This window comes from Halichoeres trimaculatus, unplaced genomic scaffold, assembly GCF_033239565.1.
Source record: "Halichoeres trimaculatus isolate MK-OKI-2021-1 unplaced genomic scaffold, fHalTri1.1 fHalTri1_scaffold_1, whole genome shotgun sequence".
Lineage (NCBI taxonomy): Eukaryota > Metazoa > Chordata > Actinopteri > Labriformes > Labridae > Halichoeres > Halichoeres trimaculatus.
In genome coordinates this window covers 9,178,908-9,310,299 of record NW_027437179.1, presented here as the reverse complement: position 1 = coordinate 9,310,299, position 131,392 = coordinate 9,178,908, and the positions used below count along the sequence as shown (strand labels likewise).

Genomic DNA, 131,392 nt, shown 5'->3' with positions numbered 1-131,392 from the left:
ACCTCTTTAACTGGTTTTACCACATTGAGCTCAGAACGTAAGGTCCGGACCTGAAATTTGGAGCCAAAAATCAAATTTTCAGTTTGGCTGAAATAACATGAAATATGTGTCCCCTGAAGAAGCCCATGCCATCCCAGGTGAGAAAAATGCATCCTGAATCAAGTCTGAGGGCTAAAACCTCAGTTTTCAGGTTTCACCACAGTGAGCTCAGAACGTAAGGTCCGGACCTGAAATTTGGAGCCAAAAATCAAATTTTCACTTTGGCTGAAATTACATGAAATATGTGTCCCCTGTGGAGGCCCATGCCATCCCAGGTAAAAAAAATGCATCCTGAATCAAGTCTGAGGGCTAAAAGCTCTGTTTTCAGGTTTTACCACAGTGAGCTCAGAACGTAAGGTCCGGACCTGAAATTTGGAGCCAAAAATGAAATTTTCACTTTGGCTGAAATTACATGAAATATGTGTCCCCTGTGGAAGCCCATGCCATCCCAGGTGAGAAAAATGCATCCTGAATCAAGTCTAAGGGCTTAAACCTCTGTTTTCAGGTTTTACCACAGTGAGCTCAAAACGTAAGGTCCGGACCTGAAATTTGGAGCCAAAAATCAAATTTTCAGTTTGGCTGAAATTACATGAAATATGTGTCCCCTGAAGAAGCCCATGCCATCCCAGGTGAGAAAAATGCATCCTGAATCAAGTCTGAAGGCTAAAACCTCTATAAAGGGTTTTACCACATTGAGCTCAGAACGTAAGGTCGGGACCTGAAATTTGGAGCCAAAAATCAAATTTTCAGTTTAGCTAAAATTACATGAAATATGTGTCCCCTGTGGAAGCCCATGCCATCCCAGGTGAGAAAAATGCATCCTGAATCAAGTCTGAGGGCTAAAAGCTCTGTTTTCAGGTTTTACCACAGTGAGCTCAGAACGTAAGGTCCGGACCTGAAATTTGGAGCCAAAAATGAAATTTTCACTTTGGCTGAAATTACATGAAATAGGTGTCCCCTGTGGAAGCCCATGCCATCCCAGGTGAGAAAAATGCATCCTGAATCAAGTCTAAGGGCTAAAACCTCTGTTTTCAGGTTTTACCACATTGAGCTCAGAACGTAAGGTCGGGACCTGAAATTTGGAGCCAAAAATCAAATTTTCAGTTTGGCTGAAATTACATGAAATGTGTGTCCCCCGAAGAAGCCCATGCCATCCCAGGTGAGAAAAATGCATTCTGAATCAAGTCTGAGGGCTAAAACCTCTGTTTTCGGGTTTTACCACATTGAGCTCAGAACGTAAGGTCGGGACCTGAAATTTGGAGCCAAAAATCAAATTTTTAGTTTGGCTGAAATTACATGAAATATGTGTCCCCCGAAGAAGCCCATGCCATCCCAGGTGAGAAAGATGCATCCTGAATCAAGTCTGAGGGCTAAAACCTCTGTTTTCGGGTTTTACCACATTGAGCTCAGAACGTTAGGTCGGGACCTGAAATTTGGAGCCAAAAATCAAATTTTCAGTTTGGCTGAAATAACATGAAATATGTGTCCCCTGAAGAAGCCCATGCCATCCCAGGTGAGAAAAATGCATCCTGAATCAAGTCTGAGGGCTAAAACCTCAGTAACGGGTTTTACCACATTGAGCTCAGAACGTAAGGTCGGGACCTGAAATTTGGAGCCAAAAATCAAATTTTCACATTGGCTGAAATTACATGGAATATGTGTCCCCCGAAGAAGCCCATACCATCCCAGGTGAGAAAAATGCATCCTGAATCAAGTCTAAGGGCTAAAACCTCAGTAACGGGTTTAACCACATTGAGCTCAGAACGTAAGGTTGGGGCCCTGAAATTTGGAGCCAAAAATCAAATTTTCAGTTTGGCTGAAATTACATGAAATATGTGTCCCCTGAAGAAGCCCATGCCATCCCAGGTGAGAAAAATGCATCCTGAATCAAGTCTGAGGGCTAAAACCTCTGTTTTCGGGTTTTACCACATTGAGCTTAGAACGTAAGGTCGGGACCTGAAATTTGGAGCCAAAAATCAAATTTTCAGTTTGGCTGAAATTACATGAAAAATGTGTCCCCTGAAGAAGCCCATGCCATCCCAGGTGAGAAAAATGCATCCTGAATCAAGTCTGAGGGCTAAAACCTCTGTTTTCAGGTTTTACCACAGTGAGCTCAGAACGTAAGGTCCCGACCTGAAATTTGGAGCCAAAAATCAAATTTTCAGTTTGGCTGAAATAACATGAAATATGTGTAGCCCTGAGGAAGCCCATGCCATCCCAGGTGAGAAAAAATGCATCCTGAATCAAGTCTGAGGGCTAAAACCTCTATAACAGGTTTGAAAACATTTAGCTCAGAACGTAAGGTCCGGACCTGAAATTTGGAGGCAAAAATCAAATTTTCAGTTCGGCTGAAATTACATGAAATGTGTGTCCCCCGAAGAAGCCCATGCCATCCCAGGTGAGAAAAATGCATCCTGAATCAAGTCTGAGGGCTAAAACCTCTGTTTTCGGGTTTTATCACATTAAGCTCAGAACGTAAGGTCGGGACCTGAAATTTGGAGCCAAAAAACAAATTTTCGGTTGGGCTGAAGAAACATGAAATATGTGTCCCCCCAAGAAGCCCATGCCATCCCAGGTGAGAAAAATGCATCCTGAATCAAGTCTGAGGGCTAAAACCTCTATAACGGGTTTTACCACATTGAGCTCAGAACGTAAGGTCTGGACCTGACATTTGGAGGCAAAAATCAAATTTTCAGTTTGGCTGAAATTACATGAAATATGTGTCCCCTGTGGAAGCCCATGCCATCCCAGGTGAGAAAAATGCATCCTGAATCAAGTCTAAGGGCTAAAACCTCAGTAACGGGTTTTACCACATTGAGCTCAGAACGTAAGGTCGGGACCTGAAATTTGGAGCCAAAAATCAAATTTTCAGTTTGGCTGAAATTACATGAAATATGTGTCCCCTGTGGAAGCCCATGCCATCCCAGGTGAGAAAAATGCATCCTGAATCAAGTCTGAGGGCTAAAACCTCTGTTTTTGGGTTTTACCACAGTGAGCTCAAAACGTAAGGTCTGGACCTGACATTTGGAGGCAAAAATCAAATTTTCAGTTTGGCTGAAATTACATGAAATATGTGTCCCCTGAAGAATCCCATGCCATCCCAGGTGAGAAAAATGCATCCTGAATCAAGTCTGAAGGCTAAAACCTCTATAAAGGGTTTTACCACATTGAGCTCAGAACGTAAGGTCGGGACTTGAAATTTGGAGCCAAAAATCAAATTTTCAGTTTGGCTGAAATTACATGAAATATGTGTCCCCTGAAGAAGCCCATGCCATCCCAGGTGAGAAAAATGCATCCTGAATCAAGTCTGAGGGCTTTAACCTCTGTTTTTGGGTTTTACCACAGTGAGCTCAAAACGTAAGGTCCGGACCTGAAATTTGGAGGCAAAAATCAAATTTTCAGTTTGGCTGAAATTACATGAAATATGTGTCCCCTGAAGAAGCCCATGCCATCCCAGGTGAGAAAAATGCATCCTGAATCAAGTCTGAGGGCTAAAACCTCTGTTTTTGGGTTTTACCACATTGAGCTCAAAACGTAAGGTCCGGACCTGAAATTTGGAGGCAAAAATCAAATTTTCAGTTCGGCTGAAATTACATGAAATATGTGTCCCCTGAAGAAGCCCATGCCATCCCAGGTGAGAAAAATGCATCCTGAATCAAGTCTGAGGGCTAAAACCTCTATAAAGGGTTTTACCACATTGAGCTCAGAACGTAAGGTCGGGACCTGAAATTTGGAGCCAAAAATCAAATTTTTTGTTCGGCTGAAATTACATGAAATATGTGTTCCCTGAAGAAGCCCATGCCATCCCAGGTGAGAAAAATGCATCCTGAATCAAGTCTAAGGGCTATAACCTCTATTTTTGGGTTTTACCACAGTGAGCTCAAAACGTAAGGTCCGGACCTGAAATTTGGAGGCAAAAATCAAATTTTCAGTTTGGCTGAAATTACATGAAATATGTGTCCCCTGAAGAAGCCCATGCCATCCCAGGTGAGAAAAATGCATCCTGAATCAAGTCTGAGGGCTAAAACCTCTGTTTTCGGGTTTTACCACATTGAGCTCAGAACGTAAGGTCGGGACCTGAAATTTGGAGCCAAAAATCAAATTTTCAGTTTAGCTGAAATTACATGAAATATGTGTCCCCCAAAGAAGCCCATGCCATCCCAGGTGAGAAAAATGCATCCTGAATCAAGTCTGAGGGCTAAAACCTCTGTTTTCAGGTTTTACCACATTGAGCACAGAACGTAAGGTCGGGACCTGAAATTTGGAGCCAAAAATCAAATTTTCACTTTGGCTGAAATTACATGAAATATGTGCCCCCAAAGGAAGCCCATGCCATCCCAGGTGAGAAAAATGCATCCTGAATCAAGTCTGAGGGCTAAAACCTCTATAACGGGTTTAACCACATTGAGCTCAGAACATAAGGTCGGGACCTGAAATTTGGAGCCAAAAATCAAATTTTCAGTTTGGCTGAAATTACATGAAATATGTGTCCCCCGAAGAAGCCCATGCCATCCCAGGTGAGAAAAATGCATCCTGAATCAAGTCTGAGGGCTAAAACCTCTATAAAGGGTTTTACCACATTGAGCTCAGAACGTAAGGTCGGGACCTGAAATTTGGAGCCAAAAATCAAATTTTTTGTTCGGCTGAAATTACATGAAATATGTGTTCCCTGAAGAAGCCCATGCCATCCCAGGTGAGAAAAATGCATCCTGAATCAAGTCTAAGGGCTAAAACCTCTGTTTTTGGGTTTTACCACAGTGAGCTCAAAACGTAAGGTCGGGACCTGAAATTTGGAGTCAAAAATCAAATTTTCAGTTTGGCTGAAATTACATGAAATATGTGTCCCCTGAAGAAGCCCATGCCATCCCAGGTGAGAAAAATGCATCCTGAATCAAGTCTAAGGGCTTAAACCTCTGTTTTCAGGTTTTACCACAGTGAGCTCAAAACGTAAGGTCCGGACCTGAAATTTGGAGCCAAAAATCAAATTTTCAGTTTGGCTGAAATTACATGAAATATGTGTCCCCTGAAGAAGCCCATGCCATCCCAGGTGAGAAAAATGCATCCTGAATCAAGTCTGAGGGCTAAAACCTCTATAAAGGGTTTTACCACATTGAGCTCAGAACGTAAGGTCGGGACCTGAAATTTGGAGCCAAAAATCAAATTTTCAGTTTAGCTGAAATTACATGAAATATGTGTTCCCTGAAGAAGCCCATGCCATCCCAGGTGAGAAAAATGCATCCTGAATCAAGTCTAAGGGCTAAAACCTCTGTTTTTGGGTTTTACCACAGTGAGCTCAAAACGTAAGGTCCGGACCTGAAATTTGGAGGCAAAAATCAAATTTTCAGTTTGGCTGAAATTACATGAAATATGTGTCCCCTGAAGAAGCCCATGCCATCCCAGGTGAGAAAAATGCATCCTAAATCAAGTCTGAGGGCTAAAACCTCTATAAAGAGTTTTACCACATTGAGCTCAGAACGTAAGGTCGGGACCTGAAATTTGGAGCCAAAAATCAAATTTTCAGTTTAGCTGAAATTACATGAAATATGTGTCCATTTGGAAGCCCATGCCATCCCAGGTGAGAAAAATGCATCCTGAATCAAGTCTGAGGGCTAAAACCTCTATAACGGGTTTTACCACATTGAGCTCAGAACGTAAGGTCCGGACCTGAAATTTGGAGCCAAAAATCAAATTTTTTGTTCGGCTGAAATTACATGAAATATGTGTTCCCTGAAGAAGCCCATGCCATCCCAGGTGAGAAAAATGCATCCTGAATCAAGTCTAAGGGCTTAAACCTCTGTTTTTGGGTTTTACCACAGTGAGCTCAAAACGTAAGGTCCGGACCTGAAATTTGGAGCCAAAAATCAAATTTTCAGTTTGGCTGAAATTACATGAAATATGTGTCCCCTGAAGAAGCCCATGCCATCCCAGGTGAGAAAAATGCATCCTGAATCAAGTCTGAGGGCTAAAACCTCTATAAAGGGTTTTACCACATTGAGCTCAGAACGTAAGGTCGGGACCTGAAATTTGGAGCCAAAAATCAAATTTTCAGTTTGGCTGAAATTACATGAAATATGTGTCCCCTGTGGAAGCCCATGCCATCCCAGGTGAGAAAAATGCATCCTGAATCAAGTCTGAGGGCTAAAACCTCTGTTTTCAGGTTTCACCACATTGAGCTCAGAACGTAAGGTCGGGACCTGAAATTTGGAGCAAAAAATCAAATTTTCAGTTTGGCTGAAATTACATGAAATATGTGCCCCCCAAGAAGCCCATGCCATCCCAGGTGAGAAAAATGCATCCTGAATCAAGTCTGAGGGCTAAAACCTCTGTTTTCGGGTTTTACCACATTGAGCTCAGAACGTAAGGTCGGGACCTGAAATTTGGAGCCAAAAATCAAATTTTCAGTTTGGCTGAAATTACATGAAATGTGTGTCCACCGAAGAAGCCCATGCCATCCCAGGTGAGAAAAATGCATCCTGAATCAAGTCTGATGGCTAAAACCTCTTTAACTGGTTTTACCACATTGAGCTCAGAACGTAAGGTCCGGACCTGAAATTTGGAGCCAAAAATCAAATTTTCAGTTTGGCTGAAATAACATGAAATATGTGTCCCCTGAAGGAGCCCATGCCATCCCAGGTGAGAAAAATGCATCCTGAATAAAGTCTGAGGGCTAAAACCTCTGTTTTCAGGTTTCACCACATTGAGCTCAGAACGTAAGGTCGGGACCTGAAATTTGGAGCCAAAAATCAAATTTTCAGTTTAGCTGAAATTACATGAAATATGTGTCCATTTGGAAGCCCATGCCATCCCAGGTGAGAAAAATGCATCCTGAATCAAATCTGAGGGCTAAAACCTCTATAACGGGTTTTACCACATTGAGCTCAGAACGTAAGGTCCGGACCTGAAATTTGGAGCCAAAAATCAAATTTTTTGTTCGGCTGAAATTACATGAAATATGTGTTCCCTGAAGAAGCCCATGCCATCCCAGGTGAGAAAAATGCATCCTGAATCAAGTCTGAGGGCTAAAACCTCCGTTTTCGGGTTTTACCACATTGAGCTCAGAACGTAAGGTCGGGACCTGAAATTTGGAGCCAAAAATCAAATTTTCAGTTTGGCTGAAATTACATGAAATATGTGTCCCCTGTGGAAGCCCATGCCATCCCAGGTGAGAAAAATGCATCCTGAATCAAGTCTGAGGGCTAAAACCTCTGTTTTCAGGTTTCACCACATTGAGCTCAGAACGTAAGGTCGGGACCTGAAATTTGGAGCCAAAAATCAAATTTTCAGTTTGGCTGAAATTACATGAAATATGTGTCCCCTGAAGAAGCCCATGCCATCCCAGGTGAGAAAAATGCTTCCTGAATCAAGTCTGAGGGCTAAAACCTCTGTTTTCGGGTTTTACCACATTGAGCTCAGAACGTAAGGTCGGGACCTGAAATTTGGAGCCAAAAATCAAATTTTCAGTTTGGCTGAAATTACATGAAATGTGTGTCCACCGAAGAAGCCCATGCCATCCCAGGTGAGAAAAATGCATCCTGAATCAAGTCTGATGGCTAAAACCTCTTTAACTGGTTTTACCACATTGAGCTCAGAACGTAAGGTCCGGACCTGAAATTTGGAGCCAAAAATCAAATTTTCAGTTTGGCTGAAATAACATGAAATATGTGTCCCCTGAAGAAGCCCATGCCATCCCAGGTGAGAAAAATGCATCCTGAATCAAGTCTGAGGGCTAAAACCTCTGTTTTCAGGTTTCACCACAGTGAGCTCAGAACGTAAGGTCCGGACCTGAAATTTGGAGCCAAAAATGAAATTTTCAGTTTGGCTGAAATAACATGAAATATGTGTCCCCTGAAGAAGCCCATGCCATCCCAGGTGAGAAAAATGCATTCTGAAGCTAGTCTGAGGGCTAAAACCTCAGTAACAGGTTTTACCACATTGAGCTCAGAACGTAAGGTCGGGACCTGAAATTTGGAGCCAAAAATGAAATTTTCACTTTGGCTGAAATTACATGAAATATGTGTCCCCTGTGGAAGCCCATGCCATCCCAGGTGAGAAAAATGCATCCTGAATCAAGTCTAAGGGCTTAAACCTCTGTTTCCAGGTTTTACCACAGTGAGCTCAAAACGTAAGGTCCGGACCTGAAATTTGGAGCCAAAAATCAAATTTTCAGTTTGGCTGAAATTACATGAAATATGTGTCCCCTGAAGAAGCCCATGCCATCCCAGGTGAGAAAAATGCATCCTGAATCAAGTCTGAGGGCTAAAACCTCTGTTTTCAGGTTTTACCACATTGAGCTCAGAACGTAAGGTCCGGACCTGAAATTTGGAGCCAAAAAGTCAAATTTTCAGTTTGGCTGAAATTACATGAAATATGTGTCCCCTGAAGAAGCCCATGCCATCCCAGGTGAGAAAAATGCATCCTGAATCAAGTCTGAGGGCTAAAACCTCTGTTTTCGGGTTTTACCACATTGAGCTCAGAACGTAAGGTCGGGACCTGAAATTTGGAGCCAAAAATCAAATTTTCAGTTTGGCTGAAATTACATGAAATGTGTGTCCCCCGAAGAAGCCCATGCCATCCCAGGTGAGAAAAATGCATCCTGAATCAAGTCTGAGGGCTAAAACCTCTGTTTTAAGGTTTCACCACAGTGAGCTCAGATTGAAGGTCGGGACCTGAAATTTAGAGCCAAAATTCAAATTTTCAGTTTGGCTGAAATTACACAAAATATGTGTCCCCTGTGGAAGCCCATGCCATCCCAGGTGAGAAAAATGCATCCTGAATCAAGTCTAAGGGCTAAAACCTCAGTATCGGGTTTTACCACATTGAGCTCAGAACGTAAGGTCGGGACCTGAAATTTGGAGCCAAAAATGAAATTTTCACTTTGGCTGAAATTACATGAAATATGTGTCCCCTGAAGAAGCCCATGCCATCCCAGGTGAGAAAAATGCATTCTGAATCAAGTCTGAGGGCTAAAACCTCTGTTTTCGGTTTTACCACATTGAGCTCAGAACGTAAGGTCGGGACTTGAAATTTGGAGCCAAAAATCAAATTTTCAGTTTGGCTGAAATTACATGAAATGTGTGTCCCCTGAAGAAGCCCATGCCATCCCAGGTGAGAAAAATGCATCCTGAATCAAGTCTGAGGGCTAAAAGCTCTGTTTTCAGGTTTTACCACAGTGAGCTCAGAACGTAAGGTCCGGACCTGAAATTTGGAGCCAAAAATGAAATTTTCACTTTGGCTGAAATTACATGGAATATGTGTCCCCCGAAGAAGCCCATACCATCCCAGGTGAGAAAAATGCATCCTGAATCAAGTCTAAGGGCTAAAACCTCAGAAACGGGTTTAACCACATTGAGCTCAGAACGTAAGGTTGGGGCCCTGAAATTTGGAGCCAAAAATCAAATTTTCAGTTTGGCTGAAATTACATGAAATATGTGTCCCCTGAAGAAGCCCATGCCATCCCAGGTGAGAAAAATGCATCCTGAATCAAGTCTGAGGGCTAAAACCTCTGTTTTCGGGTTTTACCACAGTGAGCTTAGAACGTAAGGTCGGGACCTGAAATTTGGAGCCAAAAATCAAATTTTCAGTTTGGCTGAAATTACATGAAAAATGTGTCCCCTGAAGAAGCCCATGCCATCCCAGGTGAGAAAAATGCATCCTGAATCAAGTCTGAGGGCTAAAACCTCTGTTTTCAGGTTTTACCACATTGAGCTCAGAACGTAAGGTCCGGACCTGAAATTTGGAGCCAAAAAGTCAAATTTTCAGTTTGGCCGAAATTACATGAAATATGTGTCCCCTGAAGAAGCCCATGCCATCCCAGGTGAGAAAAATGCATCCTGAATCAAGTCTGAGGGCTAAAACCTCTGTTTTCGGGTTTTACCACATTGAGCTCAGAACGTAAGGTCGGGACCTGAAATTTGGAGCCAAAAATCAAATTTTCAGTTTGGCTGAAATTACACAAAATATGTGTCCCCTGTGGAAGCCCATGCCATCCCAGGTGAGAAAAATGCATCCTGAATCAAGTCTAAGGGCTAAAACCTCAGTAACGGGTTTTACCACATTGAGCTCAGAACGTAAGGTCGGGACCTGAAATTTGGAGCCAAAAATGAAATTTTCACTTTGGCTGAAATTACATGAAATATGTGTCCCCTGAAGAAGCCCATGCCATCCCAGGTGAGAAAAATGCATTCTGAATCAAGTCTGAGGGCTAAAACCTCTGTTTTCGGTTTTACCACATTGAGCTCAGAACGTAAGGTCGGGACTTGAAATTTGGAGCCAAAAATCAAATTTTCAGTTTGGCTGAAATTACATGAAATGTGTGTCCCCCGAAGAAGCCCATGCCATCCTAGGTGAGAAAAATGCATCCTGAATCAAGTCTGAGGGCTAAAACCTCTGTTTTCGGTTTTATCACATTGAGCTCAGAACGCAAGGTCGGGACCTGAAATTTGGAGCCAAAAATCAAATTTTCAGTTTGGCTGAAATTACATGAAATATGTGTCCCCTGAAGAAGCCCATGCCATCCCAGGTGAGAAAAAATGCATCCTGAATCAAGTCTGAGGGCTAAAACCTCTATAACTGGTTTTACCACATTGAGCTCAGAACGTAAGGTCCGGACCTGAAATTTGGAGCCAAAAATCAAATTTTTCAGTTTGGCTGAAATTACATGAAATGTGTGTCCCCTGAAGAAGCCCATGCCATCCCAGGTGAGAAAAATGCATCCTGAATCAAGTCTGAGGGCGAAAACCTCTGTTTTCGGGTTTTACCACATTGAGCTCAGAACGTAAGGTCGGGACTTGAAATTTGGAGCCAAAAATCAAATTTTCAGTTTGGCTGAAATTACATGAAATGTGTGTCCCCCGAAGAAGCCCATGCCATCCCAGGTGAGAAAAATGCATTCTGAATCAAGTCTGATGGCTAAAACCTCTTTAACTGGTTTTACCACATTGAGCTCAGAACGTAAGGTCCGGAACTGAAATTTGGAGCCAAAAATCAAATTTTCAGTTTGGCTGAAATTACATGAAATGTGTGTCCCCCGAAGAAGCCCATGCCATCCCAGGTGAGAAAAATGCATCCTGAATCAAGTCTGAGGGCTAAAACCTCTGTTTTCGGGTTTTACCACATTGAGCTCAGAACGTAAGGTCTGGACCTGAAATTTGGAGCCAAAAATAAAATTTTCACATTGGCTGAAATTACATGAAATATGTGTCCCCTGTGGAAGCCCATGCCATCCCAGGTGAGAAAAATGCATCCTGAATCACGTCTGAGGGCTAAAACCTCTATAACGGGTTTTATCACATTGAGCTCAGAACGTAAGGTCGGGACCTGAAATTTGGAGCCAAAAATCAAATTTTCAGTTTGGCTGAAATTACATGAAATGTGTGTCCCCCGAAGATGCCCATGCCATCCCAGGTGAGAAAAATGCATCCTGAATCAAGTCTGAGGGCTAAAACTTTTGTTTTCGGTTTTATCACATTGAGCTCAGGACGTAAGGTCCGGACCTGAAATTTGGAGCCAAAAATCAAATTTTCAGTTTGGCTGAAATTACATGAAATGTGTGTCCCCTGAAGAAGCCCATGCCATCCCAGGTGAGAAAAATGCATCCTGAATCAAGTCTGATGGCTAAAACCTCTCTAACTGGTTTTACCACATTGAGCTCAGAACGTAAGGTCCGGAACTTAAATTTGGAGCCAAAAATCAAATTTTCAGTTTGGCTGAAATTACATGAAATGTGTGTCCCCTGAAGAAGCCCATGCCATCCCAGGTGAGAAAAATGCATCCTGAATCAAGTCTGAGGGCTAAAACCTCTATAACAGGATTTACCACATTGAGCTCAGAACGTAAGGTCTGGACGTGAAATTTGGAGCCAAAAATAAAATTTTCACATTGGCTGAAATTACATGAAATATGTGTCCCCTGTGGAAGCCCATGCCATCCCAGGTGAGAAAAATGCATCCTGAATCAAGTCTGAGGGCTAAAACCTCTGTTTTCGGGTTTTACCACATTGAGCTCAGAACGTAAGGTCGGGACCTGAAATTTGGAGCCAAAAATCAAATTTTCACTTTGGCTGAAATTACATGAAATGTGTGTCCCCTGAAGAAGCCCATGCCATCCCAGGTGAGAAAAATGCATCCTGAATCAAGTCTGAGGGCTAAAACCTCTGTTTTAAGGTTTCACCACAGTGAGCTCAGATTGAAGGTCAGGACCTGAAATTTAGAGCCAAAATTCAAATTTTCAGTTTGGCTGAAATTACACAAAATATGTGTCCACTGTGGAAGCCCATGCCATCCCAGGTGAGAAAAATGCATCCTGAATCAAGTCTAAGGGCTAAAACCTCAGTAACTGGTTTTACCACATTGAGCTCAGAACGTAAGGTCGGGACCTGAAATTTGGAGCCAAAAATCAAATTTTCAGTTTGGCTGAAATTACATGAAATATGTGTCCCCTGAAGAAGCCCATGCCATCCCAGGTGAGAAAAATGCATCCTGAATCAAGTCTGAGGGCTAAAACCTCTGTTTTCAGGTTTTACCACAGTGAGCTCAGAACGTAAGGTCCTGACCTGAAATTTGGAGCCAAAAATCAAATTTTCAGTTTGGCTGAAATAACATGAAATATGTGTAGCCCTGAGGAAGCCCATGCCATCCCAGGTGAGAAAAAATGCATCCTGAATCAAGTCTGAGAGCTAAAACCTCTGTTTTCAGGTTTTACCACAGTGAGCTCTGAACGTAAGGTCAGGCCCTGAAATTTGGAGCCAAAAATCAAATTTTCAGTTTGGCTGAAATTACATGAAATGTGTCCCCCGAAGAAGCCCATGCCATCCCAGGTGAGAAAAATGCATCCTGAATCAAGTCTGAGGGCGAAAACCTCTGTTTTCGGGTTTTACCACATTGAGCTCAGAACGTAAGGTCTGGACCTGAAATTTGGAGCCAAAAATCAAATTTTCAGTTTGGCTGAAATTACACAAAATATGTGTCCCCTGTGGAAGCCCATGCCATCCCAGGTGAGAAAAATGCATCCTGAATCAAGTCTGAGGGCTAAAACCTCTGTTTTCGGGTTTTACCACATTGAGCTCAGAACGTAAGGTCCGGACCTGAAATTTGGAGCCAAAAATCAAATTTTCAGTTTGGCTGAAATTACATGAAATATGTGTCCCCTGAAGAAGCCCATGCCATCCTCGGTGAGAAAAATGCATCCTGAATCAAGTCTGAGGGCTAAAACCTCTGTAACGGGTTTTACCACATTGAGCTCAGAATGTAAGGTCCGGACCTGAAATTTGGAGCCAAAAATCAAATTTTCAGTTTGGCTGAAATTACACAAAATATGTGTCCCCTGTGGAAGCCCATGCCATCCCAGGTGAGAAAAATGCATCCTGAATCAAGTCTGAGGGCTAAAACCTCTGTTTTCGGGTTTTACCACATTGAGCTCAGAACGTAAGGTCGGGACCTGAAATTTGGAGCCAAAAATCAAATTTTCAGTTTGGCTGAAATTACATGAAATATGTGTCCCCTGAAGAAGCCCATGCCATCCTCGGTGAGAAAAATGCATCCTGAATCAAGTCTGAGGGCTAAAACCTCTGTTTTTGGGTTTCCACATTCAGCTCAGAACGTAAGGTCCGGACCTGAAATTTGGAGCCAAAAATCAAATTTTCAGTTTGGCTGAAATTACATGAAATATGTGTCCCCTGAAGAAGCCCATGCCATCCCAGGTGAGAAAAATGCATCCTGAATCAAGTCTGAGGGCTAAAACCTCTGTAACGGGTTTTACCACATTGAGCTCAGAACGTAAGGTCCGGACCTGAAATTTGGAGCCAAAAATCAAATTTTCAGTTTGGCTGAAATAACATGAAATATGTGTAGCCCTGAAGAAGCCCATGCCATCCCAGGTGAGAAAAAATGCATCCTGAATCAATTCTGAGGGCTAAAACCTCTGTTTTCGGGTTTTACCACATTGAGCTCAGAACGTAAGGTTGGGGCCCTGAAATTTGGAGCCAAAAATCATATTTTCAGTTTGGCTGAAAGGGGAGGGGAGGGGGAGAGGAGAGGAGTGCACATAGAGAAGAGAAACTGGTCACAGATATGAGGAGCTGAAGGAACAATATTTAAACCTCCTAATAAACATTTATAACAGTTATATGTAGGGATGGGTACCGAATTAGGTACTTTTATAGGTACCCACCGAAATCTGTCAAAAGTACCGGGTACCGATTCATGAAAAATCAAAAGGTACCATGTTTAGGTACCTAAATGCATCTTTGTGACTGTGAGGAAGTGGAAGAGTAGGAGATTGACCATGCTGGACATGAACACAGCATTACAAGGTTATATATTAAAGAATATATATGTCAAATTGAAAAACACAAAAAATACTGTTAAACAAATTCATATTTGTTTAAATCAATATTTTTCAAAATATCGTATCGAAGTTAGAAATCCAGTATCGTGACAAGCCTAGTGTCAACACCGTCCACATAAAATGTCTCTTCGCTGCATGTGACAGGCTCTTCTACCGCCACTTCATGCACTGAGTGTCATGTAGTTCTTTTATTTAAGGTGGACTAGTTGCGTGGTTTAGACTTGCAGCATTTCTTGAAATGGTTCAGTTTCTTGCAGTTGTGACACTGCTGTCCTATCGCTGGACACTTTTCCCGCTTAGCTGCATGGCTACCCCCATAGTTATTGCAGTTAGAGATCGTTCTGGGCGGGGAGAGTGTTTGTGATTTGGGCTGATGCTTTCTGTGCGAAACTAACTTTATGCCGTCAACATTGATTGCTTGTGTGGCTAACGTCTTACTGCTTTCCTCTGTCATTTCATGAATGCGGCAGACGGTTATCGCTTTATTTAGACTCAGGTCACTGTCTCTCAAGAGCGTCTTTCTCAAAACATAACTGGTAATGCCACACACGATTCGGTCACAGATCAGCTCATCAGTCAAATCTCCAAAATAGCAGCTCTTAGCTTTAATCCTTAAATCACTGATGAATGACTCTCACCTTGTCTCTGATTTCTTGAATGAAACCTGTGCCTCTCCATGGCTCTGTTGTTTTGGGGGTTGCAGATTTCCCGAAATTTCCTTTTCAAACACTCTGGGTCCTCTCTGGACTCCGCAGGGCTGATAACTACTCCATTTTCACCCGGTTCGCGCACTTAAGCTGCATCAACCAACGAACGTTCCCGCTCTATGGCTTCCGGTCCCGCTAGATTGAGGGGGACATATGCCTTGGTCCTTGCAGGTTTATTTAAGTGTGCTGCGGCAATAAAGATGTCGTACTCCCTCTCGAACATCCGCCAGCTCTCGGCGACATTCCGATCAAACACAACAGGGCCTGGTCTGCGAAATCACTCTGCCATTTCAGCGACGTAGCTCCGGCTAGCTTTAGCATTAGCGCTTTCTCCAACACTTTTAGAGCTCGGTGGAATGCAGGGAGGATACTCACGGGCGATGAGTCCGTTCACATTCTGACACCATGTAAATAGTTGTTTAAGGAACTTGATAACTTGGTGGGAGGGAGTCTAACTGACGAGACGATAAGTTCTCTTGAACATTTACTATCCAGCCGTAACTGAGGGAACACATATCTCATGGTAGGCATCCAACATAAAACCAAATCAGTTCTGCCCACTGCTGGTGCAAACACAATACAACACCCAGCAACTACGGTGGCTCTAACAGGTTAAGACAGTTACTTAGCAAATGATCGACAATATCTGCACCGGCAACAGCGAGACGAAAGGAACGACGGGACCCGGAAGTGACGAGGACGGCCAGAGCAAGAGGGAGAGGAGGCCGCCAACACTCCCTTATATCGAGTGCCACCATGAGGTCACTGGCTGACAATGCAGCTCATAATGAAGCATGGATCAGACACATCATCCTACCACAAATTGTTGGGGAATCACTGCACACTGTTAATGTGTTAAGAGCTACACATAAACTTTGTTTGGTTGACTCTTTTTGAGATGTTCAAATATCGTTCCTCCTCCACTTTTCATTTATACGTAGTCTCCTGCGCAGTCACTCTGGCCATTCAAGCCGTGTCATACTCTGGCGCAGTAAATTTTGTTTTATATTCAAGATTTGCTGTTTTTTTCTGTTTCAAAGCTTTATAGCGCCACGAAAACCGTTCCAGCCAGGTTGGTCTTATATTGTACAGATAAGTAAATCAAACATTTCACAGGTCTCATCAACTCACCAACCTCGGCAGTAGTGGCGAAAACTCCAAAAAACATAGCTGAATGTCGGAGTAGCGTGCGGCAGCCGGGGCGCTTAGGGACCATCATAAAATTTCTATGTCTGAATTTTCAGTTAAGACAATGACAGAAAATATAAAACAAAACACATAAATACGGTCTTTTAAAAAACTTATTATACATCAGCAGCGGCTGGTCCATAGGGGGCGCTGGGGCTCCGCCCCACCAGTTGTGGAGAAGGGAATTTTTTTTTTAATATAATTTTTTGCATTTTTTTAAATCAATGTCAGTTTTACTTAATGGTGTGTATGTGTGTGCCTACATGCAACTGCGTCATTAAAACAACATTTCCACCAGCTGACACTCATTAAACAGTGAATTTACACTGACAGACAGTGTATCATTCTCTCATGGGGCGCTCGGCAAAGTGCCCGTGACTTGCAGCTAAATAGCCAATCCGGTTATGGTTACTAGGGGAAAATGATGAATAATTGGCCAATCAACGTCGCTAAATTCTATGCCTGAAGGGCGCTAGAAAAAGAGCCCCTACGGCTACGTAAAATACGTGACGGTTTATGAATGATAGAGCTACGTGAGGAGCTAGCGAACGTTTTTTTCGTAGTGCGACTCCCAGACTCTATACGGAGGGAAAAACATACGGCGACGAGGAAGAGAGATGATGGCGGTGACGATGGCGGTAGTTCAAGCACAGCTTCGACCAAATTCGGTGAGATCCTTATTAATGTACCCTTTTGAGAGACGGACGACGGAGGAAAAACTGCTCGTTAAGGCGCTAGGACCCGACACGCCTGAAATCCAAATTTCCCAGCAATCGAAAGAAAAAGACAAGACGTACAAACGGAGTTTTTGCCGAAGCTGGTTCAACCGTAAGACTTGGCTGACAGGTTGTGGCGCAGGCAATGCACTTTTCTGTTTCCCCTGTATCCTCTTCAAAAGCGACCGATGTGATTCAACTTGGACACGGACTGGACTGACGGACTTAAAGCACCTCTCCGAACGGATCAAGAAGCATGAGAGATCCAAAATTCACATGGAAAACTGCGTAAAGCTGGCTGTTTTTGGAAAGATTAGCATAGCAACGCAGCTTGACGACGGGCACCGCATTGCTGTAAGAAGACACAATGAAGAGGTAGATAAAAACCGTAATATTTTATCCAAAATCATCGATTGTGTCAAATTTTGTGGTGCTTTTGAATTAGCAATGCGGGGACATGATGAAAGGGATTCCTCTGACAACGCGGGGATATTTAGAGGTTTAGTTGATCTGATGGCATCCATTGATCGGGAGCTGAAGGAGCACCTTGAAAATGCGACCGTATTTAAAGGCACCTCGAAAACGGTTCAGAACGAGCTCCTGGACTGTATGCTGGCAGTTCTGAGAGAAAAAATCTTAGATGAAGTGAAGATGGCGAAGTTTTTAGCTATCCAAGCGGATGAAACTACTGACATTTCCACACACTGTCAGCTTGTCCTGGTACTGAGATACATCGATGGGCGCAACAATATACAGGAGCGGTTCTATGAGTTCATCAAGCTACCCAACAGCTGTGCGGATTCAATAGCTGGTGCCTTATTGGAGAGGCTGCACAGCATCCTTCCCGAGGGACAAGAAAAAAAGTTGATCGCCCAGGCATATGATGGGGCAGCAGTAATGAGGGGTGCCACTGGAGGAGTGCAGAGAAAGGTACAGGACATCTATGCAAACGCTCACTACATTCACTGCTATGCCCATCAGCTAAACCTGGTAATGCAGCAGGCAACCTCCCACATCTCCCAGATCGGTCACTTTTTTAATGACATCGGGGGATTTGCTTCTTTTTTCTCAAAATCGAGCAAGAGAACTGCAGTGCTAGATGAGATGGTGGCACACAGACTTCCAAGTGCATCATCAACACGTTGGAACTTCAACAGTCGTGCAGTCAACACAGTCTATGAGCACAAGAATGATCTGGTCAAGTGTTTTCAGACCATCCGGAACAGTGAAGACTTTGATGGCCCTACAAAGAGAGAGGCTGGAGGCTATGTGAGATTGCTGGAGGATGAAGCTTTCTGTTTTTTCCTAACCTTGTTCCATAAGATCATGCCACATGTAGACATGCTGTATAATCAGCTCCAGAAGAGGAACATCGATGCTGTCTACATCGCAGGAATCACCCAGACATTCTTGAACAGCATACAGGCTATCAGGTACGTTAAATGCATTATTATGACAATTAACCTAGCCTAATTGTTGATTCTCTGCCTAAATTTTATGTAGCCTACGATACTTATATGTCATTTTATTCTAATAATCAATGTATCTGTTAAGTTTAGATGAAATAAAATTGCCAGTAATTATAACAAGCTTGGGTTTGGTTAATACATCCCTAACCAGTTTTCACAACTGACTCATAAAACTTTTGTTTTGGATCAGGGAGGCTGTTCTTCATCAGGAGTACAGGGGACCTGTTCAGGAGCCACCCACAAAGAAACGGAAAGCACTGGGAGAAGACACACAGCAACATTTGGCACTGGAGGTAAGCACTTTCTTACACACACAAACACACACACACAGACACACACAAACAGAGACATCAAATAATCAAATAAATAATATAAAATCAAATGAAGATACTCACCACTCAAGTTACTGATTAGGTTCATCTTGTCTTCATAAAACAAACATATGTGTTTTAGTGTTCTTTTTTGAAGACAAAAAGGTATGGTTACCTTGACATGTTTCAACGTACTCTGTCGTCTTCTTCAGAAGCTGTCATCCTGACAGCTGTGGCGTGTCTTTTTATCAGCTGTTTCCGGTAGTAGCTGGCGGGACAGATTGATCACGTGATCTGTCCCGCCAGCTACGTCCCACGTTGCCTGGCGGCCTCTGGAGAAGTATGTCCCAGATGTGCGAGAGCTGGAAGGCTCCTTCATCCCTGTTGATGGTGCACGAGTCAATAGAGATCAGGAAACGGGGAAAGGACACCATCAACAGGGGTGAAGGAGCCCTCCAGCTCTCGCAAACATGGGATTCACTTCTCCAGAGGCCATCAGGCAACGGGGGACGTAGCTGGCGGGACAGATCACGTGATCAATCTGTCCCGCCATTTACTAACGGAAACAGCTGATAAAAAGACACGCCACAGCTGTCAGGATGACAGCTTGTGAAGCAGACGACAGAGTACGTCGAAACATGTCAAGGTAACGATACTTTTTCGTCTTTAAAAAAGAACACTAAAACACTTGTGCTCACCACTCAATATAGTAGTCCAGATTCAGTTGTTTATTGCTATATGATATATATGAATGATTACAGTTAACAGTTTTGGTTTATCACCCAATATAGGCTAGCTATCCAGAACAATGATTGTAGTGAGACATGTGAAGACCTAATTTTTTTCTCTTCTTTAAATTTTTTATGTTTTTGCATAGGTATGCGACACCATCATGAGCCATGCCAAGCAGAGGTTTTCTTTCACCAAGCACCTCATCAGTGCCACTCTCTTAGAAGGAGACTTGTTCCAACAACACAGCAGAAAGTTCCCAGATTCAGCACTGGAAACCACGGTGGAAGCCTATCCCTCATTGGACAAGGCCAGACTTAAAACAGAACTGTCCTTGATCTACGAGAATGAGGAGTTCCGGAGTTGCAAAGGTGCTCTGGCTCTCTATCAGGTTTTGATGGAAAACAACCTTGGAGAAACATTTACTGAAACTGTAAGTCTTCTCAATATCATTATCACTACACCAATGACAACATCAGAGTCTGAGAGGTGCTTCTCTACCTTAAAGAGGATAAAAACGTTTCTTAGAAACACTATGCTACAAGATCGGCTAAATGCTCTAGCTATGCTCTCCATTGAGAAGAAAATGACAAAAGACATTCCTGATTTCAACAGCAAAGTCATTGAAAAATTTGCCTCTCAAAAAGAAAGGCGAGCAAAATTCTTGTACAAATAACTCCTGGAATGAGAGAGGGACACACAGAGAAACAGAAAGAAAAAACACCGAGAAACAGAGACACTGAGAAACAGAGACACTGAGAAACCGAGACACTAAGGAACAGAGACACTGAGAAACAGAGACACTGAGAAACCGAGACACTAAGGAACAGAGACACTGAGAAACCGAGACACTAAGGAACAGAGACACTAAGGAACAGAGACACTGAGGAACAGAGACACTAAGGAACAGAGACACTGAGGAACAGAGACACTAAGGAACAGAGACACTGAGGAACAGAGACACTAAGGAACAGAGACACCGAGGAACAGAGACACTAAGGAACAGAGACACTGAGGAACAGAGACACTGAGGAACAGAGACACTGAGGAACAGAGACACTGAGGAACAGAGACACTGAGGAACAGAGACACTGAGGAACAGAGACACTGAGTAACAGAGACACTGAGGAACAGAGACACTGAGGAACAGAGACACTAAGGAACAGAGACACTGAGAAACAGACATATAAGGAGCAGACACACTTAGGAGCAGACACACTAAGGAGCAGACACACTTAGGAGCAGACACACTAAGGAGCAGACACACTATGGAGCAGACACACTAAGGAGCAGACACACTTTGGAGCAGACACACTATGGAGCAGACACACTATGGAGCAGACACACTATGGAGCAGACACACTTAGGAGCAGACACACTATGGAGCAGACACACTGAGGAGCAGACACACTATGGAGCAGACACACTATGGAGCAGACACACTAAGGAGCAGACACACTATGGAGCAGACACACTGAGGAGCAGACACACTATGGAGCAGACACACTTAGGAGCAGACACACTAAGGAGCAGACACACTATGGAGCAGACACACTGAGGAGCAGACACACTAAGGAGCAGACACACTATGGAGCAGACACACTATGGAGCAGACACACTGAGGAGCAGACATACTTAGGAGCAGATATACTAAGGAGCAGACAATTTTTTTTTATGTAGTCATTATTTAGTTTCAGAGACTTCTTTGTGTTTCTCTCTGGCTTTCAATTATTATGCAGTTGTCATTTTTGATGCTCCCATGGCACTGTTGCTGTTCCTTTCAATTAAATGTTGCACTTTTTGCTTGAATAGTTAGGGTATAAGAAAACCATTTGTACATGTTTAACTTCTGAAGTTTGTTCTCAATTCTTTGTACATCACAATTGAATAGGAAATGTTCTTGTTATTCTCTCTTCATAAAACTCAAACCTCCCTTATCACTCACTCACTCATTTACTGTAGATTTGTGTAGATTCAGCTAAAATAAAAACCCATGTTGTGAATTTGTCCCATGAATGTATTGTACAGTATTTTATTTTGTAAAGACTAATACACATGTAAGTTGTTCCTTTTTCTGTGTAACTCAAAGCTATGAAATTAAATTATTTTGGAACTGCCGTCATTTTCTGACTGTTTATTTGAATACTTATGCCTGATAAGTCAGAAAAAATCTGTTGGCACATCAGCCCCACCAAAAAAAAATCTCACCAGCCGCCACTGTTATACATCTTAATTGTTGTACATCTTATTATAAATCAAAAGTCTTGCAAATTTCTCAGGTTTATTTTGAAATGGTGCTCAGGAATTCCAACCTTCAACCCCCCCCCCCCCCCCCCCCCCCCCCCCCCACAAAACCCAACTTCATATCTGTTTTTCAGGTCAGCACTGATCTTTCACAGCCATTATTTTCCAGAAAATCAAGTAATGTGTCCCAAAAATAATTAGTCAATATTGACCTAATTGGGGACTATTTCTCAGTTTAATTTTGAAATAGCTCACAGGAAGTTCAAACTACCAACCTCAATCTATTTGTCATCTGTTTGTGAGGTGAATATTGATTTTTCACAACCATTAGCTCACAGAAAATCATGTAAATTTATCTTAGAAACAATCAATTATCATCGAACATAACTGATTATTTTCTTTTTTTAAATTTTGAAATAGTTTGGAATTTCAACTTACCAACTTCTACTGTCATCCGTCAAGATTGTCACTATGACCCTTTTACAAACATGTTTTCCCCTAAAAAAATATGAATTACCTACTCAGTACCTAACAATCTGTCATACCTTTTTCAGGCTATTGTTTTATGTTTTGTTTTTTTACTGATTTGTGTGAACAACTTATTCCGTGATCATGTTTCTTTTTTGATTTCATGGTCATTAAAGGAAGAGACAATGCATGTGTAATTAAGTCATTTATTTTTTTTATTTTTTTAGAACAAACAAGAGAAATAATTCAAACAAGAAAAAACACAGGATTCACCTGATGTTTTTGAACGTCACTCTTGTGATCCTTTGTCCATGATGGCCTTGGTTACACCTATAAATGAATTAGATAGTTTGCCTAAAGGGTATATATTTAAAGATAAAGTTGCAATAGAATAGAATAGAATAGAATAGAAAATACTTTATTTATCCCCGAGGGGAAATTCAGGAGTCACCGCAGCATTTAAGAAAACAAAAGTAAGAAAGAATATAGAAAGTGCAAAAATGTCCATAAGAAATTAGATGACGACATCCCGTCCACCGATCGTCCACCACTCTCCAGCCCAGCCAGTCTCCACCTCTACAGGGTCCAGGACTGAGCCTCCCCAGCAGTCTGTTCAGTCTCTGTCTCCTGGATCCTGTCTGCTCACAGCAGGCGAAGCTCCTCCGATGTGTCGCCGACGTCCGATGTCAGCTCCGTCAGCCACGTCCGTGAACAGCACGATGCTGCTGGGTTATCACGGCTAGCTTGTCCATCCCCCGGAGCTAGATCCCACGTTCCCAACAACGATGGATGGAAGGACAGGTCCACGTCGTCACCTCCCAGCTCACATCCGAGAACCAGCACGTCGTCCTCACCTCCTCCTCCTCAGCTCGAGGGAAATCATCAAGCCCTACACTAGTTAGCATTGACATGCTACAGGCTGCTAACAGCTAATTTCGCATGTAAACAATGCAGCCATGGTTACATGTGGGATCTCCAGACAAGCACAGGAGAAAAGTAGTAAAAAATACTGCCGAAGTTTGGTGTCCGTGACCGACAATGAACCATACAAAGTGATGATCCACTCCAAATACAAATATGACGAAAAAGAGACGAAAAAAATTACAAGAAACAGACAAAGACGAGAGAGCTGCTGCAACAGGCAGCTACTTGGGTAGCGCCTAGCAACCTAGTAGTATCAATGTCAATGTTCAAAGTTTTCTGATACTCAATACCTTTCTGAAATCAACAGAGGCCACATTGCCATTTTTATGATGTCACATTTTGTTCGAGATGCCACTCTGAATCTGACATTCCCACACAACATGGGTGGTACCACCTTTTGCATTTTGTGCATTAAATCTGGAAAAAAAATTTAAAATCAGTTATCCAACAGTATTAGATTTTGAACACTTGTATACTGTACACTGTTATTACACAGATGATTAGATCACATCTGTTTTCATTTATTGATAAATGATCTGTCATCAAACTTATTTTAATATATAATTTTTTAAAGTACACTCACCCATTTTGTCATTCCTTCCTGTCCTTTTGGATTCTCCTCGCCAAAACATGAGCAGTGGTCTTTTTCACTAAAAACTGAAATATTGCAATTCTAAAAACTGCCTCATGGTTGATTTAAGACTTGGTAAGTAATGGATATGAAATCAACATACAGGTTTATACAAGTCAAAACATATTTACATGAGTTGACACAGCTGACTGTATTAGACATGAATCCTATGACAACTCCCCTAAAATTAAGCTGAAACATCTATGTTTCATAGATCAGATCATAGATTCAATCAAAACAAAAAAACAAAACACCAATACCAATTGTGCTGCTGTTGTTGTTGCTGTTGTTGTTGTTGTTGATGATGTTGTTGTTGTTGTTGTTGAAGTGGTGATTGTCTGGTCATCCCCTTTTTGTTGGTCATCTTTAGCTGCAAGTCTAAATCTATGATATTTAAGAGGTAGATCTGCTTTAGTCAGAATATAAGGAGGATTTGTAAACTGCCCAACAGAACAGAAAACTTTTGAAAATATAATGCCATACCTGTCCAGTGTCTCCTGTGCTCTGTTGTGAACCAATTTTTGACCTTTTAACGACCTTCTGAAAAATAAAATCACATAAATCAGAATTAAATCAAGCAAATCAAAGAATATGCAAAACATGTACGCAGGAAAATTAAATATGATAAAGTAGTGTAAGTGTTTGACTTACAGTAAAGAAGCCTATATCTTATAAACATCAACATATCAATTTATGAGAATGAGAAGAACATAGAATAGAATAGAATAGAATAGAAAATACTTTATTTATCCCCGAGGGGAAATTCAGGAGTCACCGCAGCACTCAAGAAAACAAAAGTAAGAAAGAGTATAGAAAGTGCAAAAAGGTCCATAAGAAATTAGATGACGACTTCCCATCCACCACTCGTCCACCACTCTCCAGCCCAGCCAGTCTCCACCTCCACAGGGTCCAGGACTGAGCCTCCCCAGCAGTCTGTTCAGTCTCTGTCTCCTGGATCCTGTCTGCTCACAGCAGGCGAAGCTCCTCCGATGTGTCGCCGACGTCCGATGTCAGCTCCGTCAGCCACGTCCATGAACAGCACGATGCCGCTGGGTTATCACGGCTAGCTCGGTAGTGAGATAATTTAAAGTCCACCACATGATCATTAATCTGGTACTGTGAAACGTCGATTTGTCCAACAACAAAAAATTATCAACGAAGAAAACGGTCCGACTGATCGATATGTATATTTTAAATTCCTGAAAAGTAAAATGTAGATGTAGAATTGAAAAGGGGGCGTGAAGCAGCCCCCTGTGAAAACTGTATATAAAGCAATGTTCTTCTTTGTTTAAGTCAGTCTGGATCCTGCAGAATCCACGCTCACAAACTTTGTTCAACTTTTTGCTGGATAAAGTATTTTTGGATGCACTTTTTAAGGCTTTTCTTTTCACTCGTGACTTTGATTGGACCTGAAGATAAAGAACCGTCAGATAGCCTCAACCAGAATTTTTGGACACAACACTATCATTAAGGTCATTCTCATGCAATCTTGTTTGTCACACTGTATATGCACCCTGCACACTTAAATAAAGTTGAGAGAGAGTCGGAGGACTGAACTAAGCTGCAAGACCAGGCCAAAGCCTGACCTGCGTTACAACAGTCAGGACCATTGCTTTCATCTCACTCGGTAGCGTTGCACTTCACATTTTAACAACCGCGAAAAATTAATTATTCTACATTTAAATCCGAACACATGCCAGTATGCTTTTCTATCATAGGTTTCCATTAGCACTGCCTGCATGTGTGACTTGATCGGCAATTAAAAGCGATCCAAAGCCACAGGGTGAGCTGGCTAACAAGCTCAAGTCATAAGCCGTGGGCCGTGAGCAGTCTACGTCATAGGCGTAGAGCTGCTCGCCGGCCGGTTCGGCTCGGGTATACGTGCTAACACCTGCTAATAACGTAACACAAAAAATATAGAAAACTAATTACTCACCAGAAAAGCTGCCGCACCGACTGCTTGGACGGTCTGTCAGTACATTCCAAGGCACAGCAGGATACTTTTGGATTCATTTATGATGAAAACAGTTCAAGCTCAACTACACGATCTGTAACCTAGCCTCCGAGCAAAAAAAGCTAATAGACGCTCGCTTGTCAGTCAAGTCAACCACGCCCTCATCTATCCAAATATGGTAAAAGTCGATAAATGTGGATATAATTAAAAGGAAAATATTAGAAAAAAATTCACCCCCCTCACAGTGTGTGCCGATGGTGAAGTCAACGTTTCAGACCCAAGCCGTTTGTTGAACAGGCTGTAAATATGCTTTTTAATGCCGTAAAAGTCCGTTTTTTTGGCTGGGGGTCTATGTAACTTCCGGTCTTTCTGTAGCCAGCCTCAAGCAGCTTCTCGACGAACAGCGGCTTTTAGCACTTCCGCATAGGCTTCATTTCTACGAACCGGATGTTGCCCCTTGGTCTCAATGCGTTAACTTCATGCTTCCTCCGTCCTATCTCCTCCACGACACCGGACATAGGTCGCCATTATGAAGACTGTCCCAAAGCGACAATTGCGCCCAGAGGTGAGAGGATGGAGGAGACTGATCGGAGGAGCTATGATCCTGGAGACACGAGAGCCGGCTTTGCGGAAGTCTTTTCACTGACCGACACGCCCCCATATGGAATATCACTCTCTGATTGGACGCTGCAGCGGCTCAGACTTTACATGAAACTTCACAAACACAACTGAGTTTAATGAGAGAAAAGACGAACTGAAAACAGGCACAGAGGATCGTTCAGAACTGATCATAAATCTGGTAATAAAGTGTTCGCTGTGAGTTTACAGCACAAAACACTGAACACAACCATCATGAAATCAATATAACCGAGGATTAATACAGAACACTGACTGATAAATAATATCTTTCTGAGACACAATAAGGTGAGTTATAGCCTATTAATATATATATATAAACCACCTTATCTGATCGTGAACTCTGAAGCTTTAGAGTTCACGATCAGATGGGCTCAAGATAAAGGCTAAATAGTTCATAAATAATCTCACAATTACGCATTTTACCAGAAAAGTGATCCATGAGCTTCTTAACAGCACACAGAATAAACAGAGAGCAGGTTTTCTTCATGGTAACGTGTTTGTTAAACAGGTTAAAGAAACAGACAAATCTCTGTTACTGTTTCTGTTTGATCAGAGTTATTACAGCGCACATGTGCAGACACACAAACAGCTGTTAGAGCTGACTGACAGATGATCCAGAGGTGATCAGCTGTCGCGTCATCAATGAAACACGTCGCTTCATGTGACGCTCCGAAGGAGAGGATGTCCCATTGTTCTAAAAACCAATCTCCTCCGTTCCTCTCTCCTCTCTTTATTTCCTCGCGTCTCTCCATGCATCTCTGGTGGAGGGAGGGACTAAGACGCAAGAGAACGACGCAAGTGGAGGAAGGAAGGATGGAACTTTGGAGCTTTGAGACGCACCCATCAAACTCCGTTGTGTTTTTGTGAAGTTTCATGAAAAGTCTGAGCCGCTGCAGCATTAAATCAGAGAGTGATATCCCATATGGGGGCGTGTCTGTCAGTGAAAAGACTTCCACAAAGCCGGCTCTCGTCTCCTCGATCATTGCTCCTCCGATCAGTCTCCTCCATCCTCTCTCCTCTCTCCTCTGAGTGCAATTATCGCTTTGGAACAGTCTTCAAAATGGCAACTGGGAAAGTACTTCCGCTGTCATGAAGGAGATAGGACAGAGGAAGCAGAAAGTTAACCCATTGAGACGCATCCTCTGTAGCATGTGTAGACCGCAAAGGCCAACTGAATTGAGATGGTCTGGTCTACGAACCTTTTCTTGTTTGTCACCTTTGACATCACGCAGCACCGCCTTCACCTGTCAGGTTTACATTACTTTTTATACACACCTCATGTCTAGGATGTTTTTAACTATTTCTTTTTTACTTTGCTTCACTATTCTCATTATTTTTATTATCATCATCATCATCATTATTATGAATATGGCGATGTTACGTCGTAAACGACTCGCTCAAAATGAACGAATCATCTGGGTGAATGAACTGAACTGAATCACCTATTGAAAAGATCTGTTCATTTCTCAACTTAGGCTGTGCTCTCCTCCTCTATTCCGTCTTGTGTTTGTCCCTTTTTAGACTGTAGGGGTCACCCAACCCTGCCCTCTCTCCCCCTTTCATGTTAATGGTGCATAATAACTCAACCTAAAGGACAGAGTCAGTCAGGAGCCCATGTCGCTCAAACCCACCCTCATCTTTGGTGTGGACCATATATGGAGCCAAAACAATGGGTGCATCTCAAAGCTTCAAACTTTCATTCTTCCTTCCTCTACTTGTGTTTTAGTCGCGTAGGCGGTATTATTGGGTTATTTATAATTATTTAGCCTTTATACAGCTAATCTTATTATTATTCTAATAGATTTGGACCAGGTCTCTATCTGGACATAGTTTCGTGTCTCTTTTAGTATGACCCAGGTCTCAGACTTAGTGGTCTGTGTGCTGATCTTTGGCTTATATTTGAGTCCCTTTGAGTCTGGCTTTTGTTTGTTGACAATTTCCTGTTCTGAACAAATTAAGTAATTACTGAAAAGAGAAAAAAGTTAAAAGTTGAAAATAAATACTTAAAGTTGACATTTCTTTACACATTTTGAAACGTTGTCCATTTCCAAAGTGGGTCCCCGGACAGGACTGACTGACTGACTGACTTAAATTGACTGAATTGTGTGTTAAAACCCCTCTCTGCTGGGTTTGCCTTTGAAAACATCATCCACTAAATATCTGTCCACTTGACGGTATCTTTCATCCACTCGCTGATTTCCAATCAAGCTAGGATTTGCTAATCAGAAGTCAAAGTGATATTATTCAGGTAAAATTTGTGTTTTTCGGTGGTGAACCCCTTCATGTAGCTTGACAAACCACTCTACTCTGCAGTGTTGCCAAAATTGGCCTGCAGGTTGAACTGTTTAAAAACCACAACTTAAACTTTAAAAAGTTGATAAAGATATTTATTTCAATATGGTTTTACAGATTTAAAAATGGTTTATGTTCATAGCTTAGGTAAATAGTTTCTCCCTTTGTAAACTACCAGAAGACACTTTCCAAAAACATTACATCTAAAATAAAGTGCATTTTTACTAATATTTTAATTCAGTTGAACTTTTCCATACACTGAAATGCCAGATAAGATGAGTGGAACCTCTGCAGGGATATTTTAATTGACCATTGAACTTTTTAGTTTTGTAGTTTTATAGCAATTTACTTGAAAACCTGAATACCAGCACAGCAACTTCACTCCCTCTTGTGTGATATCCCTTTAAAACTTGGGTCCATTATGTTAAGGCTATAACGATGTTGTTTCTGAAATCAGCAGGAAGTTCAAGTTAAATCTTCAAGTTTACTTTCTTTAAAAAACACCCATTAGTCAATATGAGGTTTATTACTGTGACAAAATGAGCTTCGCTGATTCTGATGAAATGCCCAAACTTCACACATACACGTTCATGATGCGTTCAGAACTAAACAACAGAGATGCACCAGTTTATGTTCTTGGCTATGTTTTTTTTTTTTTTTTTTTTACATCATCAGGGAAGGATTTGATATTAACTATGACCCACCTGAGAGCAGCACCTAAACAGGAAGAGAAAGCAGCGAGGGATGAAGAAGCAGATGACTGATTTTAGAAATGCATTGAAATTAGAATAACAGTGTCTCCTCTTTAGCCTGCTTGACTCCTGAAAAACTCTGGGAGGGAGTTCCCTCCTGTGCGCTCCTCCCCCAGGGTTTCTTCCAGGCTCGCTCATTAAAAGGGCATTCTGGGGAGGTGCTGTAGTCATGTGTGCTCTATAAGAGCAGAATGGAAACAAACTGCCTCAAAAACCTGTTTTTTTGTGAAATATTCACTCTGTTTTGAGTGTTTCAATAAATAGCATGTAAATTACAAAAAATATTTTAATAAGGAAAAGAAAGGAGACAAAATATTATGTACGTATATAAATAAAGATTCAAGAAAACGTACCCCCCCCCCCCCCCCCCCCCCAAAAAAAAAAAAAATAAATAAATAAAATAAAAATAAAAAATAGGCCTTTTATAATATTTTTGAAAGATTATCAATAAATTAATGGGGGCGCAGTGCATCCCCCCTCATCTGGGTCTGGGATGTTTTTTTTTTAAATGCCTGTTTCCCAAATATATTGGCAAATGTGTTAATGGGTAAATAAATGACATTAACTGAAATCACTTGTAAAAAGGTGCTTTATAATGTTCATGCATTTGGTGCACTAGTTCAGTAGCTTTAGAAGTAGGGACCACACCAGGGGCTATCAGGGGGGGCTCAGAAATTTGAAGGGGAGGGAAAAATTTGATCTAATTATTATTGTTTTTCATTCTTATTTAACTTCATTTTTGAAATTATCATTAATCCTGAACATAGAACACGTAAAGTGCCATAATCATCAGATTCCCAAGATTGTACCCAATCCTTGTGTGACGGCTGCAACTTCGGCATGATGAAGACATGATCCCATAGACTGTATAAAACATGGACGTAGTCTCCCGACATCACCTGTCTGTTTCTGAACTGAAAAATGAAGCACATCCGCTATAGCGGGCATATTGGTAGTGGCAGGGGCTTTGTGTACAGCTATGGGGCGCCTGTCGGTCATATGACCCTGAGCTGTGCCTCTTATGTGGCGCGCTTGTGACCTTAATATCCTCAGAACGGCCGAGTTAGGGAAAAAAATGGACCCCTAGTACAGTGTGTGCGGATAGTAAAACTCGCGACTCAGACAGGAGACGTTTTTTGAACCAGGCTGTAAATAGGTTAATTTATGCTTTGAAAACAGCTTTTTTTTGTGGCTTGGTGTGTATGTGACTTCTGGTACTTCTGGACCCTCAAGCGAACACTCGAGAAACAGCAGATTTTAGTACTTCAGCATTGTCTCATACCGGAGGTTGCCACTTGCACGATCCGTGTTGACCTGGCAGTTTATATTATCCTGTTATTAAGCTATCTAAAAAACTGAACTGAACTTTGAGGCCACCCCCTGTCTAACTACCGGCAGCATGTAAGAAAGGAGTATCCCACTATGACAGCCCTCTTTGTCATATTCTTTGAATAAATATTTGTTAAGTTGATCATGTGCTCCCCCTAGAGCTCTGAAATGTCTTCTCTCTTTGAGTCTGGCTTTTGTTTGTTGACAATTTCCTGTTCTAAACAAATTGAATAATTACTGAAAAGAGAAAAAATGTTAAGGTTAAAAGTTAAAAATAAATTCTTAAGTTGACATTTCTTTACACATTTTGAAATGTTGTCTGTTTCCAAAGTGGGTTCCCTGCCAGAAGCAAATGCTGTTTGAGGGGGTCTTGACACAGTAAAGTTTAGCTTGGTTCAGTCCTCCGACTCTCTCTCAACTTTATTTAAGTGTGCAGGGTGCATATACAGTGTGACAAACAAGATTGCATGAGAATGACCTTAATGATAGTGTTGTGTCCAAAAATTCTGGTTGAGGCTATCTGACGGTTCTATATCTTCAGGTCCAATCAAAGTCACGAGTGAAAAGCAAAGCCTTAAAAAGTGCATCCAAAAATACTTTATCCAGCAAAAAGTTGAACAAAGTTTGTGAGCGTGGATTCTGCAGGATCCAGACTGACTTAAACAAAGAAGAACATCGCTTTATATACAGTTTTCACAGGGGGCTGCTTCACGCCCCCTTTTCAATTCTACTATCGGTGTTTGTTCAATTTTTAATGGTGTTCTGCCAAATCGCAGGGCTCCACCCCTCAACTTTCTCACGTACTGCAGAAACTATTGGTGTCCGAATGTTTGGTGATTTTTCATGTTTAGACATCATCAATTCTATTGGTGTCCAGATGGCTCAGTTTACTTAAAGGGCAACTCCGGTTTTTTGACACCTGGACCTTATTTATAGGTGTGTGCATGCTCATATACTCACTCAGACAAACATCGTGCAGCTCGGAGTCCTTCAGAAGTCATTCAGATCCAACCGATTTTAGCCGCACTTAGTGGGGGCCACGGCAAGGGAGCTTCAGCGCGGGACATAATCTCTGAAAAATCACTCATTTCAGCTATATTTTTTTATATATCGCCAGTGTTATCACAAAGTCAGCTCGTCTACCGTCTTCAGGTGGGTCAGCTGACCCAGAGCTCACTCTGAGTCCCACTCTGAGCAGCAAACACACTCCTCCTCTGTTGCCATAGGCGAACACTGTCCACAAGCGCACCACCAGTTCGCATTGAGTCGTGGACGTGCTCCTGATAGTTGTTCTCGAGCCAGCTCTTCGTCTCTCTCCCTCTGCATCCTTCTTTCATAGAACTCCTCGTCCGTGTATGCAGGCTCAAAACGGTAAGGACAACCGTTAAACTTGAAGTCATAGTCTGACTCTTTGACATCAGAAAAATATTCTGCCATGTTGCTCAGCAATGTCGGCAAAAAGTAAATCAGCTGTACCTTTGTGTCGCACGGCTATGACGTCAACTAAAGTTTGTTTACCAAGTCAGCTCTGGGTCAGCTGACCCACCTGAAGACGGTAGACGAGCTGACTTTATAACACTGGCGATGGATGAAAAAATATAGCCGAAATGAGCGATTTTGCAGCTAAAATCGGTTGGATCTAAATAAATGGATGTAAATAACTTCTGAAGGACTCCGAGCCGCACGATGTTTGTCTGAGTGAGTATATGAGCATGCACACACCTATAAATAAGGTCCAGGTGTCAAAAAACTGGAGTTGCCCTTTAATAAAGAAATCAGGCCTATTCAGGCCCGAGTTTATTTGATGATTAAACTATTATGATACAAAGAATTTACACGAGTGAATAAGTGATATCTTATACATTTACACAAGTGTTACATTATACAGGTGACTCATCAAAGTAGCATGGTGTAAGCACACTGTGGAAAGCATCTTTTCGGTGTCTAATCTAAGTCACACAGCACACAGCTTTTTGGAGAGCACCTGTCGCCCCACAGCTCATCAAGGTTACATATTATACAAGCTTTTAACAAATGGTGTGATTCCTTTAGGACAATGGTCTTATCTTAGCTTGTTTACACAAGAGGGAGTTAAAGCTGACAGCAGCCTAAAGTAGAATCAGTACGTGGAAACCTCTACAGAGAGGATCCTTAAAAGATTCCACAATAGCAACTGTGAGTAGCGCAGAGTATATTGTGGAGTGGAGTTACATATCGAAAAGAGGCCTCCTTCTCACATTGGGTCTGTTGTAAGAACTTCATTATACCACCCCTGTACACCGTCAAAAAGAACTCACAATTGATGTTGCAGCCTTTTGATATCGAGACCATAGACTGTAGAACGAGACTTGATAATTAAGATGTTTCTATGAATTATTAAATCACAGAATTCTTACAGTAAACCTTTCTAAAGTTTCCCTGTTTTCTCCAAAATTGGGTGGTGCCCCAACTCAAATTTAAACTCACAATTAATAAGTTTAAATCGTCTTTTGAAAGTTATACTTTTGCTCCGGTAAAGTGCTGGCATTCTGCTGTTAATAATTAATTAGTCATTTTTTGACACTGATTTACGCTCCACTACTTAATGAATGTGAGCATTCACCTCCCACACAGATATTCTAAGGTTTTCCTGATTTTTACCTGACTAGCTGTAATCTTGCCTTGCTGCTGCTCTGCTTCGTATGTTGTCGTGTTAGTCTGAGTTTATTAAATAACTTATGTCCCTTTTTTTTCTTCATCCTCCTTATCTCTCCTGTCTGTCTCCACTCTGTAAGTCTTGGAACAGCTCAATGTTTAAAGTCTCTGTGATTTATCAGACAGTGTTTTGTCAGAGATTTAGGTCAGTGATTGTCCTGCTTCAGATTCTTTAGATAACCACACCTGGGCATACAAAGTACAGAGATCACCAAAGCACTCAGAGCTTATGCCCTGCTCACAAAGGACTGCTTGTTCCAACACAGTATAAACCTGGATCATAGCTTTACTCATGTGCAGTGGCTGTTGGCTGTTGAGTCTTTTACAAGTACAAACACCTGAAGTCTGATTTCAATGATAGTCATTACTTGTCATTTTATCCGTATCCGACCATAAAATGTGTTTACTCTATTACAATGGAGTCAATTGATCTCATATCTTTTTGTATATATTTATAAAAAATAAATAAAGAATTAAAGAAAGAAAAAATAAAGAATTTTATTTGTACTTTAACTCTAGACCTGCATCACAGAAAACCCTTTTTATTTTAGGTCACATGATCCCATCATGTGGTGGTGGCATGAATTACATGCTGAGGCAGTCCTCAGGGCTGTCTGACAGAAAGGGTTTTTTCTTTCATCTATGCTGATAGTTTGTTGAGTCTGTTTTGTCAGAACTAATGTTTGAGTTTAAGATGCTTAATTCATTTATTTGTTACATTTTTTTCATTTTTATTTCTTATTTTTATTTTTATTTTTTTGGTGGTGGTGGTGGTGGTGGTGGGGGAGGGGGTGAAGGAAGTAAAAAGAGGGAGTTAGGCTTCAATAACTTCTGACACACAAGATAATGTAAGTCAGAGTTTGGCATGAACATAATCTTTGGTCTCCTGGTTAAATGTCTTGGCTTTATTCCTGGAACATAAATGATTTACTATCTTTAGATATGGTGAAATTCATGTTTCCTGATATTGAAAATAAACTGGATTTAACTAGCTCTTTCACTAATTTGCACAAGAACTGGAGAGCTCCACAAGTGGTCCACCAGTGCCCCCTAGTGGTCCACCACAATCTTGAGTACATCAGGTTTTTTTTATAGAACATTAAAAAAAATAATAAAAAGAAAAGAAAAGACAAGTTCACTGGGACTCACAAAAGTTTCCTTGAAGCCCCTTCTTGACCATGGTCAAGCTAAAGTTACTCCATTTATGAGCCTACAGGCAAAATCCTCAAGTATTGGTGGCTTAAGACAGTTGCAATAAAAACAAAATCAAGTAAGGAGGACGAGACCTCTGACACTGGCCAGGAGAGGGTGCAATGGTGAGATGGAGCAGCCACAGTGAGCAAAATTACTTCATTTTGGGAAACTTTTCCCTTCAAAAAGACTCCCAAAATTACCTTTTGAATAAGAAAAGCTATATAGTGTTGAAAATTTTACCAAGTCATTTTGGACGACTTTGAGCCATTTTGGGTGACTTTTTGAATGTGAAAAGTGGCTCAAAATGACTTAATTTTTTCGCCACTTTTTGAATGGGAAAAGTCACTCAAAATGACTTTATTTTGGGTGTCTTTTCCTTTTCAAAAAGTTGCCCAAAATGAAGTCATTTTGAGCCACTTTCCCATTTAAAAAGTCACCCAAAATGAATGAACCATTGTCATTACATAACATTCTGATGTTCCAAATTGACTAAGCCATTTTGGACAACTTTTCCCATTCAAAAAGTCTCCCAAAATGACATTTTTCACTTTGGGGGTTTGAAGAAGAAAAGCTGTGTTGTTGACTATTTCATTTATGGCGACTTTAAGTCATTTTGGGCGACTTTTTTTAATGGGAAAAGTGACTTGTGTGCAAAATTTGTGATCTGGACCTGTCCTTACATCCATTGTTATTGGGAACGTAAGATCTATCTCAAAGAAGATGGACGTGCTAGCTGTGCTTACCCAGCAACAGAGGGAATACCAGAGGGCAGAGTAACATCATGCTATTCACAGACATGGCTAACGGAGCTAACATCTGACACCAACACCACATTGGAAGAGCTTCACCTGCTGTGAGCAGACAGGATCCAGGAGACAGAGACTGAACAGACTGCTGAAGAAGCTCAGTCCTGGACCCTGTGGAGGTGGAGACTGGCTGAACTAGAGGATGATAAACAAGCTGTCATCATTTATTTTCTTATGGACCTTTTGGCACTTTCTTACTTTTGTTTTCTTGATTGCTGCTGTGACTTCAATTTCGTTGTACTTGTTATATTAACAATAAAGTTCTATTCTTTAACTGTAAATTTACCTGGCTCGCAAAGACTTTAGCTAGGACTGAGAGTTTGGAAATAGGCCAGTAGTTGTTTAACTCAGATGGGTTCCCATTTTTAAATAAGGGGAGAACATATGCATCAGTTTGCTATCTGGACTGTTTTTCAGGAGATAATTAGTCTAGTGGTCTGTGAGTTAAAAAAAAAAAAAAAATTGATTAAGTAATTGATTAATTTAGGGGAGAGGGGGGGGGGGGGGGGGGTCATTGGTCTAAAACAATTAGAGAAACTGATCTAAACAACACTTTTCTGGAGATGCCTCAAAAAAATCCAGTTTATCTATTTTCAAATTAGTTTGTTGTTTTTGAATTCAGAGGTCAGTGTATTACAAATAACATTAGCTTATGACAGTGGAAGATATACCTCTACCTTATTTATGTATGAATGAAAAGGAAAATCTCTAAAAGTGCAGAGCAAAACTGTTGTAAGTATTCTTCTTAAGAGTTGGTTTCATTGAACCCTGACAGGAAATGGTATCAGGCTAAAAACCATACAGAACAATGAGAAGCTGGAGAGGGGCAGCACGTGTGACCTGACATTAGGAGACCTTCACATCCCTGCAGGGTAAAACCAGACCGGCCTTCAGTGAACAGAGATCATTGGTCAGTGTCACCACTTCAAAGAGGAGGTGCATCTGTGTGAGTGTGAGTGTGAGTGTGTGTGTCTATCCTTTTTGTTACCCCTCTGAGGAGCAGCATATGGCAGCCAACACAATGCCTTAACCCAGCTCCTATCATTACTGATACTGCCTCACTCCTCCTCTCAGAGGTGAACAACAGGACACCCAGGCACGCACGCATAAGCACACAGGCACGCCCTCACACACACACACACACACACTCTCAGACCCACACTCCCCTTCGTTTACAGCCCCCTTTTCTTGCTGACCAGCCTTTCATTTTCAGATGGGGTCCTTTCACCCGGAGCAGGCAGCAGCTGGAGGCCTGACTCTCTGAGAGAGACACCACAACAGCAGGAGCGAGGGGACGGGTGCTGAGCTGCACATTAACTACGAGTTACCCCACACAGAGTCAAACACACACCACTTTAACCCTAACCCAAACACTCATTATGTTATTTATTTAATCCTGCAATTCTTAAGACTTATCCTGATTGGGAAACAAAAGCTTTAATTCAAAGAAACAGTTTTTTCTCAGAAGAAGGGGCTCTCATTCTGAATCTTAAATCATCTTTATGGAAAAGTTTTGACTCTCCTGTGAAACCCTTTTTTTTTCCCTTCTTCCTTTTCTTTTTTTTTTTTTTTACTGCCGCAGGTTAGGGATGTGTGACTACAGGTTCAACGCAGCACCGACACTTTACTGTAACCACGCCCAGGGGATCCTACTGTAAAGGAAAAGACAGGTAGTGCAGTGCTATAAACTCATCCAAAGTTCTGGGTACATAACCTGAATAAACTATGGGTTGAAAACACGTGATCAAAATTATAATAAAATAATCCTTTCTCCTTCATTGTCCTGTTTGCATTTTCTTCAAAAAACTGAAAATAGGTTTTACATTGGTGCATTTTTGTAATTAATAAGTTTAATACCTGTTTGTATCCATGTCTTTTAGGCATACCTTGACCTTGGCTGTGTCATCACCCACTATTCCACTCACACCTAGAAGGAAACACATAGTTTCCAAGACACAGCTCTGGGCCCTGAGTGGAAAAAAGCTCTGCCTGCCTCCACATGTCCACCTAAGAGGCCGCAGGCTGTAAGTGGTGTCTTGTGTCTTTAGAACAATATATATTTACAGAGAATACGTTTGTTTGCCTTTAGGAAGTAATATTTGTAGCCTTAAGTAGCACTTACTGAAATAGTACACTCTCTCACACACACCTCTCCACAGGTAAAAGCCCAGAGTGAGTCACGGCAAGCGCTGCAGCTCAGCCGTGCTAAGATTAGAGCTGGAAATCCAAACAAAGACTAAACAATATCTGAGGTTTCCTTCTATGAGCTCATGTTGGTTAACATGACTCATCTGCTTGCCTGTATGTCTGTGTGTGGAGTGCAAAGGTGAAAAAGTACAGTAAGGTGTTTGACAAAGAGGCATTCATGATGCAGTTCACTTTAATAAACCATAAATTCCTTCCTTATCGAGAGACAAAGTTATGTCTTTTGTCTGTACCATGCAAATGCATTCATGAACAATAATAAATCCTGTTGTTTTTACCCTACAGTCGTCCAGTCCTACAGTTTCATTTAGCAAACACTTTTGTCCAAAGTGACGTAAAACACAAGCAAGAATTTAGAAAAAAGGAAAAACCTTAGTTAGCCTGACAAAGTGCTTCAAGTCATTTGGCTGCAGGGGCTGACATTAAGTGCAAGAAGATGTTTTTTTTTTCCATGTAGAATAATGTAGCCAAGTAACCAAAATAATTGCTGCAACAACATACTTTAACTTTCAACACCATTCAGTTATTAGTGCTGAAAATTCACTTAGAACTGGGTCTGAGACTTTCTGACAAACAGGGGAAGGGTCAGATTAAGGTCCCGTTTACACGACAACGTTTCATCTGAAAACGCCAAAATGCAGTGAAAAAAATCTGCTTTTACACGAAAACACTGAGGGACAGTAAACGTTGAAGTAAGCATGCCAGGCCTGTAGTCAGAGCTATAACTGTCTTGTACAGAAGCTGCTTTTGGGAGATTTCAACTGAAGTAGAGTTGATGCACATGTTTTTGAAAGACAGTCTGCAGATACAGCAGATTGAGCTGCACAAGCACAACACAGTAGTTCGCAATGATCGTAACAATGGTACTGTTGGACTGTTGTATGCGCTTACAGGGAGTGGAGAGTGATGCCAGCCTTTCCACTAAAAACGCCGGCTTAATGTTTACATGGAAACAGTGTCGGCAGTGTTTCAGAAAAATCCTACTCTGGAGCAAGTTTAAAATAGTTTTGGATTTGTCAAAATAGTTTAGTTTTAGTTAGTTTTGACATTTTTTTTTTCCATTTCAGTGTAGTTTTAATTAGTTTTAGAGCAGGCATTCTAGTTTTTATTTAGTTTTGATTTTTGCAACAAGGCTTAGTTTTAGTTTAGTTTTAGTTTTGTCATACCTTATTAACCAGGTGCAGGATTCAAAAAGGTCAGAGTTAATATTTTGTCATACTGTTTATTTTCCAGTTCAACATAGTGCTCACTGCTCAGTCAATGCTAATACTGAACTGTTGGCTGCTGCCTTAAACACAAGAAAATAATATAAACTTAATATAGGAATATAAACATAAATTATATAAAATGATGTTAACATGAATTAAATAAAAATAATAAAAAAACATAAATTATATAAAACAATATAATATGAGCTTAAATAATTAGAAACTTGGACTCTGTAACAATAAAGTCAGACTCACATGAAATTAAACTATTACAGATGCTCTGATTCATTGCTCCACTACGTTTTGTCGCAGCACAGTGCACAGCCAGTCAGTGCAGTAAACAAGCATGTCCCAGTACGTCGCTGTGATGGTGCCGTATGGCGCTGACAACTGCCGAAAACTGTCATAAAATTGGTTGGGAAAATGTATCAGATTAATTCAAATCCTAAAGGCTATTAATATTGTCAAAAACTATAACTAAGGACATTTTGTCTAAAATTTTAGTTAGTTTCAGTTAGTTTTGTGAACACAAGATACAGTTTTAGTTTGCTTATCGTTTTTGTTTTCTTTTCTAGTTTTTATTAGTTTGAGTTAACTCCAATGTATTTTAAATTTTAGTTTTCCTTTTTAGTTTCGTTTTAGTTAACTATTATAACCTTGCTCTGGAGGCTGTTTTAAAAAGTTTACGTTTTAGGTCGACTTTCTGTGTAAACGCGAGGCTGAAACGCAACAAAACTTTTGCGTTTCACCCTAAAACCATTGTCGTGTAAACAACCTCTTAGTGCTTGAGTGCTCCCTGAACAGATGAGTCTTCAGACATCTCTTGAAGTAGAAAAGGACTCTCGAATTGTATAGAGTTAGGTAATTCATTCCACCATTTGGGCACAACAGAGGAGAAGAGTCTGGCTAGTGATTTAGAGCCGCAAGCACCAGGCGTCTTTCACAAGCAGAGCATAGTGGGCCAGAAGGAGAGTGGACCTGGATGAGGGACCCCAGGTAGACATTAACCCTCAGAACCATCGTAGACTTATCATCCAGTTACGACACTAATGATGTATAAATGTAGAGAGTGACAGCACGGACTGAGACAGACCTGGGATCGATGAGTGCAGGGTTGAAATCTTTATTTTTTGTAATTGATTGATCTGTTGTTGTATTTTAATAAATTTAGTGCTTTTTAGTAACGTAAGCAAGTACTAAAAGACAAAAACTACTTCATTATTTTAATTGTTCAGCACAGAATAAACCATTCTTTGGAATGCTTTTTTTTGCAGAAAATCTCTTGTCTCAGCAATCAAGGTGCATGTGCACAACAAACTTGCACCTAGGCTTTCTTTTTTAAATGATGCCCCGCCATGGAAAAAAAAAGAAAGAAAGAAAACAAACCTGTTTCTTCTGCAGTTTGAAAATTCAAAGTTTGTGGGTTTTTTTTCCCCCCTAAAACATTAAAGTAGCAAAGTTAGAGAAGCTGAAACAGCAAGAGTTAAAGACTGAGTGTTTCTTGTTTATCTAGTAAATCTGTCGGCAATCAATAAACAAAGTGTTTTGACTCTGGCCCTTACGCTCTGAATTCTTTTTAGGTGTGTAATGCTGGGCTGAGTGCACCCTGAGTGTAAGCCATACATACTCTGTGTAGTTTGGAGCAGTGGTTAGTCCATCATAAGGCCCCTCTCTTTGTTCTGGCTGTCAGGTGGGCGACAGGTTGCGGTCAGGGTGGGGACAGGTATTTCCTGCTAACAAACTCAAATCAGACTTCCATGTTGGAGAGTTTGTACCTGAGGACAGTATCAGGAGTCATTTTACTTTTATTGTTGTTGCTGTATCACAGTTGGTGAGTCAGAGAGACTCATTCTGGTAGCTCAAAGTGTAGAAGCTGATACTTGCTGTGACTCACTCTGGATTGTTGTGGAGTACTTTTCTTACTTGATGACAGGTGTCAAACCTTACCTCAGAATCTTGCAAAACCACTTGCAAATTTGATTATCTAATCTGATTCAACTTTCTAATGCTCTCTTTGAACATCAACTTTTTTTTTGTGGAATCTGATACATGATCCTCTTCTGTCAGCCAATGTGCTCCAAGATACACACTTGTAGGCGTTGGAGAGCACAATACCAGTCAAACACACTCATACACACAGAGTCAGAGTGTGAACACACAAGAGGGTGGAGCCGGTGCACTGGGGCTGTTTTTTTTTTCACTCGCAGGGATCAGATCTAGCCTTGACGCGCAGGGGAGGAATCAGAGGTGAGATTTCCAGGGAATTACGCAGCGTAAAACCCGCACTGTGGTATGCTACAGCCCACATTCCGTTTGAAATTGTACCAGAGCTAACTGCTGTATTCAGAATTAATTGAGCTCTTGAGGCAAAGTGTAGTTTAGGCATGGAGCACACCGCATTGGCCACGCGACGCGTTCAGCCTTTGCCACGAGCGGCGCGTAAAAGCGAGTGGCTCCGGAGCGTCCTGGCTCATCACCACTGCCCTGATCCCGGCGTGGACAACGAGATCGTCGTACTTGCCACTGGAATAGACCAATACATTCAAGAGGTCTTCCACCACCTGGCTCTTCCCAACCAGGATGATACGGTATCCGCAGAGGATTTCACCGGGCTGTGCGCAGTGTTGGGACTCACTCGGGTGGAGAGAGGACAGAAGACTCACACAGAAAGAACCGGGGATGGAGAGAAAGATGAGGAGGATGAAGAGTTTAAGGATGTATGCTCTGAGCTGCCCTGCCAGTTGTCGTTTAAAGACTTCCACGCTCGACTGTGTGAGTATTTTCGTGTGAGGAGTGCGCGTAGAGGCACAGAGGAGTGTGCCTTGCGCTTACCCGTTACCGAGGACACGGAACTGGTGGAGAGGGAGATCCGGGTCCGGTGGCCTCGAGCAAGACGGAGAAAATGTGTGAGTTTCGATCTCACAAGGGATCAAAGTGGAGCCTCTAAAAGATCAGTGAAGGGTGGGACAGCAGAGGACCGTGAGTCAGGTAATGTTTCATTCGATGTGACATTTTAATGGCACCTGTGTTAAAACACAAGCTCGAGAATGGTCTTAAACCTTATTTACCAACTGCTACTGCTTTAAATGAAGTAACACACATGTTTTGCCTTTCAACTTTTATTAAGTGATGCATAATTTTACTGTCTTTACTCATTAAATACCAGAAAATAATGCAATGAAATAAACGTGTTTGATAAGCCTTTTTGGAAAGAGAAAATAAGACAAAAATAGTTAAAAAAACAAAAAAAACAAAACAAAAACAAAACAAAAAACAAAACCAAAAAACAAAACAAAAACAATTTCATTAAATACTTTCCTTTTTACTTGTTTTCTGTTAGAATTGCAACCTGTAATCTTTCCAACTTTGGTTTATGCTCTCCAAATTTGCATCTGATTTGTTCCCAGCCATCTCAGTTCTTTTACTTATGCAAGTCATCCAGTAATCAGAGTGAGTTTACACAAGAAGGATCACAAAAACAAACAAAAAACTGCATTACAGTCCATAGAAGACATTCTACATTCAGGTAAATGACAGTTTTTTCAGTGCCCCACCACAAATGTTTTCCATTTCTTGTATGAAGTAATGGATCCATATTTGTTTGTGTGTCAAATCCACATACAAGGAACTACATTTTTGAACATGCACCTAAACTCAAATCACCATGTGTGAGAAGTTGTCTAAAGTTGCACAAAAAGCGTAACACTTGAGCATTGTTACTTTTTACACCCGGATAGTTCAGCCTACTGTGGTTTACTGCCATATGATGAAGGTGGAGACAGTTTTTCTTTCCCTTTCTCACGGCACTGCTGCAGATTGTATCAGCTGATCACATTTTGACTAAACACAAATGAGTAAAGCTCTGGATTAGACTTTTTTTTATGTTTAATGCAGAGCTATAATCAAAAGCAAAGTGATTTTCTCTTGTTGTGTACTTTCTCAAAAAGAAAAAGTGGTCATTAGGGCCCCAGGTTTCAGCTGATTTGACATTTTTTTTTATCTGTTCATAGCTAACTTCACATAGGGATCATCTTGTTTCTGCTGACTTAGAAAAATATTGTATCTGAATAAGGAGAGGGGTCGCTTTCTGAAGTTGCACAGAACCACACCAGCAGGAAGTGCTGAGGGTGCTGCAGCACCCCCATGCAGCTGCAGGTTGTTGGTCTGTCACATCAGCATTCGAATCGCAGTGTTCTGCCATGACACTTGTTGCAAACTTAACCACTTTGTCAGACCTTTGTCAAAGTTTTCAGACCATTCTGTTGACTCTTTTTCTGCAACTCGTCTGGAGTCTGTCTACTCTAACTGCTCTTACGTAAAAGCACCTTACTCTTCTCGAGCAGCGGGTGCTCCTCCCTCGCAGCAGTCCCTCTCAGCTGCAGGCAGAGCAGACGACTGCATGCAAATGTATCACGCATTCATGAGTCTCTTTTGGATCACTTTTGACAGTCTCAAGCCAGGAGAAAGGAGGAGGCTTAGTATTTTGCAAGCAGCAACCTCCGGTCTAAGAATATGAGGCAATGCAGAAGTGCTAAAATCTGCTCTTTCTCGAGTGTCTGCTTGAGGGTGGCTCTAGAAGTACCGAAAGTCACATACACACATCAAGCCAAAAAACTGTTTTTAAAGCAGAAATAAACCTATTTACAGCCTGGTTCCTGTCTGAAACACTAAGTTTACTATCAGCACATACTGTAAGGGGAGTGATTTTTTTTCTAACTCTGCAGTTCAGAGGATATTAAGATCACAAGCTCGCCCAATTAGAAGCACAGCTCAGCTCATGTGACTGATGGGTACCCTATAGCTGTACTCAAAGCCCTTGCCACTTCCAATATGGCCGATTCGCTTCATTTTCTGTTTCAGAAACAGACTGGTGATGTTGGGTAGATTACGTCTATACATTAAACAGTCTATGGTATTTTGACATATACAACAAACAAACAAACAAACAACACAAAAGAATCAATAGAATAGAGATCATCTGTTGCTATAAACATTATACAGTGTTATTTTACTCAGTTTTTGTCTCTCACAACATTATTCCCCTCTCCTCCAGCATCCATGACAAGTACAAGCAACTGGCAACCATGCTGACTAGACAATGACGTCAATTAGGGACTTTTAGGACAGCCAGTAACTAGGGTTGCCACTTTTGAGGCTGAAAAATAGAGGACACCCTCAGCAGCGGGGGGGCAAACACATGTTGAATTCAGGCAGAGTGGTGCGTTCAAGGCAAACTGGAAATACGGGACAAATTGTGTCCCATATCGATTCAAAACGGGACGCAACATTTAAGTGAGAAATACGGGACGATTCCGTATTTTACGGGAAGATTCCGTATTATACGGGACAGGTGGCAACTCTAGTAGCAACTTTCCTTACTGAGGAGCTGGCTACACTGTCACAACAATTTTATGCACTCTGATTGCTGGACTTCATCTGGTGTATAGAGGCTTTAGTTTCATTTATCTGATCTGCTGAAACAGAGGTGTATCTCTGGTAAAAAGTACTGGAGTGCACTTGTGACGTACATGTACCTCTCACATGTCGCTCCTTTCTAATATTGTGTGGCCACTGTAGAAAGATTATATCATATTATTCAACTGTACAACACAAAATCAAATGCTTCACGAGGAGGTCAGTTAGGTTGAGCCGTCCCGGAACAATGATGATGTTATGAATATGAAAACATAGATGTCATGGTGCTCGTGATAAAACTTTAAATAGTTACCAACAGCAAACTTCACTTTGTAAAGATAAGTCTTATTTGCTCCAGGCTGAGTAAGGAGTTTTGAAAAGGACAGAAAACATGGAGCAGAGAGTGTGAAAGGTGTGCACCAGATGGTTTTAGTCTGGGGTTGAAGTGTGTGGAGGACTGTGCTAGAAAAGACCAGCACCCCTCACACCAATTTGATCATATTTCCTTCCCTCTGTCCCTCCTCCTCCTCCTCTTCTTCATCAGGTGAAGTTGCTGCTCTGAGGGAACTGGTGGAGGACCTCCGCTCTGCACTGCAGGGGAGCGACGCCCGCTGCCTGGCCCTGGAGGTTGCTCTCAGGAGGGAGAAGGTCTGCACACCCCCAACACCTACCAGACTCAAAACCAGCTCCTCATCTCCTACAAGTTCCCTCACTCTCAAAGAAGGGAAACTGGTGCCGACGCACAGAATCAAAGGACTGAGCAGCGTGGTCGGGACAGAGGGAGGGAGGAGACTGGGCAGAAGACGGGACATCAGAGACCCCCTTCTGAGGGAGCTGAGGCTGATCCGCTCCTCACGGGATGGGCAGCTGGAGGAGGCCATCAAATTTAACGAGCGTCTGGAAGAGGAGCTGAGGTGGGCGTACCAGGAAGTACGTAAACTTCAGGGGGTGGAGTCAGCGCTGAGGAAGGAGAACACTCACATCAGGTGGGAGATTTTAAGTGACTTCATTTGAAGATGATGATGTAAAGATATAAAAACGAGGGGTTTAATGATCTGGGGTGATCTCTATCAGGAGGCGCGCTGAGGAGGCTAGAGAGGCTCTGAGTTTAGGACTTCAGAGGGTCCGGATGATCCAGGAGCAGGCTCAGTCTGTGCCTCAGCTACAGTCCAAGATCACCCAGCTGGAGTCTCAACTCAACCTGTACAGGTACAAACAGTGTGTGTGTGTGTGTGTGTGTGTGTGTGTGTGTGTGTGTGTGTGTGTGTGTGTGTGTGTGTGTGTGTGTGTGTGTGTGTGTGTGTGTGTGTGTGTGGTCTGGAGAAAGTGCTCAGGCATGTTTGTGCATCCATTTACACATCATTTGCCTCTGAGCTCCACTGATTTGAAATTCAATGCACTTAAGCCAAGAGATTAAGTCAGAGTCTGTGTCAGTGTTGAGAAAAAGGAGACTGGGTTAACTTTCAATAAACTACACTGTACTTACAGTAAACAAAGACTTTTCTGGTGCTCGTACAAACCTGCTCTGTTGATTGTCTAGTAAACATTAAAAATATTTTTGTCTTAGCTTTTTGTTGTGGAGCTCATACCTTTAACTACAAGCTCTGGATTCAACTCTTTTTTTTTTTTTAAATGTTTGATGCAGAGCTGTAATCAAAAGTAAAGTGAATTTCCCTTGTTGTGTACTTTGTTAAAAAGAAAAAGTGGTCATTAGGGCTGCAGGTTTTAGCTCATTTGACAGAAAAGGGGGCCCTGCTGACAAAAGTGAATAGCTGGGTTTACATGTTCGGATCAGAACTGGGTCAGACACCCAAACTGAATTAAAAATGCTCCATAAAAACGCCTCAATCAGAATAAACAACCTGAAACTGAATGGGATTTCATTCAGTTGCACAGAGGTAGAATATTCCTTTTCCCAAACCGAACAAAAGGAAAATCCTGTCATGTAAACTCTGACACGGAAAGTTGTTAGCCTGGGTTGCGGGTGCTCTGTCTTGACATTCATGCTCAATACAAGCACAACTCATTCCCATCACCAGCTAAGTGACTTTTAGACCCCTCTAGGGACTTTTTATTTATTCATTTATTTTTTCAATTGTTTATTTATTCATCTATTCATTCAGGTGCTAAGCCCCTCCCACTTGTTCCAAAACACTCAAAAGGCAGAGAAGCTCTCCTTGCTCACAGCAGCCTCTCCTAACTTGTGCGTCGTATGTGTCTCTTTCAGGTCATTTTGGCCAGTCCCAAGCCCAGAAAAAGAGGAGGGTTGATGTGTTGATTTGAAAACAAAAAGAAAATGTTACGATGTTATTCCTCTCTCCTACAACATCCGTGACAATGGCATGCAAACAACTTACTATGTAAATTAGGGGCTGGCGTCATTTAGAAACTCTTAACTTCTGGGAGAGGCAGAAGCCATTTTTCTTATTGAGGACTTGACAACATTGGCTGCAGACCTTCATCCACAGCTAAACTGACGATAGATGATAGACCTCCATCTTTGATAATTAAGTTGTGTTTTCATAGATATACGTCTGTAAAGCGGCTGGTCTGATTAAATGTTGTAGCTGGTTAAATGTTGGAATAGCTGACGCCATATGTTAATAGTTGACCTGAGACCTTCAATCGGAATGACTTTAATCAGAATTAAAAGAAGTCTGCATGTGACCCTGTCTAATGTCTACTACTATGCTGATCCACTATTTTTTTTATTGAAGCCACATAACTTGTAAGCAAAAATACAAAGAAACTATGAAATGATTCATGTTTAAAGTGAGGCCAGGCTAAACATTGTACTCACTGCCTCAGAGGTAATCTTAAACACCAGACAGTGACAAAGTGGAACTTACCTCTAAGCCTAACAGCTATTGTGCCAGATGACCCAGTATTTTGTGAATGCAGTAATAAAACAGAATTAATATTTGACTTACATTCATCATGTGGACAAAAGCACTTCTTAATCCTAGTTTTCGTCTGTGCCTGCCGGTTGAGCAAACAGACAACTGCTCACTGATACTTTGCCAAATAAACCAATTACTCTTTAAAGAAAGAGCAGCTGAAATCCACAGTGAACCTCGGTGAGTCATCAAAGAGTTGATGATGTTTTTATAGAGTAACTTTGTAATTCCAGCACAGAGAAAAGAAAACAGCACATAGAAAGATGTTTACTATAGAGGGTGTAACTTTGGCAGATGTTCACCTGCTTGACTCTTTGTCACAGGCTTACTTCTGTAACTTCATTTTGACTTCCTGATAATTCAATTCTTTAAACTCATTTAGGGCTATGGGGGTATGAAATGCAAGGCCCTGCTTTTTGATGTTGATGCGCATGAATATTAAGTAAGATATCATTCAGCATAATCATACACATAGGCTATTTTACAAACAATCTACTACACTGATGGCTACTGATTTGAATGAAATTCAACATGTAGTAGTCAGTATGCATAAACTTGCAAAATCTGCATTATGCCAAAAATCCCTGGATGTCCTACTAGTTCAGGAAAATTTCTCATTCTGCAACAGATCAGTGTACCTGGCATACTGTTTCCCACAATACATGGCGCTAACTCTGTTTGAGTATGCAGGTGGCACTCAGGTTTAGTTAAATCACTGCCATCTACTGGAATGAGTTGGCATTATCACTACAATACAGCAACACTAATGTTGGACAGTCCATGGAATAAGAGTGAAATGATGTGGAAAAACTGTTAAATCTTGTCACCTTTAGTCTTAAAATGTATGTTTACTTCTAAAAACTCATTATTACCCGTATAAAACACTAATTCACTTTTTCAAAACCACACGTGGATTGTATCGAAAAAATTTTCTTCATAAAAACAGGACCCTCCCTTAACTTGTTTTTTCTTTAAATGAATGTAAAATTTACCTTTAGCCTTTAAAAAATGATAAAGACCTGAAAGAGGAAGAAAAAAAACCTATATACTATACCAAAACTTAAAAGAACTCCTTTCGAACTCCTTTTATTGTTTAATTTTATCAATACTTTATTTAACTATTTGTATTACTCCTGTATCTTCAACTCTGATTTATGTTTAATATTCTATCTGGCAATCTTTTTACATATTAATAACTAAAATGTTCAGAGGTACTCATAGTTTGTTTTTTAAAAATAACAATTAAGGGGGAAAAAATCCTTAAGCTGTAGCTCAGCTTCTTGAAACTGAAAACCAGTGAAGCATACTGCAAAACAGAGCCAACAGAACAGTCATACTATATACTACATGCAAAAGCAGAAGGCAGGTAGTATGCAGTGCCAACTACATACTACATTCACATGTAGTATGTAGTATATGGGGCTCCGTTTGTAAAGCAGTGCATGCTAAAAAAAAAAAACAGCAACATTTTGTCACATTTAGCTTCCGCACTCTCAACTCGCCTTGCATTAGCTCAAGCATGACAAACTTACTGTAGACAACCTTAGTTAGCCCATTTGCTAAAGTGTCCTTCATGCTTAGCATATCTGCTTCATCACATGCTAAGCATGTAAACTTAAAAAAAACAGTACAAGTGCAGTTGCTCTGCAGCATGCGATGTAGCTGACGCCGTAATAAATTGTCTTATGGCTGCCAGAACAAACATTTTGTGCGATATATATCTTTTTAATACATTCCGCCAAAACACCACAATTAGATAGATCAGATTCTCTCTATCAGCTGTCCTAGCAGCCTTTTATTTCTGACACTGCATGATAACATGTTGAACACCACAATGGTAGCTCCGTGAGCTTTTATTTTGTTACTTCCTGTTACCAGGAGTTTCAACTTGCACATTCACTAAATACTTAGTTGCGTCTGAGAGATTTATATTCAACATTTAGATTTAGATTCAACATTTAACATTTATATTTATATATAAGATTCATATTTAAATTTATATTTAGAATTTGTATTTAAAATTTATATTTATATTTAAAATTTATATTTAGCATTTATATTTATATATTGCATTTACGTGTGACATGTAATATTTACATCTAACTATCTAAAATATTTCTAAGATGACAAATATTGCTCAAAATGTCATAAAAGGTCACCACTTTCGCATGGTTTGAAGCTAAATGTGACAAAATGTTGCTGCTTTTTTTTTTTTTAGCAAACACTGCTTTGCAAACGGCGCCCCATAGTAGTAGTTGGTTTGGAAAACAGCCATAGTCTCAGCTATGAGTTTTTGCTGTGCAACGAGTGGCTTTACATCGTCAACTCAGTCACTGACATTTTAAATATGTAGGTTAGGCCACTTTTCATTCATTGTATACCTTGATTTTTTATTTCATCTACACTGTTACTCTAACAAGCCAGATACACTCACCATACCTAAATATCACAGAAACTGATCATGCCGAAGTCACTTTTCTTGCCTATTTGGTTGCAAACGCAGCAATTAGATCTTTTTAGTCCAAGTTGGATGCAATGTCTTTTTCATTTGAGTGCAGGGCAAGCCCACTTTGCAACCCTTCAGTCACCTGATTGTTGATATTAAATTTTTCCACAGCTCTTTTTTTCCTCTCATGTTTCATCACCTTTGTAACCTGACACCCTGCGGCTCATGACTGACTCGTCATCAGTTCTCTTTCAACGTTTTAGGCTTTGATGTGCAGCTTACACTGCATCAGTCTGTGCTGGAGGAGTGGAGAGACAAATTCTTTATCAGACATGTCCAGACCAGCGAATTAAAAACATACCAGCTTCATTAACTCCTGCTAATGCACAAACTCAAAGGAACCTCTGTTCAGGCTTTTTATTGTGGGGCAATATGTTTGAGGTGTATTCTGTATCCCCCTCAGGTCCTGCTGTACTTGTATCCCTGACCCCTCCCAGCTACAACGTGACGCAAGTGGAGCAGAAGAAACCAGTGGCAAGACAGGTGAGTGTCTGAAAAAGGAAAAGAGATCTGCAGTGAGCATTCAGGGAATTTTTTCAGACTTGTCTTGAACGATGAAACAGAGAGCTGGGTTCAAACTGGATCCTGTTAAGGTTACATAAAAAATATGGACAGATTCAGATGTGGACATTTTTAATATTGAATTTTGTACATTATATCCCCAAGCATAAACATGTTGATTTAAAAAAAAGCACTTTTAGTCCTCTGATTTAAGACAAGGGGCTCCTGTGTCCTGTGTGTAGATGCAGAGTGTCTGCAGAGGGCAGTGGAGGGCAGAGCTGCCTCTGATGAGGAGGAGGAGGACAGAGGCCGTGGTGAGGAAGAACAGTGCCACCCACCAGAGATGAAGAAGAACGCAGGCCGACAGCACGATTGTGGCAAAAGGTTAGCCAGCATCAAACACACTCATTTAAATACCTGTGTGTGTGTGTGTGTGTGTGTGTGTGTGTGTGTGTGTGTGTGTGTGTGTGTGTGTGTGTGTGTGTGTGTGAGTGTGTTCACGCCTAATGATGATTCTCTATGTCCAGGTGTCAGAACAATGGGGTCCATCAGTTTCCCTCCCAGACAAACGCTCTTGACAGGAAACTCATTAACTCTTTAAAGGACAGCAGGGGGCGCTGCACCTGGAAGAGACTCAGCCAGGAGCAGGCAGAGGGGAGCAGATGCTTTGAAAGAGGAAAGGTGAAACAAAAGCTGTTTCTGTTGACCTATTAAGCTGAAATGCTGTAGTTATTGTTTAGAGCGTTTCATGTTTTTACCTCATCCTCTTCCTCTGCGCTAGAAACCTGAAGAAGAAGCAGAGGAAAGGAAGACGAGGCCAGAGGAGGAGAAAGAAAAGACCCGTCTGTCTCTTCTGGAGGATAAACTCACAGATGCTCTCACGCTGCTGCTGCAGCTTCGCAACAAGGTTCACACAAAACACACACTCTGAGCATTCACTTCTCCCACACACACTTACAGCTCTGCAGTGCCATCTAGTGTTTGATTAAACCCTCACACACACACACACAAACAGCAGAAAGGAGGAATCATGAGGTGAAACCACACTTTGTGCAGCATTATTGTATTGAAGAAGGATAATTTTTTCATAACTGTTACTTGGTAAACTTAATTATCTTTCTTTATTTAATCTTTTTTAGAATGCAAATTTACATAATGTGTGTATGAAATCAAACAAAGGGCAGTGTTAGCAGTGTATTAGTTCATAAACAAGCAACAACCTCTGGTTTAATAACATGAGACAATGTGCAAATGCTAAAAAAATGCTGAAAAGTGAGTTTAAATCAATATTAAACAAAAAACAAAATCAAAAAAACTTATTGCATAAACTTGTTTCCAGTGCTCAGTACATATGTAAATCATTATTGATTGTTCAGGTTATGTCATGGTTACCTCTTTACCTTTTTACTTTGGGTACACCTGCCTTGTTAGAGCCCGAATCATAACAACCACCAGAAGTGTAATGAAAAAAAATGTAATAAAACCCCAAATTTAATAACTTGTGATATTTTAGGATTTTATCACATTTTTTTTAAATTAAATTTTGGGTTGCTGTTACCTTTTGGGCTCTAACAGGCCTGTTTAGTATTACAAGTATTGTAACCACAAGTGCAGTATGGAGCTCCTGATAGGACATTGGGACTGTTGGGTTATTGGGAATTCATTACTGATGAATAGATAGTATGCAGTTAATTTGTATAATTTGTTTCCAAGTTCTTTTTTTTTTAAATAACTAAAAATTCTGAGGAAAAAAATTACCCAAAAAAATAACTCAAAAAGAAAAAGAAAATATTAAGACTTGATGGAGAGAATTAACCGGTAGGTCATAGAAAAGATATATTTCACATCTGAGCGTAGAAAATCTGAAAACATAACATGGTGGTATGAAGTACTCTACTCTAATCGGGCTTTACTTTGCAGCTTTAAAAAAAGAATCAAAATACTGCTATTTCTTAAAAATAATAATAATAATAATAATAATAATAATAATAATAATAAAAATAAAAATAAAATAATAATAAAAATAAAAATAAAATAATAATAATAATAAAAAATAAATAAGTAATAAAAATAATAATATAATAATAACAACAACAACAACAACAATAATAATAATAATCAATGAGACCTGTCACAAATGAAGTGTGACATTTTCTTATTAAGCTATTCTCTGTTTACCCTGATTTAGCATCCTCTTATCTCTTCTGTAGAACGTGTCTCGTAGAGTGCTGGGAAAGATCGTGATGGACACTCTGGATGTGTGCAGCAGGACTGGAGATGGTACTTCTGTTATAAACCTTCTACAAGTCTATGTATTCATATCTAAGTTATCTAAGTTTGCTGGTTGCTTTAATTTCTCCTAATTTTCCCGTATAGGTCCGTCTCAGGTCCTGCAGGTAGCTGACGCCCTCTGTCTCCGGCTGTCGTCCAGAGATCTTTTCGGAAATGGTGCGGACTCTGAAGCAGGAGAGAACAGAGAGAAGGTTCCCTCCTCAGGGTGTCAGACCAGCGGAGTCAACCCCCTGCTCATCTCCTGTTAAATACATCAAAGCTGCAGTACTTATTTCATTTGTATTTTTTATATCTGCTTCATATTTGGCTTGTTTGCACCAACATACATTTCCTGAATGTGTATCACAGGTTTTGAATATGGCTCTTTGTATTTAAAGATTAACTTTATTTCTTTAAAAGTCTGGTTTTATATTTAGTATCTATTTAATTTCAATCATTAAAGGTTTTAAATTCACTTTTTTTTTCCTTGTCGCTCATTGTGTTGACCTTATTTTACAAGACAAAGACAGGAGTAAACCAAACCTTTCTGACCTCTTCAGAATTTGTCAGTAATTTTCAACACCATGTATTTATTGTTTTTGAAGGTCGGGTCTACAGGAGTTTTCGTTACTTGTTAGCTAACACAACGTTCAAACTGGGCTCCTCCCTCTTGGATCAGTGCCAGCAGCAGCGCACACCCACATCCTCCAACCAAAGCTATGTGAACACACTCACTGCCCACCTGTGGCATCGCGTTTCTGCGTGGGAGAGACTCGAGAGCTGTGCAACCGACTTGACATGTTAGCACAAGCTAATCATGTGTATTTGATACATACCTGGTTAGCAGAAAGCCATCAACTCGAGCTTCACCCTCTTTTACTTTTAATCTTTATTTGTTTGGCACTTCGTTTCACTTTGGTTGTGTTTTTCTTTCTCCGTGCCATGTCCACTGTCTCAGCCCCTCCGGATAGCTTCTTCCTCTTGCTAATCAACACGCAAAGTCACTTGGACATTGGATGCTCTGTGATTGGCTAAGGTTACCACACTTACTCTCTGCCCAGAACAGCCAAAACATCAACATGCAGGCTGAGGAGGGGATTTGAGGCAGACACAGACACTGACACACATGCATGGAGGCCCAGAAGTGATGATTGAGTAGAGTTATTCCTGTAAAAGTTGCCTTTTTTTGGGGGGGGTGGGGGGGAACTCCTGCAGACTCTATTTTAAAGAAAACTAACAGATTTCACATCTGTCTGTGAAATGTTAGGCTTTAATGTTGAGCAAAGGCTAAGTTAGCTGGCTGAAATAGCTACAGCTTTGATCCTGCTTCTGACCAACTGTGTTCTCAGAGAACTGAGCTCACCGCTGTGCATAAGTACCAGATGTAACAGGCTGAAAAAAGACAGTAAGACAGATAACTGGTATGAAATAATATATCTTTATTTCCAGCAATTTACAAAGTCCTGCAGGGAGAAGGCCTCACAGAAAGAGGGCTTGTCCAAGACAAACACACAGAGAGCGCACAGACCTCAGCTCCAGTAAAACGTGTTTTCTGACATCATTTTCTCAGAGGCAGCAGAGCTGACCGGAATAAAGAGGTGAAGGTTTAGAAACTGATGTGCTGTTGAGATAGAGTATGGTGGCCTGAGGGTCAGTGTGGGTCTCTGTGGGTTCAGGGTTTCAGGGTTTGAAGCACTGAGGTTCACAAGGCAGAAGGTGTGAGGGGCTTTAAAGGCTGGGTTTGTTATTTACAGTGGAGAAGAACTGCAACCTTTTGACATGCTGCAGGTTTTTTTTTAAAAGATATTTCCAGTATTTATGTTAAAATCTCACAAGTTTGACTCCAGTTTTTAAATCCCCTTCAAAAGTAAAAAAACAAAAAAACAGAGTACTGAGGTATTTCAGCCTCCACGTCCTCATTTTTGCGGATTTTTGTGACCCTTGTTGCTGACAACATCAGCCCTTCTCCCCACTCCTGCATCATATAAATTCATCATTACTTACAAATTAGAATCAATTTACTGTACATCTTCATTAATCAAAGCTACTTAAAGAGTTGCTACTCTGTGCAAACCTAACTCCTGATTGGTTACTGTGAGGTGAGCTTGGCTCTGATAGGTTAAGGCCATTCTATGTTTGATAATAAGTCTGCTTTCCCTGTGTGAGACACGGTGTGTGCGTGCATGTGTGAGGTGTGTGAAGACTGCTGTTAGGCACTGCACTACATGTTAGCCTCACCACCGTTAAATGGCAGCAAGCATCAGAAAGCTCTACTGGCATTCGCAGAGAAAATAAACAAAGGAGATGAGAAAGATGACCACAACATGGCGGCAAAGACAGAGAGCAAAAAAAATGAAATGACAAAATAAACAACCTTATTTAAAGAATAAATATAGTATGTACAATTTGCTTTGTGTGCTTATAAAAATAAATAGACAAAGCATTACGTGCCTCCTTAGAGAAGTATTCACAACTATCCACCGACATGGAGGCAGAACGCTGGCACAGGAGGAAACAGACAGAGAGGACGGATGGAGGGATGACCTGGAGGACTAAGTCATAGAAAAGAAGACAAAACAATTGTCCGTCTGGGTATATGTGTGTTTGAATCCAGAGGACACAGAGATGCACTGAGAAGGAAGGAGAGTCCCTGTGGTGCCCCCTGGTGTCCCATTTGCAGATTACAGTACTTTGTGTGTTTGACCAGCGAGGAAGTCCTCTATCTTTACAGTTATCAGTTGTTTGCTGCATCTTATGACACAATAATTGGGAAAGATTAGGGATGAAAGGAATCACAAGAGAAAAAAAATCACAATTTTCACATAATTGACTCATTTAAAAATAATCAGTCCAACAAAAAAAGGAGAGAAAAGGATTTTTTTTGCACAAATAATCAAGTTTTGCACATTCACTCAATGTGTCCTGCACATGCATTCTGCTGGCCCCTTGGAAGCAGCACAGAAATCTGACCAACATCACATGCAGGTTTCTACTGAGCCCCTGATCTCTGCTCAGGACCAGCACCTGCATTCTGTCCGAATGGTGCACAAACTGCCCTCACTCCTCTTAAGCCGTAAGCCTGCAGAGTCAGCCACATCAGCAAGAGACAGAAGCTGATGTTTAATCTAGACATCAAAGATTCCTCTTTCCTCCTGCACAGAAAGATCATTATGAGTAGCAAGTTCCGTTTTTTAACTGTGTTCAACTGGATGACTCAGCTCATTTGGCTACTTTCAGCCCCCCTATTAGGGATGGGTACCCTTCACATCTGAAATTATATGGTACTAATGAGCAGTACCTGACAATTGGTATTGATATTAAAGGGTACTAGTTTTCAGTACTTTGCTGGGTTTTTATATGCTAAAAAATATAAATTTGTGTAATAATTAAGTCTCAAAGCTTAGCAATTCTGTGTTTATGTCCAGCATGGAAAACTGCCTACTCTTTCACATTCTCACAGTCACTATGATGCATTTTAGTACCTAAACATGGTGCTGTTTGATTTTAGGTGAATTGGTACTCGGTACTAAAGATGGAATTTGTGTCGGTACTATAGACTGTATAAAACATGGACATAGTCTCCCCGGTGTCACCCATCTGTTTTCTGAAACGGAGAATAAAGCAAATTGGAAATCATGGCTATATTGGGACTGGCAAGGGCTTTGCGGCTGTTGGCCACGTGAGCTCGCTATCTTAATATCCTCTGAACTGCTGAATTAGAAAAAAATTCCCCCCCGTACAGTGTGTGCTGATAGTAAAATTAGGGATTCAGACAGAAGACGTTTTCTGAACTAGGCTTTAAATGAGTTAATTTCTGCTTTATAAAATGCTTTTTTTTGGCTTGCTGTGTATGCCTCAAGCGGACACTAGATAAACAGCAGATTCCACATTGTCTCACATTCTTACACATACTATAAAAGTACCTAATTTGGTACCCATTCCTACCCCTTATAAAGTCAGCACATTGAGATGGTTTGCACATAATCCTGCAGTTTTGTCATCCCAAATTTTCTGAAGATAAACTCGTGAAAATCCCCACACTCAAACCACGTTAGCTGGAAAAAGTTAGCACAAGCTAAGCCTCTGACAAAAAGAGAATAAAAAGGCACAGGAAGGACTTCTTCCTCTTTGTGCTCCAGGGTTAGCATGAATGCTATAAAATGAAAATAGTGACAACTTCCAGCACCCATCATGACTCAGCATTTATCTACCTTTAAACAACTTTGCTGACCTGTATCTTTGTCTCATAGATGTCTCTGCCAAATCAAGTGTCCTAGTACCAGAATGTACCTGCTTGAACCGAAGTGAGCAACTTCACACTCTTTCACTCTTTCCTGTGTGTAAACACAGTAGACGCTCAGTAGACTGAGCTCCACAGGTTGTTTCCAGTGTACTGCAACATGTTGAGCCTCTTGTCACTTACTATAAGCCTGGCTTGGGCAACATGACAACAACAAGTAGTCTGCAGAGGAAGCAGGTGGTTTTAGACATGGGGACTAGTGCTTTTATCAAGTGGGAACAGCTCATGCAAAAAAGCACTGCTAACCTCTTAGCATTAACGCATGGTGCATATAGAGCTGCAACAACAGGCAAGGTATGTGTTTTCACGTGGGAACTGTGCAAACACATTTCAACAGGCTGTTCTTTAAACTACATCCAGCTGTTCCTGATTTGACAGGGGGGACTCAACATTATGGAGGTTTACAGTTGGAGTACAGAAAAATAACAATGTAAAATGTGAATGAACACCAAATTACAGTGAAATTTTCAAAAGGCATTCACTTCAATTGTTTTTGTAGCAGCACCCATTCAATTCAGATTCAACCTCAGGTCTGATGATGCAAACTCATGTGCTTAAAATTTAACAGGAGCAGGTTCAGGAATTATGATCCCACTGCCTGTGTGACAAAAGGGCTTAGATCTTTTTACAATAGCAGTTAACCTTTTCTACTGAATATTCAAGGTAAAAAACAAAGAAACGCTAGCTCTATGCATTCTACGAAATCAGGAGTTAGACACGTCTGATTTTCAATCATTCTTAGTACGTGAAAAAGCACTTGGTGATTAAGCATTCGAGGCTTGTTTGGATTTATTTTTGCTGACTTCTGTCATCTTGGTTTCAAGTGTTATTTCTTTAAAAACCAGTGAGCCAACATCCCCATTGAAAATAATGAGGACTGGCCCTGCACATTAAACAGACATCAACTCATATCATCTGTGAACAATAACAATCATTGTCAAGAGTGGAACAATGGAACTCAGTTATTAGGTGAAGGAGAAGAAGTGTGATTTGTGGGGCAGAATTCATCAGGTCGAGTTTGTTCAGTGGTTGAGGTGATGGTATTTGTGTCTGTGTCCTGATATCCAGAGGAGAAGACACCGTAGGGCTACGAGCTAAGCGTACCTTCAATCAGAGCCCTGCAGGAGATCAGCCCTTTGTTGCAGTTGCACTTTAAAATGACGTTCGTGCATACAGATGATGTTTCCCACTGTCTGTGTGGGCTCAAGGGTACAGTGTGTACTTTGTTTGTGTGTGTCAGTTCATGCATTTAATTGCCCGCGTTCGAGTCTCTGTCCCCAATGAACCAGCGCATGTGGAAGCAGAGGGCAAGGAGGCCAGTCCCCAGCAGGTCACCCAGAGCTGTCAGGTACGGGATGGAGAAGTTATCAGGGTCCATGCCTCGGCCCCACATCCAGTGGACCATCCAGTCTGCCAGGTAGAGAAGGATCGTCACCTGGAAGGAGATGGAGCAAGAACCACATGTTTATCAAAACAGATGTGTTTTTGTTGTCAAAAAGTCATTAAACACAGCGAGGGTCAAATGACTTCTCTCTAGGATAATCTCTTTTGGTCATGCTGTGTTGAAATAAACTCTTCAGATACATGGAGGCATGGAAGCAAAAAAAACAACAACAATTATTTGTGATGTGCAATAATATTTCATGTGATACAGATAGGGAATAAATGAAGCTGTTAATGTACAGAATAAAGAGAAGAGGCCCTAAAATGGAACCCTGTGGAACCTCGTGGTTGATACATTTTTAAGATGATTCGTTGGTTGTTTACACAAACATTTTAATGTCTTCTCATCAGATAACAAGTAAACCAGTCAAGTCTAAGGCCTCTGATACCATAGTGTTGCAGTTCATTGAACAAGATGTCAGACATTATGGTGTAAAAATACTTTGGATCAATCCAAAAAATGTTATCATCAATGTTTGATAGTATCAAAGTTAGCCGTGTTCTCCTGTTACAGTCCCTGGTTTTTCAGCAGAGACGTGTTCAGGTCATTTTCACCCAGTGTTAGTAATTAAGGGGTAAAATATTTTTTGACCATTATTTGATAATTTTATTTTACTTTCTTCATTTTAGGATTTTTTTTATTGATGACTCTGAATTTTCACTAATTTTAGAGCCTTACTTTTGGGTCTGCTTATATTACTTTGTTTTTTCATTTTATGAGACTTTGAATATGGAAAAGTAAAAAAAAAAGAGTGCTTGACTTTGCCTTGTATTGTTGTCCTACAATATATTATGAAGTGAAGTGTTTTTTTATTGGGTATTCAATATCGAGAAAGTAGCGCCACACAATCTCAGTTTCTTTGTGTTAAACATATTTATTAATGGTTAATGAAAGGCTTGTTGGCTTTTGCATCTTATTGTATGATACTGTACACTGAAATTAAAGTGATGGTATTTATGTTTTCTGAAGTGTTGCCTGAATTACATTGTTTTCACACTCTACACTTGGTGTGTTGCAGGATGCTTTATATTTTTGAGTTCTGTGGTGTTCTAACAGATGAACATGCAGGTACATACATCTCATGTTACTGAGCACACAGTGATAGGAAAGGAGCGCTTACCTGTAGCAGTGCAGCAGCCAGGTAGAAGGAAATGAAGATGGGTGTCAGGGTGGTGTGGCCCCCCCTCAGGGAGTTGATGGTGTAGAGGAAGACGAGGTGACCCGGGGCAACCAGGAGGAAGAGCACACGAGCAGAACGAGAGTTCACAGCTGGAGAAGAAAGAGGAATCACTTTTAAACATTGACTCTGATTGTGAAAACAATAACAATCGACATATCGAAGTCAGCTGATCAGAATATCTAAGACTCTCATTAAGGTCTGATGCAGGCAATAACACCTGATCCCACTTAAAGCAGAGTGTTGTTTCACTGAGTGGAGATCTGTTTTCACAGGATAAACTGTGGACTTACAGGAGCCGAAGAAGGAGGTGCAGGGCGTCGGGCACTTTCTAGGGGTGGGGTTTGGTTCCCCCATGGGCAGACCGTTCATGTGCAGGTAGGTGGATATTCTGCTGGCCTGGACTGCGACTAGGTTGCCCCCCACACCTTCATAAAACAAAAACAGGATGAAGACATGAGAAACATCAAAGACAGTTCAATGTTTGTGTGCTAAAAGTAGATTCATGTGGCTCTAATTCCTTCTTTTCGAATATTAAACAAAGTATTCAACTGACTGCTCATGTTTTATCAATAAGGATTCAGGTTTTTTTTCCTCCATCTGTCAATCTTCCTCCATCATCCTCATCTTTGTTCATACTGTGACTCACATTTGACTCCTCCGTCTGTGGTTACAGTGACAGCTTTGGATACGCAGTGCTGTGAGTTTTTTCACTTGTTTTTCTGTGGCAGTTGAACTTTTTTTTTGGATCAATTCTTGTTTATCACATGTGTTTTTGGCTGTGACTTTAACAACTCACTCATCTTGTTGTGTTGGAGTCTGCTGTAACAGGGGGTTATATTTGGAATTAGCCCCTGCACGTAGGGTGCAACCACAACCACTGGTTGTTATTAAGGGATGCTACCCAATAAGCAAAGAGACATTCAGAGGATGTCCTATCCATGTCATTTTTGGAAGTCCCTATCTACTGAGCTATTGTCACTGCTGATGCCATTGTGGCCATTTTAGACATTCTTATTGTTTTTATACTACGTCTAGTTTCTTTGCATAACTCCAGTTTCTGAAGGTGGCGTACTGTTCCTGTTCATTTTCCTTTAACTTTATTTTATTTTCTTAGCAGCAGAGGTAACTGTAAATACAAACATAGTGTGTTTTACATACCACTTCAAACCTACTGCTGAGCCAAATGAAGCTACAGGAAAATTAACTGGTACAGAATAAAACACCATTTAAGTATGGAAAACATTAAATAATAATAATAAAAAAAAATACTTTTATTCAAAACCAATGTTTAACATTAGTTGTCCAAAAATGACATTAAAAGGACGTCCATTGAGTGTCTCTTTGCGCAGTGGGCTCACTCACCCACTCCTGCTTAGGCGTCCACTTGACATCTAATAAGCCAACATTCAAATTTTGAACTGCATATTGTGATGTCCAAATAGTGGACTAAATTCAACGTGTTGACGTCCATAATTGGTCTTGGACTGACAGACATAATATTGACATGATCTGCATATCCATCAGACGTCTAACGTGGGTAAGCTCTCTTTGGTTTTGCCGGTCATCAGTGTTCACACTAACAAGGTTTAAACCTTCAGAGAATGTGTCTGTGGACTCACCGTTGATGACTGGAGTGAACACAGCCATGCCCGCAAAGTTTGGGTTGGTAACAGTCTTGTCGAGAATCAAACCACCGACACTGAAAGACAGACAAGCCTGTTAAAACGTGGTCCTCGAGTTACGAACAAGTTCTGTTCCTATAAAGTTTCGTAACCCAAAATTCCGTGCAAGTCAGATTTTTACCCAAAATACCCCCTAAATCTCGAAATAACTATCCAAATACATTTATTTTAGTATTAATCTTCATTTTCATGGAAAAACAGTACAGAAAATTAAAACAGACATTTAATTAAAACAAAATAAATATATAATGTAATTAAATACAGAAAAAAATAATAAAATAAAATAAAAACCTTAATTAAAAAAAATTAAAAATAAAATAAACATCTTTCATACATATACATAAGAAACATGTATTCACATACCCACATATATTAATTGTAAAGTTATATCTATACTAAAGTTGAAACCATGTAAGTCAAGAATCACGCAAGTCAAGGACCTCCTGCACCCCCCCTGGTGTTGTACCTCTAGTGTGTGGAATAAATGTGGACGTCTATTACTGCTTAGTGGTTTGTATTTTATTATAGGCACTTGTACTCACTTCCTATACCTGAGGTAAAAACGGATTAAATTGAAATAGAAGATGTAGAAATAATGAGCTCTAATCAGAGCAACTCCACCCATGATTGTGATTTTTTCAGGTAGACTAAAGGATGAAGTCTTCCTCTGTGGGTAAAGACAAAATCCTCTTCTGATGGGGCTAAATTAACTATTTTAAACCTCATTGGATTATCTGAAAAATGCAACTAATCCAAGGCGGATTACAGGGCTTTTTCTGAGCTCATGAAAATTGATCTTTAATGATTTTCAGCGGGCAGCGGCACGACCAACATTCTGTAGAGGATCTAACATTCCTGTGCTTTAACTAAAGCTGACCCATTGATTGTTTTACATCTTGATTTATTTGACAGAAATACAAAACAAATGTCTAATTTGAATACAAACTAAAACACTTCAAAGCTGAACAGGCAGTGCTTCAATAAGCATTAGAATGAGTGCAGTATTTGCAGTCTCAGGTGATAAAACCATGAACTGATCTCTGTGAGATCTACCTGCTGATGGCCATGGCGATGATGACGGGCTCCCAGCCGGAGTAGAGGAGCTCTCTGGTGGACGGGATCCTCCTGGCTATGAGTACCCAAAGAGGGCACAAGGCCACAAACACTGCACACACCAGTGGGTTGGCATAGTCATTGTACTCTGTGTGAGGAGAAGAGAGGAGGGATTTAGACGACAAACTGCAGTCAGACTGAACAAAAAGCTCTCAGTAAGCAGAAGATTTTGTTATGAATCAGTCAGTTTTAGGTGTTTCGAGCTGATGCAATGTTGTGCTGTATTTTTTTTAAACCTTATCGCCTGAAATAATTTTCAATTATATAAAAGTATTGTTTTTGTGTGTTTTTGCATTCTTACAAATGTTGAATTGACAGTAGATTGTAAATTTAAATACAGCCCACATGACTTCCTGATGACGGCTTGATGCCGGAACGCGTCGAAGTTTGTTTTTAAGGTCCACATGACCATGTCGTTAAACTAAAGGCATTTTAATAGTCTTAAGAGAGTGCCTTGGAGTCTCTTCTTTTTGTTTCAACAGCCCACATAATATTTTATAGATAAGTTATATAATATATAGAAACAATATGTTCACCCCCTGACCAATATATTGGGACAAAGTGCATTTGATACAATCATTTGTATACGTAGAATATGAATCAAGAGGCACTAGTCTAGTGGGATACAAAGGTCATCACAGCTGCAACAAGACCAGTACATTGCAAATTTGTGACGCACAGCATGGAAATTAAAACTGTATTTATTCATGTTGCTATATATTGAAAAACAAAAAGCTTTATTCTATGAGAAATTTGGAATAATCACAGAAATAGATTATGAGAAATACACATTCTTACAATTCAGAGCTTATTAATAAAAGCTGAGATTGCTGATGCTAAAAGAACTCAATGCTAACAGTCAAATATTCAACAACAGAGTTATCAAACTACACTGACTCACTGGGACCAAACAGATGTGGCCTGTTTTTAACCTGGCACTAACTCTACTCTGCCGTCTCTAGGAGGCAGTGTTACTGCTGAATTGAAACAACAGGAAACTATAACAACCACATTCAAGTAGAAAGACCACATTTGTACACAAGACCCAGACACCAGCTTTGTTTTTGTGCATTTGAGCAAAAATAGCCCCTAAAAAGTTTTATATAATCCTCTCCTGCTTGTGGTTTTCAAGTTGAGTAAGACTGAAGAATTTGTTCACTTTCGGGCCAAGACAGGAGTGAGGTTACTCCACAGTCTGGTCAGAATGGTTTCACAGCTCCTGTGTGCGTCAGTGTTTGTCCGTCTGTCTGTCTGTGGGGTTGTAACCAAGTGTTTGTCAGTGGTTAAAGCCCACTGAGTTTAGGTTTGGACATCTTTAATCCTTTTATACCACTTCCTGCCAGACGCAGTCACATTTCAAACAGCTCTACACCCGATGATCCCTTCAATTAAACATGTGAAGAGATAATACCTGCGCTGGTGGTTGCATCATTAAGGTAAGCACCTCTGATGACAGGGTAAGTGATGTGTGAGCTCTGCAGAGATTGTTGAAGCTAAGAGTGAAGCTAAGGCCTAACACATGAAAGCAATCTTAAAACATGAACACTCAGTGTTTAACGATGACTTTGAAGCAATGATAAGTGTATCAGATAGTGTTACAGTGTCTCTTTAATCATGGTGTGCACTTGTTACCTAGTTCCTTGTACAGTCCTGTGGAGACGCCTGCCAGCAGGGACAGGGTGATCAGGTCTCCCAGGCTAGCAGCGATGGGCGTGGCCACGTTGTCAGGGTTGATGCCCACTTTTCTAGATGCGATGATCACACCGATCATGATGAGCCCTGTGAGATGAAAGTTATTAGATACCATATGAGAAAATCATTCTGAGCACACTGTAACATGTTCATGTGATTATCCAAACAGTATGTGATGTTCAGTGCAGGCATGTCTCACAAGAGCACAGTTGGCTTAATAAATTTTCACTTTCAGGCAAGTCTAAAGGGCAAAAGTAGATCTTCAATTTGTCACTGATTTCTTCCTCTTTTAGAGAAAGGGTTGAGAATTCAATGTTCTCATCAAGTAAGATAAAAAATTTAAGAACAAATCCTGGAGCCATCGTCAATAAATAATTTAATCAGAAAATGAAATAAACTCGATAATTCTGCCAGTCTCAATATATCACCATGTGCATGTGTGTTTGTTGTCCCTATCTCTTGCCTCCAAAAAAGTTGGATTGCAAGAGGCTTCACTTTGTACATCGCTCTCAGCACATGAGTGTGTTTAGTCTGTAGGGGAATGAACAGAGTTAACGCTTTCGCCTGTCAGTTCAAGGGGAGGTGGGGCCGCCAGCATCAGGCTAGCGTAAACACACAGAGTGAGGGCAAAGCAGGTAAACATAGTAAAACTAAGGAGAGAAAAAAACGTTTGTAAAGTGAAATGCCTCAGCCCCAGAGTAGAAATATTTCAGCTTCAGCAAGGTGAGGCCATCAACACGGATAAGCTGGTGTGCAGCAACAAAAAAAGGCAACACAACAAACTCGCATGCCCACCTGAAACACAACAACCAACTCAGTTTCCCCAGCTGGGGAAGTAACTGCAGCTGCAGATGCAGAGACTTTGTCCTGACAGTCAACACTCACTGAAGAGTTTAACCGACAAAGTTAATACTATTGGGATGAAGCTGATGAAGCCGATGACATGGCATTTTATTATTGTTACTATTTTTTGGGGGGATATTTGAAAGTTATTGATATTTGAAGTACAATTGTAAAAAGTACTCATGAGAAATAACTTTTTATTGTATTTGAAAGAGTGTATTGCATTAGTATAATATATTATCATTATATTAGCGGTCAACTTGGTCTTGAAATAATATTATTATAATTTATTGTCAATAGTTTGTCATCGTCCCAGGCCTACAAAGAGAGGAAAGGATATGCCTTGAAAATAAAAACAGTCCAGGTCAACCCTACAGGCCTTTAGTCCTTTAACAGCGTGAAAGACATCAAATATCCTCCAGATCAGTTTGAACCTGACTGGAATCAGTTTGATAACCTCTTTAACCTCTTTAGTCCAGACTGAATTATATAAAAAAATTATGGAACCGATTTTCCTTGAATTGTGTACAGACATTTACAGTCCCTCTGTGAACATAGTGGCTTGAGTCCATCACCAAAAAAGTACTTCCATCTAAAGTATCACAGCGTTTCAGCCCGCTGGATTACTGGCTTTACAGTGTACTTGGAACTGGATTTCATGTTGCCCAATGGATGTGCCAATGTTTTTGGTGATCTGCTGGCTTCACATCCACCCACCATGAGGATCAGTTTGTGGTTCAGTCAGACATTTCTCCAGGGCTTTCATATTTTCTATAAACAAGTACAGTCTCAATCTAAGGGTTATTAGTAAAGATTGTGACAATCCCTTAAAATTTAGGCAAATGCAATTTGCAAGTATTAGTTGTGCATTACTTTGATTTATCTTGAAATACCTGCAAAACAAAGACATTTCCTTAACTGTATTTTGTCTTTTTAGAAAATTAGCATGTTAGTACTCTGCCCAATTATGGTAAACGCTGTAAAATTAACCTAAAATCAGCATGTGTTAGCTATTTCTTTATCTATCATTTTATATCATTAGCTAGATAAATGTCAGTTGTTCTAATCCAGACAGACACTCAGTTAGCTGCATCTTGTAGCCTGCACTTGACAGAGACAATAAATCACAAATGTGATCCTGATACCTCTGCTAAGTTATGTAACTCCACTCTGCGAATGTCATTAGTACTTTCAGTGGTTGACGTACCAAGCAGCAGAGAGGCGATAAAGGCCGTGGCCACACTGGAGGCACAGAGCAGCACTGCGTGGCCCATCTTGAAGTGTCCCTCTGGGATCCAGCCAAAGATCACAGCAGCTATGGAGGCGAGGAAGCCCACCACTGTGGCCTGGACCTGCACACACCAACACACAGATTAGTTCATACTGATTGAGTACACATAACAGGTAACTTGTAAACTCAAAATGTACACGAGAGTACCTTTACTTTTCCAGAAGATTGTCACATGAACGCAGTTTACGAGCTAACATTTGAGCGCAACCATCACCCAGAGCCCAAAATAACTGACAGATGTAAGAAGCCTGATCCCGAACCCCTTCAATCGAGCACCATTGTGACCTCCAAGCTCTGCAACTTGACCCTTTCAGAGGTCAGCTCTGCATCCAGCCAGCACTGGTTTGAAGTGTTCCCAGAACTATGGCTTCTACAAATATTACATAACTACAAGCCAGCGTCGACGCTGCTGACAATCTGATTGAATGAAGAGCAGGGAGGAATAACTTTCTGTTTCCTGATCATCATGAAGAACGTGGACCATGTGAGTCTACATTCAGACAGTTCGACATTCAGGAAACATTTACTGTTTACATACAGTGAATTGTATAGGGGGTTTATGAGCTGTGAAGTGTATCTGCAGGTTCCCGCACGTGATTTCCTGTCCCACCTGCTCTTAGCCTCCCATGTTATTTTCAGACTGTGCTTGACATCTCCTTGACTCACCAGTTTTTTTGCACCTGTTCTGGCAACACATCTTACATCCTTATCATTCCAAAGGAGTGATGTCATCAGACCAGACGTAAAAACACTGCACGGGCAACGAGTGTCAATAGAGTGTAATGTTGTGTAATCACTTGTTTTGACGGTGCAAGTTGTGATCAGAGTTACTCTCTACAAGCTGCTTCTCAGTAAAATAAGGTTTTGGGTCCGTCGAGTCCTGTGGTCTGTGTTTATGTTATTCACAGAGCACCTGCAAAAGCAAACTGTTTCTAAGTTTAGTAGTAACTTGATTCCTCAAACGTCAAATCAATGAGAAACTCAGTTTCCTGGTTCAGGGATCAAGAAGAGCCTGAGTCTTTGGTTGCTATTATACTGATTACCTGATCATGCAACGTCAGTTTTCGTTTTTTATTATGCATGTATGTAAAAAAATAAAACAAAAAAAAAACTGAATAAATGATATTGTATTCTCTTTCCCACCATCTTCTGAGCTCATAAAAGCTCTTTGCTTTTTGACTTCAGAGGAAATGCTGGTGCATTGGACGGCTGGTTCAGTTTGGTGTGTTACATGAACACATTCCTTTATACTGAAGCATATTTAAATAAATTAGGATGAGATACCTTAGTAAAAAAAAAAAGAAAAAACCCTTGTCTTGTTGCACATCATTATACAAGTTAATCCACCATTGTTTACCTGCAACCCACCAAATCCAATTCACCCGACTTATGAGCCTCTAATATGAGCTCATCACCACCTCATATAAACCTGCAGCATCCTTCGACCACTTAGAATAATCAGGAATACAAAGAACTTAAGTTAATTCTGGGCTTGTGTTAAGTTGTTTTGGTCTGACACCACCCTCTAACAGCCCGGCTATTGTTTAAAATGATTGTCGAGAGGAGCAGTGGCAGCATTTATACGTTATGTCCTCGTGCCTGTGCACGAGGTGTACCGTGCTGGCGTTTCCACCATGCAGTCCGGTTAATATCAGTACGGTTTGGTCGGCTTGGTTAAGCTTGGTCCAGATTGCATTTCCACAGCCAACAGTGCCCCCTTGTGGTAGGCAGCGTGTAAGACGGATGCCAACAGCTGCATCAGTTACATTATAGTGTGACAATATAGCAGCACAACACAGTGTACCCAACTAATAAATCCAACGAAGAAGAAAAATGCAACATAGTAAACAAAGAGCAACTATGGATGACATCCAGCAATTTGGCTCTTACAAAGCACAATCAAGCTTCATTTCAGAGAAGTCTGTGTGCCACCAGGAGAAATACAGCTGCTGCTGTCACACAGGAAGTGAAGATTCTTTAGGGCCAATCAACTGACTGCAGTGTTGTAGCTCCACCTTCCAGGATTGGCACCCCTACAGAAGGGTCCCAAAAAGTGGGACGGCTTGTCTCAGTTATTTGAGATCCAAGGATTAGTCAGTGGAAATGCCGTAAAATGCGTGCCATGCCAGGACAAACCAAACTCAACTGCTTGGTGGAAACGGGGCTTTTTGTGACTCCATTGGAACTACCACCCTTAAATAAAGAGGTCTGATCACCTCAGGCCCTTCACAATCCTATACCAAGATGTACATACTGGGGTCCAACAGTGATACCTGACATTTGCACACTTTGGTGAAGACTACAGTCTCTCTTGGCACACATTTAACAGAGAGTTTTTCAGTAACACCAATCAAAATTTTAAAAAAGTCAGTAGGAGAAGTGAAAGCTTATTAGCAACTTTCCTCTTACAAATAATTTTTTGTTCAACCTGAGGAATCAATTAAAAGGAAAACATCAAGTGTCTTATTTTTCTACCGTGGCAGTGTAGAAGACATTAAGATGAAGAGTTCATCACAGCTCAGCTGATTGACAGATGAGCGCCCTACAGCTGTTAATGACCAGGCTCAAAGCCCACTCCATTTCCAATATGGCCCTTGACAACAGTTTGCTTCAAAATGTTGTTTCAGAATCAGATGAGTGATGAAACTACGTCCATTTGCAGTGCAGTTGATGGCAAACATGCACAATATTTAATCAATTTCCCTAATCTGATACCTACTCACCAGTAACCTGGGGTATTAAGTGGATACGGTTGTAATCAGTGACACTCTACGTATGAAATGGGAGTCCTCGACAGCTGTTTCCTTTACCTGGATGAGGGCCAAGTTCCCCATGATCATCTTCCACATGTCCTTGGCTGTGTCCATCTGACCAATATTAGCCTGAAAGAGAGAAAGAGACACACAAGGTCAGCACATTACCATCTGTGGGTGTCTGTTGGGTGTGTGTGTGTGAATGTGTGCGTGTATGTGTGGGCACACAGTGCGTGTTCATGCTGTTGCCTCTTGGTCCCATCAGAACAATCAGATGTCAGTTCTCCGGACAAAGACCCTCTGATCTGATCCCCACCCTGCGGCAGACTCCACTTATCTCATCTCCTCTCTTTCTCTCACTCACACACACAAAAACGCAGAAACACACACAAACACTGATGGTCTCAAGTGTCGAGGAGCTGTGGCTACAGTGGGCTACTGTGTGTGCAGAGCAATGATCCTGATGCTCATCCACGGTGAGAGGACACAAACAGAGGATCTCCTCTTCCTCTCCCTCCTCGAACGTTTACATAAGCAGAGGGAAGAGGAACATCTGGACTCATCCAAACACATTCAAGCCTGTGTGTGAAGATTTCTGCTTTGTGTCTCAAAAATGAGTAAAAAGTGATAAACAATCTGTGATATGTTGAAAGTTTTAAAGCTACTGTACGTAGCATAGTTGTTTAGATACCGTATAATTTTGACCAGACACGGCCACATCATATAATGTGAGATTTATGAGCAGCCAGATTTGTCAAAAAACGTATTATCAGACTGGCTATGGACGAGTAAATGGTTTAGTCTGGTTATGTCATAAATCCATCCCCTGTGTGTAAAACATTACGACAGGAGGGATTGGTCAAAGCTGCTGGAAGCTTTTATGAAGCTGTTATGAATCATTATGGCAGTGATTTTAGATTAAATATATAAAAAAAAAGATCCACCTACGGTTTTATATGGCACTACAGTATTTACACCAGTTAGTAAAATATTCCACTAAAAAAGTAAGAGACAGGACTTTAATTTTGTAAAATACAATAAATTTAACTATATAGATTAAACGCATGCATCCCTCGCTCCTTTTTTTCTGTTTTTCTGTTGTATTCCCTTGTTGCATCCAGGATGACATTCAAGTTACGGATTGATAGATTGACAGAAGTCTTCACACTGATTTTTTATTTCTATTTTATTGAACTTAAAATCAAATTTTCTCTGACTCACTCAAACCTGCTGTGCTTTTATCCCTGTCGACTCATTAGTTTTCATTCTTCATCAATTCTACATGTATTGACCTTTCTTCTGCACACAGTGAGGACTTTGTGTCTCTGAGTTTGAAATGTACCTCACCTCACCTTACCTCCCCTCATCATAAACCTCGTAGGAAGAACAGTAATATACCCACTCAACCTGACAGACCAAGTGGGCAAAATAGCTGGTGAGGAATGTTAAACATTTAAATACTGATCCTAAGATTTATTTCGAGAGTTTATGAGACCAAGAAAAGACAAAAAAACAAACAAAAAAAAAAACAAACAAACAAAAAACCAGGCGTCTGAAACCCGTAAGTTGCTTCAGAAGAACTGTTAATGTTCCTGAAACGTGTCTGAAACTTGTACCTGGAGTCATTTAATGATAACATGACTGATGCAGCTCTAATGTTACTTTTTATTACAAATATTTTTAACAAACTTTTTTTCTCTTTTGTATTACAGTATATACAAAAAAAAATCTCAACTTACAAGACCTTTAAGTAAGAAGAGAAAGAGAAAATTTAACTACCAGGAAAAAATGTATGGTTTTTTTTTTTTTTTTGGACTATGCATCGATCAGTGTTCAAAACATATGATGCTCTGCAGGTCTTCCAGTCTCCTTTTGAGGTTGGTTCAAGAAGTAACAGAAACCACACACACCAAGCCAAAAATAAACCCAATTTCACAGCAGAAATAAACATGTTTACAAAAAGCGTCTTCAGTCTGAGCAGCTAATTCCACTATTTTCAGCACACACTGCACTGCACTGAGATGTAGGGCTGGGCGATTATGGTAAAAATAAGAATCCCGATTATTTTAAGTGATATTGAAATCACGATTAATATACACAATTATTCATTTATTCAAAAACTTCAGTACTGAATTAAACACAACTTTAAAGAACCAGCAAGTGGCACATACAGTATTATTGATACACAATAGTCACACACACTCGCTGTGGCTGCACATGGGACACAGAAGAGCTATGAAGCACAGGAACTTGCATACATCTACACTGTGTGGCATATCAATTGTTTTTCTTCGATTATATTGTTTTTATGATTGTCAGATGGCAAAATTGAAATCACGATTTAAGTCCAATTAATTGTCCAGCCCTACTGAGATGAATTCTTTTATTTGGCAGTTTAGAAGATATAAAGATCACCAGTTTGTCCAGACACAAGCACAGCCATACACTGTATAGTAAGTGAACGCAGTCTCCCAGACGTCACCCATCTGTTTCTTAAAGGATTTTTTGAAGCAAATCAGCGGGAACGGCCACATTGGAAGTGGGACAGGATTCGAGTCTCCACACTAACAGCTATGTGACGCCCATGTAGCAAGGCTGTGGCTCTAAATGGGAACTTGCAATCTTAACATCATCTAAACTGCCAAGTTAGAAAATTCACCACCAGTACAGTGTGTGGGAATAGTCAAATTAGTGATTCAGATTGGAGACGTTTTTTTTTTATACCAGGCTGCAAACATGTCTATTTCTGCTGTGAAAACGGCTTTCTGGTACTTCTGAAGCCAGCCTCAAGCGAACACTCAAGAGAAATCTGATTTTAGCACTTCCACATTGTCTCACATTTTTAGACCAGAGGTTGTTGCTCTGGCACAATTCGCCCGACTAACAGGAGGGCGCCCTATAGCTGTTGGTGAGGAGGCTCAAACGCCGCCTCATTTCCAAGATGGCTACAAGTTGCTTCAGAACTTTATATCAGAAACAGATACATTTACATTTACATTTTACATTTACATTTATCATACAGTCTTTGGTTCTGATTGGTGGTAACAGAGCACTGTACATTAAAGATTTGTGAAACAACAAAGACTAATTACTTTTCACTAACTAAACGTATTTAAAAGCTAAAAAGGTGAAAAACTTAGTATACAAATTGGGGATGGGTACCTTTCACATTTGAAACGATATGGTACTGATGCCCATTACCTGGCAATCAATATCGGTACTCAACAGTACCAGTGTTTGATACTTTTTTGTGTTTATGTGGTAAAAAATATTAATATGTTTCAGAATAAAATCTCGTTTTTTCAATTTAACATATTTATTCTTCAATTTATAACCTTGAAATGCTGTGTTCATGTCCAGCATGGAAAATCACCTACTCTTCCACTCCCACAGTCACAAGGATGCGTTTAGGTACCCAAACATGGTACCTTTCGATTTTACGTGAATCGATACTCAGTACTTTTGACAGAATTTCGTTGTATCTATAAAAATAACAAATTGGGTACCCATCCCTGATACAAATATAGTTTTGAGTGTTTACCATTTTTTTTCTCTAGGTGTCATTACTTGTCTTTGCACACTATGCATTCAAGTAGCTTTCCTCTCCCTCTTAGATTTCCCACATATACACACACACACACACACACACACACACACACACACACACACACACACACACACACACACACACACACACACACACACACACACACACACACACACTCACTCTGTCTGGCAGCATGACAGGCCCAACTCACAGGCCCCGCGATGACAAGATGATCATGTGTTCAGGAATGCCATTATAACTTGTGAACCTGCCAGTTTCCAAGCATTACGACCACGCAAACGTTCCCTCTGCCATCAGCAGCATTTACACGTGTTCTTGGATGCCTTCTGCTGCGACTGCTGTGCAGGGGGCAGACTGCCACGAATCCTGATAAGATGGTTTTACGCGGAAAGATAAGAGGAATCCAAACATCAGTGAAGCGCATTGGGGGCATCATAGACTCGCAATGAACCCCACGTATCCCATGTGCAAAGAGACGTTATGTTTCTCTCAGACAGAACTTATGTCAGCGCAACCTTTCAGACCTCAGATAAAGAGCCTTAGCTTTGTACAGTACAAGCTTTCCTGACTGACAGCAACAAATCCGTTCAGACCGACAATATTAAAAATGATTTAGGACATTGTGTTTTTTTGTGGGGCACAAAATCATTGGTGTTATGTGATAAAATGCAAAGATGATGCCAAGTCATGAGCTTTGGTGTTTGTGAGTGGGCAGGTGGATTATTAGTGCTTGGATCGTCACAGACACAGTATTGTGACAGTTGTCTGAGTGATTCATGGGACATAAGAGGCTTCACAGGCTTTGAATTGTACGCTTCAAAAGCCTCACTATTTTTATTAGTTTGATGATAACACCATTCATATTTAACTCAACATCAAGGCGAATTTTTGTATTCTTAAACATCAAGTATGCACCACATAAGGATAAAACAGGCTTTTGTAGTGGCTGTAATGTCTAATTAAAGCGTGGTCAAAGTCGTTTTATTCTCCAACTTGGAAACAGTCAAACTGCAGGTGCTGCCAAATTCAAGTAATCTGCAAATGTTAAAATCCAAATACAATCAGTTCAGCTCGAAGCCACAGGACAGGATTGAACAAACTGTGAATTTGACTGAAAAAAGAAGGAATATAAGGATTTACTTCAGTTAAATACTTAAAGAGGTTAAAAAGAAAAGGAGTCAAATAGGAAACACGGTCATGTGAATAGAGAACTCACACTGCCAGCCAGTACGAGGGATTACATTATGTTTTTCAGTTATAAGCGCATTAGGAAACTTACAGTGGTCTTAATCTGATCATAATTAGGGGCGGCGTGGAAAGAAACGTGGTCCTGCTGGGGCCGGCCAGCAGACAGCTAACAGTTACGTCTCAGGACAAGCTCCAGACTGTGGCCTAGTTTACGATGACGGATGTGGGATTTTTTTTTCAAAAGGAGAGAAATGAGACCAGTGCTAAAGAGCATGAATACTCAAAAGTTATTCTAACAGCTGACACAAGTTAAATCTTACTTTGTTTAATGCAAGTTTATCTAAGTCTTGGTTTTGTGTATCCAGTCCAGATATCACATATTAACCAGATACAGAGAACTGCTGACAGTTTGTTAAATCAGTGTTAAAGCACAGGTGATACATTGTTAAATCAACTTCCTCATCTGACATTGATTCATCATCACATCCGCAGTTAAACAGTTTAAATACAGTAGAAAAATCCAGATTAACCTTTGGAAACAACTTTCTCTGACATTCTGATAAATCTTTGAAAGTATCTGACTAAAGTTTTTAACAATGTACACCGGAAACTTTGAGCTGCTGTTTGTCTATCAAAGTGTAACATTAAACAACAACAGCGCAGGTTGAGCTGTGACCACTCTGAAACTAAAGGTGGGTACCTTTGACATTCAAAATAATTATGTGGTAATAAATGCTAACTTCTTTAATAATAAAATCTAAAATTTTAAACACATTTATTTCTCAATATCTAACCTTACAATGCTGTGTTCATGTCCAGCATGGAAAATCACCTACTCTTCCACTCCCTCACAGTTACAAGGATGCGTTTAGGTACCCAAACATGGTACAATTTGAATTTAGGTGAATCGGTACTAAGTACTCAGTGTACTACAGAGAACTCAGTCAGTTCCAATGAAAGTACCTCATTCAGTACCCATCCCTGTTTGAAACATATTCATGGTAGATTTTTCTCTCATGAACTCTCAAAGATTCATTCCTTTGCTGAATGATTCAGCTCATCTGCAGTCTGAAAGCACCAGTGTGGAAACTGTCAACATTCTGGAAATTCATGAAACAAAAAGATCTTGACATAATCAGCAGCACAGCAGGGATCAGACAAATTTGAATGAACAGGTTGATGTCTCTGTTCATTATTTAAGTTACCGTGCAGTGTAGGAGTTTTATTTTACTTTAACTTTTTCCAAGTAGTTCTTAAAAGCAAAATTTTAACTCATTTGAAGTATTGTACTTCTAAGAAAGATAAAAGCTGTCCATCAGCAGTGTGACTAACTAGTGACAGCCGACTGGCTGGCATCTCCAGTCCAGTGCTCAGGTGAACAAAAGTAAAAGAGGAAGAAAACAAGCTGCCAATACTGGAATCACCACAGATCCACCGCTTGGTTCTTTGGGTCAATAACTGCTCAGAGAAACATAGATTTGATAAAGCTGATGACTCTTTCCAACCACAGTCAGGTCAAATGTTAACTTCAACCTGATTTTCATCAAAACAAACCGTCCTGCAATCCAGACACTTCTTAGTGAACTTTTGATGTAGGGGGCACTATAAAGTCCAAAAAAATCTTAAACATTAACAAAAAACGAGATGTCATCTTCTCAACCCCCTCACTCCACAGCCCTGATTTTAAAATATGTAGTCAGTACATTTAAAAGATTTGACAAAGGTTTTTACTTTTGCTTCAGTATATTTACAGACTGATACTTCTCCTGAAGTCAACTTTCATCAAAGTAACTCTACTTTGTAGAATATGTTAGCACTTTTCCATCCCTGCCTGTTTTACAATAATCCCAATGACCGAGGTGAAGGAGGTCACTCTTGTTACTGAGTTTAGCTCTCCACACAGAGTGGGACACTGCTATCACTGCTAATCAGCTTGGTCACGTTTCCCGCAGTCCAATGGAAAGAATGTGAGGATTGGTATGCTTAAGAGCAATACTGTGCTAATTCCCTCATACCTTCAAAATATGCTGCTGACCTCTGGTTAGTGAGGTCACAAACCTTTCAGATGATACAATGAACAATGTTAGCTCAGAGAGCAGCAAAGGGTCCAATTAAATTATGTTAAGCCTAGCTCTAGTTGTGAAAATTCCAAAGCATAGACTGAACCAAACAGCTTTTAACTTTCTGAAACATACATCCCAGTCAATCATCTTTAAGGTTTGACTTTACATCAAGCAGGCAATTCATCATAAAGTTTTATTTTGATCGTCTGAGATGAGCAACATATGAAGTAAAATGTTTCAATGATAGAAACTTGTTTAGTTTCGGGCAAACAGACCTGTGAGAGAGCAGCCGGGCAGGGTCAGGGAGAACTCTTAAAAACAAGGACTGGGACAGATATTTGCTATCAGTTCGTCCGAAACTCAGGTCATGTTTAGCAATGTGACCTCTGACACCAGGAACTCTCAGCCCTGATGGATCTGAGAGCCGTTGCCAGGTAACGACATAGGTCTGTTAATTTTTAGAGAGAGAACACCTCACTCAACAACAATCAATTCAAACACTCATCCTGCCCATCATCAGTCAATCTGACGGAGCAGTGCACAACAGACAAAACAGCTACTTTACAAACTGGAATTCTGAGTACAGCTATAGATTCAGGTGGTTGGAATAAAGTCTCACACAATCACAGTCTTTCCTTACCGCTGTGGAGAGTCGAGATGCCAGCGTCATCTCCAGGTTGCCTTTGAGCCCCAGCAGCGCGGGGACCAAGATGAACACCTCCGACACCTTCGTGAACACCGTCCAGTGCTACAAGAATGACAAAAAACATTATTAAACAATCATTCAGATACTGAATGTACCACCTTGTTGGAAAAGGACGTTTGAGGTTCACAGGGACACGGCACTCTGTCACCTACATACAGAAAGCATTATGGATTAGAACAGAACATCTCTGTGACCTTGTTCTTCAGCATTGACTCAGTAATGAAACCAGACCTTTATGAAGATCCATATGTTCTGTCTCTACAGACCTTTCCACTACGTATGGTGTCAGCTCTGCTCTCCTTAAACAAGAACAAGGTCAGTGGGACTTTAGGCTGAAATGATTTATCGTCCTCTTGTGTTGGCTGACATTCTGCTCCGTCCCTCTGGATTCACCTTCACCAACCAATCTTCATTAACTGCACCTCGAGGCAGGTGGAATCTTTTCTGGATGTAGTTTTATGATAAATTACAAACTTTCTGCCTTAATAACATTATGATTGCATAAGCTAAGATAATTTAATTGGATAGGCACATGGGCAATTCACCTGCTTGGGAAACAGTACCCTCAACACCAAACAACACCAAAGAAACTTCCACAGCACTGCATTTTAAAATAGATTCAAACGGCTTTCCTTGCTCTATTTTCAGCACCTCTGAGTTGAAGTCCCGACATTCAAGGGTCTGGTTTTTGTGCTCATTGATAGCAATTTCCCCCTCCAAAAAAAAAAAAAAAAAAAAAAAAAAACAGAATCAGAGGCAACACTACAGAGCTCTTGCTAAGTACCATTGAAAAAACATGAACTAAAAACAAAACAGCAAAGAGTGTAGGTCAAATCAATGGAACACAGGGTGCTGATATGGCCTAGGGCAGTGGTCCCCAACTCCTGGGCTGTGGACCAGTACCGGGCCGCACATAAAAAAATACTCAACTTACATTATTTCGGTCTGATTTCTCATCTGATTCTAAAGGATGTTTTATTTTGAAAAATGACCGGATTCTCTTGGTCATACCTGTCTATGACTCATTCTTGACCCTAAACCCCCAAGCTAGCAAAATGGACAAAAAACAACGATCTTTGGAAAAAAAAATTTAGGCAGGGCAAAAGAGCCAGTGAGGAGACAGGAGAATAGCGGGTCCGTGAAAATATTGTCTAACTTTAAACCGGTCGGTGGCGCAAAAAAGGTTGGGGACGACTGGAAAAGTGGTTAAGGTCACATCCCATTAGGTCAGCCTTCAAGTGGGTGGCTTTGGTTTAAGTCAAGTCTCTGGTCTTTTTCCCATGTCACTCCACGCCATCACCTCATTTCCTGCTCTATGTACAGTACTGTCTTCTGATTACCAGGATACAAAGACCCCTATGTTGGATGTTAAGGGTCCTGAACTTGCAGAAGTATAAAAAGAGAAAAACTACAAGACTGCGTATTATTCATTTTAAGGAACATCATTAGCTTTTGATCAACAGGGTTAAAATCTTAAGACTTTGTCCTGTTAAAAGTCCCTTAATATAAAAATAGTTACGATCTGTCTCCAACATGTTTGGAGTATCTTAACAGGATTGACTCTGCACAATGTCTACAGACAATTTACACTGATGACTCACTTTTGTTTGAAATCAGGACATAGCTTCACAACTTGATTTTGGCAAAGTTTAATGAGCATGCTGAGCCAATAGGTATACCACAAATATCAGACAACAACAGCTGCACTGCCAAAACGCAGTTTTCAGGAGTAACTGAACTACCTAATGTAAATATCCTTGATAAACATATAATTTCCCAAGATTAATATAATCTATTTCACTATATTAGCATTATATCCACATTGGAGGAGCTTCACCTGCTGTGAGCAGACAGGATCCAGGAGACACAGACTGAACAGACTGCTGGGGAGGCTCAGTCCTGGACCCTGTGGAGGTGGAGACTGGCTGGGCTGGAGAGTGGGGACGAGTGGTGGACGGGATGCCGTCATCTAATTTCTTATGGACCTTTTTGCACTTTCTATACTCTTACTTTTGTTTTCTTAAATGCTGCGGTAACTCCTGAATTTCCCCTCGGGGATAAATAAAGTATTTTCTATTCTATTCTATTCTATTGGTCAACCTGTGTTACCACTGAGAGTTATAGACTTTTTCTGTCCAACTAGCTCACATAAACCCAGTGAACAGATGCTTTAACAAAGAAGAAACAGTAACTAAGTCATGAGCTTAAAGTGAAATGAAGACTAAAAATCATCCAAGTGTATATAGCTTTCTTCTCAAAGCCTCTTCACTGAAGGGGTTTTTACAGGACAATTAAGCATCTGAAACGCAAATTATTGTTGTGTTTCAGATGCTGGTTTACACAGAAACAGCGTTTTAGCCGGCCTCAAACACAAACTTTTGAAAACAGCCTCCAGAGTGGATTTTTTCCAAAACACTGCCGCCACCGTTGTGGTGTAAACAGCTAGCCGAAACGCTGACACCTATCTCCATGCTTACAACAGTGCAACAGTACCATTGCTACGATCATCATGGACTACTACGTTGTTCTTGTGCTGCTCAATCTGCTGACTGTCTTTAACAAAATGAGCATCTGTTGCTCAACTTCTACACTTAGCATTCACCAATTCGCCAGATAATTGTCCCATGGGGATCTACCATAAACCGGTTCTGGACAGTTACAGTGCCAACTACAGGCCTGGCATGCTTACTACAGCGTTTTCAGTCTCTTAGTGTTTTCGTGTAAATGCTGATTTTTTTCTCTGCATTTTTTTTCATTTTGTGGTGAAATACTGTCATGTAAACATGGCCTGAGAGTGCTTTAGAACAGAAGAGCATCCATCTGTTTCGGCCCCCGACTCCTCTTTTAGAATTAAATATGTTTTCTAACCACACAACCAAAGTCACAGTGTGGAGCATCTTTAGTGAATGGTTTTCCCAGAGAAACTGCAACTTTTGTCTCGCATGAATAAGATATAACGGTTCACCCATGCATCCAGATAGAAGTAGATGACCTTTAATGAAATGTATAGCTAGTGATTTGAGACCTGACCCTCAATAACCCTCTCTGGCACCCTGCCAGTTCTTAAGCAGTGGGTTCCCTGTAAGTCCCCTGGCTTGTCACTGTGGTGAAGTGCCTCTCCTGTGCCTCCATTAGAGCACATGCAGTGATAGCAGGTTTTCGGTCTACTGTGGCCACAAACTATAGCTGAGGCCCAAGCCATCGATCTATCTCCAGTAAAAGTGCTTATCTTTGGAGCCAGGCCCAAAGGCCCCCAGCACTTACAGTCCAGTCTACCCAGAGCTGAATCAATATTCACAGGGGCTGACACAGGAAAGAAAAGAGGAGAAAGTAGAGGAGGGGAGGAAAATAGAGGAGTAGCAGAGTAAAAACACAGTTGGCCCCATTTCTCACGCCAGCCAGCTAACATCTCTGTTTTAGTGCGTTGCTCCCACTGTGCATCCAGATGTACACAGCTGATAAGGGGGTCTACTCCACGGTCCAGTTTGTGTTCTATCAGTGGGTTCGTCACCAAAACTGGAGTGTGGGTTAAACTGGTTCTGTCCATCCCCTTGCTGTCAGCAGGCCAAGCAGTGCTCTTTTCCAACAGGCAGCCCCTCAGCCTGGCTCGCTGCCTTCTGCCAACCCAGCAGCCTTGTGAGCACCTCTGTAAGCACTCCTCTCCTCTTTCACAGCCGCATGTTTTCAAGCCTTCTCTCCTTCTCTCTCTTCTCTCTACTTCTGTCTCTCCTCTCCATCTCCCTCTCGGCCTCCCCTGTGGTGATATATGTTGTTGTCTCCATGGAACACTGGCTCGGAGCCAAACAAGCCCTCCCTCCTCACGGCCACCTCCTCGGTTCTGAGAACTCTACTGGACAACCCCAGTACCTCTGTGTACAGACCTATAGGAGCTCTGGTATGTGAGCCCCCCAGGGGTCAGGTTGCCCAGTTGAGTAACACAGCCCCATTTTATTTGTGACCACTGTACTTACTGTACTGACAGGGACACTGAACCCAATGGCGTGCAATGTTGATGTAACTTTGGCAGCGTCCTAGAAACTACATCTGATGGTATTTGTTTCATTTTACTGGATCTGGTCCAGGCATGTGTGCATACACATGACATCCAGGATAGAATTGACAATACTGTGTTTGGGTGTTCTGGCATTGCACCTAAAAAAAGAACATTAGGTACAGAAATAAACCTGATCAGCATGATTTCTCAAAGTGCAACAGTTTCACAAACTTAAAACTGGCTAATTTATTCTAAACTGAAATTTTAAATGCCACAAATTTATATTCATTGCTTCATGTTGCCATTAGAAGCATTAAAGCGAACATGAATACATCCTGAAGATGACTATCAGTGCAGTTAGAGTGTGTACAAACAAGCTAGGATCCAGGAAGTCTTGCTAAGGATCAGGGAGAGAGTGAACGATTAGCCAGAGTTTGTGGCAACACAAAAGCAATCTAACCCTCTAATCCTTTCCCTTGTTATCACTTAAATGCTAACCAAAGATGGGATATTTGTCTGAAGTTAAAGGCTGTGAGCTGATGGTAATGATTGTTAGAAAATCACATCTGCGGCTGACAGAAATAAGAGAGAAACACATCTCACACAAGGGTTGAAGAACAGCAGCTGAGAGTTTATTTTAATGCTCTTGGTTTTGGTGTTCGATCTTATATCAAAAAATGAAACCAACATGAGTCACATATCGAAGCTTGTGTTTGTCCAGTTCACTGAGGCAGCTGTAGGGTGATTCAGTCAGCGGGAAGAAGCCAACGCTCTGGTGTCTCAGTCACCAGACAAGTGGAAGTGGTTGGACCAAAACGGTGACTGGTGGGCAGTGAGGGCTTGGCTGGTGGGAAACCATTGTGTAGACTATGATTTCCTGTTTACTGGTGACTGTTTGTGAGGCTGTTTTTGAGGCTGAAGTTTTGTCCCACTTCTTCGCTTAATTTACTGTTTACATCCTCAAACACCACAGGACCTCAGGACAGACGTCTAGACACCAAAGAAGACGTAATAACTCTCTTACATATGAATATGACTGAACAGACTGAGCCGTAGTGAGCAGTGTGTACAGGTGAAATCTGCCAGAATAAGTCCAGTCTAATAAATTACCCGACTGACCTTTGACACAGGCATTCCAAGGAAAACCAGCACTACATGACCTTTACAAACTATGCGTAACCTTTAGTCCAAGCAAGTCAGTCGCCCTCAAAGTCCTAAGTGTCTGGCCCTGGCTGTAAGGGACTGACAGTTTTAGGTCATTCTGCTGCCAAGTCACTGAGCAGAACTATGCAGACTTCTCACTCTTCTATACCAGCCTGTAGAGTCCTTTCAAGGCCAACCTCAGGTTGGAATGAGGCCATAAGCTCTGCGTGCGTATGAGCTGAAGACGTAAAAAGAGACTAACGTTAAAGAGGTCAGATTTCAAAGAAACCGTACAGAGAGTGACGCCAAAAGCTGGGTCATGCACCGGTCCAAGCTGCAACTAAACTCTGAGCAGGCAGAGGCATCCTCTTAAGGACTTCCTGTGTACAAGTTTTGAGGCTTGTTTCAACTGGTTCTGACTTACCAAATCTGTAAGAGACTGTGATGGAATTAGACAATTACCTTTATGCAAGGACAAGGGGGGATTAGCTGAGTTAGCATTCTGCTGTGTCATACAGGGGGAATAAGCCTGGGTGCACCTGCTAGGTGCTCAGTGCAGAATTAACAGACACATTTGCACCAACCTGACTCTCAAGCCTCACTTTGAATCTCATTTAATTCATTTTCAAGATTTCCGACCAATCATGGTAAACTAGAGAGAAACGTAAAGCCCTGTACCTCCTACGTCTCCCCTCTTTCAGCTTTACCTCCAGAGGAAATATGTGCAGAGTGTTTTGGAAACTGGAGAAACCGCAGCAGCATGGTGCCTTGGTTGAGGCAGCATGAAAACTTTTTGACCTCAAACCTCTGCATTCCTGGTTTAGTGAGGATACCTAACCACACGGTAATGAAGGCTTTGAAACCACATTGTGTTTTGTTTTCACACTGGCTCTCGCTTTGACTGAAGTGCGCTGCCATTTCAGGTGCTCAAAGAAAGTACACTTATTCCCCTGCTTCCTCCCCTTCTCTCTGTTCTGAGTTCCTGGGGTCCACCATGCTGGCATCAGAATGTGTGTACACAATGTGCCCGGACTGGTCTCCTGGCAGCCGGACACCTCAAACTTTATCTGTAGCACAAGCTGACTTGAGAGAAATACCGTTTTTGACCTGTCAGCATGAGTTTGGCCTGAATTTTTACACTGCACATGCACACTGTGTTACACTCAGAGCAACTGCAGTGAGTCAACAAGAGAGAAAAGACAGAAAGTAACTCTAAATTTAGATTTCTCATTTCGTGGCAGAATTCATTTCTCTGGCTACATGACAACAAACTTCTAATATTCTCTGTGTTTGTGCGTCAGAGTACAAACAGAAGGGTGTGTGATTGTAACTTTGTGCCAGCTCTAGGGTAAGGCAGGCCAGCCTTTGACAAGAAAAAGGTTTTGTTAATACCCCTATAATACGTCACAACCCATCCTCAAAGACATGCCATCAGGACAATGACTGACATCAGAGAATCCAAACAGGGCTCGTTAGACCAGTTCATTCAAATTCCCAAGAGGCAAACCCATCCTCAGTACATGTGACAGTGTACAGTCTTCCTGAAGCACCAGCTCTGCTAGGACACACAGCTGTGAGTCATTGCACGAACTGAGAGTGATGTTCCAGGTGTAACTGGTTTATCAGAAAAGAAGTTAATAAACTGGTTTCAGTTTGAGCTGGTGTTTCCAGACACTTTAATGAATAACATGAAAATGATTTTAAGAAAAGGACAAAAAAGTTTTAATGTTTACTCTTGTTGATCTACAAAGCCCAGAACATTTCACTTTCCATAACACTTCAGTTCCATTCACTTCTTGTAAAGGAGAAAACCCAAATATGGTGCCCTGAAAATCTCATTTTAAACTAGTCTACACCCCTGAATCCAGAACTTTGATTTTCCAGATTTTATTTAAAACTGATCTTTCATCATTCATAGTCAGTGTCTGGTGTGTGCTTGCAGTATTAGGCAGAGAATGTATGACTCACCTGGACAATGTCCAGCACCATTCCAGCTGCCACCGTCCCAAACCCTGCCAGCAGGAAGGGGAAGACCACCTGCAGGCCGATGGTGAAGGAGGTCTCTTTCAGGGGCGCTGGTGGTTCTGGGCTGTGGTCCGTGCTGGTGTCGTCACTCTCGTTGCTCTGGCTTGCATTCTCAAGGAGCGCATCCTCCTCCCGCTGTCCTTTGGCATTTGCCCGGCAGTCCATTGCCACCACAATCTCAGCCCTCTCCTCATCCTCCCCGGTCTCACCTGCCCTCTCTGTGAAATTAGTGACTTCTGTGAGCTCAAACTCGCCCCCGGTGCCTGGGCTCACCTCCTCTGGGCCCTTGGTGAGGATCACCGGGTGGACGGAGCAGTTGGAGTTGAGGAAAGCCGGACCTAGGGGGCCTCCCTCTTTCTTCACCTCAATGGCCCCGGAGGACATGTCGATGTCGGGGACTTTGTCTTGTTCTTTCGACCAAAGTACCATGCGGAAGCCTTTCGAAGACAATGGGCTTAAAAAAGAAATGGTCTGGTCGTCTTGGCCTTTCAGTTTGGGGAAGTCCGAATAGAATTGGTCACCTGATCTGGTTTTGAACCTGATCAGTCCCACTGATTTATCCCATTAAAGAGGCTTAGACGGAGTTGGGGTCGCTATTAAAGACCAGGAGAAAACCGCTCTGTAGGAAAAAACCTGCAGCAAGGCACATGCAGCTGTGCACCTGCAGAGCCCGTGTTCCTGTCGGTGCTTCGGGAGCAAAACCAGTATGTTCTCCATTCACTGCAAGGTGCTCAGGGTGGGCCAGCAATAAAAAGAAGAAAGCATACTGTTTCAAAACAGCAGAGGAAGAAAAAAAGTAGAGGCTGAGGGACTCACCACAGAAATCCCCTCCAGTCACTTGGAATCAGTCTTTCAGGGTAAAGTTTAAGCTAAAGGAGAAGTACAATCACAGGCTTCCAGTCAGGGTGCAGTGCAGACTGGTCATGCTCTTGGTTCACCGATCATGTCAGACTGGTCGGTGTACTGGGCTGGGAATGTCTCACCTTACACCACGTGGCTTCTGGCAGGTTTCCAGGGGAGATATTTAAAGGCCTGCAGCATGAAGATTGAATTACGGGTTGCAGAAAATCACTGCATCTCCAAGCAGAGTGGGCGGTCACCTGGGGAAAGAACAAATTCATTTATCACTTAAATGTCAACATTACACCGCTCTGATACAGATTCATTTCCTATTATCAGTATCTTGCAGACTATGGTAGTCATTTGACAATAAAGTGTGGTTGACATCCTTTCATACTCCCAAATCTTTCAAACACTGGGAAAAAAAAACAGGTGACCTAAGAGACTTTCCATAAAGTTGCTAAAACTTAGTGGAGCTCAAGCCACACAGTTAGAAAAATGCGTCTGTTTATCTCACTGATATTACAGGAAAAAAGACCCATTCTAAATTCATTTTCACATAAGTTCCAGTTCTTTTTTACAATCCTCATATAAATTATCGAAATGAACAGATAGTACAACAGTTTCCCAAAATGTGACACAACTGCCAGAAATTTAACATAAATATTCTTCGAGTACTTCGCGTGATATAACTCCTGAAGCTCCGTATAACTCCACCACTCATTCAAGCCTCACAGTGTAAAATAAAGAAGACAAAACAACCGACACTGACATCATGGCAGACCCGAGGAGAGACAAACAACAGTGAGTTTAAAAACAGACTCATCCAGCGCCAAATTTCCTCTCGGCGGCTAAAAATATTCTAGCATTAACAGAGGTGCTGCGTACATCCTCTGGAAGCGGGTACGACACCATGCACCGTCAAAGCAGCTTCAAAGCACAGGAAACGGATCCTGCCATACCTTTCAAAATAAACTCCCAAAGCCCTGACAAGGACACGTTTTCTAACATTAGCCAAACAGTGCGAAAACCTGCCAGTTTACCCTAGTTTTTACTGTCCGAGTTAAACCTTTTTACGGCGGAATAAAACCTTTTACGGCAGCCTTTTGATAGATTATTTTGACAAATCATTTTTTTTTAACGGCACAACTCTGAACTGCTACTTTCATGCTAATATCTTAATATATGCTTTAACCTTATTTTTTTGACATATTATTTTTTTATTGTATTATTATTATTATTATTATTATTATTATTATTATTATTATTATTATTATCATAATTATTATTATGTTTTCCGCTTTTCAATTTATTTTTAATTGTTTTCTTTTAGCATGATTTGCTGATTTGTATCTCTGTTAAACACTTTGAGCGCTCCCTCTCTGAAATGTGCTATGTAAAGAAACTTGCTTTGCCTAAAACGTCACTCTCGAACTCGAAGGGTGACAAAATTTCATTATAGAATAAATGGGGGAAGAAAGTTTAAAATCTTAAAGACTGTAGGAGAAATATTGAGTAAAAGGCAGTGTGGTTAAACAATTTTAATTCTTTTCTTGGATAAATAATTTTCACACTCATTGACTTGAGTAAAAACAGCAATCCAACTCTCTCACACACAAAAAAACACTGTTCTACTGACACAGATGGAAAAAGTTGAATGTCTTCCTAAACTTGGCAGCACTGTTGGTTCTTATTCTGAAGGTTTACCGACGTGCGTCGTGTCTGAGTGTCGTTAACTGACGCAGCTTTCCTCCGCCTGCATGTTGCGACATCCGCACACAGACTTCTCCCCGCTGAAACAATCCTCTGTTTAGTAGTCAGGACCAATACCACCCGAACCCAACATGGCAAAGGCGTAAATTAGTGCTCCCCTGGTCAGCACTGAATAGACGAGCCCTCTTTTTCTTTTCTGCTGCTCATTTAAACGAGGGCAGGGGGCTTTCTGTTCCAACACCGGGCTGGAGCCCATGTCACTGCCACTATCACCACGAGTCTCAAACTCAAACATGCAAAATCAAATGCTACATGAAGTGCCATGATGTATGAGCACCACACAGCCAACACCTTAATTAGGGGTGGGTTTCGCAGAGTGGACAAGCGAGTGCCACATTCCGTTAGATAACTGTGGCTCTTAAAGCAGCTTTCTCGCTCCGTTCAATGAGAATTCCGCTTAAATGTCCAGCAGTGTAAAAATAAAACAGTCCCTCAGAGGAGCTTACCTTTAAGTGTCAGCAATCCGAAGAGAAGGAGCAGAGAACCCGGCGTGATGAGCAGGAACAGCACGCGGACTCGTGGCTGACCTCTTGGTTACGCGCTCAGGATGAGGCGTGGACGCCGGTGCGCACGCCTTATGTACGGTACCGGCTCCGCACAGCTGCTTTAATGGTTAATGGAGGTTAATGGTTAAACCCTCCCTCCCACGCGGTTAAGGCTGCTTCTACTAGTCTCTCCCGACCCCGTCACATTGCACCCGTCCACTGGCCCCCGCCGCCCGGCTGCTTTGATGCGCATCTATAATACACCCGTCCTGTGCAGGGGGCCAGGAAGCCAGAGGCGGGCCCTCCCCTCTCCACACTCTGAGCTGACGATACACACTCCCTCCTCCTCCTTCTCCTCCTCATACAGCTCACAAGCACGTCCCCTCCCTCAACACACTCCTATGTGTGTGTGTGTGTGTGTGTGTGTGTGTGTGTGTGTGTGTGTGTGTGTGTGTGTGTGTGTGTGTGTGTGTGTAAATTTGTACCCGTGTGGTGCCAGTCTCCTCCACGAGCCTACTAATTTACTAGCAGGGGGCAGAGATGGAAGTTTGAATTTAACAATGAGCTAGATTCCTGAATGAATGGGCACACACGCGTGTCACTACAATTTAACCGAGCAGGGCTGGATTTGAGTAATTGATCCACCAACAAAGAGGATAAATAAATGTGTTACATAATCCAGGTTTGCAATTACACCCCAGTGAATGAGGAGACACCAGAGGGAGAGATTATTTATTAAAACCACACAAGAATCGCTTATGAAACAGAAAAAAACTAACCTTGCTAAAATCCTCTAGTAATGTGCCTCTGTGTTTTGTTTTTAAGCCTTTGGGATGTCTTACAGTAAAAAAAAACCCTCTCTAAATTAAATAAATAAACTATGGAGCCAAAAATAGAGTTTTATATTTGAAACCTTGGCGGACACATTTTAGCTGCAAATGTACAGTATAATAATGAAGCAAAACTTTAGGGTGGTAAATTTTTTAATCTCACCATGGAAACAGGTGTGACCAGCTGCCCTCTGCCTGAGAAAGGAGAGTCACTCCTTTAAGCTGTTCCCCAAGAATTTGAAAAAGTTACTTACTACAAAAACTCTTGTTTTCTTTCTTTCTTTTTTATCTATCTATCTATCTATCTATCTATCTATCTATCTATCTATCTATCTATCTATCTATCTATCTATCTATCTATCTATCTATCTATCTATCTATCTATCTATCTATCTATCATGTCTGTATGATCTCCACTCTGATCACTAGGGATGTGATAAAACAATCAATGTATTAAAGTTTTGGGATTTTTGTTTAAATCTAGGGTCTGCAAGATTTTTCGTTACTTGTTAGTGACGACATTCAAACTAGGCTGCTCTTCTTTGGTTCAGTGCCAGCAGCAGCGCACACCCACAGTCTTTGACCGTGTCTACATGAACACACTCATAAGCCTAGCAACCACTTGTAGCATCGCGTTTGTATGTGAGACTCAAGAGCCTTGCACCTGACTTAACATGTAAGCACAAGCTAATTATGGGTGTTTGACACATACCAACTTGTGTTGCTGTTCACTCTGAGCTGCTCTGCAAGTGCCTGAAAGCAAATGAAAGTTGAGCCAACTTTACCCTCATTTAGCAAAAAGCTTTATCTGTTTGGTGTTTTGTTTCACTTTGGTTGTGTTTTCCTTGCTCCATGCTGCGTCCATTATCACTGCTGCTCAGGATAATTTTTTCCACTCGCAATCATCAACACGCAAAGTCACTTATGCGCTGGGTGTCCTGTGATTGGCTGAGGTAACCACATCTACTTTCCACCTGGAAAAGTCCTGAAACAAACAAAACATTAACATACAGGCAGAGGTGGGGGGTTAAGGCAGACACAGACACTGACACACATGCATAGAGGCCCAGACAATGAAGAATTATTCCTGTAAAAGTTGGCATGGTATTTCTTAAGGAAATCCTTTAATGGCTTCAAATCATGTTTTTGTTTTGTTCAAAAATCTTTTTTAAAAGTTCAAATCTTTCATTTAAGTCTTTGTTTACAAGCTGAATGAGTCCTAATAACTGACCCAAATGTAATGTGCATTTTTTGGGGGAATATGGTTCCCTGATACAATCTGTAGATATCATCGTCATCATTTAACTTTTTACATGGTCTGATGTGAAAAAGCAAACTAAAAATAACAAAAATCAAATCTGAATCTGGGAAAAGCACGTTATTCCAGCCCGACTGATCACGGCTTGCAGATCAATGTGCTGTTGAAATGATCATAAATCATAAAATAAATTTCCACTCTAATTCTGACAGCTTATTTTCCTGTTTTCCTTCCTGTTCTTTTATTGCTCTAATGATCCCTCGTGTCCAGTGGTATTATAAAATAATTACTTTTTAATGTCCTTGTTCTTTATTGATGTTAACATTTGCTCCACATTGTGTACTCTTTTGATATATGAGCAGTGATTTTCTTATTAATGGAAAGCAGCCTGTGTTTCGTGTTGTCAGACAAACAACTCTCAGCTTCGACCCCTTAACGCCGCTCCTTGGAGATTAGCAGCTTTAACAACATCCCTGGAGGATCTGGAGCTTTGTTGTGCTTTTTGCTTGTTGCTAACCAGTCGTTGTGCTCAGCATCAGCAACTCCAGCGTCACTCAGAGAGCGGAGGCTACAACCCCACCACATCCTTCCCATGCTTCCAGCGTGGTGAGCTAGGCCAGTAAATCAAGGAGGGTAAACATCCAGTAATGATGGGTATGAGACAGTCACACTGTGGCACGCTGTGGTTTCTGGTTGACTGGGTCTAGGTGTGTAGGTGCAGGCCCAACGGAACAAAACTAAGGTCTGTGGTGGTATTACTCATAGATGCAGAGTTTTTGTAAATAAATTGCATGTTTTTTGACTCATATATGATGGAATGTGAGAGAAGAAAGTGGGTGTTGATGGCCTTATTCCATATTGTTTTCAAACCCCTTGCCGTCTTGTCTCTGTTGCTGACAGGTCAGCCATTTACCACCAACCTTAAGTCCTGTGTCCGCCAAATGAAATGTGGTCAAAATCAAAAACATCCAGTCAGAATCACATCAGAGACCAATGGTTTTTGCCACATTGTCAACAGGAAGAGGTGAAATCATTAACTTAAATGTACCTGACTCCTCTCTGTGGATAAATCTGGTTTTACTTTGGTGACCTGTGCTATTTAGAATTAGTATGGATTCGGACCAATCAGAATAAAATATTTAACACAGCCAGGTGATTAGTTAGAAATCACGGTAATAATTTGAGATGACTTTAAGGTAATATTAACATACTTAAGGAAGTCAACTTATATACCCTTATATACCTTATATATATAGACTTAATGTGGGAACGGAACACCATTGCCCTCCTGAAAAAGGCCCAGAAGCGGCTGTACTTTCTTAGGCAGCTGAGGAAATACAGACTGTCCAGGACCGTGATGGCCCAGTTTTACACAGCCATCATAGAGTCCATCATCACCCACTCCATCATCACCTGGTTCCCCGCTGCGGCGGCAAAAGATCTTGCTAAGCTGCAGCGGGTGATACACATGGCTGAGAAGGTGATAGGCTGCCCCCTGCCCTGTCTGAAGTCCCTCCACGGCTCCAGAGCACTGAGGAGAGCTAGAAAGATTATGGCAGACCCCTGACATCCTGGCCATGGTCTTTTCACTCTGCTGCCCTCTGGAAGAAGGCGGTGCCTGCCGAAGGCTCTGAAAGCACACCATAGACTCAGTTTCTTCCCCTCAGCCACCAAGCTGGTCAATGACTCTGCCCCCCCTCCCCGCCCCTAAGTGTCACCGGCACTTCTGTCACCGGTTTCAGATTTATATTTATAAACATACACTGGTCCTCTCTACTGCACGTTATATTTATTCATGCCACTCCTGTTGCACTTGTGGTGCTTGTTCTTTTGTTGTTTATTTGTTTTTGTTCTTGGTCTTGTTTATTTGTGAAAAAAGTACTTGTTTTTAAATACACACATGTTGTTACCAATACAAATTCCTATGTGTTAACACAAATGGCAAATAAAGGAATCTGAATCTGAATGAATCTGACCCTCTTGCCTAGATTTCACCAGCCAATGGATATCACTGTTATGTCTTGGGTAAATATGAAGCGACCAGCAAACTCAGCAAGCACAGATACTGGAAAAGGTGAGGAAGAGTAACCATAACATTTCAACAAAAACAAATACTTCTGTTGTATAAATCTGTAAAACACAGAGATTTTAGAACAGCAGATTACCGACTTACTATTCCACAACAAGTTTTTTTTTTTTTTTTTAAGGTAGGATCTGCAGTAAGTTTTGTTACTTGTTGATAAACAAAACATTCAAACCAGGCTCCTCCTCCTTGGGTCAGTGCCAGCAGCAGCGCACACCACCAGTCTCCGACCGTGACTACTTGAACTCACTTACTGGCCCGGCAACCACCTGTAGCATCATGTTTCTTCATGGGAGAGACTCAAGAGTTGTGCACCTGACTTATTTTGTTAGTGTTATGACCTATAAGTATGTATAGGAAGATCAGTTGGGCAGAAGAGGGTATGCTACAGTACAAATAAGGAAGTACAGTATACATAATATTATTTTTGACTTGTTTAATCTGTTAATTAAAAAAAATGATAAAGGTACTTTAATTTCATGTTAGTTTGCTCAGAAACTGAAAAGTCCTTCTTAATTCCTTTGATTTTTTTTATGTGTGACGCTGTTGACCTGCGTTTGGAGGTGACATGACAGGTCAAAGCACTTGTATGCTGTGTCTTTGTTGCGAAGGACTGGATGATTCTGATGGAAAATATATATTTTTTTAAATGCAGCACCAGGAAGATTAAAGTTGCCAAATGGAAGAAAAAGTCCTGGGTGCAACAAAAGCACAAGCTAATCACGAGTATGACACAAACCAGGTTTAGAAAAAAACTTTATCAGTTTGTTGTTTTGTTTCACTTTTGGTTGTGTTTTTCTTTTTCTGTGCTATGTCCACTTCTGTAGCTGCTAAGGATAATTTCTTCCACTCACAATTATCAACACGCAAAATCACTTGTGCACTGGGTGCCCTGTGACTGGCTGAGGTAACCATGTCTACTCTCAACCCAGAAATGTCCCAATACAACCAGAACATCAACATACAGGCTGAGGGGAGGGTTAAAGGGAGACACAGACACTGACACACGTGTATAGAGTCCCAGCAGTGACGATTGAGCAGGATTAATCCGGTAAAAGGTTACATCTTATTTTTTGGGAAAACCCTTTAATTTGATGAAACTTCAGTCATTTACAAGTTTTAAAACAAAAGAAAACCGGAATTACGTTATAAAACCCAGTAACCATTAAAAGTCCTAAGATTACGCCATGGAATAAATCATCTTCACAGACCAATAACCAAACCTAAACTTGTTATTCTTTGATTCTTATGTCTCACATGTTTACATCAGGGAATATTTGAAATCATCTAGCTGTGAACCAGAGCCTCATGTCTCATGAAGACACAGCAGCTTTGTCTTCCAAGAATCAGGTTTAGTCTGTTGTGAGCTAACACAGAGTATCAACTGGGAGATCTCTTTAGCGCGGTAACAAAGATTTACGGGGGTTCCTCTGGGTTTCAGTCATCAAAGATTTCCTGCTAATTCTGTTAAACTGCTTCCTGGAACTGTGATCTGTTTAGATAAGACATCCTCCTCCAGTATGAAGGTTTAAGAGTTAAAAGGGTTTTACAATGGATGTGGTCTTGAGAGTCTTGAATTTTTGAACCACATTTTTATCTGTTGTTTCACTTGTAATAAATTGTAATTCTTCATATTACCATTACCCTCTGTACTTTTTTAATTCCTGTACTGAAGGAACAGAACAGCAGAGACAGGGTTTAAGGATGGCATGTGTAAAATGTCCTGATGTAAACCTGGGGGCCAACATTTCGTGGACTCTAGCCTCTGTACATGAGGCCAAAGGTTTGACCACAGAGCTAAACCTACAGCCAACCCTAACACGGATTTTAAACAGCACAGGTTTTTATTTGCTGCTTCTTTTGCAGCTAAATGTGAAATATTTACCCAAAGAGATTGCTTATAAACCAGCGCTCACACTTGTGTTATTATACAACTGGTTGTTATGAAATGAGTTTCATCCTAGGAGTGATGATGCTGCGTCCTCCCCTCGTGAGATACTTAAACACATCCAAAATCATTAAACAGATGTCAGAGAAAAGTCAAAAACACATCTGAGGTGGAGCACTCTGTCATTCATTGATACCAGAGGGTATCTGTTTGGCAGCATTTCTACTTGGAATGTACTAATTAACCAAAAATGTTAAAACATTCATGCACCTGTGGAGATTCAAAGCATGGCTGTTGTTAATATTTTTATTTTTTCAAAACATCCCAGACTATGCTATTAAATGTTGGTGATAAAAACAATGACTCATTAAGAGTCTGGCTAGAGATTTAGAGCCGCATTGGGCTGGGAGCACCAGAGGTTTTTCACAAGCAGAGCCTAGTGGGTGAAAAGGAGTGTAGACCTGTATGAGGGACCCCAGGTAGGGAGGAGCCGTTCTTGTCACTGTTTTGTAAGCCAGAAGAAGAGCTTAGATTTTGATTGGAGCTGCCACTGGAAGCCAGTGAAGAGAAAGAGGCCTGCTAGAAGAGAGTCAATGCATGAAACCACAAGGGCCTGTACCAGAAGCTGTTGTGTCAGGTAAGGTCTGATCCTCCTAACATTTTAAAGGGCATATCGACAAGATCCAGCAATCAAGGCCACATGAGCTTTAAAGGTCAGCTGGTCATCAATCATGACCCCCAGATTTCTGGCAGAGTTTGTGGCACAAGTTGATTGGAATTGATCAGGACACTGATCTGTGGATGAACCAAGGGGCTTGTCACCAAAACTTAGAAAAACTGATCATCATCTGTGAATTAGATACACAGCAGTCTCCCATAGTACGATATGGACACAGAATATTGCTTTGAAGGATGCTGACATCTCAGGCCGGTGGGGCTGAGGCACGATGCAGAAGTTTTCTGGCTGATAAAGCTACTTGGACTGATGTTTCACCCTTTCTGCAAACAAGAGCACACAATTAGCTAACCAACAAAATGTCAAAGATTTGTCAGGTTGCTTAAGTGAAAAGGGCAATAGATTCCAGTGTAAGTGTTAGTGTTAGGTAAGTTCCCCCTTGACATCCTTCCTCTGCTAACAGTCAAAGAAAAAAAAAGAATTCTGAAGAACTTCTCACATTTTACCAGAGCAGCAAGTCAGTCAGCCTTTAAACATCAAAGAATCAATGAATCAAAATTAAAGTTCTCTAAAGTATAAACACTTGAATATAAATCGTGATTATTACAACAAGTTTTGTAGGATACTAGAGAAAAAAATAGCTAAATAGCTCAGAAGAAGGAAGGCAGCCTGAGACCTATACTGCAGCCAGCCACCAGGGGGAGCTCTTAAAGTTATGTGTTTTCCAGGGATAACTATCATTCTTTGTGTTATCCATAGACTGTATAATAAATGAACAAAGTCTCCATAATGTCATTGGTCTGTTTTGAAGCAAATAATCGGTGGGGGCCATACTGGAAATGGGGCGGGCTTTGAGCCTCCACACTATCAGCTATAGGGCACCTGCCTGTCAGTCAGCTGAGCTCTGCCTCTGATCAGTGTTGGGAGTAACAGTGTTAGTAATACTGTTACTTTTTTCCAGTTATGGGTAATCTAATTAATTACTATTTCAAACATTATAACACCATTAGGGTTACAGACACTGAAATGAGGCGCAAAACTACGTATCCCACCTGGCTCACTCAGCCAGGCATTAGACGGGAGCTGCAAATAAAATGTGGGGGAAAGCGGCAGACACACAAGTACTGATGAGAACAATCATGTTGACACATTTTTTTTTTTAACAAAGAACTGATGCTAAAGTAAACTTTTCAGTACCAAATATCACACAGCTACCTGTGTGCGTCTGTGTAACCTGCAGTCAGAGAGGATCTCATGCAGCATCTTTGGATCAAACCAACTGGAGGGAGAGGGTGGATGCTTTTCAAGGTTTGAATGTAAGGCACAAGAAGACGACTTGTTTTGACAAAAACTATTAGAGATGGCAGGACCAGACTTAAAAATAAGGGGTTAATCAGGAGAAACTGCAAGTTAGGAGTGGAGCGAGAGACAGGGTTAAAAAGAAGGAGAATCCCTCCTAAGTCAGAAGTGTTGGTAGGTCTATCTGACCTGGCCCACTCAGCCAGATTTAATATGGGCAAATATCAAGCGGTCTTGTCGGGTTAAACCTGGCCTTTTCAGGATGGGAGAAGGCCTACAGGCACTACATTAACTTTGCTTTTCAGTACTGAAGTACACAGACACAATTTCAATGTCATAGATGTAAAAGACAAGAACATACATGTGAAAATTGATCCCAGAGCAAAACCTGCTAAAAAAACTCTTTTTTTTTTTTTTTTTTGCAAAATTAGAGTTTTTTCAAAAAAGTAACGTAATAATTACTTTCCATCATAACTAATTACATTTATAAATGAGTGATTTCTTTACTAATTCAATTACTTTTCTGGGAAAGTAACCAGTAAATATAGCTAAAACCAACTGATCAAATAAATCAGTGCGTCATTGATTGAGCAATATAATAGTTTCTCTGGATTATATCAAAACAATTCATCATTTCAACAATGTCACTGTATCAGTTTAGTCAGGACAGTTTAGGAAGGGGAAAGATTTATTTATTGTCTTTTCTTCTCGACTGATGCAGTTCCTACTGATCTTTGAGGAACTGGTGTATTTCCAAACCTGTTACTTCTCTGGAACATGTGTATTCGTATGCTACACGAGCTCCCTGCTGCACATTGTATGCGCTCCTGCAGGAATGCAGAAGAAGGAGAATGGAAACTCACGGGTTGTCCTTAAGAGGATTCAGGAGCTAAGAGGATTCATTTCTGGATTCAGTACACATGACACTGTGCTAAACAGATGGATGACTTTATATGAGTCAAATTAGATTAATCACAAACAGCTTCATAAGAAATGCTTATTGTATGTGTATGTTAACAGTGATGCACACAGGCTGTTTATGAGGCTGGGAATAAATGTAACAATAAGGGGACCTGATGTACTCCATGAGGCGCTGGCAGCCTTTTAAGGAGGATTTTGTAAAGTGCTTCAGTTTTTTCTTTCCTTGGATGTCTGTACATCTTAGGGTATGTGCATGCAGGCTGGGTTCTAACCAAAAGTAATTGAAACAGGTAAAAAAGAAAAAAAGCAGATTGACCAATAGGACGATTCACGGCTCCAAGCAGTGGGTGTCAGCCTTTTTAAGTCAATACCCCTGAACAGTAATACCATAGGTTTTTGTAGCCATACCCTTGTAGCTGCAGCACATCCAGTTTTATTTATAAGGCTTTTAAATATATGTGAATACCATGAAGGCTCAACCCCAAGTCTTCCCCTGCAGTCATAATGCAGCAATCACGCTGTCAGTCTGAAACAGCATTAAAAAAAAATCTGTCACAAGTACAGGGGATGCATGTTATCCAGTCAAAATATATAGTATCTCTAATTATCTAAAAGCGCTTATTTAAATCCAGAACAATCTGGAAACCTCCTTAAAATCTGGAAACCTCCATTGCGGCTTGGACTCAGAGGTTTAGAGTCAGTGGCCAGGGGGGTCACAGAAATTACAAAGTTCAAAATCACAGACATTCACATTATGGGGTTCAAACCATGATGAGAAGTAATTTCACCCTTTAACAGTTTATTTCCTGCATTCTGGTAAAATGTTTCTTTTGACAATTTGTGGTAGGAATTAATGTGCATTCAAAATGAATACACAAATTACAAAACATGAATGTCACAGTACCAGGCACTGAGCTACTGAGCACTGAGCTCACATTCTGGTAAGATTTGAGTGATTAAGTTTCACATGTTTTAAAAAGTGAATTTGTCATAGTCCTTTATAATGAACAAAGAATTCAATTCAATTTCACATACCTGGTGAGAAAAATAAACCAACAAAAAGACAAACCTGGAAGAAGTAACAGTTTTTCTTTGGTGTGGATGGATTCATTTAGGTGCCAACGTGCCAGCTCAATATACTAGCTTGATATGTGACAAGACATTAGCAAAAAGCAAGGAAAAAAAAAGGAAGTTGAGCAATATTATCAATATATGTCAAATTCAAGTATGATTTCAAAAGTTTCATTTTTTTACAAATTAAAAATAATTAAAATAATATAATTTTAATTATTTTTTTTTGAATTTTTTGACATTTCAAAATTGTTGAAATTTTTGAGATTTATATTTAAATGTCAAAACTTTTATTTAAATTTTAAAATTTTAGGAATTTTTCCTAATTTTTAATGATTTCTTTTTTAATTTCGATTTCAATTTTTCTTTTTTTGTCTATTTTTTTTTTTGCCTTTTCTTTTTAAAGTAATAAACTATCATATCACATATAGAATTGCACACATTCATAAACGTCTTGTTTTTTGATATTTATTCACTGTTTTTTGCTATGGCATTTTATTTACTTTATACTCTTTATTGTGAAGATACATTTGATTTTGTGGCTCTGGAATGATTTGAATCCAGGTGAGGTGAGGAAAAATAGCTCCTTTGAGAGTAAAGGTTGCACCCACCTGGTTTAGAGTTTTCCGTAGAGATCCTTGCTGAAAAAAAAAAACTAAAAAACAGATAAATTAAGAGAGCTTTATGAAATGTTTTGGATGAGTGGGGAAATTAAAACTTTTGAAAAGTGTCGTTAAGGTTAAAGAAGTGGGTTCTTCTGCCACTTATTGACTCATATACAACAGTTTATTTTCACAGATTTGATGCTTTGCATTTAGAGTTTTTCCCCTCTACTTTCGGATGTTGATCCAGACATTAAACAAAGGGACTCTTGAAAAACCAGTCTACATAGAATTCCAGACTTTCTCACAGACACGTATACAGTTCTTCAGTATACAACTGGCTCCACTAACTTAACTCCTCGCTTGATGTTAATTAGTACTGATAAGATTTTCTTTCTTTCATTTCTTGTGATGACATAATGTGAATGTTTTCTCAGTAAAAGTGACACTTAGAGCTGTCACGCCAGAGACAGGATGTGGAAAATTTGACTCAAAGCTGAAACGAAAATCTAGGTTAACCCCCTTGATGCCTGTTGTCGCAAATTTGGGACGTACCCTTCAGGTCTTGATGCAGCTGAAATGACCTTTGTATCTCATTATTACCTATTGATTCATATTCTACACATACCAAAGATCGTATAAGATCCACTATGTCACAATATATTGTTCAGGGGATGAACTTCTCATGTCTATTTATATACAGTCTCCACTTGATTTAACAACTGCAAGGAAGCAAAAACAAATACAAACAATATATTTTTTGATTGTTTATTAATTCCGGCAATAAGGGGTTAAAGTCAACACTCTACCTGACAAAATGGGTTAAACCTGGGACTCAGAGTCTAGAAATGCAAAGATAAAACCCTTCTCAATAAATGCCAGCCCGCTCATACTGTAAGTCTGATGATGTGTGGACATAAAGTGTAATATGCCATCGTGATAGTTAATGATCCTCCCTTTCTAAACCAGGAAGTGAGGTGACAACGGAAAAAAAAAAAAAGCTGGGCCCCAGCAACGCCTCAGCAGAGTGGCTGTCCCTGGCAACGGCAGGGGCCAGTTTGTGCCAGTTTTGGGCCACTTCTGTCCCAGGGCTTCTTTGAGGGTAGAAGAATGTCAGGGGGGAGATTTGGAAACGTTCCCTCAGCTCAGGATGAATGGCTGTCCACCAAACACACACCCATGCTCTCTTTCTCTCTGTCTCTCGCATGTTCTCCAACCTTCCTCGTCGATGCGCAGCCAAAAGCAGAAAAGTGACCCAAGCTCGAGTGTTCACTTCTCTCCAAAGAGTCTTTACAAGCTCAACTAGCCTAGCTTTAACCTAGATCCAGTCACATCAGCTCATCAGACAAATGAGCTCTTGTGATAGCAGATTTCTTGACAGGTGGGTTACGGTTTGGTCTGGGCACAGGGCACTGAGAGGAAGTCAGATGGAGCTTGAAACAAAGTTGTGACAGAACAGACAGCAAAGTTTGGACAGGGAAAACTGAAAGAGGCTGTGAAGTTAGAGTAAACTTTATCAGGCTGCTACTTTCAGTCAGGCAATCACCAACAGCAGCAGAAGTAAAAGGTTGCAGGGTACTTTCCAGGATACATCAGCGAGTTTATTTTTTCATTAATTTGAGATTTAATGATTTTAGATTCCTGCACAGATATAACAGGAACTTTTTTTTTTTTTTAAATCAAAACATCAATCCAAAAAAGGACACTCTTCTTCAAGTATCATCTATTTTCCTGGGGGTATTTTTCTGTGTCCTCCATGTGACCCCCACCTTTAGACCATGTGAGACTCTCAACACATTGTTTGGTGAATCACGTGACTAACATCAACAGCTGAAGCTAGCTGTAGGCTAATTCAGGGGTTTCCTAAATTTGTCACCTATGGCTTCTAAAGTAACAGTGCCAGAGACTCACGACCCATACTGTCCTTTCAGAGGGTTTGATGTTGCTTCCTGTGGTGAGGAAGCAAAACAACATAAAAATCCTGAAATCAACCATATATATATTTTTGTATTTCAAATGAGGATTTGACTGTAAATTGATATCAAGCGGTGGGCCATATAAAATGGTGTGGCAGGCTGTGTCTGGTCAGCTGGCTGTAAGTTTAAGAAAACTGAAGTGTATTGAGAGTAGTTGCCATGTTGAAAATGCTGATTCAACCTTACTTTCCATCTAACATGCACAACAAAAAAGGTGGAGTAGTGCAGAGCTTTGTGCCTCTTTGCTAACAGCTGTTCACTTGCTTGTCAGTCAAGTTAGCTATGCCTGTAAATAAATTCAGAGCAAGGCTGAGCAAATGTTTATTTTTAATGTAAAGATTTGTTTTTGTAAAGAAGTGTATATCTTTTTTTTTTCTAAGGCTTTTGCAGCAAGCTTCAAGTGGACTCTTGTGAAACTGCAGTTTTTGTAACATCTGAATCAGTTCGATTTCTCAAGATCATACATACATACATACATATATATATATATATATATATATATATATATATATATATATATATATATATATATATATCTATATCTATATATATATATATATATATATATATATATATATATATATATATATATATATATATATATATATATATATGTCCAGGAGGTGCTCAACTTATGTTGTTTCGGCTTTGCGACGCCAATAAATATTTGTATGTAAGAAATGAGAGGTTTCAAAGTTATGCCGCTCTGTTCGTAAGCTCCTACAACACGTACTACTTTTTGACGCATATGAATACACAGCTATGTAAAGGTACACCAACAAAGGTGCATCGGCAGTCATCCGCATCGTCCACTCTGTCTCAAGTCATATCACAGTGTAGATTGTCAGTGTTTGTGCTCCGTGATTTTTTTGGTGTCCTCAGCTTATTCGCATTTTGGACACAAAAAAAAGGCAGGATCTGTTTTCCCATTATATAAAGTATAATACATGTATTTGAATTGTTATTTAGAGATTTAAGGGGGATTTGGGGTAAAAAATCTGACTTATGCCGAATTTCAGGTTACGACGTGTCTTAGGAACGGAACTTCTTCGTAACTTAAGGACCGCCTGTATGTATGTATGTATGTATGTATGTATGTATGTATGTATGTATGTATGTATGTATGTATCTATATATATATATATATATATATATATATATATATATATATATAAATATGTATGTATGTATGCAGACATCTTGCCCCCTTACCCCCACTTTGGGCTAACTTGTTGAGGAAATCTTTTAAAATTGGCTGCAAACAGTTAAAAACGAAACACTTTGTCATTAAAAAATAAAATTAAATGAAATTAAATAAAATTAAAATGAAAAAAAAAAATCTTCACAAGACCTTCAGAAGATCTGCAGAAATTATAAGGTCATCTCAATAGGATCTGCTGACTGGTTAATGACAACTTGACGGTCTGCCCTTAGCTTTGCCCACAACAAGCCTCTGGAGGATCAGGCCAATCAGAAGGCAGAGGGTTTGTGAAGCAGGGAGCCGTAAGGAGACGGCAAGTAAAACAAAGTGTTTCAGGCAGACGCTAAAATAGAAGTTTTCTAAAACACTAGTGTGATGTAAAATAGGGATTGTTCTAACTGTAATTCCTGTAAGGATATTGCAGTGTAACCAGTTTGTTTCTTGAAAAGAAAAAAAAAAGAAAGAAAAAAAAAAAAAAAGCCCTGACTCTAAGCTTTATTGTTGAACACTGTTAAGTCTCCACAAAAAAAATTATCTTCATCAAGTTGCTTCAAAGTAAATTAAATGATTTTTTTTCTCATTTATACATGTAGAGGATATTAGTAAACATGAAAAAGAGTGTTTTAAACAAATCCAGTCAGAAACGATTTTGCTCGTTTGGTGATGGAACTGAAAAAATGTTTTTGGAGCGCTCTGACGTGTTACAGGAAAGTATAAATTAAAAAATAAAATAAAATAACTTTTATTTTCTCTTATTTACAGAGATGTATCTGAATCTGATTCTTTGGTAATGTAGACACACTCCCAGTCAGACTTTTACATAAGGGTCATTGAGAAATGACCACGGGGGCTCACAGTGTTTAGGTGAAAAGTGTCTGTCCTGACCCATGACCTCTGCAGGCTTCAGAAAAGAATAATGTCTGTGCTTCAAAGAACAACATCGTCCCGATGTTCCAGGTGAAAAGACCTTTCTGTCAAACATGGAAAAATGATTAAAAAGGTGACTTATTCAGACAGAGACTCCGTAAGAAGGAAAACTTGCTGTCAATGGAAGAAAATTCAACTTGTGGGACGTTAGAGAATAACAAGCAGCTTTACCGATTAACTGCTCCTCTCCTCTATGTGTGTGTTTGAGTGTGTATTCCTATGGTTGGGTGAAGAATAACTTCCTGATGGTCACCTATTAAACACAGCATACATCATCATCATCCTCACTTCATGGAAGGAAGAACGTCTGAGGAATGGAGACGAGCGGTTTCTTTCAGGTCAGACAGGAGGCCCCATGAAGCACCACACCGGTGTTTTATCAAGATTTATCACAATGCCTGATCGTCAAACTGCTGACCGACTCTAAGTCAGGATTAACCTTGTTTAACTAATCCATCAGGACTGTCAAAGGTGTATTTACTCTGCAGGTTATTTTGAAAGAGCATAATGCAGCCTGAGTCATGATCCTTTAAACTCCAGCTCAGAGTCAAGTAAAATTTCCTCTTGAACGGTTGCCTGTTTTCCAAATAAAGATAAAACGTGGGCTCATCCTGTGTTTGAGAAATGGGTGGTGGTAAACATCATTATAATCCTTTGATATCAGTCGGGAACACAGGTTGATTTAAAGGTGGAGGACATGATGAGTCCTGTGAGGCATGGGTGTGTGTGTGCCACGTGTCTATATTAATCATTGTGTGTGTGTGTTTCCACAGACTAATCTGTTTTTCTTTCTTTTTTTTCCAAATCAGGAATCACCTCAGCAGCAGTTTTCTTTTCTTTTTATTTTATTCTATTCCAGAAAATCTGCATTCAGTATTCTTCAAACTGCACAGTTTTGATAAACCAATGATTTTCTCTTTTAAAGAAGGAAAACAGAAAATCCTGTTTTAACCTCTCTGACTCGACTGACAGGCAAAGATTTGAGATATGACCTCAGCTGATGAATTGACAAAGAAAGGGTTAAATAAATGATCAAAAGGACCCCAAACATATAAAAATAGAATGTGAATGTGATCTCCACAAAAAAACTGATGAATACTCTGAGCTAAATAAAAAATAACCTTGTGTTCAGGAAAACTTAAAAAATTACTGATCAAAAGGAGCATTTTTAGGATCTAATGTTAACTGTGTTTCGACCAAAAGAACTATGTGCTTTTTGACTGCCAGAACTTAGTTCCAGGGTGTAAACTTACCTCCAGAAACTGACCTGCCTAGACAGGCGTACTTTCCAGATGTTCTGGAACTTTTTGGAGCAGGGCCTGCAAGCTGAGTGTTGATTTGTTGAGCATGCTCTATGTTTCTATTTCCTCCTTCCTTTGTCCACAATAAGATGACACCCAGCCATGATTGGCTTGAATTAAGGACTCCTAAGCTGTGGTCTTCTTTGAGCCTGATAGTGTGAATGTGTCTCTGTCAGCTCCCGGTGTTACAGTTCAAAGAGTGACCCTAAAAACTGGAAACCTTCATCTGAACGGGTCAGTGAATATTCAGTTTACAACAGCTGCTGAAACACAGAATCCTCAGAATTAAAAAACAAACAAACAAACAAACAAACAAAAAAAAAACGTTATTTATCCCTAAGGGGTCAATACACTGAAAAAAAATGTTTTGTTGAATTAACCCAATTTTATTATTTTTAGCAGTTGCACGCAATATCTTTATCTAGATCTAGATAATTTATTTAATCTTAATGTACATGTTATCTTTAAGTTATTTCAAATTAATAGCATTTGTTGTTGTAACTCAAATACACATGGTAGACTAAATTAACTAAATTGTATTGTGTTGCCTTTACAGCAATAAACCTTTTTTATTTGTGTACATTCAAATCAATTGATTGGTTCATTAAAACATTATAAAATTGAGTTCAATGTGATTTAACATTTATTGTAGTACTTGGTCTTTAGTTAATATAACTAATAGTGTTAAGTTGAGTTTACTTTATGTCTACTTGTAAATTTACTTGACAGCCTATTGAATTGACTCATTATAAACTGTGAGTGAGGAGGGAGTGCAGTGGATATTAGACCCTGCTGTTCATTTAGATGTTAACCTTCCAAGGGCACAGGCTTTCTGTGCTCCACATGGCATGGACTTTCTGTCTGTGCCCTGTGGCATGAACCGTGTACCTTTAAGCATGTTTAATATTTTATATGTAAATAAATGAGATGTGTTGATGGGCTAAAATTATGATCAGAAATGACAAACTGGGTTTTGTCTTCAGTTACATTCAAATTACCATTACTGAGAGAGTATTTTTATTGGAGCCCTCACTGTCGTGGAGCACAGACGGCCAGGCAGCCGGGACAAGCAGCCTATGCCGTGGAGCACAGCCAAGCAGCCTATGCTGTGGAGCACAGCCAGCCAGCCAATCAGCTAGCGTAGTGGACCACAGACAGGCAGCTGGTCCATGCAATGGAGCACAGACACACTGTCCCCGCGTAGTATCTTAATGTGCATCAGGGTCTCATATCCACAGTGTTCCCTCCTCACCCATGGTTTTTCCGTTTGGGTTTTGCAGATTATTGAGTTGAAACAACTTAAAATTTTAAGTTGGATTGATGCAAAATGTTGATTTGAGAAGAATTAAAATATTTAATTTATTTGACTCATTAAGTTGTGTTAAATGAACTTGTTAATTTCATTTCGAATAACTTAATTTATTGAGGTGTGACCAATTGAAGCAATTGATTGAAGTTGGTCCAACTACTTCTTTTTATTAGTTGTAGCAACACAGAATTTGAAGTTGATATGATCCACTAAAATACATTGGGAACCTTAACTTAAAAATATTGAGTTGGATTGATTAAAAAAATTACATCACTTCAACTGATTGAAGATTCCCTTTTTACAGTGTAGTGGAGCGAAGAGAGGCACATTAAAGCGGTAAGGGGGTGCATTCTTGTTTAGTTTTACATATGTCAGATAAGCATTTAATGACGATCTAAGCTGTTCAAGAAGAATGCATCCTGCTGAAAATCCTGAGCTGAACCATGGGTCGATCTCTGCTGTCTTCATGCTGCAGGCAGGGGAGCTGTCCGCTGTTTCACTGGTCAAAGCTGTCTGGACTTCAGACTTCATTGCTAGCATTCGTCTCCTCTCAGATATTAACAAACCCATGTGCAGAGAAATTAAGGTCAATCAAAAACCAGCACAGGCTGATATTCTCTATGCGAAAACACAAGCTGCAGCGCTATGGGCCCTGTCTGTCTCCTTCTATGGTGTCATTTTTGCTGAAAGGCTTTGTCAATTTCTTACTGCCCTCTACTGGTCTTGTGGTGTTTTGCAATGACCTGTTTTTTTTTCTCCATATAACATTGTCCTCTTTTACATAATCTACACAGGTCTTAAAGGAATAGTTCAGTTTTTTTGAAGTGGGGTTGTATGAGCTCTATGTGACCACTAAGGACATTAGATACAGTAGAGTGTTGTCTCCTCTCCCTCAGTTAGACACAAACTGTAATCGATGGTGATGAGGAAATAGACGCTAACAGGGAGAGACCGTACCAAATTCAAAGGCTATTTTCTCTGCCTACAAGAACTCAAATCAAAAAGTAATACCACAGTTTAAGAGTACGCTACATAAAATATTTTTAAATGCATTAAGTCTTCCGGACCTAACTAACTGGTCATGTATCCTTCCGCGCAGCGCTAGTGCGCTCCGTCCCCCCTCCTCCTTTTAGCTGTAGGGAATGTAAACAAGCTATGCTTCGGGCACTGGTTGTTGCCTTGTGTAAGTTCGATCAAGTAATAATATGTAATTCTTTTGTTTGTACTCTAAGGATTGTGAGGCAGCGTAGGAAATTCAAAATGAGTGACTATGACAGTGACAATGAAGTTTCATTCACTTTGGAACCAAAAGGATAGTGAGAAAGGAAAGGAAAGGAAAGGAGAGTGAATGAAACTTCATCGTCGCTGTCATAGTCACTCATTTTGAATTTCCTACGCTGCCTCACAATCCTTAGAGTACAAACAAAAGAATTACGATACTTGATCAAACTTACACGAGGCTAAAACCAGCGCTCGAAGCGTAGCTTGTTTACATTCCCTACAGCTGAAAGGAGGAGGGGGGACGGAGCGCACTAGCGCTGCGCCTAAGGACACACGAGTTAGTTAGGTCCAGATAAATGTTTATATTTCCAAAGACTTAATGCACTTAAAATATATTTTATGTATCGTACTCTTAAACTGTGGTATTACTTTTTGATTTTAGTTCTTGTAGGCAGAGAAAATAGCCTTTGAATTTGGTACCGTCTTTCCCTGTTAGCGTCTATTTCCTCGTCACCATCGATTAAAGTTTGTGTCTTACTGAGGGAGAGGAGACAACTTTCTACTGTATCTAATGTCCTTAGTGGTCACATAGAGCTCATACAACCCTACTTCAAAAAAACTGAACTATCCCTTTAAGCCCCATGGCCAAAACACATACAAACCATGAGCCACATGAACAATATAGTTCTGGGTACCCTCGGGAAGAAATTCAGCTCTGAACGAGTGCTCAGTCCCAAAAGAGAATGTGATATAGAATTAGTTTTAACAGGTGTCTGAACTTACCGCTAAACCTCCTTTTCACGGAACATTACCAATATACTGTTTTTTTCCCCCCTACATATGAGATTCCTAATCACATAAATAATACTAAATTCTGTTTTTTTTCTAACCAACAATCACCAACTGTTACAGTTTTAAACCTACATCATGAAAAGTCACTCAGAATTTAGTTTTTAGCTTCCTACTTTCTTTGGTCTTAACATGGTCAGCCACCGACTGTTAGGAGATTTATGAATCAAAACTCATGTGAAACAAAAGTTACTCACCGCAGCTTCATGTCAATTGTTAGCCAGGAAAATTCAAATCAGTTTCAGGTTTTTGACAGTATGAGTTACATAAGGCTGTAACCAGCTTAAAACTGCTTTTGTAATGCTACTGTGTTTGAGAAGTCACTGTTATGGACTCCCTTGTAATTCCGTCAGGTCACTGTGGTATTTTGTACAGTCTTCAGTCAAATGTGCTATATTTATACATGTTTTATCTTTTTTACTTTTCTCTATGGTGATTGCTGTTAACAAGTTTGAAGATAATAGAAATACTAAACACAACAAATAAAATAACATATAAAAATTGGGTTGGACACAGTTAACCAATCAAAATGTTCAAACTAAGGGTAGTTTTTGTGTAAAAAAAAAAAATTTTTTACCCCAGTGTCACTGTATATCATTCCCCTGTCATGTACCTTGACCAGACTACCTTACTGTGCCCCATCATCCATCACCAGACACCCACCCTCTGTCCAACACTCGGTGAAGTTTCCAGCCACTGCAGCATTTGAATGTGCAAGTACACTGTTCCCTATACATTATGTAAGAGGTTAGGAAACCTTGCGTTGGGTTAAAAAAGCACCCGATGGCCTACAGACAGATCACTGAACGACAGCACTTTGCAACTCATTCTGTGAAACCGCTCCCTGTGTGCTTTCTCAAACTTCCAGTGAACTAGAAGGTGCTGCAAAGTCAAACTGGGATCGAGACAGAAGAAGAAAACACATAAAAAAAAGTCTCAGTTAACAAAAAGGAAAGTAACACAAAGATGATTTTGTGAAGAAATATAAACTAGTGTTTATACACCACAGTAGTCACCTTTAACTTGAAACTCTTTTAACTTCACAGGACACAGTTAATATAGAAAATAGATTAAAAAAAAACAAAACAAACAAAAAAAAAACCTCAGAAATAATAGACTTAATGTCTTTTTTTTCAGGAGTTAGCCTTCACAACAATCATCTCCTAACCTGAATCTAAAACATAAGGACAAAGTCAAAACCAGTCATTAAGACAATAGTTCAATACCATTTCTGTTTGAGGCAAAGACCCAACATGGATGTATTGTCTTTGTCTCTGGTTAAATCTGTATTTTGTTTTACTGTGTCCTCATGTTGTCTAAAAAGTAAAAGAGTTTGATCAGGTCCTCAGTGTCCCCTTCTGTGTCCCTCTGCTGATTGTGGAATATTTCCTATGACCAGATTAATGTGGAAAAATCCCAGCGTGGAGTACAGAGGCCGCAGAGAGTGGACCCAAACCACCAGTTAACCTCACTGCAATAAACCCTTTTAGACTACAATGGGTCCAAAACTGGGTGTTGGTAGCGTGTGTGTGTATGTAGGAAGGGGTCATTTATAGAGTAAGCAGTGGAGAAAGGCGAGCTTTTTATGTAAGCAGTGAGTAGGTTCGTATGTGAAAAGCCTTGACAGCCATCAGTGACACTGATCCTGAAAGAAGCTATCACTTTATTTTTATGATCTCTGGTGGTCAACTTTACTTCATCACACTCCACAGGTAGCTTGAAAGAACTGATGGTGTTAGGTTGTGCTGCATGGAAAGTCTGACATCCACCTGTCTGAACAATGGCTGTTAGAGATTATCATCAAATTACACATTTATAATAATTTCTCTTATCACAGCTAAGCAGATGACCTGCTGCAAACCTGTGAAATGCCATTTGCTGATTTTCTTTACAAAGTATTTTCTCTCACATGCACAAAAATGTAATTTACTGCCTGGCTCATATTGATGGATTTCAATCTCTTCAGGAGTTTTAGTTTGTGAAAACAGTAGAGGGCACACACAAATGTGCACAGAAAAGGGACTTTTGCAGAGGGGAATTACATTTCAGCTTGTTCTCTGAGAAACTTACAAGTTTCACAAATCTTGCAAAATTACAGAGCATTTCGTCCACTCTTTAAGAAAAAGACAAAGTTAGTGTGTATGAAAACTCTGCTGTTGATCATCTATTTAAACTATTGTTACATGTACTGACATGTTCCATATCTGCACATATACTGCATTGTAAAAGGAATTAAATAAAACAATAACGCTCTGATTATAAGCATCAGAGCCCCCCAGGCCACATTTTGTGGAGTTACAGCCCATTTGGTGAAAGGCTAAAAAGGGCCTATTTTTCCCTTAAAATTGGCCCAGTAAAAAGGGCCTTTTCCAAAAGTGGGACCGAAAACACAGTTTTGAGAAAACCTATTGGGAGCGCTTCTAGGGACCTGAAATATACGCCCTAGGGGTATCAGAGCCCTCAGACTATGTTTTGTGGAATCACAGCCCATTTAATAAAAGGCTAAAAAAGGTCTTTTTTTAATATAAAAAATGGGCCTGGCAAAAAGGGCTTTTTCCAAAAGTCAGAACAAAACCAAATTTTGAGAAAACCCCTGGGGACGCACCTAGGGCCCTCACAACAACAAGTATCAGACACCTGGGGCTACATTTTGTGGAGTAAAATTTGTAACAAATGTTCATTTGAACAACAATTGTACAAATCTGCAAATCAGTTTACACATCTGTGGATTAGTTTACTCATTTATGGATTGACTCACATATAGTGATCAGTTCACATATTTACTCACACACACACACATATGATTTTGCTATAATTATAGCTCCATAGACGTTGTAAAATATGAAACTATATATAACACCTTTAATTAATCGCAGTAATATTAGCATTGCAGCTTGTGCCATTCATACTAAAGGGAATAAGTTCTGATTTTCCAAATATTTACTCTTAATTTTTACTGCATAAACTAACATGAACTATGAAAAGGATAAATTGACAAGAATTACTCACCAAAGATTTTTTTGGGGGGGGGTTATTCATGATGTGCTAATAATGAATTTTCATTTTTGCAGTAATGGATAATCTAGAAGGGTCATTTGGGTTAATTTCATGGCAAACAGTCAATTTGAAACACATTCGATTAATTTTGCTACACACACTATGAAGCGACAAATCAACCATTTGGTTAAGCATGTTCGTAAAAAAATATTTGATAAATCGTTTACAGCCACACTGCCATTTGGTGGATTTCTTTAGCTCAGCATACCTCTACCAAGTGGTTGAGATTGCTAATTACATTTGAGTTCAGTTAAGCACTCCTCTTATTGAAATGTAGTGACTTAAAATGTGCTCAACCATTTGGTTGAGCCAGCAGTTAAAGGGTTACAAAGACTAAAACACATGCTGTGTTAAAGTGTCATTGTACTTTGTACACACACACACACACACACACACACACACACACACACACACACACACACACACACACACACACACACACACACACACACACACACACACACACACACTTAACATGTCAATCTTGCTTATTGAAAATGAACTGTATGATGTTGTAAGAGAAATAGAATGCTCCAACACAGATAGAGGGACTTTTCAGAAAACAACTTGACATCGAAAGCTCAGGGAATTTAAGATATTTTTTCATTTAACTTTATTATTATTATTAATATTATCAATTTTATTATAATTATTATAAATATAATAATATTAATTATCATTATTATTATAATTATTATTATTACTACTGTTTGGTCTAAGGGGTCCAACCCTTTCTTCTGAGAAATGCCTTGGTGTGATAATGTAAATCCAGGAAATATGTAAATATTGCATTTTATGCCATAAAACCATGAAATTTGGCATACAGTACTCTAAGGGAGTAATAAAATATGATTCTGGTCCTGGCCTTTTGTAGATTTTTAATACTCATCCACAAAATGACTGCAAAAATGTCATCGGGTAGATAAAATCTTCTGTAACTTTGTCACTTTTAAGCATCTTGTAGTTCATGTCACTGCCTCCTTGGTGTCTCAAAAACTTCCAGCATTTATATCCCTTGATTTCAGTATCTTGGAAATGTGGCCTGAGAAAGTTCACCTTACCCCACATCAGAGAAAAAAAAAGAACTTTCAGTTTTTAGAAGTCCAGATGGAGATTATTCCGTCATCTGAATCTCCCTTCATGTTTTCCGCTCCTGCTCTCTGAGATGACTTGAAATAGGTTAACATATTTTAAAAACTATTTTGATTTCCATAAACGGATCCATGCCAGATTTGTATGGTAACAGCTCAGGCTGTAACCACTCAGGTGTAGACAGGACCAGCACAGAAACCAGCAGGTTTGAATCCAGCCAAGTCAAAAAGTCAAATGATTTGATCCTCCCGTTAAAAACAGTTATACTGTAAGCTGCAAGGCTTCATCAGTGCAGACAGTGTTTTTTCCATCCCAGGTTTTCTCCATGCACCTCTCTCAGCTGTTAACAAAAACACTGAATACTAATGTGCAAATGTTTAACAGCTTTTGACACAAGAAACAAACACAAAGATTTTGTAACTTTATTAAAACCAAAGTCACTACATGCTTGTATCTAACTCTGCAGTAAGACAAAGGGCTTCACGTTGTTGTTTCTATGTCTGATGTTTGCATCGCTGAACAACTTGAGGAAGAAACACAACTTCTCCAGTTGGCCCATGTGAAAGTGTTAAAAAACAAACATGATCTCAAGTCAACATTCAATACATTTCTGATAAAAGCTGACAGCTTTACATTTTAGCAAATAAATACACGACTTGTGCAAAAAAAAAAGGGTCGAACTCAAAGAGCCCCTCTCCACTAAAGCTGATTCTTCTCTAAAGAAGAAGAGGAGCATGGGATGTACAAAAAGCAAAGTCACATCTGTGGATTAATGTGTAATTGCTGCCATCTAGTGGTAAATAAGAGTGATACAAGCTTCAAATCCAATTTATTCCTCTGAAAATGACTTGTTATGATTAACTGGATGGATGTGACAAATGAGATTTACAGGATGGGAAAGGTAACTTTCTCTTTAAACTTGAGGCTTGAAATGTTCAGATCACACCAAGCCCATGCCATGTTTGTGTGTTTGTCTGTAAACAACATAACTCCAAAACTTTTGAACAGATCTTGATGAAATTTTCAGGAAATGTTCAACATGGGTTACGGAAGAAGTGATTAAATTTTGGAGCTGATCTTGATCACCGTCTGGATCCAGGATTTTTTAAGGATTCTTTATCATTATGAGATAGGGCTGTTTTCACCATATGTGAATATAACTCCACGATAAATGGTCGGATTACTTTGCAAAACAATACAAGACAAGGTCACCATAATTTCTGACAGATGTAAAAGTACGAACCAGATCCTGGAAATATTCTGGATACTAAGATCTGGAATATGAAATGTGTACTGGATCATCATAATTTTCAACACAACCACAAACCTGCAACTAACACCAAATTGTAGCAGACAGTCTGCTGAAAGAAAGTATAACATTAAAGTAGGACTTAAGTGTTGTGGAGGTCTGTGCTCTCTGAGTACTTCTCTTTTATTTTTGGTATTTTTTCTCTAGATTTATATAGTTTTTGATTTGCTACAAGAAAATAAATAAATAAAAAGAAAGAAAGAAAGAAAAAAAGAAAGACAAGTCCATAGAAGCTAAAATGTAGATATAAGTTTTTAAATTGTACTCAAACAGATACGAAGAATGTATGCTCGCTATGTACTTATGTCTTGAATGTTGTATAATATATGTGTAATTACAATGTTCTATGACACAAATGAAAATAAAATAAAAAAAGACTTGTTATGATATTGGTATAACATGGTGGACTTTTGAGCAGATCAATGATTGCTTATGTCGAAGATCAAGAAAAACCCAGAGGAGGAACTGTCAACACGATCATATTTCACAGCGAGACAAACCAGCGCTGGTTTGACTGTGACTTCTAAAATGGTAAAGATAATAAAAAAGTCTGTCACTGTTTTCAGTAAGAATTCAAATCAAGCTCATCAGGGTGTCACAAACTGAGTATTACGGCACAGCACACGATGCACAAATGAAAACACTGAAGAAAGAGAAACTAGTATTGCTCAAAGAATACATTTCAAAAATCGACAGAGTCAGACTGGAGCCAAATCTTTGTTTACTGGCTACTACTGTCACAAACAACACACGGTCTTCTTAAAAGAGTCTCTTCTCATCTCTGTAATTAATAAATTATATGATGATCATATCCACAAATGTGCACTAACCGGTGAAAGTACAGCATTCCATGAATAATGAATAGAATAAATGATACGAGCCATCACTGACAGTAAAGTCTCCCTTATTTCACTTTACATCGCTCTACTGCGATAGATTTTACAGCACTGCTTTCAAATAAACATTATGCATCTTCCAAGTCAGCCTTTTTAGCTTTATGTAATAAATTATACACAAATATTGCAGTTATGTTGTTAAATTAATCTTAAACTTGAGTTACTAAATCTACAAATGTTAGCAAGCTCGACACAAATAAACAAATAGGTTAAAGAGATTAAACCACACATTCAGAAACAGTCATCCATACGTCTGTCTACAAAACCAGACGTAGCTACAAAAGAGTTCTTTTCAATGTCTGCACTACAACGTACAACGCAGAAGTGTCACATACCAAAAGTATCAGAAAACAGACGTTGGTATAGAGAAAGAGCCAGCTCCTCCATTGTGCATCAGTGTGCTTACATGTGGCTCCTATTGTCAGTACAACCCAGCAGGGGGCAGTGTTACATATCCCATTGTATCACACACAGCCAGGGGACTGGGACCCCCATCTACCAGCTTTCTTCAAAGCTTCCTACATATTGCACTACAGTCGGATTCAGGAAGGATTTGCAGAGAAGAAGAAGTGGAATCACTGATGTGCTGCATTCATCTCATCTTCATGTGGCTACAGAAACTCTTCTTCTTTAACGTACAGAATCTCATTGGCTGAGCTGGGAACCTGAGAGAGACAGAGACAAAGACAAAGAGAAGATTGATAGTTAAAGGTTAGCTGCATTCCAGGGCTCACTTTTTATTTTGTGCTGATGGCTCAAACTAATTAAAGTTAGTCTGTTTGAGTGGCAGAGGTGTTTATTACCTCCTCCAAAGAGGTTATGTTTCAGGTGCTGTTTGTTTGTTTGTCAGCAAGATTACATAAAAACTACCAGCCTAGTTTTCATTAAACTTGACAGAAAGGTGAAGCACGGGCCAGAGGAGTACTCATTAAAATCTGGACCAGCTTTGAATCACAAACAAGCAATTATGGTAGATCCAACTCAGGAACAAGCAATCTAAGCAACCCCAGCTCAGGAAAAAGCCATTAAAACAACCAAATAGTGACTCTGGTGTCGAAATAATGGTGGATCAGACTCAAACACTGTTTATCCAGATGTTTGTGGTAATTTTGTTGATTTGTGAAGACAAGACCATCTGAGTTCTTTCAAGGTAAGACTCCACTTCAGATACTTCAGAGTTAAAAGTTTTTCTTTTGTTGAGTAGTGTTTTTTGTGCCCCGTGTTACCTTGTTTTGCTTCTAGGTTTTAGGAGACAAAAGATTATCTCATCAGAGAAACTGGTCAGAGGGACCAACAGAATAAAATCGAGCTCGTTTAAATTTAGATTTTTTTTTCATGCCAGTTTTCCAGTGATATCCAAATGAAAACACCTAATCACACTTCCTTAACACGTAAAATTAAAAATGGTTCATCAATTGTTGCATTTTGTTGGGATTGGAACTTTAGACATAATGAGTAACATTTTATGAAAACATAAAAACTATAAAGTGAAAATTCATCAAAAAGGCAAATGTTGGGAGTCAATCCCTCATGCTCCAGCCAGGTTTCATCCCTCTCTACATCCTCCCAGAGAGCCCAAGGCAGGCAGGGTGAAATGTGGCTTCAGCTGGATTCAGAACAGCGTCCAGCGCTAGGAGTGTTAAGCCCTGTTTTCACTGAGCAGCCTGGTTCAGGAACCGTTTGGTACAGGATGGCTTGGTAAAGCCTGGCCCTGTTTCCTCACCCAACCATGCCCTCTTGTGGTAGGGGGTGTGTACGCCAATTGCCGATAGCTGCATCAGTAACACGATAGCATGACACCATAGCACCCCACAAATAAATCTAACATAGAAGAAAAACTTAACACAGTAAACAGAGAGCAATGATGGAAGACATCCAGCAATTCATCTTCTTTATGATTTCCACGTGGCTCATTGTTACAAAGCGCAATCAAGCTTTTTTTTCAGAGAAGACTGTGTGTCACACGGTGAAATACAGCTGCCATAGCCCGCTAAGGGATGATTCTTTTGACCAATCAATTGTCTGCTCAGTTCAGTTGGGCGACCCCTCAGAAGGGTCCCCAAAAGTGAGATGGCTCATCTTGGTTGTTTGGGGATCTGTCCCGGGATCAGTTGGTGGAAACGCCGTAAAAATTTGTGTCGTGCCAAGAAGAACCGAACTGAACCACTTGGTGGAAACGGCGCTTTAAACTGAGGGCTGGGCTCTCTGAGCTTCCAGAACATGCTGCATATGGGCCTGAAAACGTGAATGAGGTGTCAAGGAAGCATCTCAATCAGATGCAAAAGCCTCCCCAAAAGATTTCCCATGTTTTGATGGAACTCCGAAGCCATGTCCATATGCAGCTGGGTTTTTTAAAAAACAAGTATTGCTCCCTCGTTCATTTTTAAAGATATTTTCGTCCACACGCAGTGGGCAAATCTGCCGGTGAGTGCAGGGCATGCCAAAACCATGAAGGGCAGTGTTTTCCAGATGTAAAACCCGTGCCAGCCTATCAGAATGAGCCTTTGTCATTCAGCTGTGATGTTTGAGAACCGAAAACTTCATTGATCGGCGTCTACACGAAACCATGAAACCCAAGCTTTCCAAAATCTTCACTTTGGTCAGTTTGTCATTTTTAGTGATGTAAAGCTGTGGTTTCATGTAGATGACAGGTGTAAACATATAAAAATATATGTGGTTTCTATGCGTGGACATGGCCTTAATCTCATGACCATGGGTGATGTCTTGACTTGCATCAGTGGGCGCAGACTTCTTCAGCTTTGCCTCCACACTCAGCTTCCTCTCTTCTCAGAGGTTTAAAACCATGTCTGTATCACGGCTGATGCAACATCAATCCATTTGTCAGAGCCCGACACCCACTGGAAAAATGTTTAACATGGTCTCCCTTTGGTTACATCAGGACAGATGGCTGAGCTACCCTTTACTCCCCTCGCACCCATTGGACCCAAGGTTTGACAACTGTCAGGGCCTCCTTCACAGCAACCCGGCATACGGGAAGCTGAGCAGAGTGATGTGCCAATAACTGAAGCAAACCCTCAGGTTCCCATTAAAACGCAGGAACCACCAACCCATCTGCCATTCCAATGGCCCCCGAGTGTCCAAAGACAGACAGCTCCTGAAAAATGATGACAAAGTTGGTCTTCATACTGAGGTGATCTATTCCCAGGTACACCCATTAACTGACACGTGTTTCCTATTGTTGCCTTTTAATAAGGTTTACATCAGGTACTCTATTCGATCATCCTCTTCAGGTGTCTTCATCATTTCACACTGTCCCTGAGCAGCATCCAGTCCATGACCCTTCCTAGAGATCCTCTAGAGGCTCGATGCTGCTTGGTTTCATCAGGGTCAGAGGGATGCACAGTTTTTATGGCCTCTTTTGGGCAAGTCGTAGTGCAGTATGAGAGACGTAGTCAAAATTTCTTTTTAAAATCCAGTTAAAGCCTCAAAAAAGGCAATTAAATGATAATTGTAATTCATTATTATTGAATAAAACAAATTTTCTAACATTGCTAATAACCTGAAAAGTAGTAATAAGTAGGAGGCAGACATTAAGCTAGAGGGTAGTCAGAGGAATAAAGGTCTTTTCCAAATAGTGATTCACTTACTGGCCTCTTATGAGTATGTGCAGTATCACAGCATAAAAAATAACATTGGAGAGTGCTCCAGATTTGACGGTATAACCATGAAGAACTTCAAGTTTATCTTAGAGCCACATTATCCAGAGATGTATGAATGCCAACCTTTTTAAGCAAAGTTAAAGGGAGTGATTGTGTTCTGTATTTCAGTACAGCTGTGATTTATTAAAAAAGCACAAGGCTACAGGCTGGTTGCTCAAGATAATCGGAGGGCACTGGTATTCAGTGCAACATCACGACCTTGAGCACTTTTATACAAGTAGTATGTAGTTGTAACTCGACTCTTCCATCAAGACCAACACCTTCCTTTGTGTCAAGTGACTGCAATCAGAAATGCTTGAGGCAGAAGGATACACAGAAAGTCCCTGTGATCCAGTAATATTGTTTTCTATATCAGCACTCTTAGGATGCCTTTTTTCCAATCAGATGACTTAGCTAAAGAAATCTACTGTATGAATGACATCTGTAGAATTTTCAACAAAAATCATGATAAATCTTTTGTAACTTAATTTTTTTTTAATTGCAAAGATGAGACAATGACGCCCTCAGAAAACACAATTAATAATAAAAAACTTGAGGTTTGAACATGGACTGTATAAAATATGGACGTAGTCTCCACAGCGTCACCTGCTTGTTTCTGACACAGTGAAATGAAGCCAATCCATGGTAGAGCTGCACGATTTGGGGAAAAGGTGCGATTTGCGATTAGATGGACAATATTGTGATTGCGATTGTGCTTGCGATTTAATAAAAAAAGTTGTGTCATGATGAGTCTACAGGCTTGCTTGGTTATCATGGAGAAAAATCTGAATTGCATGTGCTGACATTGCATTTGCGATTGCGATATCCTCTTTTGCGATTACATAATTGCGTGTGCTGACATTGCGATTGCGATTGCGATAATCGTGCAGCCCTAATCCATGGACATAGCCACATTTGACATGACAGCTACAGGGCGCCCATCAGTCCCATGAGCTGAGCTGTGCTTCTGATTGGACAATCAGATGATCCCAACATCTTCCAAACCTCCAAGTTAGAATAAAATTGCCCATCGTAGAGTGTGTGCCGATAGTGAAATCAGCGTTTTAGACCAACCTTTTTTTTTTTTAACCAGGCTGTAAATATGCTTTTAATGCTGTAGAAGTCATTTTTGGGGGGGTTTGGTGAGTATGTGACTTCCGGTCTTCCTGCGGCCACCCATAAGTAGATTCTCAATGAACAGCAACTTTTAGCACTTTGGTTAATTTTTGCTTAATTTTTTTTAACCAGATGTTGCCCCTTGGGCGAAATGAGGTGAGAATAAAATGTTAGTGGTGGGCTGTACTAGTATTTAAAATTCATGATATTATCTCCACTGCTGGTCTAATCTGCCAAAATACCAGCCATGCAGTCCCATACTATGCTTATTTAACCACTTATCTACCCTGAGCGTGCAGCTATAACCAGCTGCTGGGTGACATCAGGTTAATTCCTCGTCATTGCTGTTTCATGTTATTTGACCAGAAAAAACTCTGTGTGAAAGACTTAATCTGAACCAGTTTAGCTACAGCAAATCTAAATATTTTATAGTTTCAATCAGGTTTTAAATATTTAAAATGCAGTTTGGAGTCCTGTGAATTGAATTGTCCTTTCATTGCATCGTTGAATTAATAATGAAAGCAATAGCAGCCAAAGTTTATACCTACAGCAAAGAGTAAACTTAGTGTGAAAAGTTCTTAACTTGAAGTGCAGAGGTGCAATAATGAGGGACTGTGCAATAGTTTAAATGCCGCGTGTGTGTGTGTGTGTGCTAATTTTTTACTGTCTTTTGCACGGATAAGGTTAACATTTCAAGTTTCTTGTATAACATACAACGTCCATAAAGATAAATTCTACATTTAAAGAATTTGTATCCCCTGACTTGGAGAAATGCTCATTCCTCTACATTTCCACTTTCATCTGTGTGTAACGGCTGAAATACACCAGGTGCGTCTGCAGTGCATCTCTGTTCCGTCACGGCAATGGATCAATTAGTTTCCGTTCAACTCAACCTGTCACCTCACACCGGATTTGTTCTGTTGCAATATGTCTTCGTAGCTGCTCCGTCATGTTGCAGATAATACGCAGCCATCCTATTTTATACGGACATGGAACTGTGATGCATAAATTCAGCGTAGGGGAGATAAAATGGGCAGGGCCGGCCCTTGGCATAGGCGACCTAGGCGGCCCCCTAGGGCGCCATCTGTGGTGGGGGCGTGAATTAACATTGGTTTGGTGTTCATTTGTTGGCGTGAAATAAAAGACGAGGAGGGATGTCTGACCGATGCCAATTTGGCCCTTTTATTGCTGGACTTGTAAGTTCTTGTTGATTGTTTACCATCCGTTTACAGTATTCTTGAGAACGTACCAATATGTAGTTTTGTTTAGACCTATTTCAAGTGTGTGATATCGCCAGCTCGTGGTTGTCTTTACTTTTATTCACTTCATCGCTTCAACAGGACGAGCGCAGGGGCGACTTCACGGTAATAAAACCAGTTGAACTTAGCGATTTTAAACATCGTCAATTAGTCAAAATTGAATAAAATACCTTGTCACTATCCAGCGTGCAAACAGCCGCTGAAGACAGAAGAATACTTTTGAGTGAAGTCCTGGCTTCTGTGATTCGCCTACAAAACAAATGCACGCGACCGGCAGAACTGTACCTTTACGGCAGTATGCTGGCAGTATACACGCTAGCGCTCATGGGTAGTTGAGTTCTCTTTCCAGTCCGGTTTGCCTTGGTTGTATTGTTTTGTTGATTATTTTAATGACAAGAAGTGGGATGTTACCATGTTGTAATAGAGAGAGGTTTTTGGAATTGCGCTTTTTCCCCCAGGGGACTTTTGCACTAAAATTGAAAGTGTTACTTATTTTTATTTATTTTTATTATGGTTCTAAATATTCCCATGATGTGCATTTTTTGCTAATTGCACTGTTTTGACAAGTTTTAAGATTTGCTGTATTGTTTTTATTTTCACAAAAGTTCTGTTTGTGAAGTTTAAGTGCGCATTGAAGTAATAAAGAATGTATATTTGTTTATCTTCACAATTTATTATGTATTTATTTTATTGTATGTATGTTTGCGTGTTTGCGGCGGAGGGCGGAGGGCGGCGGGTGGCGCGTTTTTGTCTTTCGCCTAGGGTGCCTGCTGAGCTAGGGCCGGCCCTGCAAGTGGGACTTGAAGTCGTGACCAGAAACAACCTAAAACACCCAATGACCTTCAAAATAAAACAGAATGTGTCAAAATCAGTTCATACTTGGCTTGACAACAATGATAAACAGGCACAATGGGCTGAGCCAGACCAGGAGTCAACAGGTTTAAGGTTTTACAGCCCAACATGAGTAAAGAGGGACTTATCAATGGAGTGGGTAGCCCAGCAACTCCTCGGCTGTGACTCCAGCTGCCTGACAGTCATGCAGCTTGTTGGACTGAACACACAACTGGTGTGAGTTGACAAACTTAGTCAAGACAGCTTAACGGAGTCAGACTGCAGATGTATCTGGTGTATTTGAGGCGTAATGCACATTAGTAGACCAATACATTGGTGGAAGAGTAAAGCTAAATTAAATAGCTAAGGGAAGGCATAGAGCTTTAACAGGGACTACAATGTTGCAGAGTTAAACATTTGACACCCCTTGGATACCAGTTTCTGATCAGCAAAACACATCAGTTCAGAAAGAAAACTAAAACACCAAAATGTTTTTTAGGTTTTAGTGACTTGAACTAGACCTAAGTGATAAATGGTAATACTGAGACAAAGTCAACACTAGTTTACGGTAAAATTTAATGCAGCGTACCTGGTTGACTCCTCCTACCACTAGGAGGCGGTCTCTGATGATGATGGAGGAGGTGGAGCATCGGGGGAAGTTCATGGGAGCCAACCTCTCCCACTTCTTTTTCTGTGGATGAAAAGCCTCCACTGTGTCGAGGGCTGAGGGCTCGTGACCTGGAGAACACACAGACACACACAAAAATAAAAAATAAGACAAAAAAACAACAACAAACAAACATATAATGCTGCAACCAAGTAAAGTAGGAACAATGAATTAATTTCTGTCACATTTATACCCATGAGTGTGTTACATGGGCCCTGTGTTAACAAAAGCAGCTAAGTTATTCCAGATGAATGACATTTTCAAACAGACTGATTCGTCTGTAGTGTGTCTGTTTCTCACCGAGCCCTCCAGCCACCACCATCCGACCTCGCAGGAAAGCAGCAGCGAAATCAGCCCTCTTTGTTTTCATGGGCACTGTCTCCTCAGACTTCAACCAGGCTCCTAAAGAAGAAAGAAAAAAACAACAGCTGAAGGGCGCACACGTGTCTTTGCTTGTGTGAACACAGGTTGTGTTTTTAGGACAGTTGTAGCTGAAGGTGAAGTTAGAGGCCTTGTAGTCCTCCTTTGACCGGACACGATGCTGCTGAGCTTGTTTTCAGACAGTCACCTGCACACACGGGTCACCCGTAAGCCAGATGAAGCCTGGACATGTTCAGTACACACACATACACACACACCCACACACAGACAAATACACCTGGCAAGGACAGACTAAGGTTATAACAAATCCAGACAACAAACAGAGACAGAGAGTGGAGAGGGAGGTTTGGGTTGGGGGGAGGCCTCTTACTGGAGGAGAAAGTGGTGATACTGTTTTGAAAGTTTTATATTACATAATTTATTAAAATCTAGCCATAAATAAAAAGAATTAAACAAATAATAATAGTAAGTAGTGATCACAAATTAAGTTTTTTTTAGACCGTCAAATAACTCCATCCTTGCCTGACTTTATTTAAGATCTCTGTCTGAAGTTTTAAGCTGAATAAAAACAGATTAAAATTAATGCTGACGCCTCATTATGCAAAAGCAAACAAGGCCACCAGGGAGGAAGGGAAACAGACTATTTCTGTGCAGTAATTTTAAATGTCAGGAGCTAGCGTCTCTGGTAGGTGTCAGACAGAGTGATGACCTGTACACTGTCAGAAATCAGAATCAGAAATCCTTTATTGATCCCCTGAGGGCAAAATACATTTCAGTTTAATCCTGTCCAAGAAACATAAAAAGACAATGACATATAACACGGGGAGGACAGGAGCAGGAGAACTGATGAAGCAACCTTTGCAGTGAGGGTGAAGATGTGTGACTGTTAAACAGCAAAATCACAGAGACAAGACGTATTAGTTTGTCCACAGGGAGCGCCAAAATCCACAAAACAAAACAACAGAGGATCCTCACAGGAGCTTTAAGCTGCATTAAAAGTATATTTCAGTCTTACAGTGTAACATTTCCTGCTTCTTAATGCTCCTAAAGGTTAAGAACCAGAGTGCAGAGGAAACAGGTGCACATAGGTGTCTTTTAGTGAAAAGCTAACCTGCAGGTCTGTAGGTGGAGAAACTGGTTTATCTTCATGATAAACCTGCTGCTTTGAAGAGCAGTCTGTCATGAAGCACAGCTGCTGCTTTGTGACTTTCTATTCAGAGGCAACAGCTGTGGAAACTGTCGTCCTTGTGGACTAGTGACGGAACAAAATATTAACCCAGCAGTTCACTGTCCTGCAATACAATGACTGTAACACTGATGCAAATATTGATATTCTAATTGAAGAATAGCACAGGTCTCTGGGGGGCGCAATTTCCCACATTCCATTCCCAACTCTCTTTTGAATTCTGACAGGATCTTGACTATCCCAGAGCAACCGATGTTTCGGAGTTCAGAGTGACCACGCTAACAAGTGACCTTCAGATGAACGTGTCACCAGTTTACAGGGTCACACTTGTCAGTAAAACACCAGCGATGTCAGTGACTGTGAGCTATGAAATGTGTTTTCTATATCCATCAACAGATAACTGCTGCTTGGTGTGTAAGTGGTTTCAAGTCTTTCTGCAGCTGGCCTCAAACAGATGCTCAAGAAACTGTGTTTTTTAGAGCTTCAACATAGTCTTCATATTTTTAGACCAGAGGCTGCTGCCTGGTCTAAACCCCCTTCTGATGTAAATCTGGAAATTATCTGTCTTCTTAAACCCCAATGTAGTCTCACTCATCATGTGACTACTTTATGTTTCCTCATGGTGGCACTAACAACTGTGATCCTGGACATTACTATAATCTCATTTACTGTATTTTTAAGTTAATCAGATATGTATCATAGACTGTATCTTAATGTAATTGGCTCACAGTTAAAGGTCCCATATTTTGCAAAAATCTCTTTATTAAGTCTTTTAGTCTTTGAAATTTGTGAGTCTTTGGCTTTCCTCCCAGCCCGCAAAATGTGATATTTAATGACAAAACCTTTACATAGTAGTGCTTGTGAATGTAAAAGCCTGACCAAAAACGAGCTGTTTGGATTTTGGGGATTTGCTGACGTCGGCGATTCCCTTTTTTGATCAATTAGGAGCAAGTCTGACCTGATTGGTCCACCGGAGCAGATACCCCTGAACCCCCTCCCCACTTCCCCCCCTCTCCGCTGCTGGAGAGAGAATGTCGAAGTTGAAGAGCCATCACTGCTCTGTTTTTGGCTGTAAACAACCACATAGTTCCATGCACAAGCTTCCCAGCTCAGAAGAAGACAAGACTTAGTGGCTAGAGTTAATTTATGAGGGAAATGTGCCAGCTACACTCAGTAAAACTGTGCATGTGTGTGCTAGTCACTTCACGGCCGACTGCTTTTCCAACTTTGGTCAGTACAACAGAGGGCTAGTGAATAGACTGGTCCTGAATCCAGGCACATTACCAACCATCCACCAACAAACCTCAGACCCTGGAAATGTGAGTATTTTAAATGCTGTGTGCTGTGGAGCAGATGTAAGAGCTTTTCCTCAGTGTCCCCCTGTCTCTGTGTTAGCTTCAGGATGCTAACTTAAGCTGCAGTCAGCCTGTTGTTTTAGCCTATAATGTTACGGTAGACGAGCTTCGCTGTTTTCTAAACATTGTGCACTTGGAGCTTGTGGCGCTGCTCTCAGTGATGCAGAAGAGCGGGACGGTATCAACGGTGGCTCATTTACATATGAAGGCCACGCCCACTAAATCAGAGCGTTCTGAACAGAGGAGCTATGAGAGCCTGGAAACAATGCTGCTGTGCTTGATTTATTGGCTTTTTGGACCAAAACATGTTACTACCATTTCATGAAGACATCAATGATCCGATGCTGATGACCGTGTAGCACTGCGTAGCTGTGTATTCATACGCACTACACATTAAAATTAGTACTTGCCGTAGGAGCTCACTAACAGAGCCGCGTAACTTCAAAACCTTTTCTATTTTCTTACATATATATATTTATTGGCATCGTAAGGTTGAAACAATCAAAGTCAAGAACCACACAAGTTGAAGACCTCCTATCAGGGCTCTCTATCAGTTCTGTTTAGGAGTTAGACTCAGATGTCCCCTGACGTCCACTAAGTGACACAGCACAGGCTTTAAATGACATTAGCTTTGAATGTTTCCATTTTGATTCAGGTGTCAAACTTTTGATCCAGCCCTTAAAATACTATGGAATGGTAAAATTCATGTTGATCAAAACATCATATGACTTTGAATTTATCTTATTAATCTATCTCAATTCTGTCTTTGGACTGAGAAACAGAAGATTCATCTCTCAGAGTGTTTAAGCTATCAGACTTCTGATTCATCCTCTAATATGTGATGAAACCAAGCAGCAACCTCTGGTGTTGCAAAACGAGGCAAATGTGGAATTTCAAAAATACTGCAGTGTCTAAAAGCCGAGGAAAAGCCATTAGCACCCTCACTAAAAGCCCATTTTGACAGCAGAAATCAAACACATTCATAAAACAGCCTCGGTCGAGAGGGCTCATCTCTGTATTTGTAAACATGGCGTGTGTCTTCATCTGTTTGGGAGACGTTAAGATGAAGAGTTATGAACATATTTGCATATTCAGGGGGAGGGTTGAGCTCACTGACAGGTGAGCTGAGGTGAAGCTTGAGGCAGGCCTTATTTCCACCTCTGTTTTTAGGCTGACCAAGAATGATGTTGTGTCTTTTAATATGGTGACTGCCATCGTTTGACCTCTTCAGAGACCAATGAGCAGGGCAGTTTCTTCCTGCCTCTGAACTGTGCTCAGAGCCTGCTGCTTCTCTTTAACAAAGAGTAAATGACCTGGTGGTCAGGGTTTGGAGTTGACAGCTACATTTGTTTTAATATTCAAACTTTGGAATCCTGATTAATAGCAGAACAGTGCAGGATTATTTGATGTTTTTGAGCAGTGTTTTTGTCTTTCTGATGTACTGTCTGATGAACTCACATGAGGCAGCTACTGCAGAGATGAAGGCCACACTGCAGGGAGGTAAACCAGTGCATATAAACCCAAGTGGTGTTGTAGCACACTTTGTACAATAGGACACGAAAAACCAAGATTCTACCTGGACTGGAGCACGGATGACTCAGACTTGGACCAGGACATTTGGACTTGAAAGATAGATAGGAAGACTCAGACTTGTGCATAGATCAGGGGTGGGCAAACTTTTTGATTCATGGGCCACAATGGGTTCTAAAATTTGACAAAGGGGCCGGACCAGGAGCAGATGGATGGAGTGCTCTGGTAACTATCAGGGTATGATTCGTTCATTCCATATCCGTTTTAAAATCCAAAATCGGAAAACGGAATTCCGTTTCAAAACAAAATTTAAAAAAAAAAGGAAAAAATTGACTTGTTTTTTAGTTTTTCTGTTTTAAAACCAAAACAGAATTACAGAAAAACAGAAAAACACGTTTTTTTCTGTCCTGGTTTTAAAATTGAAAAAACGAAAAATAATAACAGATTGTGTCAAAATTGTTTGTGTGATATTTTGATATTAAATGTGAACGTCTCTATATAGAAATTAGACAAATAACTCACATTGAAGGTTTATGTTCCTGAGCTTTTTTTAAATTTTTTTTTATAAGTAATAGATAGCTGACGATCCCCTCCATCTTATCCGCGCACATTTGCACACTTCCATGTGTTTCAATGAGTTTTGTTTTGTCCACTTTCCTTTTTTTAGGTCTGTTCATCTTTACAGGAGGGCTGATGGGTCGGAGGGTAAAGTGCAAACGTGGAGTAATAGGCCTACGCTTCACCTCAACAAAGCCAGTGTATCTACAGTGGGCCATCTAGTGGGAAAACATCAGAATTTCAGGGAAAATAAAACATTAACAAGGTTTATTCATTTAATTTTTTCGAGTTCGGCGGGCCGGATATAAACGATATAAACGCATGGCCCCCGGGCCATAGTTTGCCCATGCCTGGCATAGATTGTTTTAATGTTCAGCCCAAGTGCTCTTTGGATGGTTTGCCCAATCTGAACTTTCCAATGGTTTGTGAAAACTGTGATGTTGCTCTTTCAGCTCGTATTTGGATTTTAAAGTGTTTTTACTCAGGCATTTAAGGAAATCCACAAATGCAGAGCAGATAGATAAAAGGGAAGCACAGAAAATGGAGCTTAGTTTGTCCAAAAATGCCCAAAAGAAGATCCTCCTGTGTCATAAAACCTTGGCTGAGGTTTCTACAACTTCATGTGTAAAAGGGTAACATTACAAGGGATGGATATTTGGTTGAATAAAGCTCTTGCTGTCTACTTTTTACCTTGTGTAAGTAATTGTATGTGTAGACTAAAACATGTATTGTGTAGTGATTTTTTTAGAACCAGTGTACCAGGTCTTATTTGTACAATTTGTGCAGAATTCAATGATCACAATATGTGATAGCCTTTTTAGAACAGAGTACTATGTGTGCTTGTACTTTTTATGAGTCAGTGTGTGAGTCATGCACTGTGTAATATGGCGGATGTATTTTTTGTGCTCTTTAGAATAGTGCACCGAGTTTTCTTTGTACTGTGGGAGCATGATTTGAGGCTTGCATTGTGTGATAACCTTTGTAGAACAATGTGCATTGTTTGGACTACACAGTGTGCATGAGCAATTGAGTATTTTCCTTTTCTACTTTCAGTTTGTATCGTGATGACGAGCAGCCATCTTCAACTGGCTTGTGTGCTAGGAGAGTAAGGGGGCATGGAGATTCTGGAGGTTATGGTGATGCTGTCAGATCCTTAATTTTTTTTTTTTAAGTATTGTGGTACACTTGTTTAATATTTAAAGAAATTATTTTATTCTATATATATATTTTTTAGTTATGTTCAATTGAAGTTTTTTTTCTCTAACTAAACCCCTTAGAATAAAATTAAATTTTTGTGCTTTTCTTTAAATGTACTGAAAGTTTCAAATATTCCAGAAAAATGGGCCAAAGCACAAACTCACAAGACATTTCTGACATTTTTATTGTCAAAATAAGCAAAAGAGTCCAGGCAGATATTTTGAGGCTCAGGGTGCTGATTAATTTTTATCACTGATTCAGTCCAAATGAAAGGCTGGAAAGAATCATTGTGCCATCTAATAAGAACAACATTAACTGTTATAATAAAGAGATGCTACATATTTAGCACTTTTCTTTGAGCCATCTCGTGTGAACGTTCTATTTCGAATGATTTTGGTGTGGGAGGAGCTTTGTCTGGTGTGAGTGGGCGTTGTCTTGCTGGGGTGACAAATGAATGTGATGTAAGGAGCAGAGCTATTCGAGGACGGTTGGATGTGTGTAAATGCCTGTGTGAGTACATTAATGCATTCATTACCTTTGTGTTAATAACTGTTCAATAATGTTTTATTAAACCAAAGTTATGCGTAGGTTGTGTTAATTATAAAATCTTAATTATTATTTTAGTCTCAGTTACCACATCTGTAAATACCCTTGAACTCTGCTCATGCCTGTATGGATGAAAGAAAATAAAAAGGACAATAAACACAGAAAGATCTCTGTGTCCTGGCCAAAACTATAACTTGAAGTTGGGTCAAACCAGTGTTTTGACCTAACTGAGCACTGCAGACAGACAACGACCAGCAGAAGTGGTCCATGTTTTTGTGTTTTTGTCGATGTATGGATGGCTTAACCCTTTCAGGCTCAACTTAAGTTTTAGTGACAGAAAAAAACTGATTTTGGGGGAAAATATCATATGGGGTAGTTATATCCAATTCCAGACTTTTTTTGGGAGAGACCCTCACATGCAATGCATTCTGGGATGTTGCAACTTTGTATAAAGCTACCCCTAGGGAGAAACCCAGAGGAGATAAAATCTACTAATTGGTGTGTACTGTATCTTTATATATTCAGGATTTATCTTGTGCAGTTTTGGTTTCAAATTAATGGAGGTTGGTTGTGAAACATCATCATTACATTACATGAAATTGATGCCTTGAGAATCTGTTTTGGCGAAACCAAGGAGGCAGCCATGTTAAATGTGACACAGCTCTGCCAACTGGTGGGATAGTGGGGAACTGTTTGTTGCTAATGCACAATTAAGTTCTGCAGTGGTACTTCTGAGAAAAAAAAGGCTCATAAAATATGGAGTAATTAGGTAACTAGCAATTAGCTGTGGCAAATCTGCAACGTCTGCCTTGATTGAGAGGGTTAAAGTGAATGTTTTTGTGCTTTAGACTGTCTTTTATTCCAACCACTGTTGGTTTGTTGAATAATCTGTAACCACTGCGATCTGTGTGAGGACAGTGCGTGGATTTTGTGTCTAATGTATTTTTGTCTGAGTATTGTTTTTTATTGTGCTGACTACTGTCTGCAAAGTAAATTGCTCATCAGGAACATTAAAGCTCTACTCTACTCTACTCTACTCTACTCTACTCTACTCTGCTCTATCAATCTTGTGTCTCCACTACAGGCTTATTTAAACTTTAACAAACATCTTCCCTGGACAAACCCAGAGACTTTGGTTACTTGGACTGTTGATTACCTGTGGTAGCATGCTAACGCTAACATTGGTTTCTAAAGTTTATATTTATTTATTTTATTTTAATTCAAACTTTATTTAACCAGGTTGACCCCCCCCCCCCCCCCCCCCCCAAAAAAAAAAAAAAAAATAAAATAAATAAATAAATAAATAAATAAATAAATAAATAAATAAAATAAAATAAAATGAAAAATAAAATAAAATAAAATAAATTTAAAAAAAGTCTTACAAGGGAAGGGCAGGCTGCAAAAATGCAAAGTTAGACAGGAAGCACAAAAGAGACCAATCAGTCAACAAAAACAGAAGATAATGGATTAAAGTCACATTCTAGGGAACAACTGTTCAAACAACTGAGCTAAAACACTGACATCTTATAGAACCAGCCTGTTTGTCTTTCATTTTAGGTTTAAAAAAATTTAAGGACAACAGCTTCTCGAGTTACTCTGAACCATTGGGTCTAAGATATTCAGTTGAGAAAACCTGATTGGAAGCAGTTGCATTGCAGGTGTGTTTTTGTGTGAGTGTTAACGCTGCAGAATAAATGACAAAAGGTCAATTCAGGTACGGTCAGTCAAGACAACAGCTGCCTTTCTATTAGCACATTTAATGTCAACTCGTCCTCAGGTGATGGGTAAAACTGGATCTGGACTAGACTCAGATTCCTCTCTAGTGGTTTAGATTTGACCACTGAGGACTGGAGATCTGACTTTGCCTCAGTGTCTCGACTTCAACACCAACACACAGGTGCATCTCAGACACTTTTAATTCCACAGCTTTTGGAATAAAAACAAAATCTGACAAGACACAGATGTGTTAGACATTACATGTTCCTAATTAGCTGCAGAGTGACAGTGTGACAGTTTTTCTTCTCTTTCCCTCCCAGAATAATCCGAAGAACACCTGATTCTGAAACGAGCTTAAAACACAAAGACATCAAAACAACACTTCTCTCCCTGTACACACTCTGCAGGAGTTTTATTTTGTGTTATTTTGGGCTTTTGTTGCTGGTAAATCTTATTTCTTTTCAGAAGAAAACTCCGACGAGGGGGATGACAGCAGAAGAAAGATAACTTCATTAGAGAAAGAGAGAACAAGGTGAAAGAAAGATAGAGTATAAACAAGAGAGGTCTTGCTCTTCTCTGTTTCTTTTTCCCTGGCTCTTTCTGTCTCTGCCTTTTCTCCTCCTCCTTTTTCCATTTTCGCTCCTCCACCTGCACCCTCTTTCTCATTCATCTCTCCTGTCTTTTGTTTTCACCCCCCTCCTCTGTTTTTCTCCATTCCTCCCCATTGCCATGCTCTCCTCTCCTCTCCTCTCTCATTTATTCTCAGTGCTTTTCTTAAACAAGAGGCAGAGACAACGAGGTGGAGTGAAACAAACAGTGGCAGAGACAATGGAGGAAAGATAAGTAGCCAGATGGTGAGCCTTCTTGGATGTTGCAGCAGTGTGTAATGAAGAGCTGTGTTTTCATTTCCAGCCTGGTTAAATTACACAGAGGAGGACAGAATGGAGATCACAGCTGGCTGTACACTCTGTTCTGTTACCCCTCAGAAAAAAACGAGACAAAATCCTGTCAGACATCCACATCAGTATGTAACATATACTTATGCTGCACGAGGAGATTTCTGGGTGTCGTGCTTTTTTTTTGTACAATGAAACTGAAAATACTCCCAGCTAAAACAGTTCCACAATGATCAGGTGTCAGGAGAAATATGACAAACACCTGCCAGTTAGCATCATGTCATCAGTTCTTACATCCATTTGGGAACCCTGTTTGGAATGATTCAATCAGTTTCACCGTGCTTAAAGTAGTAACAGAAAGAGCTGTATGTGTTGTTATCCTGTAATCTGATGTTTTTTAAACCTCCAGATATGACCTGTAAAAGGGCTGTGCTTAAACTTTGAGACATCTTGTGCAGCACAAACCAGTGCTTTTACCAGCATGTTGTACTTTTAATAACACACCAATACTGTTGGAAAAGCCCAGTGTATGCCATTGTTAATCTAACTTTACTTAATAAGGTTTCGTTAATAATACAGTCTGCAGTGCGTCTCTGTTCTGTCACAGCAAACAGATCAAATAAGTTTCATTCAAATCAATCTGTCAACTTACACTGGATCCATCCTGTTGCAGTACATCTGCATGGCTGGTCCATTGTGCTGCAGGTAATAAGCAGCCAACCTATTTTTGACGGACGTGGAGCTGTGACGCATAAATTCAGTGTAGGGGAGATCAAGCGGGACAGGAAGTAGAGACCAGAAACTACCTAAAAACAGACCATGTCGTATGTGGGTGGGAACTCCTCGGTCTGTGACTCCAGCTGTCTGTCAGTCATTAAGCTTGTTGGACTGAACACACAGCTAGTGTGAGTTGACAAACGCAGTCAAGACTCAGCGCAATGGAGTCAGACTGTAGACATATGTGGTGTATTTTAGGCGTTAGTCAGCATTTCCTGTAAAAAGATCACCAGAATGACTAAAATCGTAGTCAAGAAAACATTCAACCAATCCTTTCTTGTACAGCACCAAGTCACAACATAATATTTGAATGTGCTCTAATGCCGTGGCCACACCGGATGCAAATTGGCAAATTTAAACATGCGCCACGCCTGTGACGCGCCATGCTAATGTCCGAGACTGGACGCTGGACTAATTTAACAAGCTGAGGGGCGACGCGCTGACACTTTATGTGTGTGCATATTCATCTCTCAACAAACCTCTACACTCAATCCCTGAGGGGCCTGCTGCCTCTCCCTGGTTATCCACCTCCACTGGCCCTGCCTGGCTGTTCCCTGCGACCTCATCTTCGACCCCCGACCCATGTTCCCAGAGGTTTCCCTGGGGATAATGAAGGGGTTGAGGAAAGAGAGGACCGCAGAGAACTTCCATCTTTTCCCTGGCTCCTTCTTTCTTTTTTTCTTTCTTTCTTTCTTTCTTTCTTTCTTTCTTTCTTTCTTTCTTTCTTTCTTTCTTTCTTTCTTTCTTTCTTTCAGGTAGGTGTCCTTGAGGCTCTCACAACTTTTATGACAAAACTCCACGGGGTTTCTGAGGAAAACAAAGTCGGACTCAGTGATGACCCATGCAGGCAAGTCTAGCTGGAAAAGAATATTTACAGAACTTACTTTCAAAACCTGTCTCCTCAGCGACTTTCACCCAAGCCTGCTCCTTTTTTTTCTGGTCTCTGTAGAGTACACATGTTGTATCATGTAACTCTGGATGATGACATGCCCCACAGATTATTTTCTCCTCCATCTTTTGACAGGGTTGGAGCTGGAGCAGGTGACGGGAGCGTCACACGTCATCAAATCAATGACGTTGTGGGAGAATGTCATCACTGATTGGCTGCCGCAGCACAGCCTCACGCGAATTTGCATCGAAAGTTCAATTCTTTCAATTCAAGCGGCGCCCCAAAACGCGCTGTCCGGGGCAAGTCCAAACACATCTTTGCATTGACTTTATGTAATCTCGACGAGCGTCTGTGTGCTAATTTGTGTCCAGTGTGGCCGTGGCATAAGAAGAGAGCAAGTCTTGGGTTTAACCTCCCATAATGCCTTGAAGGTAAAATATCTACACAACTGTTTCACCAATGTCTCCAAATTCTCCTCTCCTTGCAACAAAATAAAAAACAACCCTGCAATATTAATGGCTTTCAGATAGGCCTCAGCTGGATCATAT

At 40.5% G+C, this 131,392-nt stretch overlaps 4 protein-coding genes and 1 long non-coding RNA gene across 12 annotated transcripts in view; 2 read left to right on the top strand and 3 right to left on the bottom strand.

The window, feature by feature from the left end:
* Positions 1 to 17,979: 17,979 nt before the first annotated feature.
* LOC141795917 (zinc finger MYM-type protein 1-like) lies at positions 17,980 to 20,905 on the top strand. The gene is made up of 3 exons (XM_074676698.1): positions 17,980 to 18,426; positions 18,653 to 18,755; positions 19,651 to 20,905. The coding sequence occupies exons 1-3, from the start codon at positions 17,987 to 17,989 to the stop codon at positions 20,176 to 20,178; spliced, it is 1,071 nt and encodes a 356-aa protein (XP_074532799.1). The 5' UTR covers positions 17,980 to 17,986; the 3' UTR covers positions 20,179 to 20,905.
* A 2,582-nt stretch (positions 20,906 to 23,487) lies between these two features.
* Positions 23,488 to 24,333, bottom strand: LOC141795231 (uncharacterized). The gene is made up of 3 exons (XR_012599123.1): positions 24,253 to 24,333; positions 23,722 to 24,153; positions 23,488 to 23,555 (listed from the first exon to the last, which is right to left on the bottom strand). It is a non-coding gene; the product is annotated as an uncharacterized LOC141795231 (long non-coding RNA).
* A 16,893-nt stretch (positions 24,334 to 41,226) lies between these two features.
* Positions 41,227 to 52,795, top strand: LOC141796777 (EF-hand and coiled-coil domain-containing protein 1). The gene is made up of 9 exons (XM_074678045.1): positions 41,227 to 41,830; positions 44,802 to 45,243; positions 45,332 to 45,466; positions 50,064 to 50,143; positions 50,404 to 50,545; positions 50,689 to 50,842; positions 50,943 to 51,068; positions 52,372 to 52,441; positions 52,538 to 52,795. The coding sequence occupies exons 1-9, from the start codon at positions 41,227 to 41,229 to the stop codon at positions 52,699 to 52,701; spliced, it is 1,917 nt and encodes a 638-aa protein (XP_074534146.1). The 3' UTR covers positions 52,702 to 52,795.
* A 1,064-nt stretch (positions 52,796 to 53,859) lies between these two features.
* On the bottom strand, positions 53,860 to 86,797 carry slc41a1 (solute carrier family 41 member 1). Of its 2 annotated transcripts, none has more exons than XM_074673355.1 (11): positions 86,477 to 86,797; positions 83,361 to 84,517; positions 76,190 to 76,297; positions 68,788 to 68,859; positions 65,894 to 66,038; positions 63,784 to 63,930; positions 62,092 to 62,239; positions 60,976 to 61,055; positions 59,647 to 59,781; positions 59,297 to 59,445; positions 53,860 to 58,167 (listed from the first exon to the last, which is right to left on the bottom strand). In XM_074673355.1, the coding sequence occupies exons 2-11, from the start codon at positions 83,844 to 83,846 to the stop codon at positions 57,982 to 57,984; spliced, it is 1,656 nt and encodes a 551-aa protein (XP_074529456.1). In that variant the 5' UTR covers positions 83,847 to 84,517; positions 86,477 to 86,797; the 3' UTR covers positions 53,860 to 57,981. The 2 variants fall into 2 exon arrangements, with proteins under 2 accessions (XP_074529456.1, XP_074529462.1); XM_074673361.1 differs by lacking the exon at positions 86,477 to 86,797 and adding an exon at positions 85,030 to 85,152.
* Positions 86,798 to 110,521: 23,724 nt separating this feature from the next.
* Positions 110,522 to 131,392, bottom strand: part of klhdc8a (kelch domain containing 8A) — a 79,006-nt gene continuing 58,135 nt past the window's right edge. For all 7 annotated transcript variants that reach the window (XM_074680622.1, XM_074680589.1, XM_074680597.1 and 4 more), the window contains 3 exons: positions 120,114 to 120,215; positions 119,736 to 119,884; positions 110,522 to 112,946 (listed from right to left, as the gene is read on the bottom strand). In XM_074680622.1, the coding sequence (XP_074536723.1) occupies positions 112,893 to 112,946; positions 119,736 to 119,884; positions 120,114 to 120,215 (305 nt within the window). In that variant the 3' untranslated portion in view covers positions 110,522 to 112,892. The remainder of the gene's footprint in view (positions 112,947 to 119,735; positions 119,885 to 120,113; positions 120,216 to 131,392) is intronic.

Coding starts and splice junctions, on each gene's coding strand:
- LOC141795917 (XM_074676698.1), top strand. CDS start 17,987: ATGCAGCAGGCAACCTCCCACATCTCCCAGATCGGTCACTTTTTTAAT. Junction 18,427..18,652: donor AACAGCATACAGGCTATCAG/GTACGTTAAATG, acceptor GTTTTGGATCAG/GGAGGCTGTTCTTCATCAGG. Junction 18,756..19,650: donor AGCAACATTTGGCACTGGAG/GTAAGCACTTTC, acceptor GTTTTTGCATAG/GTATGCGACACCATCATGAG.
- LOC141796777 (XM_074678045.1), top strand. CDS start 41,227: ATGGAGCACACCGCATTGGCCACGCGACGCGTTCAGCCTTTGCCACGA. Junction 41,831..44,801: donor AGCAGAGGACCGTGAGTCAG/GTAATGTTTCAT, acceptor CTTCTTCATCAG/GTGAAGTTGCTGCTCTGAGG. Junction 50,144..50,403: donor AGAAACCAGTGGCAAGACAG/GTGAGTGTCTGA, acceptor TCCTGTGTGTAG/ATGCAGAGTGTCTGCAGAGG.
- slc41a1 (XM_074673355.1), bottom strand. CDS start 83,846: ATGGTACTTTGGTCGAAAGAACAAGACAAAGTCCCCGACATCGACATG. Junction 62,240..63,783: donor AGGACTGTACAAGGAACTAG/GTAACAAGTGCA, acceptor CTCCTCACACAG/AGTACAATGACTATGCCAAC. Junction 59,782..60,975: donor GTTCACTCCAGTCATCAACG/GTGAGTCCACAG, acceptor TGTTTTATGAAG/GTGTGGGGGGCAACCTAGTC.